This window comes from Melanotaenia boesemani, chromosome 9 (assembly GCF_017639745.1).
Source record: "Melanotaenia boesemani isolate fMelBoe1 chromosome 9, fMelBoe1.pri, whole genome shotgun sequence".
In the NCBI taxonomy this organism is placed as follows: Eukaryota; Metazoa; Chordata; class Actinopteri; order Atheriniformes; family Melanotaeniidae; genus Melanotaenia; species Melanotaenia boesemani.
In genome coordinates, this window is record NC_055690.1 from 7,717,193 (window position 1) to 7,829,220 (window position 112,028).

Here is a 112,028-nt window from a genome sequence, read left to right on the forward strand (position 1 = left end):
TATTAATGTGCTTGGAAACAGAGCTCTGTGAACAGCCAGCCTCTTTAACAATGACTTTTTGTGTCTTGCCCTCCTTGTGAAAAGTGTGAGTGGTCATCTTTTGGACAACTGTCAGGTCAGCAGTCTTCCCCATGATTGTGTAGCCAACAGAACTAGACTGAGAGACCATTTAAAGGCCTTTGCAGGTGTTTTGAGTTAATTAGATTGTGGCACCAGGTGTCTTCATTATTGAACCTTTCCACAATATTGTAATTTTCTGAGATACTCAATTTGGGTTTTCATTAGCTGTCAGTTATAATCATCAAAATTAAATTTTTCTAATCATTACTTTCTCTGAGGTCTGTCTGTGTGGTTCCTGAAAAATATTTTCAATTTAATTTATTTAACTACATCTATCCTACTTATACTAATGATAAGGTTCCTTGACGTCTTGCAAACTGATCACATGTCATATCTCATAGCGTATATCACATGTATATTTGACATAAATAAACTTATGATTATTTATAAAGAAACTGAGACAAAACTAGGGTGTAATGAAGCAACACATTTATGAGCATTGTTTCTTTCAAGAAATCTAATCATTAAAACCATGATTTGATATAAAACAACAAACGCATTCGTGTTTTCAGATTCATTTATCAGTCAACATAATCATTTGGAATTGTGTAGAAAATGCAGATTTTAATCATATTTATACACTTACATCTTACTTTGAACACCTTATACGTGCCCTGCTCTGTCCCACTCTGAGCACAACAGCCCTCTTAAATCAGTTTGCATGTCATGCATAGTTTAACTGCATTTTTCCAATCCCACCCTGCGTTGTTCTCTTCTGTCACTTGTCCCCTATAATACATGTTCCTGTCTTTGTCTTTACTGTGGCCTTTCAGCGGCTGTCACCATCCAACAGCTTGCCTCTGTCACGGCTCGTTCACACACCCACAATAAAACTTTCTCTCTTTCTTTCCCCCTCCTTTCAGTCTTCCTGGAGCTTCCAAATTCCCTCTAAAGTCATTCAGTTCCTCTCTGCTCTCTTCCTTCTTTCCCCTCAGCATTCATCCAGTCCTTTCTTTTTCTACAGCCCTCCCTCTCCTTTATTCCCTCCCTCTCTCCTTTCCCCTCCCCCTCTCTCCCACTTGTCTGAACTCTGACAGGTGTGTAATTGAATGATTAATGACCACTAGAGTAACCCTCCTCGCACCCCCCCCCACCACACACACACTCTATGTTAACATGTGAATATACATATTTATATGCACACACATATTCAAAGGCTAGCGCACACAGGTGTGCACGTTTTGACGTTAGACACATTCATTTAGCTTCAATAGCCTGAGTAGTTAAATTCAAGCCAGTAGCAGTCTTGAAATAATGAAAACATTATAAGAAATGAAACAATATACAATATATAAGATATTCGGCAGGGGGGCAGTGTTGCAGTGAAGTTCATTTGAAATGACATTCACAATGTTTTCATTCTATAAAGCTGTTTCCTATTTTGTAAATTTAGTAAAATATAAAAATGATTTATTTGCTGCAATAATTTTCTAAGAATTCAGTTTATCTCTGATATCTGACGAGATATTCACCTCCCCTGCATACACATATTCTTCAATAACTACAGAACACACAGAAGTCTATTACATTCCAGCAGTTTGTCTCCCACTTTTGTTCCATTTGTCAACATAAGGTGCAAGCAATGGTGTTTATGTCATTAAATACCATATCTGTTATATTCGTTTATGTACTTTTTCACCACCTCGATCAGCTGTTAATTAAGAGTCCATCCCCACCACGCCGGATTGTAGTATAACCGCAAACGGTGTGAAAACGACGGCGAAAACTAGGAGAAAGGCTTTAACATCCCCACGACACCGCTGTAGTACATACTACAGGCTGTGGGGGCGCTAAAGAGTAACACTCCAAAGCTAGAGCAAAACAACGCATGCGCATATAAAGGCTGCGTGTTGCAGGAAGTTCACATTGGAAGCAGAGGAGAGGATAGCTGAGGATTCACTGCGAGGCAAAAGAGAAACATTTCTTTGGACTAATGAAGAAGTGGAGCTTCTTCTTCAAAAAATGCTTGACTACAAAGTTAAAAAAAAACTCGAGGGAGGATGGATTGGGAATCGGCGTGGGATCGTCACATTGACGTCATATCCTCGAGTTGTGTGGCTTCGCTGTCCACACAGTACCGCAGATGGTAGAGGACTCAAACCTATCCACTTAGGCACCTGCTTCAGACATGGTTGGTTTCATGGAGGCTAATCCCTGGCTTCGTGGGGATGAAAGGGAGGTCTGCTGAAATAGTTTTGCTGTTCTACTGCAATCCGGCGTCGTGGGGACGCCCCCCTAGTTTTCACCACCGTTTTCACACATGAAAATGTGGACATAGCCTAAAACTATCCAACCTCACATTAGCAAAACCGCGGCAGTGACATCACGCTTTTCCATCTTAACTACGCCCACCTCAAATGCCTGCCCAATCATACAATACTTCTTGGCACGCCACCTGAAGAAAGTTCTGCCATGCTATGTCCGCGAGAACAAAATGACGTCTTTTTTTTCTCTCTTGGCCTCGAGAACAAAAAAAGAAAAGTTCTTGCTTCTGGCAGAGTAACAAGAGGTTAACACCAACTGGCAACTGGATTTTTTACTTATAAGGGGAAAAGAATTGGTATGTGTGTGTAAAAAAAGATAAATAAGAATGCTAACATGTATTGAGAATATATAGCCTTTCTTATAATAATAAAACTGCATGTTTAATTCTGTGAATGTAGTTGTTTAGCGTTTATGGACAGATCAACTCAACAGTCTGACATGATTTTACATATAAGTTTTATATGGTCCAAACAAAACATATATATATATATATATATATATATATGTATGTGTGTGTGTGTGTGTGTATATATATATATATAAAATCAGTCACTGTATGCTTTACTTTTAAGACGGACTTTATCATGCTTGATTTCTTCCTTTTTCATTCTTCAAGCTGATCTACGCTAAAGGTTTGGACATGGCTACTCTAACATACTTCTACATATTATAGTGGTGTGCTGTCACTGCTGCCACCTTTTTATCTTTTGTTGTTGTTTGAGCTTTTTTCTATGGAAAAGACAAAATCGACTAAGATGAACCTGGCAGTGGTGTGACACTACGTATTATCTGTGCTTTTCTGCTGTCCTTTTATTTATTAGCTGTAATCATTTATTGTTTATTTGTCAGTTAGCATTTTAACACTTCATCCTTGTTAGGAAATCTGTCATCATCTCAACCTGCACCAGCATCGTCGCTTTGGGCCATGTGCTGTTACCTCTATGGGGATCTGTGCACATGTCCATCTGTGTTGTTTGAATATTGCAAATTCTCTACTGTTTGGAGTGAAAGTGACACAAACATATATGCTCCATGCAGTCATAAATGAGCCCTAGACCACTTCAGATTTATTAAAAAGACATGAGGCAGTGGCATTAATTTCTCAGCTTAAAATGGAAGCATTTTTCCAAAGATGTCAAAACATTTTTATATGGATATACAAACGATATCTTTCATTCATTATCTAGTGCTTAGTCCATTAGGCTGGAGCCTATCCCAGCATTTAACAGGTGAGAGACACCAATTCACTGCAGGGCCAACACAGATGGAGACAAACAACCACACACACGCACTCCTAGTAAGGATTTAGAGTGCTCAATTAACCTAACATGTATGTCTTTCGAAGTGGGAGAGAACCCAAACACAGGGAGAACATGCAAACTACATACTGAAAGGCCACCACACCCCAGGTTTGAACCTACCCCCAGCCATGGCTTGAACCAGCAACCTTCTTGCTGTGAGGCTGTGGTGCTAACCACCACACCACCAACCAAACTGTTTATCTGTTTGATAAAATGCCTACTGCAAATGTATTTTTGGTTGTTTGTCTGCAGACTTTTACAGTTATACATAATTTGAATTTGGATATTCGAATGGATTTACACATGAATAAAAACACTGTTTACATGTGAACTGAGTGAGTCATTAGTCATGTGAAATTCAAATATTTTTGTTGTCAAACTAATTAAAAATAAAGATAAGTTCACTTCTTTTCCCACAATAGGTTCAGTAGTAAACCAGGGTTCAGTTTCCAATTCTCAGAGGTCACACTGAAACAAAACCTGCACTGCTTTACATGACAGTGTGGTAGGAAAAAAAATAGCAGGAAAACAAGCCAGTGAGGAGGTGAAAGTGTAAAAGTGAGGCCAACATGGCCGAGGACTGAGCCTGTGAAGGGACAAAGAAAAGAAAAGTGGAGGGGTGCTGAGGTCAGGACCTGTGTGCCAGGGAGAACAACCATTTCCTGTTGACCTTGGTCTGAACTCTGGCCCCTGACCCCCTCCTGCTTTGGGGCCAATGGGGGTAGGGACAGGGTGTGGTGTTTAGTGTTTGTTGTGTGTTTGTGGAGCAGTGGATGGATGTACGGTGGCAAAAGGTGGAAATTTGTATGGTTGCTTGACGGCTGAAGGGAAGGTTATGGATATGTCATGTGTGTTGTGCTGCTGAGGGCATTTGGAAGCCAAATGCAGAAGTTGCCTCAGTTGTGTGTTTGTACTTTTTGACATTTTTTACCATTATAGCCTCAATTGGATTGTTAAACAAATCAGAAAGAAGAATGTGAGCTGTGGCCTTTGCTTTAAACCGTTTGAAAAAAATCTGACTTCTCTCCTGACTGTGATGATCCAGCCTGTGTGACGGATCACTGCAGCTGCAGCCTGAGGCCTCCGTCAGAGATAAACAGATAGTCACAGAGGACGGAGTGACATGACTTACGATTGTAGAAAAGGAGGATGATTGCACCATTTTTCAAGAAAAGGTCCCTTTGAAGTCAACGGTTGAGATGTGTGTTATAGATGTTTGAATACTGCAGGAGTCAAACATTTCCCTACTGGCATGAAGTAAACCAGGAGCACACATGCATGAAGTTGTGCATCAAGTCCGTTTCAAATTTTTGTCTGTGTATTTATTTGCATCGACATTTAAATTATTGCTTCTGTAGATGATACAAAGCTCCTCTAATACACTCCTTGTATCCACATTACAAAACTAAGAATCCATCCTCACACATCATGACAGGGAGGCTGAAGTCGTTCAGTTCAATAAACATGTGGGACTTCGGTTAAATTGAAGCTTTAATTTTAAAAACCAACACTCAGTTAAGAACCTGAAGTCATGTTGGTTGACTTTTCATTGTCCTGTTGTTTTTATTCAAAATTACATTTGGGTTTTTTTACACATAGAAGTTGAAAAATTCTAATGTAATAAAATGGATCAATCAATAATCAGTGCTGCACTTTATTTAAAAGACATACCCTCATACAGCTTTCACATCCATCCATCAGCTTTGCTTGCTCATTCGAGTGCAGGAACACAGGGGAGCTGGAGCTTATCCCAGCGGCTGTCAACCGAGTGGTAGGGTACAATCACACAGATGGACTAACAACTATTCACGCTCACTCCTAGGGAGAATTTAGAAATGCCGATCAATCTAACATGCATATTTTTGGACTGTGGGAGGCAGCCAGAGTTCCCTGAGAGAACCCACACATGCATGGGGAGACCCTGCACACTCTACTGTCCCAGCAATGGTTTGAACTGGGGACCTACTTGCTGTGAACCATCATGCAGGCACTGAGACCAAAGCAAAGGAGTAATGTTTCTTCATATTTATTTTGTTCCTTGGGATGATAATAATAATTACTTTTCAAAACAAATTGTTTAGGTGTTGCTTATTTTAAAAAATGTAACATTTCAGTAAATTTATGACATAAAATTAGCCTTTTGCGCTTTGTCTTCCTAATCAGTATAACTTTCCACAAATTCAAATCATTAAATAACATGATTAAAACCTGCTCTAATGGCTGAGAGGACATTAAAGAAAATACCAATGCACATTACTGATTTGTTTATGGTGTAAAGCTGTTGATCAGGTCCTGCAGGAATTAACACTCATGCTGGGTAATCTGCACTCTTACACTATGAGATCTCTTCCGGTTCACAGAGATCTGAAGGTTGCAATAAAGACTTGGTTCATTTTGTTGGATTCTTTAGCCACACAACCTTTTACGAATTATCATTTTTAAGTACTATCATATTAAATAGAACTGAACTAAATTGAACTTTTTTCTGGGAAGTAACCCGAGATATTTTGTGCTCTGAATAAAATGAACTGTTTAAAAGGTCATGTTATTGTGTGTGTACATGCTGCATTCTGTCTCTCTGTCAGCAAGATTATATAACTACCAGGATGATTTCCAGGAATCTTGGTGGATTGATGAAGAATGGGAAAAACAGACCATGTTGCTTTTGGTGCAAATTATTCTTTTCAAATAGCAAAGTAGAGCGGGTGGAGGATGTGGTCCCCTGGTTCCCCCTGTATCTGTTCTGTTTCTGCTCTCTGATATGTGTTGCACGAATACATGAAACACTACAAGAAAAAATACACTTTTTCAATGTTGAGAATGTGGCCTATCACCTCTAAAACGTCTGTATGTAATATTTATGTAAATGATTTTAAAAGATCCTCCTATATGTGGTGCATCATTTGCACATGCAAACACTAAATCTGTAAATTAAACTTTGTACAATCTGTGTTTACAATATAAAATCTGTTGGATTTCCCAATTCATAGTTTTTAGAGCTATTTAATGTAAATTCTTCCTTTCAATTAAATTATTGTCTATTTTCTGAGAGATGATGACATTAATGATCTGATATATAGAAGACCAAAAAAGCTGAAAACGAATATTCTTTAGTCATAAACTTCATGTAATATTAAATTTATGTAGTGTTAAATAGAGAGGAAAAAATATACCCTCTCTAATACCTTAACAATATCTGACAAGAATGATTAGTTTAGTATCATTAAAATCTTACAATCTGTGAATAATTATCCTCTGAGGATCGTGACTGACTGACCTAAGGAGTATAGAACTGAATAATCAGTGAAAGTGTCTGTGACTTTTCTTGGAAAAGTAAAATGCATCATTTTGGCTTGATCAGCTGGAGGTAGAATCACACCACACATACAAAAAGATGACAAGTTTTACAAAAAGAACCCCAAAAACATTTTAATATCTTAACTGTAGTTCCCATCGTCATCATTCAGAAATATTTCAGCAGTCAGAACAGCGTGGAGAGGGAGCCGAATGTTTTAAGAGTCCTTTGGCTGCAGCTCCCTTCACACACCGCTGTGACAGTCGACAATGTACGAGAAATGCTTACAGAAGTTTGTGTGCATGTGTGCTATAATGGCTTTCTGTGTAGTGTTTGTTGCTATGTGTGTGTATGTGTATTTGCATGTGTATAGGAAAGATCCTAAGGTATCGGACGCCTGCTGCTGCTGGCGTCTTAAGGAGGTCAGTGGTACAACAGGCAGACTGGAAGTCATTCATAATGTTTAGCTTCATGCTGAGGAAGAGCACTAACATTTCAACAAGCCTGTATGAAGCTGAATCTGCCTGAAGTGGCACACATAAATACAAAAATAGAATAGGAAAAAATGAACAGAAACAAGCTTTAAATAAGGAGTGTGTGGTTGCGTGTGTGTTTATCAGTCTGTGTGTGTAGAAAGATCAGTGTGCTGTTGCAAAATGTCTGCCAATAAGTCATCTGTCTCTCCAGTCCGATTGATCGCCTTCGTGTGGTTCAGCAGGTATGTTGGGAAGTGTGATTTAAAGCATGTGTCTCACCCACAGGACACAGTGGAGACGTTTGAAGAGGAGGAAGCACTTCTACTCTGAGAGAGGTATGGCTTAAACCTGTGGGTCCAGACTGAGATGTATGAAGGCAAAATGTTTGCATGTTGTGTGTATGTTAAGAGGTGGAACAGCTACATTGAGGTCAGTGTTTTTTTCAGTAGGGAATGTAAACTTTTGGAGCAATGTGTCTTTTTTTCTTTAAATAATGTACTGTAAGAGTCATTATATATACTCAGCCACACACACACACTCACAGGCATATATCCCAACGCACTCACATTCATTCAGTCATGTTCCCCCCACACACTCCCCAACTCCCTCAACAGCTAGTGCGCGTGTATGTCCAGTCCTTGGGCGAGGAGCGGCTCTGCAGGGTGTGCATGTGGAGGTGGGTGGAGCAGCATGGCGGCGTGAGGGTGTGGGCCAGGGTACGAGTGGAGGGACGGTCCTGGATGCGGAGGATAGCCTGGTTGGGACAGCAGAGCTCCAGGGTAGTCGCCCTGTAGAGACGACATTCCCTGGAGGCCTGATGGAAAGAAAAGTCGTTTTTAGAATTTGGCTCCATCGAAGAGAAGAATTTAAGAAGAAAGTAAATCTGTATGTTGCACAGTGTCTGTGTCAAATCTGGAAAACTGAAAGAATCTGTAATTTCACTTATCCTGCATCACTGAAATCAGACAGACAGATTTTCCTAAAACTCAAAAAACTATTTAAGGTTTCATTCACTATTTTTCTCAAACATTTTTGTCATCTTAGAAACTAAAATCTGCATTTTGTTCATGATGGGCAGCAGTTTTCAGAGTAGATATTCTATTTATTGTTTACTTTTTAACATACTGCAGGCATCCAACTTTATTTCCATTTCACTTAAACCCTTTCTCTACAATTCATCTTCTGTGTCGGCTTGTTGTAGTGATTAGAGCTGTCACATTTTTATCAAAAGAGAACAGTTACGTAATTCTATTTATCAATTTATACAGATTTGCCTCAATATTCAAGCTGTATTTAACATTTCAGATGTGTTGGGGACTTTGATTTAATATTTATTCACGAGACTGGTAAAAAATTTAAATGCATCAGAATACATAGTTTTACATATTATGAGACATTTGATAGTGCGAGATTTTTATCTCTTAGAAATTTATGTCTTTTGTTTACATAAGATTTTTCCTTTAAAGCTTCAGCCCCACATTTCACACCTCATTGTAATCTTTTATGTTAAAAAATGAGCAGAAACTACTTTTAAAATGTTGTTAAATATGTAAATAACTCGTCTTCGTGGTGTTTAATGAAAAGTTACATTAGCGTCTAAAAGCCATATCTTGTTTTTGATTTCATTATTTTTTATGTCTATGTTATTTTCCCTTTTGTATGTTCTCTCTTGCTCATCTGCAATATGTAACCCAAAGCCCTCTAACTCATCCTGGAGACCAAAAAATTCGAAAATGTATTATTAATTGCCCGGTTAGCAGCTGGACATGGCGGTTTCTACCAAACAGAATCTGTTTCCCCTAACACTAACTTTTTTCAGAGGCAGATAATTCCACAATTTAGGCTTTGATGTGTATTTCCAGCGGGGTTCTAATAAATTGAATTGATGCATTCAGGGTAAAACGCTTTAGGACTCATCTTTGTGTACTTTATGGCAAAAAGGAGCAAGATACACCAGGGCTGAGTCAACAGAGTTAAATCACTGGTCCTCCTCACAGGCTGCCCTACCTGCTGTTCGAAGTCCGAGGTGGGCCTGCCCGTCAAGACCGTAGCCCCCGAGAGCTGCTCCCTCTGGGCTGTAGGGACCACCCTGACCTGTAAAACCACACACACACACACACACATTCAGATACAGATTCACACTAATATACACACTGAGGGATTTCCTAACCAACTGACATAACACCAACCTGAGCGGTTTGACTGGTCGATCATCGGCTGAACTATTCTCCTCCTGGCATTGATGAACCTGGATGGGGTGCATGGAGGAGGGATGAGAGACATAAAGACAGCATGTGTTCAGAGAGAGAGAGAGAGAGGTGGGCAAGGCCGACCGTTAATGGAGAAAAAGGCCGAGCGGGAGACTATTAACCTTTTCCCTTTTACAACCACTTAACCCTTTCAGAGGGCAGAGTAAATCAACGTTAGGGCAGAGCAGATATTGATCGCCACTGTGATAATTGATTGATTTGCATTGATTGGGTCACTCTGTGTGTGTGTTCTGCTGCAGAGGCACAGATTTAAGAAAATATTTATATACTACCATATGAAATAACTAAATGCTTTGTCTAACATGTAACAAACAGAAAATTTATATTTATTCAAAGCAACATGTAAAATGCACTTCAATCTCTGTTTGTACATATGTGGCTGCAGTAAACAGGAACTTTAGGAGCAGTAAATAATCTGATTATTGAATATTGATTTGCAGTTTTGTTTTATGAGCATGGTGCAGCTGGATTTTGCTGTGCTGCAGCTTCAGACAAACTGCTTCGCAGGACATTTTCCTCTCCATCATAAGATACACTCCAGTGAATTAGATCATAATCCTCTCTGGAAGTCTTATAAAAGAACTACTTTTACCAATTAGCTCACTAAATATGCACAACATCCAAACACAAGTAGTGTCTGCACCAAACAAACACATGTAATATCTCACTGACACGTCTGCAGCCACGTTGTTCATTTGAAAGTTGATGCAATTTGAACAAGAGAGCTGAACTCATTACTGATAAACCACAAGTCAGGAATTAATGTATTGATTTTGGAGAGCACTGACCAGTTGTTGACCTGTAAGATGGTCAGCCCCGTATCCTGCGACAGCTGCTTCTTCTGCTCCTCTGATGGGTATGGATGCTGGAAACACACAGAGTCAGGTTAAAACAGTCACAGCCAGGAATTGGGGCGTGATGTTGAATGTTTACAGACTAACAGGAGAAATCTTCTTAAAAGAAAACGTGAAGCTCCATCTTTAACCCTCAATCAATGTGAATACAGATGACCCTCCGTCTGAGTACCCATCCTCATATACATTTGAAGCCTTGGCAACACCTCACTCCACCTCTCTGCTGCTCTTTCTCCTCACCTCCACACACACATTGTAATAATCGGAGTGAGGCAACATTTGACCTGCCTCATTTAGTAGCTAATTACTAATCTAACCACCTCACCAACAATTACACACTCCATTTCTATCACTTCCACAATGATCCAGCAGCGAGCATATTCACATAATCACTTAATCCTCCAATTTTTCATTTAATTTAATTGCCCTCCATCACACACTCACTTCCACTTTGTCTATTCTTGTCCATGACGGTTTCCCCACAATGAATCCTCTCTTGCTGTAGTCTAATTATTCTCTCACACAGGGCAACACCGCACACAAGCTGCCTTTGTTTGGTTACATGGCTGTGGTCCAAGTTACTGTCAAAATTCAATATTTTTAAGTGTACTGATTTATTTTGTTGTAGTAAAAACATGAAAGGGGAAGCTCACCGACAGGTGCTGAAAGAGCCATGCTCTCATGATGTTTGTGGCCACTTTGGGGAAGATGCCTCTCTTCTTGTTGTTCCTCCTGTCTCTGTCGCTGTCATCCTCTTCTCCTGTGCTGGGCGAGGCCACCCCTCCATCAAGACCATCACCTGCAGGAAGGCCATGGAGTCATGTTTAATTTTACATTAATATCCAGCTGGTGCAAGCTCAGATTGCTGGGATGTTCACAGCATTCACAGCTAGACTGTGCCACAGATATTTGAAAAGTAATCAATAGGGGACATTTACAGTGACTGAGAGCCTATAAGAGGTGAAATACTCAGTTTGTTTGGTGCAACATATGGAACAAAACCCTGAGATGTTTTGTTTAAATGTAATCATTTACATTTTTCTACTTTGATTTGTGCACCTGCTCAGCATGTCACCTTTCTGGGACATTTTATGGATAAAATAATAATTGTAAATCTTGAAAGAAGTGGAAGATCAAATGAATGTTCAATCCCTTAAAAAAGAAAAATAACTTCCAGTCCAGTGAACTGGATTAAATTCAAGTGTATCTAATTGGACTTCTACTGAACTTGTTTACATTAGCTTTAAATTGCCTTGAGATCGCTTGTGAAGTAATATTATATGGATAAATATAATCAAACTAAACTGAATTAAATCAAATTTAATTAAAAAGAACTGAATTAAGGCTCAGATGTTCAAATGGTGCCGTGCGGCTGAGCCCCTCTACAGGTTGCTATATCTTTGTGCAAGACTCTGAAACCACAGTTACTCCTGGCATCATCTTCTTGCAAATGTGTGTGTGTGTGTTAATGGGCAAATAAGAAACAAACTTCAAAGTGCTTTATAGAACCACAAAGGTTATAAGGGACTATTTAAGTGCAGCTGCTTCACAGGACTCACAGGCTGCATATGAATTGTATTTATCTTCTTGCATGTATCCTTATTGTGTAATACAAGCTTTTTTACACACACATTTCTAGCTTGAATGCATGTATGTGTGCATACCTGCATCACTGCAGTTGTCTACTGTGCTGTGTGAGGGCAGGCCACAGGTGCCCGGTGTTCCCAGAGGAGTAGTAGCACATTCATCTGGTTCTCGTAACCAGGATGCATTCTGCCAGGAAGAGTGAATGTAGCAGGTTGGAGGTAAGGTAGAGAATTCCCAGCAGAAAAAACAACAACCAATTATGAAATGTGATGGAGAATTTCCTGCTTGACATGTAGTCTCACCTGCTCTGACAAACTGGTACAGGATCCACTGAAGTCCTCCATGTCAGACTTAGAGCCTCCCTCCCGCTCATCCAGCACGAGGTCTGTGGGCATTTTACCCTTCAGGCAGGTGATGTAGCGATGGCAGAAATTATCACACAGGTCGTGCACCTTCGGGAACAAATTTATTCAGTTGGTAATCAATACCACAACAGCTCACATATAGTATAGTATAGTGGTGCTGTCACGAATAACTGCTTCAGTTTAATTTCATTTCACACTTTATAGAAAAAGTAAACAAGTTAATTACACGTCCAGTTAGATAGAGTCCAGTTTAATCCAATTTAATGCATAATCAACTAATTAAAATTCAATTGTTCAATTTCATTTGACAGTTTTGTGTGTTTGCATGACCAGTTATCTTCTTTTTTGTTTGTTTTACTTTAGACTATAATAGTGCAAACAATGTGTGGATAACATGCCAAATTTCCCTACAAAGACCAGAAAGAGTATCACATTGCATTGTGTCGGATCATATCATATCACATCATATCGTATCCTAAAGGAGAGATATATTCTTAAAGTAAGAATAACTTCCTTCTTTTCATAACCAGATAAACTTTCTTTCTCTCCCTAGATGCACAGGGTTGTTTGTTTTACAGTAACATTGCTGCTCAGTGTCAGACTTTCCCACAACAAAGATGCTCAAATACTAAACTTGGATATCACCAACCTTCTCTAACTCCAGCAAATGAAAGCGAAGAACCTGTATGGCCTGAATCATCTGTAAAGAGAAAGGCCAGTTATTCATTTTGTAGCCATTATCCCACAATACCGTAGTTGAAAAGAAAGTTTTATTTGTGGCATGATGATGGTTGGTGCATCATACCAAGTTGTCCAGCTCAGGATTGGAGGAAAATATGGGTTTCTCTGAGCGAATCTGCAACACAGTAACAACTACTTATAGACAACATCAGCTGAAGTCTGGTATCTAATAAGTTCTCATGGCTGTCACCCACCTGCTTTGCAAACGCAGCGATATCATCGTTGAAGGACTCTGAGGAGCAAACATCACTGTGATTGGTCATGCCGGGGAGGTGGGAGGTGGCTGAAAGGGAGGAGGAGTCTCGAGGGGAGCAGGTGGCCAGCTCGCACTTCTCAAACACTAAGGCCAGCAGTGGAAACAGTGGGTGACTGCCCACACACATGCACACGCACAGACACACATATACAGTTAACATACTATACATAAACACAGTAACAGTTGACATAGTGAACACATGATACATTTACAGAATGTGCTACAGAAAACTTTATGCCACAGTATTTATGAAACAGACAGCTGTAAACACTTCACATGGATTTTCATACTCAGCAGGCACAGTTATTATATGCTGCACGATAATCAGCTACAAGCACATGAGGTTTAAACTGATTGTTAACCAAAAACAGGCTACATAAATCATCATACCCATAAATCTGGTCTTTGTGGTGTTTGAGGGAGTCAGGGATGGTGGGTCCATACTGCGGGGGTGGAAGCCCCCTTACATTGTCCCCATACCCCCCCAGTGACATGCCCTCCGACCCTGAGTAGTGCACCAGCTCTTCATACTGAAACACAATTACATGGAGAGACAGAAAACATGAGACATGTTTAACATCTGCGGTTGTCTGACATCAAGTCTTACTGTGATTTTATTATGTGAGTGAGACATCAGTGGGCCTCAGCAACACGTCTTGCTGGACCAGCACACAATCAGCAGACCTGATGTCAGTTAATTTAGAATGGTATGTATGTGTCTGAACTGTTGCTGAGGTGTTGCCTTTTAATCAAAAATTACCAATTGTGACTGCAGTTTTATGCATTTTACCATTCAGTTATGTGTGCATCCTCTATGAAATTGGGGGAAGAAAAAGGTGATGAAATGCATAGATTTTTTTTCCATATTAGATACATACTTCTAGGAATTCAATCATGTGAAGGATTGTGAACCAAAATATTTGAAAAAAGCATATGCAGAAACACATTTTCAAGACAAATAATCTGTTTTTCTTGAAAGATTTTCAGTGTCTGCTGCTCAGAGAAGAGAGGAGAAAATGGGATCCTTAGGGGAAGACGACAAGTCTGTAACTGCTAATATTGTCTCCTCCCTCCTCAGCTCAAACTAGACAGGAGTCGTGCTGAGACCTCCCTCTGAAACCCGCTGCGACAGTCTCACAAGGACCCGCTCACACTTATACATGCTTACTGATTCAATGAATCAGACACACATATGGCAAGCTCACACAGTGACAAGACAAACATATTTACAGACAAACATACAGTAACTCTCAGATCATACATGTCTGACTATGTGTGTCTGTGTGTGTTATGGAGGTAATTGTTCCTGGCTGCAGCTTCTTCTTGGCAGCATTGTTCAGGGCAGAGGATCTGCTCCTGTTTCTCTTTCTGCTGGATTAAAGGGAGTCCAGTCACAGTCCTGCAGGGCCACAGACAGACAGCTCCTGCTAAGTGGCCTCACCCACACACCTTTCACTGCACTGTTATTTTAACCAAGCCATAAAAGTTATGATCTGTTCTGTCCATTTTTTTCTATGGAAACTGTTCTCTTGACAGGCTGCAGCAAGAGGGTTGGTGTGATTTACTACATAAGGTAAAACAGGGTGACTCCTTCACATTTGCTCTCAAAAGTGAAGGCATTAAAATTATTTGATTATATTTTAATTACTTCAGAAGTCCACATTTTAGAAAAAATTAAAAGTGTTATTTGGGGTTGTTTTTTTTATTCTATTTGTAGAGTGTAAAACTGTGTGACGGGAAACCAACGCTGAAGCCAAAAACCCTATTTTCCTCTGAGTCTCTCTTCAAGGATTCAGAAGCTAAATTCATTATTTACATATATACATACACTGGCCCAAAACCCCTCTCCAGAACCCCTGGAGGTCTCTGTACCTCACTTTGGGAACCACTGTCCTAAATGGATTATCAAATTGTTGCATTTCAGAGTCCCATATGGCCACCGGGATCACAGAAAGCACCTGCTCTGAGGCCCTGCCCCGGGACACCTTCTAGTTTTATGGAGGATGGCTATTAACACAATCACCGCTATCGGATTGCGCGTCTCTTTTTACGCACGGCCCCTATCCAGTTTCAATGCGTCAGGCGGATCAAAGCGCGCAAGTTTAGAAGACAAATTCCGCTGATTTTACCCTTTTCTAAAAAAGTCACGAAGCTGGCAAAGAGACTTCAGATTTCAAGACAGCAATTTCACTACGAGTTTGAACTGCGTTATTTTAACCGAGAAGTTATTTCGAGCTGGGCAGGTTTTTATCAGGCTGCTGGTGAAATGATGGCATGTGATGAGGTTGTCCTGCTCTGCTGGTTAGTGCTCAAGAAAGAGATCAAATTAAAAGATTTTTTCTGTTTCTGTTCTTTTAGTGAAAGTGCGGCTGAAATGATGAGATTACAGCCATGTTTCTAAAAAAGTTAAAATTTTGATGACGTGATGTATTTTTGCAGAATAATTGACAAAGAAAGTTTCTTCAAATTATTACATAGAAGTGTGTGTGTGTGTGTGGGGGGGGGGGGTTCAGGTTAATTTTATGCAACAAATAAATAAAAGAAGTAATAATCAAAAACTTTAATAATTTACCTGAAATGTCACATTCCATCTGCCTTTTTTAAACCAACAAAAGCAAAGCTTCTAAACAAATCATAACCAACATCTGCAGATTAAACGATTATATTTATATTTACAGAAATATTTAGGCATTTAATAAGTACTTTCTAACTTATTAAAGTTGATTAAAGTATAAAAACGTAAAGACCGCTCCAAGTGCAAACGAAACCTGACTTCCACACAAATGAACTTTATAGCAAATACTGAGTAGCCTATACGACGTAGCAATATTTGACAAGCCATTTAAATTTGTTTTACTTTTTTACACTAAAGAAAAGCTAACTTTTTGTGAATCGGTGTTACTGTACAAAATACTAGTCTATAACCCCGCGATCCCTGCGCTAACTACAAAATAACCCACTAAAACCTCAACATCCATCAGAATAGATCAATCTTTTTAGGTCATTGGATATTTTTATTTAGCCTCAATTAAATTTTAAGCGGTTGGTGGAAGTGATTTGGGGTATCTGCCTTGTTAAATCTTCTCTGTTCACCCAGCAGTGATTTTTTCTGTACACACTGTTCATCTCTAATTGCTCTGTTCTCGGGAAGAGGGTTCAGTCCGCCTGCTGCCCGTTAGCCCCTGCTTATTCCTCCTCCTCCACCACCACCAAGCCCGTGAATCACTGTAGCAAAAAAACTGACCTACTTATCGAGTTGAAGAGCTGCGTCTCCTCTGCTCTCCTCTGCCTCTTAATGACCAGCTTTCTAACCCTTAACTGCCAGACATCAGACAACTATAGAGCCTGTTATGTAGAGGAGAGGATGAGATCTTTAGATCCAAATCAACAGTTGCCACACTGTAAGTAAACCTCCACTGAAATGAATTTCACCTCAAGTTGTTGTTCATGGTATCATAACAGTATAATAATAAATTTAGATTATATGCATAATATTTCTAAAAACATTTCAAAGAATGAAAACAGTTTTTTCTTTTTGCTTATAAGTCCATATGCAGCCCACTTGGGCCTTGTGTGTTTGTGGCTGCTAACCCGGCTGTGCATGCAAACAAGATTCCCAACCATGTGCTCCTATTATCATGGTAATCATATTAGCGGTGATTAAAAAAAAAAAAAAAAAAAAAAAAAAAAATCTCCCGAGCCGGCTGTGGTAAATCACACTCATGAAAGAAATCAGCAGACCTACCCTTTTCTCCATGCGGCTCGACAGCCAGACCTACACCGGAGATGATGATGCGCTCCTTGGCTAGTCCAGCGAGCTTTGCTCCCCCCCTTCCTCTGGCTCTCGGCTCCTGGAAATCAGAGAGCATTTGTTGTTCGTGGGGATAAGTAATTAAGTTGTAAACATGATCAGCATCAAAACTAAAAAGCCCGTAAGGATTCAACATAAGCATTAAGTGGGCAGAGAACAGTGGAGACCTGCTCCTGCTGTGTGTTTACTCCGCGTCCATTGCGTTTTATATTACAACATGATGATGGGTCTGGAGGTTTTTATGGGCGCCTGATATCCTGAAAGCCTGTGCACCCTATAATGCTTTACAATACGCTGAGAGGCAATAAGCGCTTTAACTAATTCTTGCTGCCAATTAAATGCAATAGGTTGATGAGTAATAGCCTACAATGCTTCAGTAAATTGTGTGAGATGTCCCACCGAGACGTAAATATCCGCCGTATCCAGTCCTGTTTAGGCCGTGTCCGGTGTAGTCCACAGAGCGGGGTGAGAGGGAGCAGCGGCTTCCTGTAGCGCCTCGCCTCCGCCTGGTGCGCCTCTCGCTCCGGATCGCAGAGAATCGGGATGCTCGGTGCCGTGCGGACGACAGATAGCCTCACGAAGCGTGCCCCCCCTTTCCTTTTTGACTCTCTGCTCTCGCTGCGCAGCGTACGGCGACAGGCTGGAAAATGTCACGGCCCGGGATGAGCGATGGTGTTTTCAGTCAGGAGGAGAGGAGGAGGAGGAGGAGGAGAGGAGGAGGAGGAATTGTGACTCTGGTGGTGGCGGGTTGCGGGGAGGTTTCTGGGGGTCAAAACGCGACGGGATCTCTTGGCCCCCACCAACCCCTCCTTTTATCCATCCATACCTCCTCCTCTTCCTCCTTTACCCCTCCTCCTCCTCATCCTTATCTCACACACAAAACGCCACTAGATTGTTTTTTCTTCTTTTTTAATTTTAGCTCTCCTCCGAGCTCCACGCTGATTTCGTCCCTCATCCTTCCATCTTTCCCTCCCTGCAGCTCATCCTCCCTGCAGCTGCGCGATATTCATCTCTGGACAGAAGAATCGTAATAATTCACTCTCTCTGTGGAGCCCTTTCAACAGAATCTACGAAAATCTGGACACACAATTAAGTGAAGAAGATTCTTATTTCAACCCAGCAGACTCAACTCGGCAGTTTACAAAAACAAGAAAATAAACTTTCATTTTTAAGAAAGGCTTATTTCTAAATATTGACATTTTGAATAAACCTGGGATCCACAAACCTTCTAAAGAAGTGGATGAAACGTTTATTTACATGCAGGACAGGGCATGTCATTTTCAGGTAGATTTTATGGCTTATTGGGGTGAAATTAAAGAGGTTTAATTAAGTCTCTCCTCATTGTAGATCATAAATAAGTTTGAAGCGTGCTTGTTGACAAGGAATTCATTGACAGATAGCTTTTAAAGTGTTTTATTGTTTAAGTATGCATCTATTAAAGGTCAGGCGTTTGACATATATATCCCAAATGTCATCCTTTGTTGACCGACAAAAGAAAAAGAAACAAAAGTTACAGTGAGAAAGTTTAATTTTAACCAAAGAGATAAAAAAAAGAAAAGAAAAGGAAAAGGAAAGGAGAAACCTTTATCATGTTAGTGGGACAGTTAAACTCCCAGTCTTGTGTTGTAAATGGCACCTAAGTAACATAATAATTATCCAAAACGCTCTTCTTTCCCGGGTCCCGCTGTGAGGGGCCAACAGGCGGCTGCACTTCAATCAGCAGCGACTTGGCGGGGATCAGCGGGCCGGGGCAGGCGTCTCCGTGGGCTGCATGCTGTTTGACGGTGGGCCCGCCTGTGACTGGGCCCTGCACCGTTCTTGCAGCTAAAGGGGTCTTTTAACTCTGCTGGGTGCTGGTTTCCTACGGGGGTGATCAGAGGGCTCAACCCCCTCCTACACTGAGCCGTAATACAGCCGTGGAGCTGTGTCAATGGGCTGGAAAAGGCGATCCGAGGCTTGTTTTCTCTTCAACAGGTTGAATGAAAAGGATTAACATTGAAGTGTGCAGCATCTAAAGAATTCGTGTTTACATCTATTTAACTGTCTCTTCCCCCTGAAACATCCATACTGAGCCTACATTGCTGGCTTCTTCTGCAGATTTGATTGTTTTCAGTGAGATTAAATGAACCATAAATCTTTGCTTTGCAGCATTTATCTAACAGGCTGTTATATAAACATGTAGATTACACTCATTAACATAATAAATAATTGGAGGATCAGTCATTATTGTCACATCACTTAACACATGCACTTATACACAGTTTAATGCATCACATATTGATACAGTGAAAGCTGTAAGATGACACACATGATATAAGATACAAAGATTTTCTAAAATACATTCAATTGCAGAAAACAAAAAGTATTAATTTAAAGACCACATGAGATGGAAAGAGATATAAAACCCAGCATCTAAACTGTGTTATTGGTTTGATGTTTTTCTTGTTAATAACAATGACTTCAAACATTTCATGTTGTCATGTTCTATTATAATTTTTGGTTTTTGTATTATCAGCCTGATAATTCTGATAATGTTCTGTGTAAGAGCTGCTGCAAACGTGACATTAACAGATGCATGCTTGTTTGGGGGGATTTCTTGTAGTTTGATTGAATTCCTGCCATCTCTGAGTGGCACTGAATTTTTAATTTCTTGAAATAAAAATGTAAACAGACCAATCCTACATAATCAAAATTTTCCAATAAAATGAAGTTATTGAACTGCGGTAAACTAACCGTCTGCGTATATTAACAAAAAAAGAATTGCAATCAGAAATAAAGATATTTAAATGAGTTCCACTAACAAAATGAAATGGGAAAAAATCAACACTCAACTCTTAAATTTTCAGCTGTGTAATTCTTTAAAAAGTGTGACATCATCACCTTCTTTTTCACAGTGTTTGGTGATACAGCAATAACAACAAAAAGCTATGAGTATGAAGAGCTTGAAATCTTTGACTGTTGCATTCAAGAAATTTCCCAGTCATGAAAGTATGGAAACATTTCCAGGTAGTGGCATTAACAAGAAGCTCAGTGAGAAAATTGTGTAAAACTGGTCTTTATTCAGCACACAAGTCATCAAAAGAGTTCCAGACTGGTCTAGAGTAACCTGGAGTAGTGGTTTAACCCCTCACAAACAATACATGGACACAGACTGCCTTAAAAAAAACTTTTATTAAACCTTTGTTGGACACTGACTGACATACTTGTAACAGTTTAACCATAGAAGAGTGTTATTATATTGGAGGATGTTACAAGACTTTAAAACCTGTGTTGATGTGTAAAGGGCTAACATAAAAAACCTGACTGAATATGAAATAGCCCCAGTCTTACTTAAGTGAAGCACAGTGGAGGTTGTGTCATGCAGTAGATCTACTTTTTCTGCATTAGAGTAAAAATTAAAACAGAACTACAGGATTATGAAGTTAAAAGGTGTCAGGAAAAAAAATTCAAAAACACACAACAAACAGCACGAAATCATGTTTGAACAAGTAAAAAAAAAGCTGTTTTCAACTGGGCCATCATGACACCTGAGTAAAACCTGTTGAAGCCCTTCAGAAAGAAGTGAAATCTGCAGGGTGAAAGAGAATCCTGCAAACCTTGAAGCACTAGAACAAATAACAGCAGAAGATAGTCAGAAACCACCAGCAGGTGGGTGCAAGTAACTTTTAGATGGCTCGAAGAAATGTTTAGAGGCTACCAAATGGTAAATGCGGGTGTGGGGCTCATTTTGTGCGTATTTATTTATTATGAAGGTAGTTTTTAACTTTGTTGTTCAATAACAATAGTAATAGTCTTTTGTACAGCCTTTTGGTCCACTGGGGTTGTTTTAAAGTGCTTCATAACTAAAGTTGGATTGGATTGGATTGAGAAAACTTTGGAGGTCTTATTTGAAAATTAAAAACATGCTACCAAACTGGTTAATTTGTAGTTATTTTCTGAGTCTATCTTTGTTTTTTGTTCAGATTACATAAATAGACCAACTTTGCTATGTGGCTAATTGTCTTTGTCATAATCCTAAAAGCTATGCACAGTATTATGGGCACAATATCATTATCAGTACTGGTTATTGGCTAAACAAGCTGTAAAATATCACTATTTCCAAAAATCCAATGTTGTGCAACCCCACTAAAGGCATTTCACTGCACCTATCATTTAGATGAGAATATTAACTTTAAAGGTGAAAATATGAACGTTTTGACTGCTATTATTTCACACATTCAGCAAGTCATTGTTATCCAAAAAGGAAAGCTGTATTTATTCCAGATATAATTATATAACTTTAAATAATCTTTTAGGTTTATTTAATAGTTTTCTAGGATGTTTTTCTTTTGCATGAATGAAACTTTCTATTCAAATTATGAATATCAGTCAGGCAGGTTCACCATGCAGAGATTATTCTGCATATCAGGGCTGCTGTAGTTATTTGTCACTCCCTGTCAAGGCTCAAGCACTTGCTGCTCTGCCCCCACCAAAGCCTGGTGAGTGTGTGCTCATACCAACGTACAGTACATGTGTGTTCATGACAGTTGGCTAAGGAATGCATGCACTGTATGTGTGTGTGTGTGTGTGCTTGTCCACTTCTGTTGGTTCTGCTGAGGGGTCAGTGTCACAGTGCTCCTCTTCTAAGTTTGGCCTCACTGCAGGCGATGCCCAAGGCTAAAAACCAGGACACAACAGGCAGAGCAGTGCATGTGAGAGTGGGTGTGTGAGTACATGTGAGAATGCAAGAGTGTTTTTATATTTTTGTTGTTGATAAATCAATTGGGTGTAATAATTTAAAGTCTTGTTTTTGTTCCTTTTTTTCAGAAGACTCATGTCCTCTGTAATTTATTGTTGCTACAAACATGACCAGCTGTTGGGATCTCCAAATGTCAAACCATTTTCTACAGGGTGAAAAACATCCCGAAACTGCCTCCCTCGGTTTAAGCGTCTTGCTACCAATGTCTAGTTTTACGAAATTTCATGGGGCCACCCCGCCTTGTTGACTTCACTGACTCCACCATTAAGAAAATATGGCTGCCGTGACCTCTGGCAACGACACACAACCACCAAAAACATCAGAGAACTTTGGATCTACACCACCAGGGAAGGAAAGCGAGTAGGGGTAAAGGTGGGGGCAGCTGAAGGGGGTGCAGAGTGCATTTTTATGAGTCTGCGCCTCTCTTGTTTCTGTGTTGTCTGGCTGCATAGGCATAAATTTTCTCCCTCCCTCCTTCATTCCCTCCATCTTTGTTGTTTTCTTCTGGCACTCACCAGAAAAATCCACCCTTATCGACCTGGCCTTGCAGCCTGTTTGCAAACTTTCTCCCCAGATTCTTTCACTCCACCCACCCAGATCATTCATCTAATGTTGCTGTTTCTACCTGTAAAGTCAAAGCACGTGCTCATCTTTCCTCCTTTCTCTTCTTCTGCCTTTGCCCTCTCCTTCTTTTGTTTACTATTTTATTTTTCTTCTCCTCCATTCCTCCGCTCCTCCTCTTTGCTTCCCCCCCCCTCTTATAGATGGAGATTAACTGGGGAGTGCAGCACCATCCGTCCTCGTGACTGTTTGTTGTTAAGGAGATGGATGGAGGCTCCCTCTGCCAGCCCCACGCAGCCGCAATTACACCAGCCGCCATGATGGATGGAAGGGAGGGAAAGGGGGGGGGAGAGGGAGATACGGAGAGGGGCATCTATCACGTCCCTTAATCTACCTGTCACTGCACAGGCCTGGAAGGGGGAGGGAGGGCTGAGGGGAAGAGGAGAGTTGGCTTTGGTTTGACTTCTGGCCAAACGGTTTCTTTCTCTCTTTCTTCCTTTTTTCATTTTACATCAAACTTGTTTCTTTGCTTTTCTACAGAATTAAGCCGCAAGGGCTAAACTTATTAAATGTTTTGAGCTGCTCAATTGATTTCCCAGAACAGATTGGATTTTGTTGAATGAACTATGGTTGTGTGTATTTAAAGTGTGTGTGTGTGTATGCCTGGTAGGTATCAACAGGTAAGAAAATGTTAACTTTTGCCCACTTGAAGAAACGGATGCTTTGATGATTACAAGTGTTTTGTCTAAACCCCATTACAGAAACGCACAGTATAACTCCCCTGATAAACATTTAGAAATGTGACCAATACATACACTCCCATATCAGGTTTATAATCTCATCTTCATTCATTGCCTCTCCATTTAACCCACACACCCTCACCTTAGCTCATCAACATACCTGTTGAAGGTACCAAAGCTGAGACGTATTCTTAGATAAATCTGCATACACCCCCTGCCGAGCCTTATTATTTACAACTCTACATGTTTTAAATGTTATGAAAAGTAATCTGAGGTCTACCCCTAACCCCCCCTCCCACTCCCCCTCCTCCCTTTCCATCCACATCTTCCTCCTCCACCCTCCTCATCTGTCCAGAGGAGTGAGAGATGGGATGGTGGGATTAATACTCTTCCGCCCAAGCCAACCCTGGGAATGATAGATGGACAGATGCAGGAAGGGAGCAGAGGAGGAGAGACAGATTAAAGGAGAGAAGTCTGAAGGTTCATAAATTCAAAAAGGAGAAGATGGGAGGTATAGAGGGGGGCGCGCCGCATCACACTCTAATAAGATCTGCAAGAAATCTATGATGAGAAAGACGGAGGTGCAGTGAAGAGGAGGGAGAGCGATGGGAGTGGTGTAATAGCATTAGATATAATCTAATCATGGCAATAAGATGTGAATGGATGAGTGTGAGCATGGTGATTATGCAGAAGAGCGATGGCAGCGTGTTGATGAAGCTCTAAAGGTGTGAGGACAGGCCTCGTTATTGGACATCAGATCAGGAGTGTTGCAGTTCTCTCTGAGGAGCTTTCTGCTGCAGAGGCACCATAAAAACACTGTTTATTTGACTTTTTGTCAGATTTTGTCACTTTAATTGTCCCCATAGAAAAACAATGGCATCACAGTGGGCACTGCGTGGCTGCCTCTGGTTGATATAAATGGAAAACAGGAAGAAAATGTTTTGATCGTCTCTGTCATGAAACCTGCAAGCTCCACTGTCTGCATGTGTGTAGAGGCCACAACCACGTTAAGAATCAACTATATGTGCATTAAGTGCTGTTGTGCAGCCGTGACCTGACTTGGATCAGATAGTGCTCCTTCACCTCCCTCCTCTTCTTCACGACCCCATCACCACCCCACCCTCTCCCCAACCTTCCCTTGATGAACCAGGCCACATTTTTCATGGCCTAGCTGTCGGAGGGCCGTGATTGGTTGGCTCAGCAGACAGATAGCCGATAGGCTCTGATTAATAGTTGAGGCCCAAGAACTTCCTCATTGATCAACAAGACAGGCTGCAGAAGGAGGAGGAGGAGAGAAGCAGCAAAGAGAGAAAAAGCATGCCCTGTCGCTCTGCAAGTGCTAGCTGATAATCCAGATAGTGGCTCTTAGAGCTTGTGGAAGTGTGTGTGTCTATTTGTGGGTGTGTGCTTGTTTACAAGAAGACAAAAGTTGTTTGAAGCAGGATGAAGAGGGAGGATCGCAGTGAAAAAGTGCTTCAGGTTGCACCTTCTCTCCACCTGTCCCATCTTTCTGAGGTGTGATAGCATCTGTTAGTTTCCCATGAATAAGAAAGCAAACACACGTAGGCCATTTGTGTGTGTTGACAGAACTGTAACATCCATATTTAATGGATTCCAGTAGCTTTCCACATCAGGAATTTCTCTTCTAACTAAATGAAATGTCCTTTAAATGGGTTTAATCCTAAATATTTGTTTCTCAGGTGTGTTTGCTGAATATGTGTGTGTGTGTGTGTGTGTGTGTGTGTTACAGTATCTATGTGCAAATGTGTGTGTGCTTGTGTGTCCCCTCCTGCTGCTCTGTCCAGCTTCTAGTTGATTGATGATCTTCACTCCCAAGGGGTCAGCAGGGTCGTGACCTCCCACTTTTGACCCCCCTGCTGAGAGGTTCGTGCACACGCTTTTGCACACAAACCCCCACACACACACATGAACAGAGAGAAACAGATGGCCTTGGGACAACTGCCGCTCCCTCACCTTTCTCTCTCTAATACACAGAATATCTTACAAACCGCAACTACGTCACATCCACACACAGACTGTAGCACCATATGATCATTAAAAATGTTGTTTTAAAAAAAGCAAAAGAAAAGATAATTCTGAGTAAATTGTTCCATATTACCATGATTACTGTATTTAATCTGAAACTGTAGATCCAGAAATAAGTTTTTCACCTATATGGTAATATCATACCCTAGAGACAAGACATGGTAATGACAGGAGATCAAAACTGAAAAACTAAGCACACACATTAAACTGTAAAAAATGTTTCTCCTCTGAAAAAGGTTAGAGTTGGAAGGTGACATCAACTTTTTGTTGGTTTTATCATTAAAAATGTGAATAGCAAAGTAAATAAACTGATACCAACCAAGACAAAACCCCCAAAACAGTTGGATAGAAAGTCCAAACCAAAGACAGTGAGGGTAAAAGAAGCATCTGTTAAAGTCAGAAACCTTTCAAACTCAAAAAACCTCATAGACACACATCAGTGGCGTTGCTCAGAGACTGTTGAAGATGGAGCATGAAGAGCTGGAGAACCAGAGAAAATGGAGGAGGCAGATGAAGCAGAGCAGGCCAGGCCAGATTATAAACTATTTCTTATCAGTTTAAGGAGAAAGCGATAAGAGCTGATCAGATTTTACATGTGATCTGATCAGAGTCAGGCTGCTGGTTTCTCCATCTTCTCCAGCGCTGCCGTCCTCAGCCAGCTCCCAACATGTTTTTCAATGTCCTGAAAAAAATTAGTTAACAGTGTGATTAATTTCTCCACAATCTTATTGATTTTTAGGATGCAACAGCAAAGTCACGATGCTGATATGTGGAGTTTATATGCTGGGGAATATTACAGAGTTTAAACTATTCACAATTCTTTATTGGTCAGATGTTGCTGTAAGTATTATGAATATTACAATTAACATAATGAATGTTATATTATAATGTGGAATCAATAGGTTTACATTTTTAAGTGTATCTTGATTTAATACTCTATTATGCACATTGAAATGGTAATTCATAATTTTCGGTCCACCCTTATTACATTTTTTAATGCAATAATCGAGCAGTGGTTGGACCAATGGTGTAAAAACAAACACTAATGTTTTGTGCTACAGCCTTTGTTCAAATACATTTAGGAAGCTTTTTTTTTACATAAATGTACAACGATTCTGAAGTCAAATGAAGTTGAACAAGAGAAGCTAGTTCAAGACTCCTTTTAGCTTTGGCATAACTTCAAAATGCATTTTTGCACATAGTGGGAGTAGTGGATGAAGTTCCCCATCCACTGTGATACAACGAAGGTATGTTTTCAAATCCACTTTATGAATGGTAAAACAGACACAGATCAGAGATGTACACGCTGGATTTGGTCAGTGTGATGTGCAGAAACAAACTTTAGTGAGGTCTACAAACCTGTCTTGCTTTCTTCAGTGAGCGGCGGTCTGCAACTCTTCCACTCGACATATCAGCACAGTGTGCAGTGTCTGCAATGAAAACTGTCTCAGCTTCATCCCCCTCTTCAGTCCTGCTCTGAATCACTGACAGCTCCTTCCATGGGTCAATTCCTCCTATGGATGATAATTACATATACTTACAATAGTTTTGCATCTTTGTTTTATCTCACTCTCTAACTCTGTAATAGATTTAGATTTTTTCTGAGAATAAAGAATGATCTGGGTACTTAGTTTGGGCCACTTACTGTGATTTTAGCAATTTTTGTCACTAAAATCACAGCAACAGTGAAGACAACGGTGAAGAAAGTCTTACCGTTGACATAAAGGACCCTGTGCGTATGTGGGTTGTCTCCTCCATAGTAACTGTTTGTGAAGGCAGTGCGAGCAGGAAGGGAATGCTGGGAAATACCAAACACTGTAGCACAGAGTTTAGTCTGAGTCTGCAGGGTTAACATCCCAGAGAATGGACAAGTGGTGTCCTCACAGGTCTGGTCTACAGACAAACAAATTAAAAGGTGATTCAGCACACAGAAAGCGTGATGTTGACCATACATGCAGCATTATGTGTGAGTGTGTGTTGTACAGAAGCCAAACTCAGTGCATGTCTGGTAGGTCCACTGTCTCACAGCTCTTTTGCTGGCATGGAGAGACGTGTCCATTAGATCCTTCAGTGTTTTTTCATGAGAGATGTCTAGACATGCTTCCTCAGAAGTGGAGCGGTAAATCTGCACAGATTTAAAAATAACTATCTATTTACCAAAAAATAAAAAATAAAATAAAAACCAACATAACAGCAGCTTTCCATTTGAACTCTGGGCTCAAAGCTGTTCTCCTGTGAGGAACTCATGAAAATGGCTCTGTGCTGCCATCTAGTGGCAATTTTAGTGTATGAAAATGGAAAAGACAGATTTGGAGGAACTGCCATACCTCTGAGAGTTTAACTAGGCGGTTGTAGGCCTCCATATCGCCCTTATACAGCTCACTTGTGTTAGTCATCACACCACAGAGCTCAATGATTGACAGGAGCACACCCTCTTCATTATACTGCACTGTTCCCATCACAATATCTGCCAGGTTTTGCATCAGTTCAATCTAAAGTAAATAGACAGAGAATTATGTTTCCATTAACGAGAATATAAGAAATGTGAAAAACATGAAAAAAGTGTAAGTAGAATCCATCATCAGTATACTGAATAAATATAATAAATAGTAGATATTTAGTGCTAAAAGTAGACATGGTTCAAATATTAAGCTAATAGAAGGTTAATGTTGAAATTGATAAAATAGCTAAATAGTAATGAAAAAGGTTATTGGTTCAAAGCAGTTGGCTAATTGTTGCAAATTTATACGCCAGCCTACATAATGAAAATATTTTCATTATGTAAATATTTAGCTTAGCTAATGTTAGGCTAATTTGCGAAATCATGTTAGGTGATTTGTAAAAGTTATGTAAAATTAAAGTGACCAGTGAAAAATTTAGAGTTTAATCATAGTTTAATGATTAAAGTCCCCTTCCTGATGACTTATCCATTTGACTTAAAATTCTATCATTTTAAGTTTGTGCCTTGGAAAAAAAAAAACATCTTATAGCTTCATGATACTGCATGGGACATGATTTTCTAAGTTCTTCTTCATTCAATGAGTGAGGATCTATGAATATTCTAATTGTTTCTAGCAGGGCTCTAAACTAAAACACCTGCCACCCCTCTAAGTGAAGGGTAATATTCACTTTGGTGGGTATAAATGAAAACTTACTGGTCAGATTGTTAGGAGATGAAACTCATGAACAAGGATCATTCATCCATTGGCTGCATGCTTACTTTATCTGGCGTAGTGATGTTCATGTGCTACTGCCTAAAAAAGTGTAACTGAATGAAGAGGAAATCTAAACAAAGGAAGTGATGCATAATAAGAAAAGAAGAAAAAAAAGTGGCAGTTGGATGGTGTAAAGAATTAGAGTAAAACTAGTTGGGGGAGATTGTCGATGACAAAAGAGGAAGTAAAAGCCACTGGGATCTTGTATGCAGATGGTTTGTACCCAAAACTGGAGTTTCCATGCAAATGCAAACACTAAACTAAGAGAAGTGAGAATATTCAGAGTGGCACAGGTTCTGATGAGAGCGATGAAGACATTTGATTATGTGTCAGTTGAATGAGGGGTTAGGATGACTGGATGGTCCATTTAGTTGTGATGAGGGTATTTTCCTAAGCTTTCCTAAGGCATAAAACCCCAAAGTTGTCACCTCATCATCAAGATTTTTGGGACTCTGACAGCAGTTGAAGTCTGTAGCCACCTGGCTGGAATTCCCTCCCATCAGTGCTGCTTCCACAGCAACAAATGCTTCCTGGACTTTGGCCAGACACTGTAGGAAGAGGGAAAAACTGAATTTAACACAAAAAGTTGCTTCTCATACGAACCACAGACATGTGGCAGTCTTCACACCTTTTCTGAGCCACCAACTGCTTTGTTCATCAAACTCAAGCCGACAACCTGCAGCAAAAGGAATTGGAGATGTGTGAGTGAGAAGGAAACTAAGACTAATAAAGCATGATTTGAGACACTGAAGTGATGCTTTGGTACTGCTTTCTAGGAATTTGGTTTTCAAAATTTATGAGCATGGATAATTTACATTGTTGTATGCAGAAAAGTCAAGCTGTGCCTTGACAGGAGCAGAGGAGGCCACAGCTCCATACACCAGACTGGGAAACTGCAGATGAAGGCAAAGCAATGGAGACAGGAAAAAAATGCATTAATATACAGCCTGCTGCATTTGTATGATATTTGTATATGATGTTTCTCACCAGGAAAACACACGAAAAAAAAAATTGTTTAGAAGACAGGTCAGGTGATCATTTAAAAATGTTATCATCAGACAGTGCCACCAGAAGCTGAAGCTTAAGAACTTAATGCTTTGCAAGATTCATATGAGTATTGTCCTGCACCTTTCCTCTAAACCAGGCAGATAGAGCTCCAGAGTATGATCCTCCAAAGCTGATCCAGGTGTTTCTGTGGCTCAGATTGAAACTTTGGCTTATGTAATGGTGGAATACTGCCAAGTCTGCAAGTCTGGACAAAAGAGAATGAAATACAAATGTGCATTACACATAAATCTGTGGATACATGTCATAAAGACAAATAATGGCTGTGAGAGAAAGGCAGATGCATGCTTTGGAAAGACAGGTACAAACACACACAAGCTGTCCAACATTTGCCCTCACAGAAAGGAAATTAATGAGAGAGGATGGAAGAGAGACAGCATGAGATACAGATTTGCATGTTAAATAAGGTTGACTCCTGTCCAGATTAAAGGAGAATGCCCTTAATTTTGGCTGACTGTCCTGGAAAATGTATTCTGTTTTCCTAGGACAACATTTTTATCTGATTTATTTTTAAAAATAGCTTTAAAGTTTCTTATTTGCATTTGTTCTAAGACCTCTGTGTGATTGACTGGAAGGCATACTTCATGTGCAGCATCTTAGTACTCAAATACTCAAACATCATTACAAATTTGATATAAGAAAATATAATTATGAGAAATTAACACAAAGAAAACTAAAAAGCATGATATGCGTTGAAGAAGATGAAAGAAATGAGAGGAAAGGCACATACTTGCATCCAAAACTACAAACACATACCCACAAAAATAACTTCATACACATGAAGACAGAAGAGGGATTCCCAAATTTATGGGAAGTCTTCACAAGCAGCTGCAAAGATAGATTCTAACAATACTAACGCCTGCTGGCTGCTCAGGGCTGCCAGGTTGTCCAATTTTAGGCCATCAGGGTTTATGCTGTCGCCATAGAAACGATGCTCCACAGCAAGAAGTAAAGCCCCGTGTTTTTTAGCCATGTCAACATGATGACCTGGGAAAATATGTTCAAAATTGTGTAACAAGAACACATTGAATGCAACATGTAAACAGACTGAAATGGAAGGTTATTTTTTAAAGCAGTTGGAAAATGATTAAATTGAAAGAAAATTAAATGAAAAAAAAAATCCCTGAGGGGAAATTAAAGCTTTACCTTGCAGTCTTTACACTCTGTAAAGGATTGCTAATATTACACTTAAATTTTACTGTCCCACTGTGACCGTTTTGGTTTTAAGTTTCTGGTTTGTTGGAGTAACCTCAAACAAAACTTTGGAAATCCTCATGGTTGTGATTCAGATTAACCTTTTTTATTACAACATGCAAAACATCCGGCTACAGTCTGAAACCATACTTTTCTCATGCTGTGGGGCTTCTGTTCAAAGCTGATTTATGTGTTTGAAAATTTCTGTATAATGCTGTTAAATTAAGAAAACAAGCATTTATAATAAAGGATCTATAAGTAAAGATTTAGGAATGAGAATACTCTTGTGGACAGATGAAGGCTTTTACATAATGCTGCATCTCAAAGTACCTGCCAGAACATCAAACTCAAAGATGGGTCCTTCGCCACCAATAAAGAGAAACACTGGACCATCAGGGTGCTGCCAGTAAGCCTCATTCACAAAGAACTTCTGTAACACAGGCAGACAGATTTACATAAAAGTAACTTCAAAAAGAAAAAAAGAAATATTCACTGAGGTTCCCTCAAATCAGAAGACTACATCTCTTTGCAGTTATTCTGTAATTAAGCTGCAGTAGACTTCAGAGTCAAATGCAGCTAATTAAGCTGCACATTGAGATTCATGTTGTCAGGGAAACAATGTCATCCTGTCTCTGTTCAGTGGAACTAATAAGGTGAAAATGTTTATCCTGTCCAGATTTTTGTGCCAATTCGATGCTGCAGAGCTGCAGGACCTGAGTTTAACTCTGCAAAGAGAATGGTTTTGATGCAGCCTACTTGTTTAGGATTGAAAGAAATTTGTTGTCATCAGTTTTATTGCAATCAATACAATTTAATGAAAGAAGGTATGACAGCTTCTTATTTGATGCTTTACATATAGCATGATCGTCTCACATTTATGCTGCAAGGTGCAGTATTAACACATTTTCATCGTAGCTGTGGAGAAGCAAATGTTTATTTATCAAAATATGTCACAAAAGCCAGTTTTCCTGGGGTGTGCATACTTTTTAATATCATTGTGTACAACACTGATACTTTTTTTTTTCTACCTGAGGAAAGGTGCTGACATCCTGTCGGTTAAAGTGGTCCAGTGGCTGGTGAATCCAGGCCTCCTTCACATGTTGGAGGGGCTGATAACTGCTGGCCATTAGCGTCATGAGAAGCTGCTTGTTTTTCTGCAGCTGCAGGTCACGCACACGCTCCTTGATTGTCCTCAGAATCCGTCCTGCCAATGAAAAAGAAATAAAGTCAAACTCTTTCCATAAAATATATGATCTCTTTCAGGAGCCATCTGACAAAAGACTCATTGTTAACACCAGCATCTCTTTTGTTATCTCCTATAGCTTCACAATGACAACTGCAAAGAAAGATAGACTTGCAAACAATATAATGTGGTACCAGGCTTAGGTCCACAAGGACTTTCCACCACTTTTAAGACAGAAAGTGGTCTCCATTTTTCTAAAATGTGATTAAATCCTGTAATGAATGGTGACCTGTTAATTTTTAAAATCATAAATCCCATCAAGTCAGCACATCCTTACTTACAGGACACATTGAATTCATTAGTATTTATTGTTTCACAGTCATTAACTTACCAGAATCAACTTGGTTTAGAAGAAGCAGAGAAAGGAGGCAGCAGACTGGTGAGATAATTATCTTCAACCTCATCATGAATCTTTTAAATAAACTTGATGAGTATCTGTAGTTGTTGAGAGACCTTTGTTACTCTGCAGCTTCCATATATAGCCCCTGCAAGTGGGTGCGCTAGCCATGCACACCTTGAAAGCACATGCACTGTTATCTGATCAAGAAAGCTGCATGAGATTGTTTGAGTGAAAGAGAAAGTGCATAAACTGCTCAGCAGAATACAGCATCAGCTTGGTGAAGTCATTAGATAGGTTTGCTTTGTAAAGTCTTTTTTGGAGTGGTTGACTTACTTGACCAGTGTAAGCTTCTTTCACTTCTCAAGCTGTATACAAGCACAGTTGCTCACTTTGTGGCGAGTGTGTGGTTTATTTGATATAGTTCATTTAAACTAAGCATATACAACTGCTGAAGTGCTTCAGGGATGCACACATATGTTGCCATCAGCCAGAATATAGCATACTGACTCCAACTGGCCTAATGGCATATAGGGTAACATCAACTAAAGGCAGTGTCCAATATTTACTGATTCGTCTGGTTGACTTTGCCCTTAAAATAGTTGTTTGAATTACATTTAATTCCAATAGGCACAAAATAAATAAATAAAATTTAAAAAATTGCCAAGACATTGGCTTCTATAGCAGGTTGAAAAAAGCCTGTTTAAACACATTACTTTTGATAGAAAAACAGTAGATAGGTTTGAGCTTGCACATTTGGAGATTTATAAGAGGAGGAATTTTCAGTGCTCTTGTAGATTTCAAAGGGAGCCAATAAAGAGAAGTTAAAACTTGGAAAAATAGTTCTTTTCAGAGATTATATGACAGCATTAAAGGTGCAGCACGTAACAAAATCAAAGGTCAATGACAGAAAAATTTAAATATCATTAAAAACTGTATTTCTATTTGTATATAATTACTTTAATGAAATAACTGTTATTTTTTTTTGTTCTCTTAGAATGAATGATTTTATATTTATTTACTGTGGATCTACATACACATACAGTACTGCAGCCTTTCTCAAACTGGGGGTCCCAAGATAATTTCAGGGGGTTGTTATATTATTGTAAAAAAATATAAATTTATCAAATAAATTTATTATTTTATTGGGGTTGTCAAAATGAATGCAAAGACATTAATCTGTGGAATTAATGTGTTATTTTTTTATCACATTAATGCATAAACAACAAAGTTATTACTCACAGTAGAAATGTAAATATGAATTTAGCATGGTCTTGGTGAGAGAAGTTGATTTTTGGCATACAGGCACTTTGTCACAGCTGTTAATAAAATCCACCAAAATCCATGTCATCCTCCTTATTTATTACATTTCAGACAGTTTTCAAGCTTTCCATTTAGATGAAGGCTGCTTGATGACTCATTTGATAGACCACACAATTATGTGTGATACATTAAATGAGGGGATATGACAAATTAAGCTAATGTCATGTAAAACTTTTGTGTAGGTTGAACAGAGTTCTGTCTTTCTTTTTCACTTCCCTGAATGGCTTTCGGTGTTTAAGGGGGTTACCCAAGTCATCACCCATTATATTATGCACAGTGTGTTTTACTGAGAAGTTTTCTAAAGACTGTCATGGAAATACTTTGAAATTTGGCTTGATGACTGTGTGTAGCACCACCACCAAACCTTCTGGAGCTGGATTTATCCCCTAAATCTTATATTCCTTTTATGACTATTTCATGAAAAGCATAGAGACTGTTTTCCGCTGTTTATTCTTTTGTCCAGCTTTCCTAGAAAAAGATCTGAGAAATCTGTGTCTCTGGGCATGTCTCAGTGGATTAGATATTCACGCCATTGAAAGTATGTTGGACAAAGCAGCTAATTAGAGCAGAATCTAAAGAGCTGATGGTTTACATGAAGCTATTTTTGTTGTTATTTCAGATCAGTAGAAAACTGTTCACATAGAAATATGATCTTTTGGATCTTTCTACAACTGCTTTATAGCATGTCAGTCACAGCAGAGGAAAAGTTGTGACATAGTTTTTTTGTTTCTCCAGCAGTTACAACTCTTACAGTCATCACCACTTAAAAAGAAAACATGAGCAGAGCTATGACTGATATTTTCTCTTAATTTAAAGCAGAATAATACAGAAAGTTTTAGTTTTATATATTATCAAATCAACTTGGCAAGAAAATGTTCTTTTACACAGGATGAGTAAAACTTCCTTTGCAGCTTTCTTGACGTGTTTTGAAGCAGACAGTTGTGAATACTTGCACTTTTGTGGCTTTTGTTGGCACAAAATTCTGACGTGAGTGATAATCTAACTGTAAATGCGGTGGCAGCATAAGCAGATAACTCATGTGATGATTTTTATCAATGCAAATTTTTTGAAAAAGCACATTTGGATAACATACTCATAACTGTGATAATCTTCGTCACATAGTTTCCTGGTAGTGAGCAGTAATGAAACCTTCAAGTGTAGCCTCAGTTTCAGACCACTCTCAGTTTCTTTATTTTTTTCCCCAGTAGACTTGGAACAATATGGCTGAGATAATTTTCCATTCAAATGTCATGTTCAGGTGTGAACTTTAATATTTTAAGAAAAGACTTCCAAAAGTCCAGAAGTCATTTCAGATTAATGTGTACAGTCACAAATAAGTCACCGCAAGGCAGTTTTACTGACAGAGTCCAACTCTGTACAACTTGTTGTGGTCCCATTATAATCCAGTTTTAAAAAATAAATCTATATAACGACTAATGATTCACATTAGTCAAATTTGTAACAAATGAGTTCATATAAACCAGTTCATGAAAATAATTCTACTCTTTAATTCAGTTCGGCCTCCTGAACATGTACAGCTGCAGTACTGATGTTTTGGCAGATTTGCACAGTAAATTAGCTTCTGTCTTGCATCCTGTCTCTTCTCTGAGCTCTGTCCAGCCAGTAAAAGTCAGTCCGATGTTGAGTTCGCTTCCTTTCTTTCCCTCACTTCCTCCAATAATGTAATTTTAGGTTTCTATGCTGAATCTGTCATCATGTGCTTTCAAAATGCCCAGTGTGTTTTTATCCAGTTCCAGGCGTGTGACACTGTCACATGACACTCTGAGATGGAAAAAAACAAAAAACAAAAAAAACAAACAAACAAAAACAGTGAGGTGTGATTTCTGAGCCTTGGGATGGGCAATGTGTACTCCAAGAACGTGTATAAGTATATGTGTATAATGAGTCAAAGTACAGTGTTTTAAGGTCAGAAATCTATGTAATATTGCTTTAATAAATAACTAAATAAATGTAGAATTATCATTTTATAAAATAAGCTGTGTAAAAAGACAGTCAAAGGATTAAATCATATGATGAAGATAAGTAACTGCGGGCTTCAAACTGCCTTCATGCTCATTTTAGGGCAGCAGATTACATACACTACCGTTCAAAAGTTTGGGGTCACTTCCCTATTGAATCCCATGGCAAAGTGACCCCAAACTTTTGAACAGTAGTGTATATATTGTTAAAAACATATTTGAAAAGTTACACTGGCAAATCATTTAGTAAATGGCACATCCAACACACTGACTGGGCAGTATTGTAATGGTACAGAGACTAGATTTTAAAGACTATGGTGTAAAAAATAATATGTCCAATAAAATCAGGTGTTAATTATTTCTAAACTATTTTCTTGATCTTAGATAATATATCATTGTTCTGAAATAAGATAGTCTTTACAAAATGTTCTTTAACAGAAAAAAAAAGTAAAGTGAGCTGTTGATTCACATGAGACCACAACTGTCGCCTGTTCACTTTAACTTCCTGTTACTTTGTACCAACACTTCAGTTCACATAGACAGGAGCAGAAGAAGGAACTACTGAGTCGTGGACTGAGCTACATTCAGTAACAGATACGGAAATATTATTCTTCCCTTCGGTGGACAAACCATCAATAACAATATGACAGAGCTGGTTTATGCTGGGTATTTTGGCTGCATCCTGGTGTTGGGTCTTTCTCTCAATGTTGTGTCGCTGTGGATCCTGCTTCGTCGACACAGCCTCAGATCATCCAATGCCGTCTTCATGGTGAACCTGGCTATCTCAGACCTGCTGCTGGTCATCACCTTGCCGTTTAGGGTCTACCTTTATGCTACAAACAGATGGCCTCTGGGAAAAAACGTGTGTGTCTTCTTTACAATTCTCTTTCGCAACAACTTTCGCAGCAGCTCCATCTTCATCACCTTCATCAGCGTGGACCGACTGCTGGCTGTGGTTTATCCTCTGAGGTCGCGACACCTTCGAACCATATCAAATGCCTGGAAAGGTGTTGTGTTCACTTGGCTATTTCTGGTGGTGTTGAGTATCCAGGAGTCTTTGGAATTTCATAAAAAACTTCAAAATACAAACCAGACTGATACTAATAACACTTGTTTTGAATCTGCTGTGAAGGCAGGTCCAAAACACCCATTAGTTTACTTTCGAGCTGTGTTAGAGCTGGTAATGTTGGCAGTCAACATTGTATGCACTGTTTTGGTATCTTGGACTCTGCGCGGACATCTCAGTGACTCTGCAAGGATCAACAACAGGATGAATGTGATGGTGATTTTTGTCCTGAACTTGGTGATGTTCATCGTATGTTTCCTTCCTTTGTCACTGGGTGTAATTATAGTTAAAAACAGTTCTGATCTCAGGCCTTTGATATGTATTGCATGTGTGAACTGCTGTCTGGATCCATTGTTGTATTACTTTTCTCTTGATGCCTTCTGGAAGAAAAAAGAAGAGGTGGATGTGTCAAGAGAACCAAGGACAAGGGAAACACATTTGTGAGGTCTTACCTTGTTTTACATTTGGACTTCAGTGTTTGTATTGTACCAAGTTTTTTTGGCTTTTTGTTTGTTTTGTTTGTTTTGTTTTCTTGTTTTTTGTTGTTTTTTGTTTTGTTTTGTTTTTTTAATCCCTCTTTCTTTTTAAAAGAAACAAAGAGTAACTGTTTTTCAGTCAAATGTTTTGGAGCTTAGATGTAGACAGAGAAAATGTGCTTATAGGTTGCTATTCAAGGCTGGCTTTGGAGAAAAGACTATTTCTTTTAAGTTAGCACTACTGCCATTTAGACATGTCTCTTGCCTAGTAGCTGCTGGGATAGTCTCAAGCACCCCCACAGCCCTGCACTGGATTAAATGGAAAGAGGCAACAGATAAATGAATGGCACTACAATATATTGGGAGTTATGCTACTTAATCGTATTGAAAAGAGTCATTGTCATTCTCATGGTAGCATTAAATTAAGCAGTAAAGTCTGCAGCACACATAAAAAGTGCAGAAAAAAACATTTGATTTTAACTGTAGAGACAACCATTGAGTTAAAGCACTGCAAATATGTGGATTCTACAGGGAATTTGTGATTTTCTACTTGCCGAATGCTCATCGTACTGTACTATGAATACAGAGCTACAGCCAGAAAAGCCCAGCATGAGGGTAAGCAGGTAATCTGGCTCTGTTTAAGGGTAAAGATAAACAATTTAATTGGCTGTGGAGGGCTGCATTGGGACTAGGATCCTATTGGACCTGATGCAAATCCAAAATCTGATTGGAATTGTGGCTTCATGCTAATATTTCAGACTTAATTAAGTTAATGCTCATATCTCAGTCTTTCATTGTTTCCTTACTGCTATTACTATTTGGTTTTTATAAATAACATATTAACATGTTCAGTTTTCAGATCTCTCCATGAGATTTGTAATTATTCTGTGACATGATTCTTTTAAAACCAAAACTGATATTTTTTTTACACTCAGATATTTGGATGGATTGAAGAAATAAAATGTAATGATTATTGGTTTTTCATGTCGTAGTCTATTTTCTGAGCTGTTTTCTTTTCTTTCTGTTTTTTTTTTTTTTTTTTTTTTTAGTCAGCTAAAAAGAGTTGGAGTTTCATGTTCGGTGATAGGAGTGACATTAATCTCCTTGTTGAAGTATTGGACAGGAAAAATGAATCCCTTAAGCATGTTAAACACCAACTGTATAGAAAATGTTTCACATAGTATTCGTTCATTTTAATCTATTTTTTTTTTTAAAGATTTCAGTATGTTTTGTTTGTTTATTTTTTCTTTTTAATTAACATAATGTTTGACTCGTGTGTTTTGTATGTTATAAATCCTCTGTGTGACTCAGGATGTGTCCTCTTTTATGAGCGTCTTAGGCTAGGTTCACACTGCAGGGCATAATGCTCAAATCCGATTTTTTTTTTTTTTTTTTTTTTTTTTTTTTGTGAAATCCGATTTCAGACACAACGACGTGACAGTGAGCGTGCGTGACGTCTTCGAGTTTGCAGTAACAACAGAGCGTATGTTGCCATTTTAAAGTTATTGTCCTACATTTTCAATGGCTTCGTTTTAGGGAGGAGATTACAAAAGAGGAGAGCCAGATTTTTGGCCGTGGTATTTTGTGGAGCAGTGGCAGCAACGTCTGTACAGAGAAACGTGGGTACGGAGTCGCATCCAGGTGTGGTGGAGAGTGATGCGAGCTCCTTAGAGTTTATAAACAATGTCGTGTATGACATGGGATTAATGCGACCTGGCCGTTCAGACTAAAGTCGCATGTCAGAAGATCAGATACGTATCGGATTTAGGACCACATATCCAAGTGGCCTGGGTCGCATTTGAAAAAATCGGATCTGTGTCGTTCAGACTGTTATTAAAAGATCAAATACAGGTCGCATAGGGGCAAAAAAATCGGATTTGGGTCCCTTCAGCTTGCAGTGTGAACCTAGCCTTAGTTTTGAAGCCACCAGCTCGAGTCCTAAGTCCCCACCAGATGGAGAGGCATCAGTGTAAGCCTTTAACAGACTGTAAGGATAGATTACCTCATCAGCAGATTTAAAATTACCCAAAGCTAATTGCTGCAGGATTGGCAAAACTTCCTGGGCAAAAATGTTTTTCTTTTCCACAAACTTGCCTTATAATGCAGCATGTGCAGATGTAACATTCGGCATGCTTTTTATCAGTGTCCCTAAGCGAGGAAACCCACAAAATAAGAATCAATGTGTGAAGCAAAAGCTGCAAGGATGATGACATCAGATAATGTGTTGAAGCTACACTTGATGAAATGAAAAACCAACATGCAGCTTTCCACTGCACAACACTGAGTCAAAATAGGGACAAGTGTTCTGTTACAGAAAAATAAAACAACTTATTTCAGTTTGCTACTTAAAAAGTAACTACGAGGAAAAACAGCTGTGTATCCAAAATCAGCAGCTTTTAAATGATGTGCTTCCACACAAATTAGCGTGTTTAATAAAAAAGCTCTAAAGTCAACTTAGGACTTGTGAACACAACTGAACCCTTTATTGGAACTCATCATGTGAGGAAATCATCGTTGAAGATTGTGACTGAGCTTCAAGTTAGGATTCCTTTTTCATAGTCATCAAGAATTAGAATATAAACACTTTATATTCATGAACAACTACTGTTAAACAAAGGCCTGTAGAGACTAACCTCACACAATAAAGCATGTCATTATGAATTTCACACGACCAAAGCCAAAATGCAGAAGCAGTTTAAGGAAGAGCTTTCTGCTTTCACTAAAATTAAGATCATGATCATCAACGGCCAGGTTATCCGCAGTTGCTGCTTCCCAAACAGTCTGAGTCATTTCCAAATACCCATCTTTCTATAGTGAGAAAAATTATTTACAAGTGGAAAACATTCAAGACATTTGCAAATCTTATCAGAAGTGGAAGTTGAACCAGAACAGAAAGTTCACAAGGTCAGATTGTGCAATGAACCCTACATCTCAGAGACTACAGCTTTCAATTAGCATGAACAGTACAAGACAGAAAGAAAAAACAAGGTAATGTCTTGATGAAAATCTATTAATTTTTTTTCTTTTTTAATTAGTAAATTATCTCTTAAAACACAGACAGAAAAGTTTAAACCAAAGCATAAAAGCTTATCATTTTAAGTCTGTTTTTACATTACTCTAAAGCTGGGACTGATTCCACATCATTGTCATGGTCGTATTAAACTAGAGGCAGAATGAGGTTTTTGAAGTTGATCTGTTGCTAATATGCCTCTAAGCTGCTGGGGAGATGGTCACATCAGTCAGTATATAACCTTGGCTATTTTTCCAGTTAAAACAACACATATATATATATATATATATATATATATATATATATATATATTCAATCACCCTCTAGTGTGATAGTGTATATAGCTATATATAATTATATACACACTTCACACTAGAGGGTGAATGACTTTATATACACACATAGACACATATTCTCTCTCATGCCACTTCTGACAGCTTCAACCTTCATTTAGAAACAAACATCATATAAACAGGAGTAAATGTCCTGCAGGGCTCTAGCACTGTTTCCCAGTTCTTTAGTTTATCCCGATCAGCTGTTGAAAGGCTGCTGGTAGAATTATCAGGAAATCTCTGCTGGAAGATATCCAGCACGGACTGTCTTAATGGAGGAGGAAGGCTCTCTGAATCACCTGTTTGCTGCAGAGCAGTTGGTATTTGAGGCACGAACTATGGTGGCAACTCCGCTTACATCCCTAGTAGATAAAAATGACTTTAGTCTTGTCCAGAAGACCATCTTTCAGAGCTTTAAAGCTAAACTTTTTGTATCTATTATATCTGTGGAAATAAAGCACCAACAGGTTCTTGATTCATTTTAACTTTATTCACAGACAGATTTCATTGGCAGACAAAATATACATATCCAAGTTGGTCTCATTCAGCAAACATGTAAGATAATATGCTCCCTTTAACATGTATTGACTTTAGTCCAGTCTCTGACTCTGGACTAAGGCTTTAAACGTTTTTAGAAAACACTAAGAGTGATGCTTCTCTCTCTTAGAGAAACACATGCAAAGAAAAAATAAATTGTATGCAGTGTTAGACAAATGCTAAATGAAAGCAAGAGAAAAGTAGCTTCACATGGCTCAATAATGGATTATTGTTTAAATTAATGCAAGCCAAGGCCCAAAATGCCTCGTTTAACTTCTACTTTGTGATGGTGCTTTTTAACTAAATGAAATGCAGAAACAGAAGGCAGGAAGCAAAATGGCAGGCAAGAGAAGATGCAAGCCAGCCAACTAGTCAAGAGCAGTTACATGTTCAGTATGTTTACATTGCACAGAACATAAAAAAAAACTGAACTGAAATCTCTGGATTATGTTCGGTCAGATAAACAAGACCTCTTGCTTTGCACAGATGACTGTTTGTACAACTAAGAAACACAATGTAACCTCCAGGGCCACGGGAAAAAAACAAAGCACAGTCACCTTGACAACACAGAGACAGTAACCATCATACAAATCCCCGAAGAGGAAGAGGAGAGGTCTTGAAATGATCCTTTATTACTGGCTTAAAGAACTGCTACATGGAAAATCCTGTGACAGGACAACTTAGTATTGCATCACCCTGCAGGGTAAATACCAACTGTAGAACATTAGAGAGAGAAAAAAAAGGAGAACTTCACAAGCAGGTACTGAAATTTTTTTTTTTATAAATAACAAAAACCACAAGTAAAGTGCAACTCAGACATGATCAGATCCACAGGAGGGTGCTACAGTGGCTGGGGTAGTGACTGGAGATGTGCCTTTAGGTTGGCGTGATCGCAAGGGCGCGTTTACGCTTCGTCGCAGATAACCGTCTCCACCACAAATGTATTCTCAAAGTGGCGGATGTGGTGGCAGTCCTTCGCCTCTCGCTTGTTGATGCCTGTGAGGGGAACGGTGGAGAAGGGGAGGTAGAGGGGGAGGAGGGGAATCAGCCATGTTACTTTGTTTCCCAGGCTTCAGATCTGATCAGATTAAACTAAACTTACGCCGGCGAGTGACGCGGCGGTTCAGGCGGTACGTGTCCTTCCCGTTGCACAGGCGGTAGATGAAAGGACCCAGCTGACGCATGTTGTGCACTTTGCCAGTCACCACCATCTCTTCATGGATGATGTAAGTCTGAGGCAGGTATGTTCCCTTCTGGATAAGACAGAAAAACAAGCTAAATAGGACATGTTTGACAGCAGGATTATAAAAGAGCTGGAAGCTTATCCTGGTTACCATTAGGCTACATCATAGGGATTCTTAAATAAACTGTACTCATGAAGACACTGTCATTTAAGACTATAGTGACTTTACCTTAACGTTGATAAGAAGTTCCCAGAGGTTGCGTGGAGGCATGACAATGGTGGTGTTGAGCTCAATAACGTAGCATTTGTCCAGAGCAATGTCATGGTAAGCAGTTAGTCCCTGGAAAAGAATATGGGAGGAAATTTTTTTACTCGATTTTTTTAACTCGATTTTGTACTTCCGTTGGCAGTTCTCTGGATCAAAACGTTATCAGTGCAACTTTCTTTATAGCATGTCTAGAAAACAGTAAATAGCTTCAGTGATCCATTAAAATATCTTCAAACATAAATGGAAAGACAGCTTATAAAGCAAAAACAGTCTGTACAATTATAACAAGCCTGGAAGTTAATTTATGTAAAGACCACGTTTAAGAGGATTCAAGCTGTGCTGAGAAATAGACAAGCTTTGGTGTAGGTTTAAGTACTCTTCAGGAATAGTTCTCTAGACTTCTTGATGGACTTTACGAAGCTCTTCTATGGACATTAGCTTTGTTTTGCTCCATTTATATGTCAAGATTATTCCAGACTGTTTCAATAATGTTGAGGTTTGGACTCTGGGGAGGATTTATCCCTCCATCAGGCCAACTTTCAGTCCAGTTCTTATGTTATTTGGCATGTGTCAACACTATCTCCCTTTCTTTAGAATGATTTACTTATGGTCATACTTCCACAGAACCCTTTTCTGGTGAGGCAGAGAGGTCAAAAGAAAGATTACTCCAGTTAAAAAAGACACACTGCCCACCATGCCTGTTTTTTGGGGGCATTTTTCTTAGAAACAACTTAATAAAATCAGTGCAAATTATGTGTCTTTGCAAGAGGCAGCTGATGCCACCTAAAGGTAAAGTCTAGAAACTGTCAAGTTTTCTAAACTGATTCATACCTCGAGTTAGGTGCCTTGTGCTTAAATGAGTCACAGGTTAGTGTTGAGGGGCTTAAACAACAAGAACCGAACTAAAAAAATGAGAGAAAAAGCAACTATAATGTGTGATTTACTTCAGAAAGCCTGGGGAACTATTGCTCAACATAACTTCTTAGAAGCAAGATACAAAGAAACAAGGAGTGTTTCAAAACTCTTGCCAAGTGCTGAATTTCAGATATAAACTTAGTTTTCACTGAGGTTTTGAATAGATAAGCATGTCCAAAATACAAGAAAAACTACCTTTTTTGTCCATCAGGTCAAAATATAAATTTATCTGATATTTTGCATGATGGTATTACTGGAATATCCCAATTTAATAAATGTTAAGCAATTAAACCAAGTCAGTATAACAGGATGAGTAACAGTAGCATTCATGTTAAAAGCATTTTAACATTATGTGTCTAAAAGAAAGCTGTAAATGTAATGCCTGTGTTTTATTTTCACCCTGTGGAAGTCATGGATAATATCAGCCGGGTCGCTGCCTCCAAAGTGAGGCACGGGCACAGTGATCTTCTCATAGTTATCGGCCAGGTAGATGCCAACATTTTCCTCCAGTTCCTGGCGCCCACGCAGCGGGGCATACACAGAGTCTTCATAAAGCACCCTGCAGTGGAACAGATTCTCCTCTGGGATCTGTGCGCACACAAATAAGCATTTAGACTGAAACAGCAGCTCCACAGTATTTAAATTCAAGAAAGAAGAAGAAAAGAAGGGATGCTTTTCTTCAGTATGAATTACATTATAAAATAAAAGTTGAGCTCTTACGTGAGGTATGAAGTAGTAGCGGTAGACATAGATAGAGGCCAAGACCAAACCAGCCATGAAGACCACCAGCCCAAATGTCAGACAGCACAGGCCATTAAGGGGAGACGTCTTGGGTCGCAGTGGCAGAACAAGCTCCTCCTCATCCTTGAAAACACACAATACATGTATAAATAATCAAAAAGTAGAACATTTCCCAGCAGAATCCATCCAGCTTACTCATCTTCACCATGACAGACTGCTGAAAAAAGGGAAAAAAATCTGAATTAGACGAGAACTGAAACAGAATCTCACATAAAAAGGAAATATATTTTCGGCTGGCAAGAAGAATGAACACTGGAGAGCCTGGTAATGAAAACCCAGCAGAGACTGTGAGTAATCTTTCCTCTCGCCTACCAGTCTCGCAGCCCATCTGCCGGTGCCACGCACCCAACCTGTGTGGGCAGAGTGGCACTACACGCAGATAGTAGCTGCTCAGTGCGCGCCTCCATTTACAACATTAATGACTAACAGAAAAGTTTTCTCTGTGCTTTCTGTGGATCTGCTGCTGAGTGATCACGGCAGGTGAATTTATTCTGTGAAAAGCCAGCTCTTGAGAAACAACAAAAGGCAGCTATTCTTAGCTGGTGCTATGAGGGAAGAAAGAACAAGCGTTTTCTTCTTGAAGCACAGGTTGTATCATGCTGTTCTTTGTGGAAGCATTTGGAAACAGAGGGTGCATAAGGACAAGGAGGCGACAGTGCATGTGTGAACACACACTACTGCAAGTTCTTTGTGTTCTTTCATCCCACTGAGAGAGATAGAAGCTCTTTCACACCAGCTGACAGCATGTCACACCACGAAGCACTGTTCAAAACAGTGCCTCTTCAGTGACAATGCAAATGCCATCATGCACTTCTGCAACATCCACTTTCTGTGCATGCCTCAACTCTTGTCTCCTGCATATTCCATTGTGGCTCATCATTTTCAGAGCCCTGCCATGTATCATTAATAAAGCCAATGCAAGGATGCTGCAACAGCAAAGTTGCGGATTCCACTGCTCTGGCTGCTTTTGAGCTGGTACACATAATCTTGCATGCGCTGCAAGCCACGGCAGCCATCTGCCATTTTGTCAGCCAAAGCAAAGCCTTTTCTCGGATTCTACCTTTTTCCCCTCGTTTTTTTTTCTTTTTAGGATGGTGGTTGCTCGTTTAAATAAGCACTTACAGGAGAGGGAAATCGACAGAGGTCATATTTGTGTAGAGTAATGCAATACCAGGCGGTTAAATAGATTTCTCTTGGCAAAAATAAATAAATAAATAAATAAAACACCGCGCAACCCAAACAAACAAAGAGCGTGCATCTGCACATTCTAATAACTTGCATTAATCTGCAAAAGGGAAGGATCGCGCAAACCAAAACAGCGGAAATTTTGCGTTAAGCCAATGGAGGTATATGTTGTCTAAAGAAAGAAAGAATAAATAAATAATATTCAGTCCTATTCATGACCGTGCAGGTGCACACAGGCTGCCTGGGACCTCACCTTACATAAGCATTACGAACAACGGTGACAAGCGTTGATAATAGACTAAAATTAAGCGAAAGACGACGCTGTCACTCACCATCGGATGAGGAATGAGAATTTCGGTCTTGTCGCCATCATTCTCCTTCTCCACTTTCTGTCCCGCGACAGACTGGAAGCTTATCTTCACCATGTCTCCGGTGTCCTGTCGCAGGTATCTTCTTCACGTCTTCGTTTCTGGAGAACGGTAGCTGACGACCTGTCAAACAACTAGCATAAACTCGACGACGGGCCGCCCTCTTTTCTGTTCCCACCCCTGAGCTGCTCGTCTGTTTTTGTCTGTATCAACCGGAAGTGGTTTTTCCCCCCTCTCTCTAACTCTAAAGGACCAGTCCGCAACTTTTCATTGTCGTATTAAACTATTTTCAGGAATCATTGGTTGGTTATTTTAATAACAAGGTTTTCCCTACTGTTCCGGAACCATTTAAACACATCCTGATTTATGGTATAGTCTAATTTTATATACGTGAAATACTGATATGTGGGTTGCAAAAGCCTATTAAGACATCTGCAGCTCCACTCAGCTTTAAAGGGGTAGTGCTCCCAAAAGGGTGTTTTTTGAGCTGTAAACAACACAGTTACTTAATTGTGGTAAAAATCACATATACTGTTGATAAAATTAGTATTTTTTTTTTTTTGTTTTTTTTTGTATTTTTAAAAACAGGATTTTGTGGGTAAAAAATGGCTCATAACGCCCTCTACAAGGTAAAACCAGGTTATGTTTTTCGTGACACAGAGAGATCATGTGAAAATTTTATAAACCCTGCAGCCCCCTCCCCCCAGATGCAGACAGAAGGCTCTTGGCCTTGCAGGCATAGAAAACCACGCCCACTATTGCATATGAAGGGGTGTGAACTTATCTGGTGTAGATTTGCTAGTTTCTAACTTCTGTTATTTCACAGAGTTTCTGATGAAATATTCCTGCAATGGGATGAATTTGTGCTTTTGAGGGATGTTAAAGCTGGGGCGCCAAAAAGGGGCATGGGGGGGTTAAAGGAGAAGGATTCTAGGGCCCCATGATTGACAGGGGCCCAGAAGGGCCCTCGATGCAACATTATCTAATACTCAATGATAAACTTACAATCACTCAAAAAAATTTGTTACAATACATTGGTATCACTAAGTTTCTTTGTATGACTGTATATAAAAGATGGATGGAGCCTCCATGACATCACCTGTAGGCTTCTGAAGAGCAAAAATGAAGCTTGTTGGGCGTTCCCACCGTCGCCATCTTGGCAGCGTCACGTGTGTCGTTAATCTCGGAAAATCCAAAAATGGGCAAAGAGGTGGAGCTGAGAGGGGGACTGTGAAGGTGGGGGTAGATGATTGACAACCATCAAACTCCAAGCTGCCTGTAGAATCATCATTATCATCAGCTCCTTTAAGACTTCCTGCAAAATCTTGAAATCTCCAGTTTGGAAAGTCAGTCCATTCCAGCTACTACTGTTAATACTTTATTGTCAACACAAACAAAAGCAACCCATAGAGGCCTTTCAAACATAAACCTACAGTAGTTCTCATTTTTCTGAAACTCCAACTTTCTTCTTTGGACTCTGTGCATGCTCACATAAAATGGCCTTTTTTTACACCTCATTTGATCCTTTTTTCTAAACAAAATGCACCAGTCAGGATAAACTTCATTAAAAAGACATGGGTTATATGTATGGATGGTGGGAGAAAAAAAAAGTTAAAACTTTTAATCTAATTATGTCATTTAAGATGAGAGGAATGCTACCAGAAAACAGTTTGTCGTACAAATTAATAAGATTTAAAGTGTTTTATTATCATTTGCCCAGTAAGGAAACAAGTTTCCCTGAACACTGAAATTTTTTACTTTGCCGTCTACATTTGATGCCATAAAAGAATATAAATTAAAACGATAAACAACTTTAAAAAAAACTAGATAGGAGATAAAGATAAAAATAGGATAAAAATAACTGAGTAAATAATTTATGTACATAAATGTCCAGTGTGCTATATAAACTGTTGTGCCACATTCAACAATGTATGATTAGCTGTGCAAAAAAAAAAAAACTGTCATTATGTGCATGGTAAGATGCATGTGCAATATCTATTATATGTAATAAGATATTAAGCAGTAAACAATATTGCAGTTACTGTGGTTGATAATATAAAGTCAGTGTACAGGCCGTTGTTACAGACTCCTATCAGCTGTTAAGGAGTCTGGTGGGCAAGGGAAAGAAAGAGTTTCTGAGTTTGGATGTCCTGCATTTCAGGAGAGTGAACAGTCCATGTTGGGGGTGGGTCTTTGATGATGGAGGCAGCTCTCCTGTGGACTCTGTGCTGGTAGATGCTCTACAGAGAGGGCAGCGGAGTCCTGGTGATCTTGGACGCAGTCTTCACCGCTCTCTGCAGGCGTTTGCGTTGGGTGACAATAGAGCTGCTGTACCACATGGTGATGAAGCTGGTCAGGATGGACTCAAAGACGCATCTGTAGAAGTTTGTGAGGATATTTGGTGACATGCCAAACTTCCTCAGCCTCCTTAGGAAGTACAGCCACTGCTGAGCTCTCTTCACCAGCTGTGTGGTGTTGAGTGTCCAGGTGAGGTCCACGCTGATGTGGACCCAAAGCTGCTCACCCTCTCCACTTCCAGCCCGCGGATAAGCAGTGGCTGGTGAGGGTTCCTCTCCTTCCTTATATCCACTACCATCTCCTTGGTCCTGTCAGTGTTGAGGGTGAGGTTTTTGTCCTCACACCATGACACCAGAGAGGCCACCTCCCTCCTGTAGGCTGCTTTGTCACAGCCAGTGATGCGTCCTATCACAGCAGTGTCGTCCACAAACTTCAGGTTGGTGTTGTTCTTGTGGGAGGCCACACAGTCACGGGGGTACAGGGTGTAGAGAATGGGACTGAGGACAAACCCCTGTGGTGTGCCAGTGTTAGTGGAAGTCCCGTTCCTGATCCTGACAGACTGAGGCCTGCCAGTCAGAAAGTCTTGGAGCCAGTCACAGAGGATAGGGTATAGTCCCAGGGAAAACAGTTTGTGGATGAGCTTGTGGGGGATGACCGTATTGAATGGTGAGCTGTAGTCAATAAAGAGCATCCTGATCTAGGAGTCTTTATTCTCCAGGTGTGAGTGAGAGATGTGCAGGGCTGCAGCAATAGCGTCTGAGGTGGACCTGTTGGACCTGTAAGCATACTGCAGGGGGTCCAGTGTGTCTGGTAGGAAGCTCTGAATGTGGGTCAGCACCACTCTCCCCAAGCACTTCATAATGATCGGAGTGAGTGCTACTGGCCTGTAGTCATACAGGCAGCTAGGGGGGCTCTTTTTGGGGAGGGGAACAATGGTAGTGGTTGTAAAGCAAGATGGAACAGTTTTCTGGTTGAGGGAGAGGTTGAATATGGCGGTGAGAATGTCAGTCAGCTCGTTGGCACATGCTCTGAGGACTCGTCCAGGGATGCTGTCTGGCTCTGCCGCTTTGTGGGGGTTGATCCTCCTCAGAGCTTTGTTTACCTGGCCTGGTGAGACGACTGGTGAGGGGGTGTTGCTGTCCAGGTGTCTGAAAGCCTCCTCTCTGTGTTGGTGTACACAGCAGGTGTAAAATGTGTTGAGGTCATCTGGCAGACTGTCTGTGGCGCTGGAGCTGCTCCTGTAGTCTGTGATATCCTGTAGACCCTGCCACATGCACCCGGGCTCAGCAGTGGAGTAGAAGCCATGCAGCTTCTCTCTGTACTGCCTCTTGGCTGCTCTGATGGCCTTCCTCACTCCGTACTTTGCAGCTTTGTACTCAGTCTCCTTGCCAGATTTAAATGCAGTGGAGCGAGCACACAGCATATGACGTACCTGACTGTTTATCCAGGGCTTCTGGATAAACAAACAACTTCCTGACTTGTATGGTGGGCACGATGTTATCCACACAAGTGCTGATGTACCCAGTCACATAGCATAGTCCTGTACACTGACAGAAGAGTCATTCAGAATGGCTGCAACATTTAAACACCTCCCAGTCTGTAGTAGCAAACAGTCCTGCAGTGTGCCCTCAGTCTCAGGTGTCCAGAGCTTTTTGGTGACTGGATTTGATTGTTTGAGTCTTTGTCTGTACGCCGGGTACAGGAACAAAGAGATGTGGGCCGAATAAATTATTATTTTCATTGTCTTTCTACCATGACAGCAGAACATAAAGCTTTTAATATTTGTATCTTGATCAGAAAAACGTTCACCTCTGAAATTGTCCCATAAGGTGGAAATGTGGAAATCATGCAAGTCATGGCACAAGGAGTTTTGCAAGTTTACGGTAAAGGGTTACACATTTTTAACTACTTAATCATGTTGCTCAATCAGAAGTGTTCAAAAAGTTATGGGAAACCTGTTTTTTCCAAACAAGCTTGCACTGAAGGTATATATATATATATATATATATATATATATATTTTTTTTTTACTGAAAAAGTTGCAAAGTCTATCTGGGAATCATTACTTTGATAGAGAAAACTGTCAGTAAATATGAGTGTCAAAAGTTGGACACATGTACTAATTCATGTTGAACGAATAGATGTGTCCAAACTTTTAACTGGTGCTGTATATTTAACCACTGACATGCTTACATATATAACTATAATATTACTTGTTTTTGTGTTGTACCCAGATTGCAACAAACTGAACTGAAACGTGATTGAACTTTATACACCACTTCTCATTGGGCTCCTTAAAGAAAAGATGCAATTTATTTCTGCAAACTGGAGGAGTTTTGCCAAAGACAAGAACATGGATGGATCTAAGGAACATTTCCTATTACCTTAAAATAAATACACTGCTGGAACAATTGAAAATAGATCCATAAATCCAAATCTCTAGTCATGCGTCAGCTACCACTCTCCAGCTGTATCTAACAACTGGTTTCAACAAGTGCGTTACAGCAATGACCACGCACAAAATACGAACATTAAAATGATCAATCACAAAAAAAACACAGTGCTTGGGTTAATTTGTTAAGTGTAGTTTTTTTGCAGAAGTGGTTGACTGCTAACTAAACCATGGTCGCTAATGGTTAGCACCGTTGCCTCACAGCAAAAGGGTCGCTGGTTCGAGCCTCGGCTAAGGGCAGGTTCTAACAGTAGCCTTTCTGTGTGGAGTTTGCATGTTCTCCACGTGTATGCATGTTTCTTTCTGGGTACTCTAGCTTTCTCCCACCATCCAAGACATGCATCTTAGGTTAACTGGTCACTCTAAATTCTCCCTAGGTGTCAGTGTTTGTATTTCTAGGTTGGCCCCGCAATGGACTGGTGACCGCTCCATGGTGTACCGGTCCTCTTGCCTGCAGTTGTTAAGAAAGACTCCAGCTTCCACGCAGCCCTTAATTGGACTAAGCATACAAAAAAAGAATGGTTGAGAAGCTAGAAGGAAAAAGGTATGCTAAATTACAAGTTATGTCCACCAGAAAACACATGACTAATCTACTGTTCCTGAAAATCTTTAGTTAGAAAAAAGGAGCTATCGCAGCACTGACACAGTTGCAGAATGTTCATTCACAGGAAGAAAACGACAACAGCGTTAGTTTATTCCAAAGTTTTTTTTTTTGTTCTTTATTTCGATTGTTGGGCCCAGGTTTTTGACACATCTGAAAGCTCCCACACACTCTACTCTGAAACTGGAGTTAAAGTCAGCAAGCAGCCACAAAGCCAAGAGTTCAATTTGCCATTTCAATGTTGCTGAATACTTGGGGAGGGATGGGGGTGGAAACAATTCCAGTACAACATCTTCAGTAGAGCATCATGCACAGCCAGTGAAGCAACATGCTTGTTCAAGGTGCATGGAGAGACAGTGGGCTCTTACAGTAGTTATTAGCACTGATGTGATGTTTAATTTGTGTATTTTTAAACTGTCACTCTACTTCAAGAATGCTGTTCACTGCAAATGTAGAAAACCTGTGGTTTCATCAGTTTTGCCCCCCGAAGAAATCAAACACACCAAAAGCACTCTGCCACCCACAATGCTTTTCACTCACCATTGTACTGGAATTATAAACCCTCTGTAGAGGAAGTCTCAAACACAAGGGTGGAAGGGAAGGTGAGGGCAGTAAAAAGACTGATGTGCCAAACCTTTTAAAGTCAGAATGAGTATCAACCTGAAGCAGAATAACCATGGGCTCACATGGCACACCAAGCACAAAAACCATAGTGGTGAGAGTGCTCCAATTAGGTGATCTCAGTCACCCAGTACCTCTCAAAGTGCACAAACACACAGGCTTTAATGTTTCAGTTAATGCTCTGCCATTGACCTTCCTCTCTTTCTGCACATTTTTGGCCGACAGAGAAATGCCACCTGGTTGCAGAGTAAAAAGAGGATTGACAGATCCATAGCTATTACAGTGACATTCCTCTGCTGTACACATTGTTAATATTCTACAGGCTAGCTAAATGTGAGCTGGCCCTTTAAGTTATATACAAACAAACCCACCAGCAACCATTTCAGCAGTAAATGAAATGCAAAAACCTGTTTTCTTGTGGTTTAGAAAGTAATTTGATTACAAATAACCAAAAACACGTGGCTTAAGGTAATATATATAATATATTCAGATGTCAAGGTTAAACAAAAATCTACCCAATCAAAAAAAAAGGAAAAAAGGCATATGTACACGTTCACCCTTTGAGAACACAGTTAAAAAAAAAAAGACCCAATTCTTGGGCTTTAACAAATCCATACCTTACATCCCTCCCTCCTTTATTAATGTGCTTCAAGTGGTGTGTCATAACGAAGCACATAGGAGGCTAAATGGTTCAGTGTGGTGGCATCTGAGAGTGTCTCCTCTGTAAAATGAACCACTTCTGCTTGATCAGATGAAGGCATAGATGCAAACTATAGCAGTTGCTGTGTGGCGCATGGATTTTCTGCCGCACTGAACATGGGTGCCAGACTGAGCGGGCCATCTGAGAGCCGATGCCAGGTACAGCCATGGATCTGTCACATTTCAAGGCATGCACCAACCACACCAATGTTCAACTTGCTCGTACCATTTTCATCACATTTTGTTGACATTCTTGCAGCATGTGTGTTAGTATTTTTTTTTATGTGAGATGCGTGTGTGTGAACATGTTTTGATGCTTGTGCCTGGGCTTCTATCAGGAAGTCTGCCATACTTCAAATGCTCAACATTTTTTGTCGCTGTGGTTGATAGACTTATTTCAATATACCTTAATTTTTTTAATGTGCAAGAAAGCAGCAGCAACTACTATTTTCTCATTTCTTTTGAAGGAAAAAATTTTTGAGGGGCAGAGGAGCTCGCAACTTCCAGATGAGTTTATGTGGGTATGTTTGTTTTTATTTGTTCCTCAGTTTTTGTTCATAAACCAGAACAGCAGCTGCTGATGGGTCCATTAAGCAGACATTGTCTGGATGTTATCCAGACCTGGTCCTGGTGGCTCCTTCCTGCACATCTGCACTCTTTCAGGCCTCCTGGGGTGCAGGCCTCTTAAGGTCCCTGATCTGTTTGACCAGGTAAGTCTTTTCATCGTTGAACTGTTCGTCCTCTGTTCTGTCGTTCTGGAACTTGCTGAGAAACTCAATGAGTTTGGTCTGGTTCTTCAGCAGGATGTCCAGGATGGGCTGAGTCTTGTTGGGGTTGGCCACAAACACCTGGTAGTTGATGAAGGAGAGACGAAAGTAGAGTTTATATGTGCAGAGATTTTGCACTAGGTTGATGCTGATGTTATCTTTGACAACTCTAAAATGAGGTGTCTGCAAGGCTTCTGTTTTCTGTGGTATGCAGTAATTTTTACAAGAAACTTTTTGTGGCCTTGCTGGCTACAAGAAAAGCCACAGACGATTTATTCTTGACAAACACACATTTACCACAAATAGAAATGGCCTATTTATCTCAGAGACTCATACTTTGGGAAATGGAAAAGGATTTAATTGGCTTGTTTGAGCAGATGTACTTACATTTAAAAAACCTGTTTAAACCCACTTTTTATGGTGTGCAAAGAGCACTGGATTCAAAATCAATGTGCACGAAACTGCTATCTGTGGACACAGATGGGACTTGCATGTCTTTGTTGGTTTTATTATTGCTGATGTCGAGAATCAGCTTGCTTGAAACCTTGCAGTGGTAATAAGAAAAGAGCTCTGTGATGACGTGTTTTAATATCAAACTACACGTAGACACATGAGGGAGAGTCAAGATGAGTCACGCTTTGGATATAAAAAGCTCCTTAAAAGTTCTTTTCCCCTGTTGTACCTTCCATTAGATATTTTAGCACGTTTCAGATATTCACCAGTTCCATATGGACTCAATTTATTTGATTGCTGCAAAGTAATACAGCGGTTCCTCCCTAAATGAGGATGTGTAAACAGTAGCTATGTTAACTGGACCATTTTTAACCTGGTTAATGGTCCTCTTAGAATACAAATGCAACATGTAAACGCCTTAATCAGACTGTTCACATCCATCTGAACAATTATGCACTTATGGTCATATCTAGAACTGGTTGACAGATTCTTGCAGAGGGGCAGTCTTTTGTGATTTTGATATTACATATGTTGATACTGCCACGACAGCAAAATTTCTAAACAGTGTACAGCTCCAAAATTAACCTACTCATGATCTAATCAACAGGGAAATAATGTGTAAACCTAATCTTTTAATTAATTTAATTTAATTTCTACTGAGATAGAATAACTTTTAACCTATTCATTTTTGTGGCCTATATTATAGTGAATTGTCTCTTCATCACAAGAAGCAAAAACCTGATATCTGAATTTATTAATGTTACCTGATCAAATATAATTGTGACCATACGCAATTAAAAGGCTTCAAGTCGCACTTTTACTACGTTTGTCACCATCATACAGTACTACCACTGAAATGTGAGTTTTTCCAGCACTTCATTATGCATAAAAAATATCCTACCTTGAAAACATGGAAAGCCTCAAACTGGATGTTGCGGCTTTTGTCCCGTAGCAGATTCATCATTAGTTTGAGATTCTCTGGCTTGCTGATGTATTTCGTCATTATGGTGAAATTGTGCCGGTCAAGAAGCAACTCTCCCAGTAACTAAATCATTTCAGAGTGACAAAATAACAGTATAAATAAAAGCTGTTCAACAGACAAAAATGTAATAAATTTCTTCTAGCCATTGATCATTTCTGTATTTCAAACACTAGATGGCAGTAAAGACAAGGTGATGAAGTGATTCCTAGAAACCTAACACTTCACCAAACCTGGTCTTTAAATAGCTGACCGAGCAGAGTTGCACCACTGTGAGACTTTTTAACTGGCATGACCCAGAGCCCTTACCTTCAGGGACTGCCGTTTAGTCACGTAGTTTTCTGAGTGAAGCAACTTCTCATATTCACTAAAGAACTACAGAAGGGAAAGAAGTGAGAGAACAGAAAAAAAACAGGTTAGGGTCAAGAGGGAGAGAAAGTCGTTTTCACATTTGCATTTTTACATTGGGGGGGGGGGGGGGGGGGGGGGGGTCAGGGACACGGGGACAGAAGAAATCAATTCCACCCTCACAGACTGTGCTCATCCTGCAAATCTCATACTAAATAGCTGTGTTGATTTTATGAAAGAGAAAGCCATCATCCCGAGCAGTCAGACTGAGCTGTGCTGTTCAGGTACAGTAAAAAAAATCTCAAATACAAGACTAAAGCCTGTACATACAAGAATTAAAGCAGCCAAAATATATTAATAATGTTTAGTTCCGATCATTTGTTTTTCTAAACTTTGAGCTCCATTATCTACTCTGTTTTTAATGTCAAGTGGTAACATTCATAAGGTTGCATTCAATAAACTCATCACTTTAAAGCGTTTGTTGTCTCACTCTCATCCTGTGTGGTCTTACTTTGTCATAATGCTGCTCCAGAAACTCTGCACTCAGTAACTTGTGTCTTGTGAGGAGGTCCTGCAAATAGAAAAAGCAGATTATAAGCAGCAAAGTCAGACTAATAAGCTAGTCTCCATTGCTTGACTGTTTTCACTTCAACATATCAGTATCATTTACTAGTGCACAAAAGAACAATTAAATTAGCTGTTCGCTATTAAATTTAGCTGCTAAAGTTCTGACACAATTTAACAGCTCACCATCATGTAGCAGTCAGAAGGGAAATGAGGATGCCAGCCGACTGCATCTCTGTGCATCACTACCAGTTTGTCATTTTGACACTTTAAAACTAACAAGTAAGTATTTTGGCTGACTTACTTTGAATGTGGCGAACGCATCTGAGGCGATATCAAACGTAGACATCTCCACATATCTGAAGAAATCATAAAACTGCTCTGACCATAGTGTGATTTTGGCCAACGGCTCATGCCTGATGCATTCCCTCAGCATGATACCACAGTTTAGGGCAATGTCTGGTGATTCATACCTGTGTATTACAGCAACATAGAGACAACAAATTATCATCTTGTGGATAGACACCACACAAGTTTTCCTAAAACATGAGCGACTAACAAAACGTTGGGCATTGTTGTGGTCTTTGGTATTAGACAAAACCAACAGCATTAGTTTATCATGTCAGTAGTAAAAGCAACCAATAAATAACTCAGATTAAAGAAAATACTGTACTTAACACAAAATCGATTAGGATCTATTTGAAAACAATTTTTTTCCCCTTTTAACATATTCCTTGTTTCAAATAACCACCGCATCTTAAAGGGTGTTGTGTACATAATAATGCTGCTTATTTGTACCACTGTGTACTCAGTATACAGATAACAGACTTCTGATGTACAGAATAGCTCTTGAGTTGTTGTATAGCAGGCTATCCAAAATCCATCAGTGGATTTCAGTGAAGAACAATGACAGGCAGTGTTTGAGCTAGGTACGGCTAATGGCCATTAACACAAAGCTTAAAAAAAACTCTAGTGAAATTCACAAAAAGCTGTAAGTTACCTAAGAACAATACCATGTTACACACTTTAAAGCTGGATTTACACCCGTGTGGTGTCTGCGTGCAGTCGGTTACGGTGTAGCTGACGCTGGTGTATTTGAGCGTAGGGGGTGGTGTTGTGTTGCAGTTTCTCTTCCTAATCTGAAGGTGGCAGCAGGGGTGTATCGGCCGGTAAACTCACCAGGTTGGAGTTTTTTTGATGGTTCATTACATTTCAGTAGGTATTTTCTGTTTTAAAACAACAAGGGCATCTAGTATGGTTCAGTGTCTTTATTAGCTCTTGGAAGAAAACTAAGAAATAATTCGATCAGCCTCTCATCAACTTGATCCATTGGGTGTTTTTTTTTTTTTTTTTTTTTTTTTTTTTAAATGGCGGTTACTACACAAATTCAGCTAGAAGATCCAGAAATCTGGAAACACGTAATCCCAAATTGACCAATAAAAAGGAAGTACTTCCGCATAACCATCTGCGTAGCAGGGATGCACGTCAGGTCTGGAAGAGGTGCATGTCGGGCCTCCGCGGAGTTACACAGCGCCTACTGTGGTGATGCAGAAGCAGCGCAAGTATAGATCCAGCTTAAGGCATGTCCAAATGACTAAAAAAAAAAACCAAGCGATCGTGTCTTGTGTCTCTCTGCTAAGGTGAGTTATTTTATGGAGTAACTTTGCTGCCTGTCTTGACAATAAAACACATGGTGTACAGTAAATGACACGATGAAAATTCCAGGCGCCATCACCATGGCTACAACTAGCTAAAGTTAACTAGCATGGCATTATCTTTCTAACTGAACTAGGGTTTCAGCCACTATTTATTCTTTAAATCTATTAATAATTAATTTCCCATTAATCTGGTGATTATTTTTTATCTTACCTTAAAAAAATACTTTATTTTTTCTCTCTGTGACAAATAAGTTGAACTAAACATCCGCACAGCTGAGCAGATGGAGTTTTAAGCTTTAATTGCAAAAGTAATCACTATCAAGTGGTTGCACTGGTTGTTTTTTGTTTTTTTTTTACACAAGGCTAAACAGAAGCATTATTAGGCGCCTTAATGCAGTGCAATAATATTTTTATGCTAATTATCTTCATTTTAGTAAAACATAATTACAGCTGAGCCTTACACATTTCCTATAACACCAAAGATGGACAGAAAACAGTACAAATCCATACTAGCTATATCATTTGACAGCTTAAACAAGAGTCTTTATTTTAAGTTTCTTTTTAACATAATGGACAGTCACACACCCCTGACCCTGAACTGGATTAAGCAGGTATATAAAATGGATTTATGGATGAGATAGTCACACAGTTGTTTGTGATAAATAAAACCGCTATCTTGTTGTTTTGTGGTTGAAAAGCCTTTAGGTTGTGCTGTCTTTTTTCACATGGCTGTGATAACCAATTGAGCTGCCGTGGTAGGTTATTTCTGTTTTGCAATAAGTTCAAAGACCACTGGTTTATTGGGGGGTAACAAAAAAAACAAAAAAAAAACAAAAAAAAAACCACAGTTTGGAAGTTTTGAGCTTTTTTGAATGAAGTTTCATTTTCTGCAGACCCGAAAGTGGGGCCGTTATTAATGAGGTTGGCTTTAAACAGTGCAAAGTGTCAGCGGATGCTACGCAAAGTGACAAAATTACATCAATGTAATCAATGACATTGAAGCATAGTTGCAGCCCTAAACTGAACCATATCCCTATGTTTATACTCTTAACTTGGGTAGAATGTTTTTTAAGATATTTCTATAACCAAAAGTTTAATAAAAACTATTCTCTTCATCTTAAGAAATTATGGAGTTGCAAGGCTTTCTCATCAACACTCTCATGTATTGTTAATAGAATTATAGCCAAGCCAACTTTATTTATAAAAACACTTTACGACAGCAACCACTGAACAAAGAGCTGAACATAAACATAACCCTTTAAAGGGCAACCTGGAGCAGGATTACTCTGTGTGTTTCCTTACCCTTTAAGCAACATGAAGAGGATATTCTGCTGAGTACAAAGGTACTCTACAGTGGGTGTCCGGGTGCCAATTTGCCGCCTCAGAATGTTGTTGAAGATCTGTGCTACATCTTTTTTACCCTGTCGGAAACAAACAAGTCATTAGGCCTTTATACAACCTAAACACAACCTGTTCTTCCCTTTCCTCTTCAAAATACAGCATTCTCTCTCAAACAGCAGAGCATTTAAATTACTGTGCTAAGCTGATTAGTTGTGCCTTTCATTCATATATTTATTTATATACATAGCTGGTTTTCAGGTCTGGTAGCATGTGGATACAAAATTAAAAGGATTGCATCACGCTCACATTGTCATATTCCTCTATTCTGGTTCTTAAGCAGCCTCTTTTTTGAGCAGGGAGGATGTGCAAGTGTTAAAAGGAAGTGAGAGATCTCACAACGCAATGACTCATGGTGCGATAAGGTGAGTCAGGTACCCTGCAGCAGCAGTTACAGACGGCAGCAGTCTGACATATTGCAGGGATATGAGAGTTTCCGCACATATAAACACAGCAAACCAACCTCAAATATCCTAGTGTGTGAGATTTTGTTGCATATGCATCGTGTAGTCACGTAGATCTCATTCCTGTTGTCAGTACACACCTTATATGAACTCTACGTGTCCTCTAGGTGACAAATGTTTCCTGCTCTTTCAGTCTCAGTCAATATTTGTCTATTGCACTACAACAGATTCAAAGTCTCACCTCAAAATCAATGAGCTGCAGGTCTGCTATCAGAGTGCTTAGTAAGCCACTGTTGTAGAGCTCCTGGGCGAGTTGGGCCACTGCCTCGGTCTGGGGCTCTTTTTCATTAGTCCCATAGAGGATCTCCTTCATAGCAACCAGGCTCTTTGACACCTCCTCTGCAGCCTGAATAAAGGCAAACATCAGCACACATAAGAACATCGTAAAGTAGCCATCATGATATTTACCTCTGCTGAGGCAGAGGTCATGTATTTGCTGTCTGTTAGCAACATAACTCAAAATGCTCCGGACAATTAAATTTTGATTGATTAAATTTTCAGGACATCTCAGAAATGGACAAAGGAACAAGTTTAAAATTGGTTTAGTTCCACGACATTTTACTTACTTTAGAAAAATAAATAAACAAACAAAGCCTGCCGTTGAATACAATATGCATTTTTTAAGGCATTGGTCTTACTTAGAAATGGTGTCATTACACAGTGTGTCCAGAGAACAGAAACTCAAATGGCTTTTTTCCAATTACATGGAACAGTTTTTCCTCCCCGCTCTCTTTCTCCTTTCACACTGTTTATCTTTTATCTGCAACATTATGTTAGTGATCTGGTAGCCCGATATTCTCTTTATTTCTATGGCATGGCAAAAATAACCACTTAACCAAACCAACACTGTGCCTTTAGATAAGTCTAGTTACACCTTATGATTAGCTTTATCTGCAATAACTGCTGCAACTAAAAAATTTCCCAATCTGAGGCAACAAAAAGTTTGAGGATGACTGAGCTAGACGACTGTAACTAGCTAGTTAAGATACCTTAGTAAAGGTTCTTTACCAACCTGAGCAGAGGATGAAGCAACAGCTCTTTCATGTCTCATCTGTTACTACAGATTACAAAATGAGTCTTCTACCTTATCTCACCTGATCTGATCCTAACTGCCACTGCTGACACTAACAACAACCAACCTGCTGCGCTTGGTTACTGTGTGCAGAACTAGTGCACAGGTGGTTTATGGTACCAGCTAGTGAAGTATGCTGTGTATATGCAATACCAAAAAAAAAAAAAAAAACATCAAACGAATGTGCATGGAAAAAAAAAATAAAAATAAAATAAAAAACATGCCAACATATCTTTTTGTTCTATGAAGTCTGAGAATCCAAAACACAACTGACCACATAAACATTGTTAACTTCTACACACAGATTACAAATTGTGTTTATGATTATTAAATAAAGAAAAATGTTTATTAATGTGAAATATGGATTTACAGGTCCATCTCTTTACCCCACTGAAACCCTGTAGCATTCAGTCGTCATCACCTCCACAAAAAGCCTTTTTAAAACTGTGCAAGAGCATCTCTTTGCATTTCAGTTGTAAGTTGTATTAAATCTAAAACAGCATCTCCTAGTTCAATGTAATGTGGAAAAAACACAAACAGGACAGTTGGCTCTTTGTCACTGCAACTTCACAGACACACTGTGAATATGAACAGCTGATCCTGCCCACATCAAGCGGATGCAGTCTGTAGAGAAAATGAAGCATAGAAGAGCTGTGCTGAGTTTAACCATACCACACTGTAGGCCTGTCGCGATAAGCAATAAGTCAATTAATTGAACGATAAGAAAATAAGAGCACGATAAGTTTGCCGGCCGCGATAATTTTTATTAGTCCCCCCTTTACCATAAACTGTGTATGACAATAGGTTTCACTATGGCGTATTTCGACTCAACGCTCTGGTTTCTTGTGGAGTGATCTCTCTGGTGTCATACTTGACTGCAGCATGTTGCAGCACGAGCCGGTAAGCCGCATTTGTTTTGCAGGGCTGCCAACACGCAATGGCCGTGAGACTTGCGCATTTAAGTGGCTTCTCACGCTCTCGCGCTAAACCTCCGATTCTCATGCTGAAATATGTAAATAAGTCGAATGGAGAAATAATAGATGCAAGCACCTCCTCTTTTATCATTTCGCTGCTCCCCACATGTAAGCAGAACACACACATCTAGCTTACGACGTCAGTACAAAGCCCCCACTTCCTGGTCTACCGTAATAACCCCTGTAATCCGCAGGCACATTACGCAAATAGAGTCAGCCTATATACTAGTGTTGTGCGATGTGTCTAACTTTGTGTGTGCGATCCAGCAGCTCAGTGCGCGTGAGAGTGAGCGTGAGCGCAGAGGGAGGAGAAGAAGAGCTTATGAGGAACGAGAGTAGCAGAAGAAGAAAAGGTGTGAAGAGAAGAGACGGAGCGGTTAGGCAGAACAGTCAGGAAAAACAATAACGGTGCGTTATAATAAAGCCGTTTCTCAGCACAACCGCTGTTTCCTTTTTTTTATGGTGCTCCACGCCGTGAGCGGCGAGAGAAGAGAGTAATTGGGAGTTAACCCCGAAGCCAACTCCACTTCGGCCCTGGAGAGGACGGATCTCCCCCGTGTCCTCCGACTACTATCGGCGGATAAGAAGCGGGAATGGTTAACACTAGCGTATTTGACAAAATACACATTAAGAGCAATGCCGGCTAATCGAGAGGTTTGGGAGGATTCCCAGTGGGCTGCATTACTTTTGGGCCGGCGTCCCGGCTTATGTGAAAAAGGCGCTTTTATTTATTTAGTTTATTGATCTTTGAAAATGTGTACTTGCATTATTATTATTATATTAGTTGAGAATGGTCTCAAAATGACACATTAGCGCTTTGCGCAATATTATCGTTTATCGCGATAATTTCTGAGAAAATTTATCGTACAGCTAAATTTGTTATCGTGACAGGCCTACCACACTGTACTATAAAAGAATATACAAAACAATAAAACAGATTACAGCCCCATCTGTGCTACATATAGAAGTAAAAGTATCACAGCTGAGCAAATAGATATGCAAAGTCAAGCAGTAACTTAAGGTTTTACTTAGAGCACAACCACTGTGAAACAATCAGAGATTAACATTTCTTTGCTCTGTTGTAACTAATTTCTTTTCACAATCCAAGCTCTGTTTCATTCTGGTTCATTCTGAAGCACCCAAAACAAATGCCTGAGTTTGAATCTTGTGTTTACAGTAACATATATTTGTGTGAGCACATTTTTATGAAATTTCTTTTTTGGTCATGAAACCTACGATGACTGACACAAAAAGTGGACGGGAAATAGTCGACCGATTTTGATAAGAAACGTTCCAGCCTTCAAGTCTGACCCCAAAGGTTCAGGGCAGTCTTTAAAAGTACTGCAGCCCCATCAGGGCCTTTTTTTAAAACTTGTCCTCAGTGCTCTTTTTAGTTACTGCATTGTCAACGGGGAAGAAGCACAAGGGCCTGCAAAGGTTGGAAATGCAGCTACACAGCACCAGTTAAAGGTTTGGACACAAGCACAGATTCAAAATGAGAAGGTACTTATGTCTAATCTGATAGTGTATGTAAATATTTCTAAAAAATAATAATAATAAAATCTACATTAACTAAGCCTGACACAACTTCTGCATCTTTACTCTTTTGCATTATGTAAGCTGACTGTGATCATTTTGAGTAGCTGTACCTCTGTATAAGCAGAAATGTCCTCACTTCATGTCACTCTCTAAAAGTTTTCCTCACCATACTTTCTGGTACTAACCATTTATTGCAATGAGACAAATTTAAAATATTTTCTAACTTTAGTTCAGTGAGTTGGAATAAATCTTTTGGTTTTGTAGAAAAAAAGGTTGCAATCATCACTGATCAATACCATGAGGAGGGAGAGAAAAAGTCTAATTTAATAATTTGCCATAGTTATTTGTAAGATTTTCAATGTCCAGCTAAAGTTTCACAGCAGGCAAGAAACATCCAATATGGGTTGGGATCTGCTTGTTAAAGTTTCATTTGCGAGTTGGTGCATCCCATAGGACAAGAGTCTGCAACCTTTACAGTCCAAAGAGCCATTTTTCCCTCAGCCCAGCCAAATAAAACTTGTTTAGAGCCGCAAATGTTTCAAGACCTTTTAAAAAAAAAGAGACAACTTATAATTTTTTAGAAAAAAAAATCTACTATAGGAAATTTGTTGTTTTTGATTTTTTTTTTTTTTTTTACTTTTGTTTTTAAATTTTAGGTTTTAAAATAAAGAGAAACATAAAACTTTTGCAAAAAGGAGAATAGACAGACAGTCTATGGGATGCTGAAGACTGAGAAAAAACAAAACAATAAAAAAAATAAAAATAAAAAATGTTTTCGACCTAATGACAAGAAAAATAGATTAAAAACATTACTGGTACTTTTAGTATTGTTATGGTGTAGAAATTCAATGTGATTATTCCATTAAAAAAAAGAAAAATAGCTAAAAATCTGCATTTGTTATTATATCTATGTTTAAAAACATTAGGTAGTTCTTTAGCATTTTTAGCCATGTATTAAGAGGCATTGTGGAAGGTCCAGAGAGCCACTTGTGGGTATGGAGCCGCAGATTGCAGACCCCTGCCATAGGAGAAGGTGAGGAGAAGGTGCAAGGTTCCCCTTACCTTCTCTGCCTTCTTATCTGAGATGTCATGCTTCTCAAGGACCGTCATGCTGTCCTTTAGGTTCTTGACGATGTCCGCCGGTGACTTGTGAGACTTGCCAAAAGGGAAAGGCATGGCGGAGAGTTACCACGAGCAGCCAGGCAGCGGACTGTCCACCTTCAGTAAGAAATGTAAAATAATTTCATCTTTCAATTAGTACAAGTTGGCTTACCGACACAACAACCATCTCACCAAAAACCACCAGAACTTTTACAATAAATCTGTATGTTGTTGGAAATAAACATCTACTTATGTTGAGGTGACTTTTCTTCTTTCTTTTTTTTATAGCTTGCACATGTTAAATCCAGGTGTGACCTTTAATGCCTCATTGAGGAGTGGTTCAATATTGTGAATCTTGTGGTCACACATTGTAAATGATTAACAATGTAATGTTTAATGACCCACACCCTATGCAGTGGCTAATATAGCTAAGTAATAACATCACAAATCGAACTTTAACAGGTGACAAATTCAGGTTAGCAAACACACACATCAACTTTTTTCTCTACACAACAACCTATAACCCAGGATGATAACCTGTACCCCACTCCAAAGATCTTAGTACAGGTGTGCATGATGAAACAAACAGATGTGACAACCATATTACACTGGGCCTTAAAAAAAAAACCTGACTAAAGCATACACATCTTCAGCGTAAACAGCACATCTTCCTGACCCACCCAACCTCCTTACATACACAGCAGGGCAAAAGCCAAATAAATGTTAGAGCCCAAAATAGCTATAAAAAAAAGAAAACTTCTCAATCTAAGAAAAAATCTCAATCTAATAAACATCAGATTTTCATTATACATGCTGTATTTTAACACATATACTGGTCCAGTTAGTATTACAACATATATACCAGTAACCTACTGTAATGATGAATACAGACACCAACCTTTAGTGCCACTGTGATCCTCTACACACAAACCCAGGAACAGAAGTCACTCACTTCCTCTAATGCTTTGGCAGAGAGGCCACATTTAGAAAGCAATGCTGGGGTCAGGAATATAAACCAAGCAGCAGTCAGGTGGGAGGCGCGCTCCTGCATTTATATATGATGTGTCATGTGTGACTAAGCTGAAACATAAAACTGCGTTTAACTGGCGACCTATGCACTTAAGTTCACCTGGTTACATCTTTACTAAACTAAACACCATAACTTCACCAGATGGACAAATCCGTCTTTTGCAGAAGCTAATGCTTGTTAATGTAGTCAGCAGGTTGCAGAACTGCCTCACTACTCCTGACCTGCTTCAGTATCAGTGACGCAAATAGGAAGGCAACACATATGGCAGGTTCAAAACCAGCAGGTTTTTGCTAATCAACAGTGATTCAAATCAGATGTCTTTTGCCAATGTAAAACTAAATATTTTAACATATTAGGATATTTTTTTGTATCAGTATTTAGTTTTATATATACACGTGTGTGTGTGTGTGTAGACTATTTTCTATGGTAAAAACTGCTGCAGAGGAAGCATTTCCATAATAATACAATATTACTATGCAGTTAAGTAAATATGGTGACCCTGTAATGTTAGGGGGACATAAATTTGGATAAAGGCGCTAAAATCTAAATATAAAAAATAATTAATCAAAATAAATACAAATAGATATATATATACCTATTAAAGAAACATATATTCGTAGTAACAATATCTCTCTAATTACAAAATCTCATGGGTGACGGAATTTGGTGTAACACTGGATAATTAACAGAAACAACACTGTGGTTTCGAACGCAACAGAACCCGATCCAACTCGACCTAGCTTAAAGTACGGTCCTTTTAAAAGAACAATATCCCTAGCAAACTGCACGTTTTCCACGTCTACAAATGTCACTGTGTCCTGGAGCATGCTTACTTATCAGGAAACAAGTGTAGCCGTGTCAAAATGCATCTCCAACGTCACCCCTTCAGTTCAGACAGCAGATGCTCTAAGCTAACAACCACCACCATAATGCCGCTACCGCTGCTCCAGTAATCTGACATCTTATTTTCCGATGCTGTAAAAAATATTATCGGTTAAATTTCGATTTATTGCTGAACCCTGATATTTAGAAAATGACTAATGGCACCTATGGCCTCTGAGCTGGCCAACATGAACCTGACAGTGAGCACCGCCCATCTGTGTTATCCATGCCTGGTTTGTGATGGTGTGAAGCCTCACAACTTTACGCAATGCAAACAAAATGGATACTTATTGAATAGCACAGAGTAGAGCAAATACAATCCCTGTTTAACGCAAAATGGCACGAATTGATTATTCATTTTCTGTCTTTAGCCGACAGTCAACTTTAAGCTAACGTGGCCTATTACATTTCAATCACTGTTCACTAAACAGCAGTGCTACTGCTGGCTTGCCTCTGAAAGTGTAATTGTTGTCGACACACAGAAGGCCTAGTGCTTAACAGCCTTTTATAAACACTTTATCTCCACTTAATTTGGCTAAAACTGTGCGGCCTACATTTTACATAATAAACTTTACAGCGTATGACTGATGATGTTGGTAAGCTAAGTTAGCATAACGGTAGCCAGGCCTGCCAGTGGCTCCTCGCGCTATTGCACTCACTCAAACCCATGCCTGTCTTTAGCTATCCTCAACGGTATGCTAGCTTTAGCAACAGCGATTCTAGGCGATGAGGGCTGTCCAGCAACATATGCTTGCAAATATTAATTCATGGCATTATACATTTACAACATACTGTACCTTGCAAATGGTGTTTTCACTAGTTCCCCCGGAATTGTAAAGACAGCAATCAGCGACTTAGGTGCTCCTTGGAACAAAAACTGCTTTGTTTTGCTTGCTCGTCGCCTCCTCTTGTTTCTACTGTTGATAACTGTGCGGCCTGTGCGGCCCCTGTTACCTCCTAGTTCTTTCTGAATCTGACTGGTAATGCTGAGCGCTTGTCATTGTGGCGGCGTCTATCGCCTCCCCTGGTCGTCTGTTGTCATGGCAGCATCAGAGGTATCACTCTGCAAGAATGGCAGGTGACCGCACGAGGGCGCCCTCATCTCATGGACCGATCAACCAACCTCTGCAATACACCGGTTTCTAACTGATCTGATGAATGCTGTTGGAAAAAATTTATGAACAATTTTATAAACAATTTTGCACAGGACACAACCAGAAACATGACACACCCCTAGACAACTTTAATCACAAAATGTTTTATTCAAAGGTAATTTCCTGGGTCACTAAATGAAAATAATAGTTACAAAGATTTGACAGAAATGCAGTTAATGAATTAGGGTCTATGTCTGTTGAATTGGCTTTTAAATCCCCTATACCATGAAAGCAAAAGAAGCAGGTGTCAAAATTATGAATAATATCTATACCTCTAAAGAGTTACTTAGACTATGCTTTAACATCAAGGATAACACCTGTAAAAAAAACAACATTGAGGAAACCGACCATAAATTTTCTCCTGTGGTGCACTTCCGACTTTCTGGTTATATGTTCCCAAACGGCAAAAAAATTAATTTCTTTCCCAAAAGATGACATAACATTTGGCTTAATCTTGAAAAACAAAAATGCTCATCTCTGTATTAATATTTTTTTTCTTAAGTTCTTTATACACAAAAACAATATACAAAAATGTCTGCCCAGCTTTGTTTCCCTCAGAAACTAATTCAAAATCTATTTAAAATGTGTTATTGGATCCAAAGCCCCAAAATTATGAGTAATTTTCCCAATGAATTAGAAACCTGATTTAATGCTTTACTCCCCTTGTGTTTTTGTACTACTACGTCATCCTGTTAATTTATTTTGCTTATGTGTTCATTTTATCTCACTTTTCTTTTTTTTCCTTTTCTTTATGTATACTTGCTTGTTTATTTTTTTCTGGAAGAATGACCCAGTATATCACATGACTTACAAAAGTATAGTTATTTTTTGTTTTCAGCATCTGCTGTGATCTCACATTGAGTAAAAAACAAACTTTTCTATTAACTGTTGATAATTTCAGCTTTATTTGCACTGTAATTTACAAAATCACCTCCGGGCACTTTTAAGGATAAAGTGAGGAAATACGACTTTCTTATTCAATGCGATTCTCTGTAATCTAATTATATGCCTGTTAAATCAAAATGATTGTTTAATTCATAATAGTCCCATTCATAATTATGTTCCTATAAGACTATCCATGCATTTTCTATACCACTTACTCCAGTTTAGTGTTGCAGGGGAGCTGGAGCCTGTCCCAGCAGCTACTAAGTGAGTGGCAGGGTACTCCCTGGACTGGTCGCCACAGAGCCGACATAGAGACAAACATCCACCCATGCTCACACTTCTAGGGACAGTTTAGAGTGATCAATAAACCTAACATGCATGTCTTTGGACTTCGGGAGGAAGCCAAAGTTCCTGTAAGGCTATTCATTTAAAAACAAATGCCTGGCTTAACCATTGGATTGCATCGTCTGATTCAGTCTTCCATCCTGAAGATGCACACAGAGTAGTGGGGAATTATAACAGTGGAGAGTAAGAAATTCCTTTTAGCAGAAGGGAAAACTTCCAGCGTAACCAGACGAGTGGGATGGGATGTCCCCTGAAGGGATGGCTAGGGGCCACCCAAGTTAGCACGAACTATTAGCTGCATCCAAAAGGAAAGTTTTAAACCTAGTCTTAAAGGTAGACAGTGTCTGCATCCTGAATCTAAACTGGGAGCTAATTTCATAAGAGAGAGCTCTGATAACTGAAGATTCTGTTAATATGATCATAGTTTGGTTCTGTTTTTATATATTCACTCCCTGTTTAGCCAAGAGACTAAACATATCTACATGTTGGTTTGTGATCTCTTTTGCTTAATTATGAACCTGTGGGTACAGATGTGGTGCAGATAACTGATTCAGGACCATTTATCTGAAACAAGACTTTACAGCAGGAGTGCCCAAGTCCAGTCCTCGAGATCTACCATCCTGCAACTTTTAGATGCAACCCTTCTCCAAAACACCTGAATCAAATGACTGGCTCGTTACCAGGCCTCTGTAGAGCTGAATGACATGCAGATGACATCTGATTCTAGTGTGTTGGAGAAGGGTTGCATCTAGAAGTTGCAAGATGGGAGATCTCGAGGACCAAACTTGGGCACCCCTGCTTTACAGCAACACAGATTCATTAGTAATAATAGTTTAAAAATTCGTATAGAGTTACAAGTGATCAGAAGTTTGGCAGCATCAACAGTATCCTGTATTTGCAGACATTACCTACATGACTTACAGTCCAGAGACACATGCTTAGTTAATGGGTCATTCTGATCTGGGTTCAGGTTTGAATTTAAATGTGTATGGTTGTGTCTTTCTGTGTTTAGCCCTGCAGTAGGTCAGGATGTCCAAGGTGTACCTCACCTCTCACCCACTTGTAACTGTGATAGACTCTAGTCCCCCGGTGACCCTGAAGAAGATAAAGTGGGCATAGAAGTTTAGCTCTGACTTTGTGAGCCAAGACTAAACCTTCAGTTTGTGCCATCTGAGGTGTCCCTTGTACCCTGTTTGAAATAAAAATTCACACTCTTCAGACCTTATCTACTCAAACACTCCCATGTATTTCAACTCTGAATGGTGTCATAATAGACATCAGTCCATTCTCTGCTTACTTTTTTATTCTAAGAAGGTTTCCAAGACAAGCATCCCCTTCTCATCAGATAAACTCTGGCAAGTTAGTACTCAACACCAGCATGTGACTGCATATCATCAAAATAAAATTCTTTGAGAAATGCTAACAAGATGTTACCACTCCTGAAGATACAGGTGGTTTTGGTGATATTAGTCAAACAAGACCTCTGAGAAGACCCATAAGAAATGTAGTAGGTATTGATATTTGTGTGGCACAAGAAGATATTGCATTTTTCATCGTTGGATCATCTGGTTACAATGCCTCCTGGACTCCTCCCTGGTGAGGTAGTCCAGGCACTTCCCACTGGGAGGAGACCCCTGGAAAGACCTAGGACATGCTGGAGAGACTACATCCCTCAGCTGGACTGGGAACACCCCAGGATCCCACTGGACAAGCTGGCAAATATGGCCACAGAGACAAGTCTAGGCTTCTCTAAGCAGCTGCCCCCCGCAACCCGCCCATAGATAGGAGGCAAGAAAAAAGATGGATGGATGGATGGATGGATGGATGAATGGATGGATGGATGATTTCATCATTTTCTTCCACCAATGTGATGATGTGCTTCTAAATATCTTTGATAACCTGAGAAATTTGAAACATGCATTCCTGAATCTGATTAATTAATATAAATTTGAAGCATGCATATATGACTCCTGATTAATTGTAAACATTTAATTCAGAATAAAAACTAAAATAACAACATCCTGCTAAACACAGTTGCTATTATCCTATCCTAAAACAGAATTTTTTGATGTTGATTAGAGTGGTGGTGCCAAACATCCACAATTTCACATTTTATATCTTAAATTTCAGTTACTGTGGTTTTCTATCAGTAAAAACAGAGGTTTAAAAAGCCTTGTTATAAAGTCCAACAGAAATGAATCCAACAGTGCTTTTCAACTGAGTAGTTTGACCACTTGTATGTCTTTATTTTGATGGTGGATTTCACCAGTACAGCAACCAGCTATTAGTCCAGCGTTTTAAAAAAAAAAGTTCAATTTTGATAGCAAGAATTCAAAGGCTGTAGCTTCAAAGGCATTCAGAAAATGAGGAAAATGTTGAATATGAACCTGAGTTCATGTTTGGAGTAAATTTACTCATCTCTTTTGTTTATTGAATGAAAATTGGTAAATAAATAACTGAGATATGAACTGTGTCATTAAGTCATATTGCTTGGTGCCATATTGGCACTTAGTGGGTTAATATCTGAAGTTATGGAAAGGGGAAGTGAAAAATCTTGCTTAAGGGTGTTTTTTGAAAAGACGAGCAATTTATTCATATTACTTTAACACAGGGGTGCCCAAGTCCGGTCCTTGAGATCTACTATCCTGCAACTTCCTTCAACACACCTGAATCAAATCAATGGCTCGTTAGGCCTCTGCAGAGCTGAATGATATATGGATGAAGGAATTCAGCCATTTGATTTAGGACAATTGGAGAAGGGATGCATCTAAAAGTTGCAAGATAGTAGATCTCGAGCACTGGACTTGTGCACCCCTACTTTAACACATCAGCAGCATTGGGGATGACTGCAGTACAAAAATTAGGAAGATAATCCATCAGTTCTCGGTACCTATTTCATCCTGTTCATGACTATATCAGCTTTACCTTTTTATACCAGTGGAAAAACATGAAGTATGAAGTTCAGTCACTTAGTCACACACAGTCAGCTATCAAATCATCTTATCTGCTGTGACTGACTGTATAAATGTGCAGATTTGTTTGTTCTATATTGAATCATGAGAAGATTATTTGTTTAGGAATTCAGAGTTTTAAATGAAGAATTAATTAAATGGCAATGAGCTGAGATGATTCAACTCAGAAAGCTCCAGGATGCAATAATTGCTCGTGATGGAAGCTGTCTCAGAAATCAGATGGTCATCTGAGAGGATAATTTAAAGTTAATTGGCAAAGCACCTTTGGAGTAATCAAACTTTGACAAAGCTAACAAAGCTGAGTTAAAATGGATTAATTCTACATAATAATGTCTATAATTAAAATGAAGCTTAATTTCCTAACTCTTAGTATTAGTATTCTCAGTGGGTATCCCTGTAAGATCTTTATTCTAACACACCTTTTGGCTCCTGCTATCGCAGCAAGGCTTCAGACAAAGACAGATTGAGACAGTACTTATTTTCTTTGGATGTAAATTTGTGAAAACAAAAATCTTAAAGTTAGCTCCTTTAAAATCCCAAGTTGGCCAATCAGAGTTAAATCATATGTCATCACTTTGGAATTTGGCTTTTTGGGGTCCAATGCAAAAATAACACTGAAACTTGGTTTGGAAAATGATGTTCTTGGCAAAAAATGTTTCATACCAAATATGACCCACATCTGCAATTTTCTTTTTTCCTCACATTTGACCATCGATTCGGTATAAGTTTAGTTGCTTAAGCTTAGGTACGTATGCCCAGACATAGCCTAAATCTGCTTTTCATTTGGGGTCACATCTGGCCCGTGCAACACATGCCAAAATCAAGACATGCCCTTTGGTCCATGTCTTGTCCACATTCTCCTTGCTAGTACCATTTCTGAGCCATGAGGACCAAAAGCAGCCCAGATTAGGCCTAAATGTGTCTTCTATCTGAGTCCTACTCAAAGTAATAATTCAGATTTTTTTTTGTTTTTGTTTTTTTTTTGTTGTTGTTTTTTTCTGATCCAGTTGATGTTTTAGGGTGTATGTATGATCTATCACATCTTATCACAGTACTGGTCATCTACTGTTCACCTGCCAACGCTTGCCCCTCCTTCTGCCCCTCCTGCTTGGCTGCACTGTCCACCCTCTCTGAATGTTATTACTTTCTTCAGGCTGATTAGGTTTGGATGAATAGTGTCCTTTGTTTGGTCTCGTTTCCCACGACCCAGAATTCGCCTGCCAGTCGCGTGGCTCTGAAATGGGGGCCCCAGCTTTAAGGATGAGGAGCAAGAGGGGGGACATCTGGTCAGTCTGACATCTGTTCACTAACAGTTAAAAGCAAATGTCTAAGATTTTGAAAAAAGGAAATGTGATCAAAGCAGGCCGCAATAGGACTGCTATGTGAGGCAGATTGCAATCAAGACTTCTTTGCAGCACCCAATTCAGTGTGATTTTAGATTTTCAAATGGCCTTTGGGTCTGAAGAACATAAAACATTAGCTGATTTTGAGTAAATCTGACCTGCATGGTTATATGCTCTCAAGTGATTTGTCAGTCTATTGTATTTGAGCATTGAGGAAGCAGGTTTTGGTCCTTTTTGGGGACAGTGTAGTGTAATGTTGCTCCAGAAAAGAATGGGCAAGGGGCTCCCCGGAGTAAAGCACGGTAATTGCACACTCTTGTTCATCACTGGGAGAAAAGGAAACTGCAGATTTTCTGTTGTTGGGTGTATGGGTGGAGGGAGAGCAGAGCATGGTTTCAGGCTGGACATCTGTCGCTTGCAAGCGTTTTTCCTTTTTTCTCTCTCTCTCTCTAGGCCGGGTCTCTCGGTCATTGAATGGAGCCAGTGACCTGTCAGTCTTGACTGATGGGACCCCGTGTGTGGGAAAATCCTGCAGGCAAAGAGTTGAAGTATTCACATGCTAATTGCGCCCTATAAATAAGAGGGTCGTGCCGCGCCGAGGACCCTAGAGACGCACTGAGATTTTAGAGAAGAAGGGACAGAACTGGGAAAAATCATGACTGCCTCTTCTGCAACGCACAACGTGGAGAAACATCCCAGTGCAAAAGAGGAGAGAAAGGTATTTCATACTTGGATACACTGTCGATCAGTTTGTTTTGTAGAGTAGGCGCTAAGCATTTGCAGCGCATTTTTATTTTCAGTCAGTTATTTTCACCCAAACACTACGTTGTTACGTTTACAGCTGAGAAAGCCGCTCATTGAGAGGAAACGACGGGAAAGGATAAACAACTGTCTGGATCAGCTGAAAGAAACCGTGATCGGCGCGTTTAGGCTTGACGTGAGTACGAGCGCACGTGTCTTCTCCAAGTAAACAATGGTGGCTGAGAAGAAACAACATTAAGGCTTCTGTTCTCTCAACAGCAATCCAAACTGGAGAAGGCAGATATCCTCGAGATGACTGTGAAACATCTGCAGAACATCCAGAATAATAAACTTAACGGTGAGGAACGTGATGTTTTTGACACTGTGGGGACCATTAAGTTGGTTTTAGGCTTGATATTCAGCCATTTCTTTTCGTAATCTCCTGCCCACTGGAAGGAGATTGGATGGAATAAACATAAATTTACGATCGTTTGTTTGAAAGTTTGTTTTTAAACCCATTCAGTTAAAATGAGGCAGCAGATGCAGCATCAGCGCATCACTTATTCAGCTTATGTTGCGAGACGTGTGGAATGCTTTGAGCTGTGTATAAGTAGAGATTTTTTTTTCTAAATAAGTTTTTTTTTTTTTTTTACTCTTGCTGGCTTATTTTTTCTAAACCACGCACACGCAATGTCAAATAAAACTGAAATGCAGGTTGCACGGTCACCACAAGGGGTCGCTGTTAAACAATTTCTCACTTATTCTATCTCCCTCCCACCCAGATCCAACAGTAGGCCTGGAGGCTCAACAGAGATATAGTACAGGTTACATCCAGTGCATGCATGAAGTCCACAACATGCTGCTCACCTGTGACTGGATGGACAAAACCCTAGGTTCCCGTCTGCTCAACCACCTCCTCAAGTCTCTGCCTAGGACCACCGATGAGCGTACCTTTCCCCATCCCACATCCAGACATGATGTTCCTCCTTCTGCCAACCAATCTCTCCCAGGCACCCCTGTCAGGGGAGATCTGCTGCCCAGGAGCCAGCTGCAGATGGAGGCTCCTGCCTGCCAGGTGGCTGAGCAGCAGGAGAAACCATTGCTCCCCAGGTCCCACCTGGGCATGCTGCAGATGTGGAGACCCTGGTGAACTTGTGGATCAGTTATCTTGTTTGTCCATTTTTTGTTAGACCATCCTCTGTTATGTATCTTATAGATATGCTGCTCAGAAAACAAACATGGGACGGTTGTGTTCCAGTGAACATTATTGTAGGTGTGCTATAATAATTCTCTACAGACCATTTCTCAGTACTTCCCTTAAGAAGTTGACTTCTTGTAGCCTGCTTAATAGAAGGCTCTTATTAATCTTTCATGTATTTATTGTATTAACAGCTTTATTTATTTAATATTATAAGGTATGACTTTGCTTCTTAGACCACTGGTGTGGCTTTGCATAGATTTCTTTATCTTCCTCCTTTGCTGAATAATTAACCTTAACATTAATAATAATAAAAGCTATTACACACTCACACTAAGTTTTTAAGCTCTATGAATTTTGTTAATCTACAGTTGTTATTTACCTCCACCAAGGCGAAGAGCGTGTATTTCACAACATTGGTTTGTCTGATGTCTGTCTGTCTGTTAGCCACATAACTCAAAAAGTTATGGACAGATTTTGATGAAATTTTCCAGAAATCCCAAAAATAGAATAAGGAACAAGTGATAGGATTATGGGGGTGGTCTGAATCACTGCCTGGATGCAGGAATTTCTTTTAAACGATTCTTAGGGAGATGGGGACAATTTTGCCATTAGAACTTCTAACTCAAAAGTAATGCCCACAGTCAATGGCAATAATAATAATAATAATAATAATAATAATAATAATAATAATAATAATAATAATAATAATAATAACACTGGCTTGGCAGAAGTGTACGCTCTCTTGAGTGCTTCTAGTTATGTTTTGATAATTCTGCTATAGCATTGTGGAGAGGGACAAAAGACATATAGCTTGTCCTGATCTAACAGAGGTACCCTGTTTATTTTTTCAAGGTTTTTAGTAGATACTTTAGTAGATTTTAGCTATTGAATAATAACTTAGACCTGTTGATATTCAGTCATTTTTACCACTGGAAAATTACAAGTACAACAGACCTCATTGAAAGCTGACATTTTAAAATACAACAGGTAAAACTCAGGTTAAGTAGCCGAGTTAGTATCATTCAAAGCCACAATCAAATAATTCTTCAACAAGCTGGGCTACTAATCCCATTAATAATTAAACATATGAATACAATACCAGTTCTGCAGCTCAGTGCATCTTTCTTGGACTCTTCTCACTGTTTTCAGTGACTAAATCAAAACACCCTATGTATCAACCAGAAATATAAACCAAGGTCGATGGCAAACAGGGAGCCAGCCATAAGAAAATTGGTCTCCTCCCTAGCTAGGCTATCAGTTACATTCAGATATGTAAGCACCTCCTTCTTTAGCTGTAAGAACCCAAACAGCTAAAAGGATAAATAAATCTCTCCCAGCAGTAATTTTGACAGTTGATGAAGAAACTGACAGTGAACTAGCACTCCCATCCCAACACAGCACCCCGGAACCAGCTAAGCTAAATAAAATGAGGTTTTTAAATTAATCAGCATCACCTGTGCTCACTTACAACATGTGGAAAGGTTCCAGAATAGGAGTGCACAAGTCCAGTCCTCGAGATCTACTACCCTGCAACTTTTAGATGCATCCCTTCACCAATTCTCCTAAATCAAATGCCTGAATTCCTTCATCCAAATATCATTCAGCTCTGCAGAGGCCTGGTAACGAGCCATTGATTTGATTCAGGTGTGTTGAAGAAGGGATGCATCTAAAAGTTGCAGGATGGTAGCTTTTAAGGACCGGACTCTGCTACACGACGAAACTAAATAGAAGAAATTAAACAAAGCCATAATCAATTTTGTTACATGCACCTGGGCCTTTGATGCCAGGACACGAAGAAGGACACTCTTCTTCACAGTATAGGCTTTGTGTTCATTTGGTACCCTGGTATCGATTGTATAACGAACACCATTGTGTCTTACTGAGTCATAGCATAATTTGTAACCTATTAGGTTTTTTGCAGTAGCTCCATGACGAATAGATCCAAAGTCAGTGATTGACCAGGACTTTATTCCAGAAATGTATGCAAAAACACCCTGCTTAATCAGATTCTGATCATCTTCCCTATAAAACAGAAAACAACAAAAATTTTAAGTTAAAGAAATTAAACAAATTGAAGAAAATAAGTCAGGATGGTGTCAGTGTGAGTTCTTATATTTTCATAAAGATTCAGTTCACCAATGTTTTTATTTAGAAGCTGAAACGTGCACATGTCTCATGCATTCTCCCGTTGTTATTGCTATTATGATTGGCCGCCACATGGAGCCAGGCGGCGGGTCTGAAGAATGGGCGGTTAAAAAAAAAAAAAAAAAAAAAAAGGGGGACGCCTGGTCCCTCAGCGGAGTTCTCCAACAAAAGCAACCGGGACAGCTGCTCTCTCCACAGTCCGCACCATTAAAGCTCGCGAACGAACAGAGATCTGGGGGTGGCGAGGTGCCAAAAAAGAAAAAGAAAAAAAGGCCTCCACTTCAAAGGTCTGCAGCGCTTCCTTTATTTGTGGGGGCACTAGATTTTAGTAGTATTTTCGGAAATGCTTGTGGAAATGCCGTGCATAAAGGAGCACCTGTATATTCATTACTTGATTTACCTGCAGGGTTGCACAGCTACAGCTTTTTTCTGTCCTTTTTTTCAAGCATACGGTTCTGCTCTGTTGAAACGATTAGCGTGATAATACCGTGTACAGAACGTGTATAATAACCAGGGCAGAGAGTTGAGAGCTCTCATTAGACGAAAACAAATAGACATTGTGCGCAAAGGCCTATTCTAAAAAAGAATCACCCTCACCATACCTCACAACATGCATAGACTATAAATGCACTAAAAGTGCACAGGCTAAACATGATAGGCTCATATTTGTCATGTTAACGCACGCACACATCATTGACAAACATGAATACTGCAGTTATAAGCAATATCATCTCTCACACAGCAGGGCAGACAACGTGAGAACAAAGTTGCTTTCAAATAAGAAGTCACCAAACAACGGGAAGAACAAACGAGGCGCAGACCAACACCTGTCGCTTTCTTTGGAGAAGGGCCCTTAATTCCCCCGGCTGATTCAGTTTAGGCCGAGGGGCCGCCCGGAGCAGCTGCCAACTGAAGGCATCGCGTTACATCCGCCAAACAGTCGGGTAAATCTGCCGAGGCCCAGACACAAAAGCCAGCAGAAAGAGGGAGGGGTAGGGCGGAAAATAGTACAGCCTCTGTTGAAATGCTGAGAGGCTCTGAGACAGTAAAGTCGCCGCAATTTGTAGCTGTTGATGTAAAACCCATATGGGTAAAGTGATTACTCAAGAACATGCATTTCTTGACTAATATAAACTGCTTCAGGTTAAAACCAATTTTGAACAGTTCAAAATGCTTCTGCATGCTTGTGTGCAGGCGCACACTGCTCATCTCAGAGACAGAGAGAAAAAAAAACGTGCAGTCGTTCCCCAAACCCAACATATTGTCAGATTAAAGCCCGTCCAGCTCCTCGGGGCGCAGACCGAGGCTGACCACAGACAAAGGGAGTGTGCGCTCATTGGCTCCGGCCATGTGCGCTCCGTTGTCCCCAGCGCGAGCAGCTCAACCCCTATTCACATGTTAATGAGCCCCTATAAATACTAACTACAGCCACTCGACAGCAGCAGCAGCAGGGCTCATTGGGATTGCACAATCAACGCAGGGAGCCTCGCCTGCTAGTTTGTCGATTTCTTTCTTCTCTTTTTTTCTGCCTGTAACCGGTTCTGTCTGCCAGCTGCACGCTGCGGACGACTCAGGAGGCGAAAGCAGGAGTGGGAGAAGCCACAGACACGGCTATCCAACCAACATGGCACCCTCGGTTCGGCCCAACAGCACCGGAGTTTGCACGGACGAAGACGAGCCCTACTACGGGATTCAGAAAGGGGACAGAAAGGTATCTATGGAGGCTCGTAATTGACACACACTGATACACTTGTCACGCTGTAGCCCATCTCCAGAGCTGTAAGTCAGGGATGCTTGACTGGGATAGAAACCTGATGTTTGAGCTTATGACATAATATATGTACAGCTTTAACTAAATACAGACAGTTGTTTTTATTTACGCACACACCAGTCTTACACACATGAAGACAGACGCAACCGTTGCATAGCTTGCTTGTCAGTGGCATATAACCTTGATCTTTTCTGTGTCCCTGCAGACCAGGAAACCTCTGGTGGAGAAGAAGAGAAGAGCACGCATCAATGAGAGTTTGCAGGAGTTGCGGACTTTGCTGGCTGACACAGAGGTGAGTATTGTACTGAGGACACAGACAGCTTCTGTTTAAATGTAGATTGTGGTTCTGATCGAACTGATCTGATTGTTTCCAGTTTCATTCCAAGATGGAGAACGCAGAGGTGCTGGAAATGACAGTGAAAAAGGTGGAAGACATACTAAAGAGTCGAACCCAAGGTCTGTTCCTTTTTTTTCAGCCTGTCACCTTCAAGCAGGCCAGTGGAGCAGCCAGAGGCACAGGATACAACCTCACTACAGCAGGCTATATAAGCACTATACCTCAGAACCAGCAAAGTTTTTCTTACTGCTGTGTAAATAAATTGATGGAATAGACAAAATATTTTGCTCTAGAATTACACATTCAATGTATGGAAAGACTACAGTCAGAAATGGTAACATATCCAACACTAATTATTTGATTTGTCTCTTGTTCCACAGAAACAGACGCACTCAACCGAGAAGCCAGTGAGAGGTTTGCGGCCGGCTACATCCAGTGCATGCACGAGGTCCACATGTTTGTGTCCAGCTGTCCAGGCTTAGACGCAACGGTGGCAGCCGAGCTTCTTAATCATCTACTGGAGTGTATGCCCCTGAATGAGGACCACCTCCAGGATGTGCTGATGGACCTAATCACAGACACTTCCCACAGCAACGCCGGCACTTGGCTTGGAGGCAATGAGGTGCTTAGCACGACTCTGGCCTCTCTGGAAGGAAGGAGCCTGCCCAGCAGCGAGCCATCTGCCCTCTCCCCGGCCCCCTCCACCACATCCAGTGAGGACTTGTGCTCTGACCTGGATGAGACGGACAGCGAGCACAACCAGAGCTCAACAGATGTTATGGAGAACAAGGAAGCTTTGAGCATGCCCACCTTGACCTACTCTCGGTCCATGTGGAGACCTTGGTAGGGTATTCGTTAATACACCGAAACAGGAATTGTGGAATTTCTTCCATGTGACTTCAAGAGAAAGTTCCACCCTACAACTCAAGAGCACCATTTCTTGCTATGGTATTTCTGGACACATTTAACCCCATTAGAAAAAAAAAAAAAAACTGCACATGCACTGTTTATCTTGAGGACCCCTGGACTCCCCACAATGATTTCTGATTTTTCAAACCTGCTCTATAAAGGAATAAAGGGACCAAATTAGACTATGACTGAAGAGGAACTGCTGATTACTTTGAGCGAGTAATGACCAAAACAGGACTTTCTATATACTTTCAACAAGACACAAGTTTACAGCCAGTCCTCTGCATCCTGGGGTGTAGTTAATCACCGTACGAAGTGGAAGTAGATGGTTCAAGCTGATGGAACATTTGATCCCCATACGCCTCATGTACAGAAGAAAAAGGCTTTGGATATGTTAAGAAATGGATATCGTTGTGTTAATGGGTGGAGTTTTTCTTTATCTCATCAGCGGGGCCCTTCCTCTCATGGGCCTCTCCAGCTTTGGGAAATCCTGAAAGGACTCCCCCTTTCCATACAGTGACACCCCAGCTGTGAGCTCTCTGTTGAGACTTCTCTTCACACCTGGAAGAAGAAGAAAGAAAGAAACTTCCCTCTCAATACTTAATAACCCAACAAAAGACCAGTACAAGACGCTCACACTTGTTTTTCTGCAGAACTGTGTAAATGGGATTTTGTATGACGAGAAAAGCTCTTTTTTTTTTAGAACCCAATAAGTTTTTCAATACTTCTGATTAATATAAATATTTCTATGGTGTTTCAAAAATTCCCTTAGTTTATTGGATGTGTAGTTCCTTAAAGACCAATTTATGTTGTAATGATGTTAGAAATGCAAGTAGTCTGAATTTGATTAATAAAATAATCTTGCTGATTGAAATGCTTTTGACTTGTATGAATCAGTAGTTTTTTCTTTATTAGTCAAACGGGATAAAATGTTTGCATGTTATTGAGAACATCAATTTAGATTAAACATTCATTTTGTATAATTACTTAAAATGCTAAAAAAAAGGGGGGGGGGGGGGGGGGCAGCTAAAACATGGATAATTTTTGTATGACAAACACAGCGGCTCTATTTTCATGTACCAACCACATCACCAGGATGTGCTCATGTGTGCCCATGAAAAAGAAAAAGTCGCACCAACATAGAAGTGTCTACATTCTCACCTCCGTCTGAATGACTGTTGACAAATTCCTGTTAGATCCTGTCTGAACCAGTCATTAGCCCACTGGTGGTGGCTCTTCTCCGCATTCCTCTTATAAAAAAAAAAAAAATTAAGTGGATCAGTGGCTTGATTTCATTTGTTAAGAAGCAGCTTAGTGTCTTGTAGCTTATTTCACCATATTTTATTATTAACTTAGCTTACTGCAGGATGATCTTGGACTTTATGAGGAATGGGCCAATTAACTAACTACAGGAAGAGAAGGGTGCGAAGTCTGAAGAAATGCATTAAAATGTGATATACTGTAGCCAATGACTGATCAAAGCTCTGTGGGACAGCAGAGCGTCAATGTCTGTGAAGTTAGAAAGACAAAAAAAAAAAAAAAGCTATGATGCTTGTAAAAGAGATTTAGCTGCATATAGTAATCACTCATATATACTAATAATAATCACATGTATATTCAGTTTTCTATATTAATTTGATATTGTTAATCCATTTAATTTTACATTTTCATATCGTGTGTTGTCATTCTACAGAATACTGAAGATACAGTTATCAGTGTGTATGCGTGTGAGGTCAGACACACTTTCTTCCCAGAGCTCTGATATGGCAGAGTTGAGACTGGTTTTCGACCTGCTAGATAGCAATAGTTGTTTGGGATATCAGCTTGTTGTGGTATGTGGGCTTTGTCTGAAAACTGGAAGAAAGTAGCTCCACTAAGTCTTCTATTCCTCATTTATTATTTTGCTGTTTGACCTTCAGCTGGGGACCAGCTGAATAAAACAGTTTCTCTCTGAGGAATCATCAGAGTCTCTGCCGACTCCATGCGAGTCGGGACGATCACTCTCTAACTTGCAAGTAATCCTTTTTTCAATACTTCTCCTGTAAATAAACCTTATATACTTTTACTCATTCCAGACTCTTGGTAATTTTTCTACAACATGCTTCAAAGGGGCCAGCCAGCACTCCAAAGTGTGCGCTCAAGCTACAGCTAAATCCAGGTTGCTTCTGACTGATAGGCTACTTAAAGTTATAAGAGAATGGACGGAGCTCAGGTTAAAAGGGAGGGGCTTTGTAAAGGGGCATATCAAAATTATATTTAATGAGAGGCCAGGCAGAAGCCACATGTCAATTAATTTTTTAAGGGTAGATTATCAGAAATTATTAATGGATTGTTGCAACTAAAGTAATTAAAGTAAAGCAAAATGTGTCAAAATAAATAGACAGTGATGTTTATTAAATCAACAGGCTGGTTCGGAATTGCATATCTTTAAACAACAGTTTAAGATGGAAGAATTCTGGCATTTTCTAAGCACTTTCCTCTTTGTTTCTGTAACCAACCAAACACAGTTTTCCATGTCCCAAGTTCAACTTACAAAGAACTCTGAGGCTTAACAAGAATATCTCCACAGACACACAGATGATGCCACAGTAGTCCTCTAGATACATAGAACAAAAATAAGTCAATTTAAAAGCCTAGAACAAAAGTAAAGTCAAAAAAATGATACTGAACGTAATGTTTCTTTCATGCAGCACACACTAACCCTACTGTTGCTGCTGCTCTAAAGGCAAAGAGGTGATTGTTCTCTCACAGTCAAAGACAGTTGAGAAGCACCCAGTGGTAGCAGGATCTCCCTGGGGATCTGTTTCAGCACCATATGCTCACCTCTGCCGTTGAATCTTTCTCACACCAACTGTTGCACTGCAGTGACCTTTAATCTCAGAATTCATATGCTAAGTTACAAACTCACAGCTGATGTTTTTGGTTTTAGAAATCCTCCCTCTTGTCTGATTTTTCTTTTTAGAGTCAGATCTAAATCTGCTGATGTGGCCAGCCTGTCATCTGTTATGTTCAATCAGCAGGAAAGTGTTGCTGCAGTCATTAACTCATGTCTATACGTTTTTATAGTAAATTCTTTTTATAATGCACTGAGTAAAAAGGTACTTTTTAAAAATATATATAAATTAGATAAAACATTTAAGTGTTTAACTGGATGTTTGATAAGATAAATTTAGGTGTTGAATGTAAACCTTTGGATCCTTAAAGTCATCCCACACACTTACTCACCTACGTCCTCTCATACATACAAAACACAGAGATGTTAACCATCCAGCAGTCAAAAATAACAATAAGGTGTATTTTTATGGACATTTGATGCATTTCAGTCAATCCAAGTAACAACTGACTCAGAAGAATGAAGTTCTTGACACAAGCTGAATGAGGTAAAACTACTCAAAGGTTGCCAGAAAAGCTAAAATTTCACAGTTTGAAACAATTCAAACTTAAACATTTTTGAGTGAAACCTTGTGGATATTTATGCTGCATCACTTCTGCTTGAGACTGAATCGTCTCTGTGTTGTAAACAGGACTATTTCTGACAGCACTGCCGGCCATTTTACTACCAGACTTGTATTTAAAAAATGTAAACAACTGTCTGATCTGTATAAGCCCAAACATCAATAGAGTTCTCACTCTAACCAACTTGTCACCTGTTTGTGTTCACCAAATGTCCTCAGGGGGTGAGAGGTCTAGACTGCAGGACCAGTTTAGCTCCTGGACTGTGGATTTAACTGGACTTTATCGTGCTATAATAAGCTAGATCATTAATGAAAGAGATGTCATAGTTGCATATTTTTTCCCAAAACCTGCTAATTAATTAAACTACTCAGATTCTATTGATACACCTAAAAGCCAGACTCCAAATAAAACACCATCGAACTGACTGAAATAAAGTATGATACTAATTTTCCCTCTATAACCGGTTAAAGATTAATTTTGAAAAAGTTATTAACTGGTTAATACAGTAATATCAGTCAGTAAGTAAGTTTACAAGAAACTAGAAACTATTTAGTAGGGGCATAAGCCTATAGCAAGTCTGATGGTATTTGTCACTTCTTTTCAAACCACCAGCTGATTAAAACACCATGTTCTTCAGCATAATGCAGAATTCATACAGCATCATCTTAGCACCTGCCTACCTGGGTGATATTTTTCTATTCAAACTATTTATACTTTATGAAGAGGAAGTTAAAGTCATAAAACCACCAGGTGGGACAAGTGCGCAAAGTTAAACGGCCAATGATGATCAAAAAACACTGATAAATGTTAAAGTGTTTATGCTGCAGCGTTTAAGATAAACACTTGGTGGCCACTTTAATAGGTACATCCATTCAGTTGCTTGTTAACACAAATATCTATGGATGAAAATATCTTGTGAATATCAGAGGTGAGAGGAGAATGGGCAGACTGAATGGAGATGGGAGAAAGGCAACAGAAACTCAAATAGCCACTGGTTCCAACCAAGGTGTGCAAGAACAGCATCTCTGAACACCACACGTCCAACCTTGAAGCAGATGGGCTACAGCAGCAGAAGACCACACTGCCTGCCTCTCCTGTCAGCTAAGAACAGGAAACTGAGTTTACAATTCACACAGACTCACCAAAACTGAACAACAGAAGATGGAGAAACTGATGGTAGGATCAGAATTAGGTGGAAACAACTCCTGACGACTCCTGAGTGTGACTGTGTGGATGGTGACGTGGAAGAGAATGTAGCCAATCAGAAAGTGAGCTGACTGGGGAACAAGGAAGGATATAAAGTCTGTGTTCACGCTGTCTCCAGTCTTATTTATTTATTTTTTCTACATTTTTGTTAGATAATGTTTGGTCACGCGGGATGTCTGGTTCAGAGGACTAGATTGTAGGTCATTTCCGGGACAGCATCGTTGAGTGTGTGTTGTTCTATAATGAGATTATCTGAGCACACCACACACAGTATGATCAAAACTGTTACATGCCTGATTTTTTCCTCCTCACTTATGAGGTCTCGACCAGATAAAAAAATCTCATCCGATTAAAACAAACTTTATGTGTGTACCAGGTCTAAGACCTGCCAGGATAGTTGGCCTTGAGGACCAGGGTTGGGGACCATTGGTGTAGGGGATATTTCCTTGGCACATGATGGGCCCCTTAGTACCAATTTAAGATGGTTTAAATTCCACAACACACAGTATGAGTGACCATCTCCAGCCTTTTATGACCACAGTAAACCATGTTCTGATGGATACTTCCAGCAGGTTAATGCACCAAGTCACAAAGCTAAAATCATCTCCAACTGCTTTCTTGAATTAGTTCACTGAACTCCACTGGCCCCCACAGTCACCAGATCTCAATCCAATAGAGCAGCTTTTGGGATGTGGTGGAACGAGAGATGTCACAGTTTGAAATAGACATTGGCTACATCAGACTGTGACATCTCAGGAACTGTGTTTTGAGTCAGAACGGATGTATCCATCATGGATGTGCAGCTGGCAAATCAGCAGCAACTATGTGATCCTATCATGTCAATAAGAAGCAATATCTCTGAGGAAGGGTTCCAACACCTTGTTGAATGTATGCCACCAAGAGTTAAAGCTCTTCTGAAGGAAAAAGGGGTCAAACTAGGTACTAGCATGATGGACTTAATAAAGTGGCTGATGGGTGTATTCTACACTATCACGAAGACAGTAATCAGTTTAAATTCTACATGAGGCCTTGGAGTTTGATAATGTCCAATTCTTCTGGAAAAAGATCTCTAAAATGGCTGTTTTAGTCTGATAGAGCCACTTTTTCAGTGCGCTGAGTACTAATGGCACCATCTTTGGATTTACTATCTAGGTAATAGCTGTCATCTGTTTAAGTTATAATTCCATCTTGTATGTAAAACACCCTGTGACATCACTTGGCTGGGTTTGGTTGCACCCCGCCACACCTTCTTCACATGCTCCCAATAGTCGCTGCTGCTGAGGCTTTCTTACGCAGATAAAAGGCTGCGACGTCCCTTCAGTCAGTGGCAGCTGTGTTCTGGCAGACAGTTTTCCCACTTTGTAGAGACTTGCTAGTTTGGGTTGTGATTTCCGAGATATGGCATGGAGTCTGACCTACTAGGTAGGGATGGCAGATGCCAACATTTTTCCTGTTGATACAATGCCATTAGTTTATGGTACGTTTCCCTTTAAGGGAAATCGTGATTGTACAGTGTGCATTAATCTCTTTATTGCAAGAGCAGTATGAAATAAACTCAAGAACATGAGTACTTTAAAGAAATATTTATAAAACAATATTTATACTGATGAGTAAATTGAACAAAAATAAAATTAATAAAATCTATTTGAAATGACGAAATAATTAAACTACAGGTTAATATAAGATTATTCAAATGTATTAAATGCAAGATAAAAAAAATGTAAAAGTAATGTGATAAATATAATAAAACATAATGTGCACTAACCTGCATTAAACCAGGAAAATATCAAAATAAACCTCATCATCACTAACAGCAGCATCATAAAGACATAGAAGGAATACACTGTGTCTGGGCTTCACACGCAATTTTATTGCCTTAAACTCTCAGAAGTTAAAATAAACGTCATGTTTTTTTATCAGCAGAGTGGTATCTCGATGCTCAAAAGAGTATCAAATCCAATATTTTGACTGACTGATAGGAAGTATTGCTCCACCCATCCCTACTCCTAGTTCTAGTGTTGAGCTGTTAAGGCTTTTGCTTTAGTTTTTGTTTGAACATTGTGATTTTGTGTTTGTTTCTTTGTGTCCACCTGCCACATGGGGCAATAAATTCTGTTACTCCATTTCACATCTGCATCATTCTTTCATGTTGCATCCCCTCTCCCTAGCCAAGCCGGGTCGTAACAGTCTACATCTTGTCTACTTCCTCTTTCAGTCCTTGGTAACGTCTTCAGCATCTTGTGTCTCGAGTCAGATTTTTTAGCCATCCACCATTATATCATCTGGATCTGGAAGTACCACAGATCTTAGCTCTGTCATTCTCCAGCATCTTTTGAGGTGCTCCCATTTCAGCTTTGTGACTTCCAACCCATGCTACACTATTCCAGTCGGTCAGTCATGTCCTGCTGTGATGTGCTGGACTGTCTCTTTGCACAGTCTTAACCTGTTGTAGACCCTAAACCAGGGGTGGGCAACTCTGGTCCTCAAGGGCTGCAGTCCTGCAAGTTTTAGATGTTTCCCTGCTCCAATACACCTGATTCAAATCAAGTGCTTCAAGCAGCTTACCAATTGCTGCAAAGTGACTCATTCATTTGAATTACTGTCAAAATAAGACATCCACATTATCTTTGATATTTGTGATAAAATAGTTTATTTCTCATCAGAACATGAAATGGTTCACTGTGGTCATAAAAGTATATGCTGCTCTTGTGAGATCAGCTTGGACAGCATACCAGAGTGACCTCCACAACTTCATTAGCTGACTTGTGACAAATGGTTGGTGAAGAAATAGATGCCATCCCACAGCAGTGTGACTGAGCTGCATCAGGACGAAGGGCCAGGCAGTTATGGCTCTGTATACTTCTTCCACATGCTACTGATGCCCCTGTTTGTTAAAAATAATAAATGGTTAAATTGCCGATATGTTTTGTTTCTTCAAACTTCACTCATCCAATCTAACAAACGCCCCCCAAACAAGAGTCAATAGCAGAAAAAGCTGTTTGGCATTGGCAGAGGGGATTAGACCAGTTTTCCATGGCAGAACCCCCCCATACTCACCTCTGCTGCTCATCCCACAAGTACATTTTCCTTACAAATGTGGCCCCACATAAAAGAAAAATAAACAGTCTTTCAAATGGCATAAGATTTTTCATTCTATATCTTTATCTTTATCCAGTAGTTGTTAATGTCATAAGTTCAGGTGTCAACCATTTTGCTTATTTGTACATAAAAAGTGACTTTGTTGTATTATGTACATTTAAAGGGCATATGAATGCATTCACATATAAACTTGTGGTATATTTATGTTCACCGTGTGAATAAACTGAGCATAAATGATTGATTTTAGAAAAGATTTGGGTCTAACAGCTTTTAAATGGGTTAAACAGACAAAATGATTAGTAAAAATAATATTTATTTTATTTAAAATCATCAGAAATTAACCAAAATGAAACTGGACTTTAATAGTTACAAGTCTGCACAAAGTGATCTTGGTATTAAAGATAAACTTTGCATCACAGTTCATTTTAATTAATGAGCGTTCATGTTTACATGCTTGTTGTCTGCATCCTGTCAGATGATGGAACTCTGATGATGGAACTGTCATATTCCAGAACTGACACATTGTGATGTATTAAAGTCTCTCCAGAACATTCTCAGAAGGTTTAACTTAGAGATTCAATCAGTTTGAACAGATCTTAGTGCAGTTCACACCTTATTCACCATGGAAAGACTTATAATCAAGCTAACCGGTCAACAGAAGGTTTATCCAAAGGTAAATGATGTGTAGATTGTACAGTTTACACTCATTCACTGAAACTTATGTCCTTGTCTTCACTGACAACAGTGTTGATGTGTGTGAAAGTGTGTTTTTAGATTAAGAAACATTACCTTTTTTAAAATGTTCATTTTTCATTTTTCATTATTTCTCACAGAAAAAACAAGATACTAAAACAGCTGATCGAGATCAGTCCAGTTTACAGACACGGTAAGAAAGTTATTTGTTAATACAGAGGACTCTTTTACATAAAAACACAACAAAAATAAATAGAGTCAATTCACTTTATTGCTTTGCCCCTCAAGAGGGCAGTGTGGTTTGCAGCAGACATGTAAAATCATCAGTCACATCACTAAAAACATGAGACAAAAGAAACATAAAACATATAAAATATAAGTTATGAGCAGCTAATTAAAACAGATGCAACAAGTGCTTAATCTAAATCCTCTAAAAACAAGGTACATAGTAAAATATACTTAACCAACAAATAGAGGAGCCATAGATAAAAATAATCTATGGTTGTGTTGTTCTGTACATTAATATCCTGACAGGTGTGTGTGTGTGTATAATTATTCTGCTTTTAAAATGAGATTAAATCTGATCTCCATCTTCTAACACGTCTGATCCAAAACTCCAGCCTTAAAATGACTTGAAGTATGATGATTCATGTCTGATTTCGAAGACTGATTTATTAATCTGGCTGATCATTTTCTGCTGATGTGATCAGTTTATAGACAAGGAACAACATATTATTTATTTAAATTGTTTCAAACTGATGTAAAATTTATTTAACACATGAATCTACAAACGCTTAACGAGCCGTGTTTCTGTTTATCTCCAGAGTCGCTGTTTCAGAAGCTCCAGCAGCAAAGACCTGCACAGAGAACCCCAAACAGAGGACTACTTGGCTGTCAAGGCTGTTCGGTTGGCCCCTGGTATGTTTCCAAGTGTCTCTGCTTTACGTGATTGTTGTACAAGTTTTTAATATTTGTGTTTGGACATAGAGAAAGTTTGGCAAAGATTTTTCTTTGACATATTTCCCTTTGTAATTCACAGAGAAAAGATATATGCTGTGTAAAGACTGAGTCCTCAGATGGTGAAACTACCAGTAAAGCACCCCAGCCTGAGGAGAAAACCAAGAAGAAGAAACAGAAGACTTGGTGGAGCTTCAGAGTATGTTTAACATGTTTCAGGGCTTCATATTCTTCTAGACTTGAATGTTTTCTCATGAACTTCATGCTGGTTCATCTTGTTGCTGTTGTTAAATATTCAGTTTGTCTTTTATCCGACAGAGAAAAAATCGAGTTTCTCCGATTTGTGACGATGACTTTCAGGAAGCTGTCAGAAGGTAAAAAGCCTCATTTCACTGTATTTCTGTTTCCTCTTCATCATAAGCAGCATTTAGTTTACACACAGTCCACAGTTCACTGTGTTACATCCTCAGTTAACAAGATTAACATGATGACTGATACAAGTATTTGCTACAAATGAAAACGTATTTAAGATTAATTTAATCCTTTATCTGGTTTTGCTGTTGTTACTGAGGATGCCTAAAATACTAATTACAAAAATCTCCTCCCTCCACACTGCAGAATAGCTAAAGCTCAAGAGGTGATACAAAACCACCACAGCTACATCCAAGGACTACATGGGGGGATGAACAGCCACAAAAAAGAAAAGGCTGCCTCTGATGGGAAAATAAAAGAATCACGAAATGCAGGAGACAAAAGGGTTAGATTCACCACAGAGATGGTCAGAAGTCTTGAGAAACCAGAAAACAAGTAGGTCCACAAGCACAGAAACTGTGAGCAGATTAATGTCCACATAGTGTAAATTGATCATGGACACACTAACAACCCTCATTGATTTTCGTGTGTCTCTGAAGCAGAGAGAAGTTCAACGTCCACCCCACTGATGGAGCAACCAGCATCATGTCCCAGCAGGTCCTGTGTCCTGGGTAAGGACATCTACACACACACAGTCACACACATAGAAACAAACAAGCTGATAAATGTTTCAGCATTCTGTGACTTGTCATGAAGATCATGATGCTAATGTGTGATGCTGCTTGTTGTTTCGTGCGTCAGCTTCCCGAACCCAGCCCGGAGCTGCTACATGAACTCCAGCCTCCAGACTCTGCTGACACTCAAAGAGTTTGTGGAAGACGTCCGCTCCCAGGAGGACTTGTTTGGACAGTGTCATGAGGCTGAGCTGATGAAGTACAGTGATGACACACACAAATACACACCACCCAATTTTTATGTTTTTCCATCAATGCTTGAGAAAAAAATGAAATGCTAACCTCAGTTTATTTCCTTCATCTTCTCCAGATGTTTCATGAACATTGTTAGATGTCACAACTCAGACAATGCCCTCCTAAAGCTTCACATCCTCAATAAGTTTAAGAGGGTCATTTCTGCGAAGGCGCCAGAATTTGAGGATGCTGGAAACAAAGTGAGTCGGCTATTTTTATGACTAAATGTTCTCTCGTCTGCAGAGTTTACGTTTGTGCATCAATTAAAATCTGTGTGTTTCTGTGTGTTCAGGATGCCCATGAGTTCCTGACAGCCGTCCTAGACCAGATGGACAGCCTGGCTTTACCTCTGCATCAGACGGCAGCCATTGTGGGGGGAAACTACACCTGCCCCATAGCAAGAAACTTTGCATTCGAAATGCAGAACACCAGGACATGTAAAAGGTAAAACCTCACAGAAAAGCAGTAATCCAGATCTGAAAACACGTTTCTCTTTCATTCATGTGGCCGGTCATTTTAATGTGGACAGGCTTTGGTATTTTTACATGTTCACCATGAATAACAGTCATTTCCCTCTTGTCTAAGTGGACTGTGCTGTCTGCTCTGCTCTCAAACCGTCCTGTCATCGTAGCTTTGCTGTACCACAGATAGTTTTCCAGTATTTTCTCTACATGTATATTTATGTGTGTTGTCCCTTTAATGTGCAGATGTGGTGACCAGTCCATCACACAGGAGAACTTCACCAGTCTCTCTCTGGACCTGATTTCTGAACTTTCAGTGCAGCAGCTGCTCCAGATGTACCAAATGGTAAGAACATCATGTTTTTATTGACTCCAGTCATTCAAACATTGACTGTGTGTGTGTGGATGTTTAGTCAGTTCGTTTCGTTGTACATAACTGACGGTAAGTTCTCCCTGCAGGAGACACAGCTGGAGTACATGTGCGACTGTGGTGGAACGACATCAGGACGAGAGACCACATTTCTGACCCTCCCAAAGTGAGTAAAACCAGCATTTTAAATGTCTGCTGTACAGTCTGAGTTTGCTAGAATCTGCAGTCATTTTCTTTAACTGATGTCCTCTTTCTTGGAAACAGATACCTCATATTACATCTGAAGAGGTTTAAGTTCACTGAGGACCTGCAGATGATGAAGCTGCATGACCCCATCATCCTCCTCAAGGAGCTGATGATGACCTCCCACCAGGTATAACAATAACACTCCAAAACAAAGAGTAAAGTTTGGGACTGTGTGTTGGTGTCAGGATGGTGAGTGTGTGAAGTTAACTGTTGTTGTCTGTGATTCTTCTCAGGATGAAGGTTGGTACAGCCTGGTTAGTGTCATCAGCCATCTGGGATCATCATACGATGATGGTAAGTTAACGTGAGGAGAATGTAAACCGCTGTCATGTTAGTAAAAACAGAGATATACAATATTTCTATCAATATTTCTACATAGATTTTGTGTGTGAGTTTGATTTTCTTGGACGTTTGTGTAAAATCTGTGTGAGATCTGGATGGAAACTGAGCTGCTGTTCATGACTTTGAGTTCACTTTGCTTTTCCTCCTTTCAGGACACTACGTGAGTGACGGGTTGCACCCGTACGAGGACCAGGACAACAACGCTGAGCGTTGGCTCCACTACGACGACGTAAACGTCTACTATAACACCGGAGATAATGCCAGAGAGGCGTGTAAGAACACGTCATACGTCCTTTTCTACCAGAGAAGGGTAAGAAAACAACACAGTAACACCTTGTGCCGTCAGGCCAAACACACATTACACAAAATCTGACACAGCTGAATTATTTTTCCCACACACTGAACTGGTTCAAAGATTGTGTTTATTTCTAGGTGTAGATGAAGATCTGAGACGATCCAGCTCAGGTAAGTATGGAGGCAGATTCATCTGTTGTTGTTCTGTGGTTTTTCTTGCAGCAGCCCTCAGGAGGAGGGGTTTACCCCAGAGAGCCTGGTTCCTCCCGAGGTTTCTTCCTAATGGGGAGTTTTTCCTCGCCACTGTCGCCCAAATTCAAACTCATCTATTTATTCTATTAGAATTTAGAATTTATCAAATCATGAAGATGAGTTAATCTGACCGGCTTGCTCTCTGGAGGTTTAAAACTAAAAATAGGAAGAACAATAGAAAAACCAAAAACGGCCTCTATAAATGGATACGTAAATAAAAAAAACATTTATAATTTATGAATAAATCCACTAAAAGGTTTGTAAAATTTAAAGCTATAAACAAACCAAACAAAATAAATTGAGAATAAATTAGATTAGATTGGATTAGATTAAAAAATAGTTAATCAATAAATCCACTAAAAGGTTTGTAAAATTTAAAGCCATAAACAAACCAAACAAAATAAATTTAGAATAAATTAGATTAGATTGGATTAGATTAAAAAATAGTTAATCAATAAATCCACTAAAAAGTTGGTAAAATTTAAAAACAATCCAATTAAATAAACTAAACTAAACTAAACCAGAAATAAAAAAATGCAATAAAATTAAATTTAAATAAAAAAAAACTATTTAGCATTTATTAATAAATCCACTACAATATTGATTAAACTTAAAGCTAAATACAAACAAAATAAAATAAAATAAATAGAAAAAATAAAATGAAATAAAGATAAAAGAATTTCTGTTTAGATTAGATTAAAAACAGTTTAATATTTAGAAATAAATCCATAAAAGTAGGTAAAATCGAAAGCTAAAAACAAACCAAAGAGAATTTAAAAAATAAAATAAGTAAAAAATATAGATTATAGACAGAAAAAGTCACAAAAAATAAAATTAACTAAATTGAATTATTAAGATTTAAACTGATTCAAACAAAACAGAATACGATAAAATAGGATTAAAAAAATAATAATTCAAATATAATGAATAATAAATAAACTTTACCTATATCAATAAATCCTGTGTGAAGAGTGTTTTTTGTGTGTCTTTGTGGTTAAAAACAGGTTTCATTCAATAACGTAACTTATTATTTTTATATTCCTCATGTTGTGTAAAAGCAAATGACAAAGTGTGTAAAATCCTGCTTCCTTACAAGATTTCCTCCTGTTAAAGGGACACGTTTAGAATATGTGGAAATTATTTTTGGTATTTATGTATTCTTTAGTTTGACTTTTGGGGAATATGACAGGTTTTACATGTCACACCTGATGAAGAACTTTGCAATGAAAGTTTGTGTTTTCTTTAAATTAGAGCTCGAGCCTGAGCTCATTCTGCTGTTAACGATTTATATATCCTTTTATATTCATTTGGTTTTGGAGATATATGTATCCCCAATGGAATATCCCTTTATTTCCTGATGCCTTCACCTTATCGTCTTCCTGGAGACGCCAACATCCCATTTAGAAAACATCTGCAGTGGATCCTTCAAGTTGTACAGTTCTTTCTACCAGTGCCATGACACATATCACAAATTATTCCTTAAAGATGCTTTGAGATGGTATGATCACCTACAATGAAACTTTGCATTTCACTCGTTCTCTTATATGATGCGGACAAAAATAAAGGAAATATTATCGGTTAATAAATATTCAAACAAGTCAGACTGGTTATATCACTCCAGTTTTATTACAACATTGTTTTCAGGTTTTAAACAACACATTTTCTCAGCTACAAAAATGCACAAAACTGTGCTGGTTTAATATACCGCAGACTCATACAGTGGCAATGAAACAAATTTACATGACCACACACACAACATGGTGTGCCAGTACCGTGAATGGCTTTACACATCAGGGGGCCTCAGAGAGCCAACCAGTGTGCAACTTGTTTAAAAATGTTTTTTTCTACTTGAACAGCCTTAAAAAACAAACAAAAAGAACAAAAAGGACAAACTCAGCATACTGAACAACCTCTTTCCACATTATTTTTTAAAAGAAAAATGAAATTCTGGCGTTGCTCTGGGTTTATAAACAGGTAAATGTTGGAGGCCGACTGGAAACATTTTGCACAGAACTAAAAGCACAAAGACAGACTGCAGGTGCTAAAGGTGGTGACAGGTGTCTGTACTCTGTGCATTCGTTCATTCATTCAGTCACAGAAGCAGAAAGCAGACAGAAGGAGCACAAACACATCTGCCACTCTGAAGCAGACGGTCTCTGTACACGTCCATCACTCACAGGAATCATTTAAGAGTCTGACCGTTCTGTCCACCGTGTTTACAAACCTGTATATACCATGCACACCATGATCCGTTTACAGTAACATGACCTGGGATTTATTAGAGGTAGGGTTTGTCCTTGATGATGCTCAACAGCTCTCATCTTCATCACACACAAAAAATAAAACACACACATACAAGAAAAATAGAAAATTAGAATAGTAAAAAAAAAAGAAAAAAAAAGGGAAAAAGACAGTGAGATGCTCTTGGTCCAGTCTGTGTTACATTCGCAAGCTCCTGTTTCTCTACGTTGGCACCACAGTTGTTCCTATGCCGTTGGCGTGCATCGGTTTCCTTAATACTTCACTCTTGGATGTTTGTTCACACTTCTATGACCTTCTTGTCTAATCCAGCTTGCATTAGAAGCTTACTGAAGAAACACAGTGTGATCTTGTTTGTTACACTTGCTCTGCTGTTTTCCCACCATACTGCAGACTTCAGTGCCAATGCTCAGTGTCAGTATTGACCTCAGACTCATACACTGCACTGAATAGCTTTTACAGTACTCATGGATCCTTATTGCTGAACACACACCTGCAGAGGCTTATGATTTGGTGCCCAAAATATGCTACTATTCTTACTTTAAAAATAAAAGAAATTGGGAAAAGCAGTTTATGAAGTGCTACCTTCTATTTTTCCATCCAGAAAAGTGGATTTGATTTTTGTTTTTTAAACAAGGGCAAAGGTGTGAAAAGTGTGCAAGTGTAGACCCTGTGGTTTTTGCATAATGTAGAAATTCCTACTGATTTGTTCTAGAAGTAATATTCTGCTGTTGTGCTGCAACCTTTTAACAGAACAAGAACTATCCAGCATGGATACAACTTTCTCTTTACAAAGAAAGAAATCTCTGTATCACTTAAAGATACAGATTAGAGGCAAAATGAATCTTTATCTAAAGGATTAAAAATTTGAATAAAATCCACATTTTTTCCAGCTTCTGAAGCGTTTCTTAATGTGCATCGATTCTCTGATTCTGATTGCTTTATTACACAGAAATATTTAATTGGTTTATCTGTGATGATGTCCACTTCTTCATAGCACCTGTGTTGTTTTGAGAGGCTGACCTCAATTTGTGGTTATAGAGTAAAAATGGACCAGCTAGCATCAGCACGTCCCGTAGCGTTTATATAAAGTGTTAAATATATTATCCTATGGCTGTACTTATTTGGCTTTAGCTTAACAATATCTCTTTTAGATAAACCATCTCCTCCAAAATAAATAATATACTGAATGAACAGACTTTTTCATCAGATTTTCACTGTTGAGAAAAGTCATTCTCGGCAAACACGCCATTCTGTGCACTGCCGAGTGAAGCGCTAACACTGCTGAATGCAATGATACTTCAAACACAGGCCCAATGAGAGTGGTGACATTCAAACGCTTTCATGACACAAAAGTGCGAGTGCCTGCCCTTTTGAACTGGCCTTCAACATCCAATGAGCGCCACCACTACTCTACAAGGGAAAGGAGCGAGTATACTGAAAGGAAAAGGTTTTAAGATGGGACCAAGTGAATTTGAGTCAAGAAAAAGCAAAAAAATGATGTGAGGCAGCACAGATTTTTTAAAAGCAGTGCTGGGTGGCTTAATGAGGATATTTATAGACAGTTTCATGACAGGTGTTTTGCAAAAATAACATTCCTTAAATTCAAATGTTTTACATTCTGTTTCCATGATGTCCATCAGCCAAAATAATGATTAGAAAAAAAAAAACTTTTTGGGTCATTCCTACAAATCCCCCACAGAGCACTACTGCCCCCTGTACGGTATGCTATGAACTGCGCTCAGTTGCAGTCTTGCAACCAGCACACACATGTACATACACACCAGGGGCACACATCCTCGCAACCATCACAATGGCAACACAGACCTCTGTTCCTTGTGTTTGTCAAGATGGTCAGGCACACATCCATAATGTCTGTATATATGGGTGCATATGTGCATCATGAGGGTCCACGTCTGGATGAGGTGTGTCCTCACTTTAGTCCGTGTTTATGTTCAAGAGCCAGAGTCCGGTTGAAGCTGAGACTGCTCTGATTGGCTCTGGGTGCTCTGACCCTCTCTGGGTAGCTCCTCGCCCAGCTCGCCCATGTCCATGTCTGGCAGGTCCTCCTCAATGGGTGCAGCCGCTGCATCCTCACAGTACACACACTCCTGAAAAAAAACACACATGCAGTTTATTACCTTTCCTGCAGCAGATTAAATCCAGATTTTGCAGTGTTGTGTTTTTGTCTTCTGAGAAACACTGAATGTGTGTTGCTCCTCACCTTCACATTGATTGCTGCAGGCAGGCCGCCCCTCCTCATCCAGGGATGTTCCTCCACCAGCTCTCGCCGCTGCTCCGAGGTAAAGTGAGGCTGGCTCTTTTGCATCTGCCTCAGTCTCTCTTTGTCTTCTCGCAAGACCCTCTGAATGTCCCTGTTTTTAAGGTCATAAAAAGGACATTTATTGGTTTGCTGCTACTGATTTCAGCAGAAAATTTATCTATGGAGTGTAATGAAGCACCACAAGTCTGCAAACTTACCTGGATGGCATTTGATAGGTCATCATGACCTTGTCATCAGCATTGGCCATCAACAGCCAAAGTGGCTCCTGTAGAACGTATTTGATGAAATGTTCCCCTTCCCCTTGACTTGAGACTTTGGATTGGGACTTGCTGCTTTCAGAGCTTCCTTGTCCCCTCATTTTTGTTTTCCCCTTGGGATCGTGCTCCAGAGAATCAACACTGCCAAAGTATTTGCTGGTGTTGCTGCTTCCTACAACAGTTGAAGAAGGACAGGTGGATTTTAAGTAAAAACATAAGGTTTAATGAGTGGGACTAAACTGTTAAGCTTGAAGGTTCCTCAGCTGACCTGTTCTGCTGCCAGAAGCTCCGCTAGCTGAGGTTCGACAGCCGTTGCAGCCTAAACCTGAACCGGAGCCTGATCCTGAGCCCATAGAGCCAGAGGTGGCCGATCCAGTTCCAGAGTGAGAGTCCTCCTGTTCCTGTAGCAGAATGTCCAACAGGTCACAGGATGAGGAGTTCCCTTCACTTTGAGCTCCATCACCAGCAGACTCCACCTAAAAAACATAATTTTAAGTTTTAATGTTGAAAGTAGAATTGTTGCCACATGTAAGAATAAGTCAAAATAAATCTCCCTGTGGCTCTTTGTGACTCTCACCTGTTGGAGATTATCAGCCTTGGCTGCGCCTCCATTCTTCTCCACTGCTGCTGAGGGTGCCACGCTGTCCTGACGTTCTACCGAGCGCTGCCCCTCCTCCATGCTCAGCAGGTTGAGCTGCAGGGGCGAGCTGCAGCGGGATTCAAACAGTGGAGGTGACGTGGTGGGCTCCCGTGCTCCAGAGGCAGGGGTGGAGGATCGTGAAGCTGCACCTTCTCTGGGCTCGGCTGCAGGGGCTTTGGGGAGATCGGGAGCTATGGTGTAGGGGAAGGGTTGAGGTGGGAAAGGGGCTGGGGCCACAAACTGAGTCTGCACTGTGAAAGAAGGCGGAGCAGTGAAGGGCTGCTGAGTAGTGTAGGCAGTCTGAGGTGCCTGGAAAGGTTGCTGGGCTGTGAAGGGGGTCTGAGCAGCTTGGAATGGCTGCTGGGGAGGAAAGGCAGTCTGCACAGGAAATGGCTGCTGGCTGGTGAAAGAGGGTTGTGTTTGCATGGTGTAGGCTGGCTGGGGGGCTTGAAACGGCTGCTGGGGGGCGTACGCAGGTTGCGTCTGTGTCTGCTCAGTGAAAAAAGCTGGTCTTGGTGCAGGTCCCAGCTGACTTATTTGACCCATTTGTCCTATTTGGGGAAAGAGGTAATTAGGCAGCACCAGCGCTACCACAGGTGTAACAATGGGTGCAGGGAATGGAGAGGTGGTGGGTGGAGCTTGGGTGTTCAGCCCTTCTCCAAAACCAGCAGAGAGAGTGGGGTCAGGGTGGGGAGCCTGAACCGGAGCAGCAGGTGTTGGAGGGTAGAGCGGATATGCAGGCACCATGGTCGGGTAGGAGACATTAAAAGCTGATTGGGACGCTTCTGACGGAGACCACGAGGTCTGGTTGAGACCCTGGAGAAGGGGTCGGGGTTTTCGGTTAGACACAGTGCTGTCTGACGAATCAGGGTGCTTCATTCGTGGCTTTTTGGACTTCCTGTTGCGGTTGCCCTTCTTGGCAGTGGTCTCAGGCCTTGTGGCGCCTTGTTTGGCAGCAACTCGCAGTCCTGATGATTCTGATTGGATAAATGTAAAAGTAAGGAAACAGATCTTGTATATAGTCATATCTACCATAAAGATTACTGAAACTAAACTAAACTAAAAACTTTAGAAGCTGTGGTACCTTCAGTGTTAGCTGGACCTCTCTGTTTGTGCAGATAGGAGGAACATTCCTTCTGGAAGGTCCTGGCAATGCGGAGCTCTCGGCAGCGGTTCAGGAAGGCCTGTTCTTCTTTCTGGGTGTGTGCTGCCAGCACCTGCTTTGTCAGTCCCAGTCTCTTGTAGGCCTCCTTCTCTTGGGTGGGTGGAGACACCATACTGACCGGGACTGGAGTCGGGGGCGCTGGGCTCTCTGCAACATCCTCGATGATCTCTGCCCCCCCAAAACAAAGCCAGAAACATCAATAACATCTTATTGACTAACGTGTGTAAAAGTACTCTTTATTCCAGCTCTGGGAAGGGACTGCACCAGTCTTAAAAACTCACCAGACTCTGGTTGAGGCTTCTTGTCTCCCACATGGACGATGGTGCTGCTGTAACTGCACTGTGAGGTGATTGACACAACACTCTCAGCCTTACTGGGTAGAGTAAGAGGTGCCAGGGCCCCCCCCACTACAGCAGCTGGCCCAGATGGAGGCTTCTTAGGTGCTTTCATGTTTGACAAGCCTGGCTGAGAATCTAACATCAAAGGATCTGGATGAAAAGAGGAGAAATTTTCTAGTTAGCTAATAAGTCCTAGTCCTTAAAGTCTCCCTCAAAAAAAGATGAAGATCTAAAACCAAAGATTATGCACAGATGCAATTAGTAAACACACCTGCGTGTGTGTCCTGAGGCACTTGCATTCCATCTTCTGACCCCCTCTTGTCATCATCCGAGTTGGATGAGGTAGTGTTTGATGAGAACTGGTACTTTCTTTTCACTGTGATGGGAATATTACAACTCTCCAGATACCTAAGAACCAAAAAGGGGTTTAAATCAGAGTTCATGGGTTGCTTACATACAATGACAAATATGTCATGGTTCATGAACACACAACAGGAGCACTTACCTGATGACGCTGTCGAGGCAACTGATCTGCTGGTAGGAGCAGACAGTCTGGTCTTTGCAGGTGAAGTCCTCCATGCTGCCTGCAGTGCTGTCTCTCAACTGCTGCGGGGGGGCCGATTCCCTCAGACGTACCCCTGAACTTCTATGAGTTGAACCTGGACAGAGAGGGTGGAGAAATGTCAGTACACACATATGAATGTCTCACTTTTAGTCTCACATAACTGCATTATATGTTTCTCAGTCTCTTCTACATTTTTGTTGTGGTTTCAATCAAGATCTGAATGTCTTATTTTAGGAAGGAAAGAGCCACATAGGCCTGTATCTCTTTTTTAGACAAGAGTAACATTTTTGCTTTAGAAGTCATGTCATATGTGCATGTAAAGTAAATTTTTTTTCTATTTGTGTCCAATTCTATTGCTTCAGTATAGTCCTAACTGAGAGGGTGACCCATTTTAAACTGGACTTACTATCCATGGTTCTCCTCTGCTCATGTTTGGATGACCATGGTGAGGGGGAGGGGGAGTGCTGGCAGATCTGAGAGTCCTGGTTCTTCAGCATGTGGACTCCTTTGCAAATTTCCTGAAAGGTCCTGGAGGGCTTGGTCTTGCTGGTTTCCTCTGCTGTGTTTGCAGCTGCAATATTCCCATTACTTTCACTGGATGAGCTGATGCTCACCTGTTGCTCATGAGAACCATTGCTGCCATGGCTACCATACCCACTGGAGCCCATGTTGTGGACCGGCTGATAACAATAATAAAAAAAAGACTGTTAAATAAAGTGACAAATGCGTCCCATGCGAAAGTGACCAATTTGAGTGCATTTGCATACTTGGAGTAGCAGCCTGTGGATCTGCTCGCTTATTTCCTGGATGTCAGAATCCATCATCTTCCCTCCATGGAAAGGTGGCGCTGCAAAAACATCTTCATTGACAGGACCCCTGAAGCACACAGAGACACACTGTCATCTAACTTGTTCAAAGTGGTTCCCATAAAGTTCTGCATCTAAACCATGTTGGAAATACTCACATGCGGACTTTGTGCCTGCCGATCACAAAGGAGACCTTGCGGCTCCAGGGATTGACAAAGCTGGACCAGCTGGTGTCGATGGTGATGTACTCGCCATTTCTTGCACAGAAACGGATTGAAGAATGGTCAAACGGCTGACCAGCGAACTGCAGAACTGTCAGAAATAGGAAGCAGTGTGTGTGAGTGACAGAAACACAAGGGTTTAAAGAACCACTCAGATTATAACATTCCTGCTTTGTAGCAAGATATTTATTTAGGAATTAAATAAATAAAGTCTTCCTACTTTTTCGATGTACGGCCAGCATTAAGGGTCGGTCACTTGGGTGCAGATTGAGTAGTATGGGGGTCCCAATCAGGTCCTGAGGGAGGTAACCCAGCAGAGGCACAGCCCTGTTGGAGGGATAAGAACAGTTCATTGTAAAGCAGTGCAGAAACATGAATTCACACCATGGCAGAAGAAAATGCTTTTGTAAAGGTTTCTCATGCTACCAAAGCACCCACCTCTCATCTACATCCTGGAACACACAGTTTGGTGTGTGTGTAGTGGTGAAGATTCGCTTGTCAGGGGGGATTCTGGGGGCTGAGGGAAAAGAAAAATAAAATGTTTATAAAAAAGTTAATTGTTGGGATGTTCAGTGGTAATATGAAGGATAAACAGGAGTTCACATGAAGCAAAAATGCAGCATGTATAAATAAACAATAGAAAGAATTATTTTTATCCAGCATGTTACAAAAAATGCCAACAAAAAGCCTGCTTGGATGCTCTGTCTCAGCAAACTGTTTGAAGAGATTGGTTTTGTCCTGAAGGTCCTGGCCCTCTTATCTAATTACCAGAGCAAGAGCTCAGTTACACACACGCACGCACACACACACACAGGTTATATAAACCAGCTAATCAGATTAAGTCTTACTATCGGTTTAATATCTCCAGAGTATTTGGATAAAGCTGATGAGGACCAGTAAGCTAATAGCCAAGCAACTAGTGGGGCTTGATGTGCAAGTTGTGGGCTCTCTAATTACTTCCATCCAGCTGTCAGGCATTTTGATGAGGAAGTACAGCAATAAGAAAAGAAAAGGTGTGAGAAGGCATGGTTATGCTCCCTCAGTTCTCACCTTCATACCCAGAGTGAACCCTCTCGGCCAGCAGGAGGCAGCAGAACTGTTCCTCAGCCAGCTCGGCATCCTGTACCTTCATCAGGTACGGAGTCATACGGAAAGGGTAGTACTGGAGATCCCCCTCGCGTTCCTTACCACCACTGCAACATAAACACACTGTTGTAAAACTGTCTCATTTTTCTTTTTAAAAAAAATTCACATTCTCAGTAAATTTTTGCATTTATCATAAAAAAGTCTACTTGTTTTCCTTGCAGCTAAAACCTATTAGATGTTTTACTGACAAAATTTAAATAAAGTTGAGAACTCTCAAACTGTTAAAACTCTAATTTTATTATTATTATTATTATTTTGGTTAACTGCTTTTCAATTTTGGTCTTACTGAATAAGTAATAAAACTTGGAATATATTAAAAGCTACAACAATGAGTCTCAGACGGTGTTTCAATTGATATCTTGTTAGATTAAATTAAAAACGACCAACAAAAGCTCTTTGCAATAAATCAGAGTGGCTACTCTCCATCTGGCCACTAGATGGAGATGGAGGTTCATGCATCCTCCCTCCTTGCTCTCAGAGCTGGTTTGAGCAGGAAAGAAGCGTTTGGCCAATGTCACTCACCTGATGCGGCAAAAGAAGGATTTCTCCTGCATGCACTCCGTGGGAGATGACTCTGAGTAAGAAAAGGGGAGAAAGTGCAATGAATATACAACCAAATGAATTAGTTCCACTATTTCCAATCTCACACTGATCCAACATTACTGCGCCAATAACAACTCTCAAAACGACAACTGAAGGGTTAAAAGCAAAAGTGAAAAGACAAAAAATCTACAAATGAGGAGAATTAACAACTTTATGATAATAACATTTTAAAAGAAGATGTAATTGCTGAGCTTTTGCAGTGGTTTGCAATAAAGTGTTTAATTCTACCTAAAAAAAATAAATAAATAAAAAAGGAAACTGGGGACTTTCTGCCTGCCTGAAAATGTGACTAGATCTTCAGCCCATATGTGACGGCTGCGTGTGAGTGGGTGTCCATTCATTAATGTGTGACTGAGCATGTTAATGAAATATGTGCAAACTGCTTCTGTGCAAGAGTGAAAATCGATAAATAGATTCACGTGTATGTGTTGGTGATATGGGTTATGTTTCATGTGGATTTGCAACGTGCACAGTTTTGAGTGATGGAAATCTACCGTCTAAATCTGTGCCAATAATGAAATTAAGCAGCGTTTAGAGTCCATCGATGGCCTGTACCTGCTCCAGTGCACATGCTCCACGAGGGCAGGCGGTAAGGTGTGGTGAAGCTGTAGAAGACGCTGACGTCCTGCGGCGTCAAGAACTCCACAAACTTGGCATTTTTGAACACTTCCTGCTTACAGTTCAAGATGGATGCCGCCTGGTCTGAGATGTAAACAATCTTCCCCGTGATGAGTGAAACAGCTACAGCAAATATATCCTACAGGCAAAAAGATTAAAAGGAAAAGAAATTGTTAACTTGATCCAATCATACATTAATAAATCACCTAGTTAGTGGTGAAGCTTGATGGTGCAGTGGTCAGGACTGCTGTATCATGGTGTGAGCCTGCCTGTCAGCTGAAGCCTTTATATGAAGTCTAGGTTAATGAAAAGGCCTCAGTCTGTGCCTGTGTGGACTTTCAGGAGGCTGTGACATCTCCCCACCAACCAAAGCCATTAGTTAAAAGGATGAACTTTTCCTTTGACAGACAGGTGACCTGGTCATGGTGTATCCTACTTCCAACCAACCGTCAATCTCAATGAATCTTATTTTGTATCATATGCAAACTGATAATTAAACTATATTTTGTTTGGATGACAAATCTAAATATTTAAACAACTGCTGTAATGTCATGTAAAGAGCGGCCATACTTACAGTGTTTTTGAGGGTGTACTCTGAAGTGATAGTGTTGATTTCCTCAATGGTGTAAGATGATACATCAAACCCTGGTGGCTGACTGTCATTTATCATTAGCATCTGGTAGTATTCCTCATTGGCTGCAATACCAAAACAGTGGATTAATCCAGGCATTCAAATACATCCTAATTTATTTATGTACAAATAATGTTATTTATTCCCCAAATGTAACATTGCTTATACACTACTTCAACAGTGTGAAAGAAATGTATGTAGGAACATTTACATGAAAACAGCCGGAGAGTCTTACCTTTCACCTGCTTGATACATCGCAGTGCATATTTGAGTGTGTTGACAGTGTTGGATTTGCCCTTGCTCCTCTTTTCTGAAGGTAAATGCATCTTCAGCTCCTTGAGAGTCTTGAAGAGCTCCTTCTGAGTCTTAGCCTTGGCTGACTGCTCGCTGCTGTGGGGTGCAACAGAGACAGATACACGTGTGTCAAAATGACAAGGTCTCACCAGTGATGTCATACCCTGCTTTACTGCAGAATAGAAGGAGCAGCTAATACAGAGGAATGGTTCAGACTACGATGCATCTGTCACTTGGTCTGACTTTGGCAGCTTTTTAGAATGGCATCACAGTAGAAACAGACACCGCCCACAAATATTGCATGGAATACTGGTGATACTGCAAACTAACCTGCAGCCACTGGTTGAAGGGTTATCTTGCTCGGAGCTCACCAAACTGAAGGCGTTAGAGCTGCTCGGTGGGGAGGGGCTGTGGGAGTTGGAGCTGTAACCACCAAAAACATCTTATATTAATAGAGCAGATAGAAATGTTTGTATCAAAGTATGCTCTGTGCTATAAAATATACATATACCTTGACATTTTTTAACAGCTTAACCATTAAGTTTGAGCACAATGCTTCCAAAAACACATTCAGAAAAAAAGAGAGAAAAATCTTCCTAAACTCGAGGCATCCACAGTCTGTGTGAGCCTTCTCAGGCTACTCTGGTTTCTCTGGTTTGCAGGCTAAACACATGTATGTTAGATTATGTTAACCCTGTGATGGACTGGTGACCTGTCCAGGATGATCCCCTCCTCTCTCAGCCAGTGCCAGCTGGCATAAGCTCTGAACTCTCTGCTGCCCTCTACAGGACAAAGCAGGTATAGCCACCACAGGGATGTGTGTGCATGGGAATCTTTGCATTAAGTTGTCTACCTTAACCCATGAACTATGGTTCTTTTTAAAAACAATGAATAAATAAATTACCCTTTGTTGCCCGAGTGTTTTCAGAAAAACTTAAAACTGTTTATGTTGTGGGTCTTCAAAATGTGTAGCATGAGTGTTTCTTGGGCTCTGGACTCTACCTGCTTTCAGAGCCTGCTCTTAAGTGGTTATATGAGGAACTTCAGTCTGTGGAAATTTTGTTTTGATTTAATTTTTCATCCCGGAGGTCACCACTTTTCCAAGCACTTTGCTCAGCACCTGAAAACCCCCACCCACCCGTCATCGCCCTGTATATAGATAAATGTAATCCTTTTTTCCCTCTATAACATGAATGAGGTAGGGAATTGTGTTTTGTCTCAATGCTGCATTATTTGTAAAGTATTTCCTGCTTTCTCTCCACCTCAGTAAATGAAGATGGAGTAACCATTAACAGTGGTTATGTAATATTCAACCTGCAGTTAATGTGCACAATTAGACAACATATTATGGTCAAAATGATGCGGAGAGCATATCATTTACAGCCTCATATGTCTGAACAGCATGGTGAATCAGTAAAGGCAAAGTTCCCCTAATTTTACTTGAAGAACTCAAATTTTATTTCATAACATGTCTCATATGATCTCCATCATAATCTCCAGTAAGTTAACTGAGTGTTAGCTGAGGCACAATTTATTTTATGATGTCTGCAAGTGGAAACTTTGGTAAAAATAGAAAATAAATTAACACTGTTATTTGAAGAGCTTGTATAATATTTACTTTTCAACTTTTTTGTAGACAAAGAGTTGCTTGCCACTCTTACAGCTGCGTTTGTCTGATTAATTTGATCACAATTAGGAACAGAATTCCTACTGCTTTTCTCTCCATTTAACACTCACCGACCATGACTGAAACAGGAGAAAATTATCTTTAGGCAACTCCAATGAATCTTACTTCCGTGACCTAGATGGTCTGGACCCCCACAGTGGAGGAAGGAGAATGAAAAAAAAAAAATCACCTGAATGATTTAAGATGATTCAGTGCATTTAATGGGACCTTACCTCTTGTTGCTCCCTGAAGACTCCATAATAGCGGAATCTTTTCCATTTCCATTTGAGCTGCCCACAGATTCAGTGCCGTGGGACTCATTGCCATGCGACTCGTTGCCATGGGATTCTGTTCCACTCCCACTCGAGCCGCTGCCACCCATCTCTACATCCTCATGTAAAGGTGTTCGTTGTCGCTTCCTGTCATCATGGGGGGAACCCAGTGACACTTGGTGCTCGTGGCTGCTGTCACTGCCTTCAGAGGCCAGTCCTAGCTCGGGGTCAAGTTCTACCCCATCCTGTCCACCACAGCTCTTGTTGTAACTGCTGGCCATTCTGTGAAGTTGGCTCATGGAGCCACAGGGAGGGCTCTGCTCTACCTCAGCTTGGAAGCCTACCCTTTCCCGGGTCCGTTCACGCCCGTCCAGAGTTGGGTAACGGTAGTGTTTTGGATCGCTGTCCTCAGACATGGGATTGGCCAAAGGGCAAAAGATGGGAAATTAAATTATCTTCCACATGGCAATGCCATGAGGTGCATGGCACTGGAGCAAAAGCTGGTGGCGTCTTAGAAGCAGGAGTGCAATCTGAGGGAGGGAAAAAAAACAAGTGACATTACTCATAAAACCCTTTACAATACAGGCCTCTTCAACTAATAGCAGATCAACAGCAAACAAACACAGTCCTAATATTAGAAGCAATCAATATGGATTAAACAAGCCACACATCAAAACCACGCTTTGATATGATCAGCCAGCCTTTTATTTCAGAGTTGCTAAAAGTCAACCTTATATAAAAGGGCACAGCAGCTGAAAGTGAATTTTTTATACACACACACACGTACCCATACACACATGCACTAAGGCTGCAGCCATCTATCTTTCAAACCAACTGTACAGTAAACAGACGGTTGTTTGCCCTTTCATGGAAGATCTAAGCCCCCCGACTACTGTGATCTATCTCAAATGTTCAAAGACAGCTCTTCAGAGGTGAAAATGCAGCTCATAAGCCATGACAGAAATGACCTGCACTTCACATGACACACTCAATGTTGAGTAACTTGGATGGAAATGCGAAAGACTTTGAAACTTATTTAAATATTCAAGTTCTCTTCTGTCATCCACATAATGCTACCTGGCAGTTCACAAATGAAATAATCAGCAGGTGGGAGGAAAACTAAGATAACATGTTTCTGGACAGAAAATGGCAGGTTTCGTTCATTAAAGGAGGCCTAAGGAAAAACTTGTAAAGGAGTTTAAAGTGAAAACAACCTCAGAAACGTAAGACAGCTCATAACCCACATGGCTTTAGTCTCCTTGTGTTAAGCCTGGCCAAATACATTCATCAGCTTTTAAACTTATTTCAAGACATTTTAATAACTTCATTTTCTTGTTCTAAAAAGGACCTACTCCACAACAGAAAACACACATTGGTGGTATTTATGTCTATTAAACAGGAAATACTATCAGGAGGTACTGAAGCTAAATCCCTCCCTAAAAAAATCAGTTTTTCCTGCTTCCCAGTATCAGGTTGCAGCTATTTATGTAAGCATGCACATTCAGCAACCTCTCCAGCCTTTCTTCTTTACATAAGTAGTTTATGTAACTCATAAAATTTAAATTAGGTTTATCAGGTTTTGAGATGTACAAAAAGCCCCAGCAGATTTTCCTACAACCCACTCATTCACCACCACCATTGGAGATGACCTACTAGCAAATATATCTATAGAAGTAGCCAAGCTGCCAGACGGAACTTTCTATTGGCTGCTGCAGATGGCCAATCAGGTGAGAGAGAGGAGTGACAACAGGTTAATATGACATCATCCAAAGTAGAAAAAAGAAAGTCTTGGAGAGGAGGGTTCAGCCAGTAAAAAACACATAAGATCATAACATAAGAATGACTGCTAACTATAGACCAAAAGATTATTTTATTGTTAGTGACACTGAGACCTTCAGCCAGTCAACAATGTCTACAAGAAATACTGACAAACTAGGTTAACTTGATAGAAAGCCTCTTTTAGTGGGTAAACACAAGATATGCAGTTATTATCTCTGAACAGTTTATTTCTTATCTCAGCAAATAGACAAAATCAAAATAAACTATTAATCCAGCACTATCAGTAAAGACTGTTATCGCATTGCTCTCCACAACTTTGGATACAGCTAAAATATAACCAAAACCATTATACATTCCCAAATTCTTTAAAACTCAAACAGTGCACTCATCATGAACCTGAACTCACCAGAGTTCTTCCTCCATGGACGTCACAAGAAACACCAGAAGTCAAAATAATCCAAGAGCAAAAAAAACTTCAAAACTCTTTAAAAAAAATGGAACATGCACATAATGGTTTAATTCATAAAACAAAGCAAAAGAATGACTTCATGAAACTGAACTCCCTCTGCTTCTAGCTGAGTCCTGTGTTAGAGTGAGCGCTGAAACAGCCAACACATTAGCACAGATCTCTGACATTATACAACCCTGCTCCAGTCACATGGATTTGCGCAGCACAAAGCTGATAGCCCTGTTTCATAAAACCACATGCTTTTTCTTCTGACCCACTACTCTCGAGCACATACTTTCATGGAATTTGAGACAAAAATAACACAAACATTGTTAAAAGCATGTTATCTTTTGATTTTAATGTGGTACTATTAATCCACAACTCGAAAATCAAAAAGGTGGAAAAACATTTCTCCCAGTGTTACTAGATTATAACAGAATATTGACAATGAAACTACAGCTATTGTCTAAATAGATGAGTAATAAGTATTTTCATGTTCTATCAAGTAAAGAATTACCCAAGTATTTAATCAAGATGACATCATTACCACATAATCTGTTACTGTAACTTGGTCACAAACACAAATTTAAAACAAAATGTATCTCCACTGTAGCTAAAATAAGGATGACTTAATCACTCTTTGTTACTCTCTCAGTTCTCAGGTCTCAAGTTACATTCTGTGGAGGCCACAAACCTGCCATGATTAGGTGACAAAATCAGTCCCAGTACCTCTGGTTCCCCCAAAAGAACCTTGCATCCATATCTGGATCATACACTTAATGTGATAATTAATATCGACTTAATATTCGCAGGTAGGGTCAGGCGGGGGTCCAAAAGTTTTAAGTCCAAGTGTATGGGCTTCAAGCAGGCCTCATTTAAATGAGGAACTTAAATAGCATTAAGATTTAAAAAAACCAACTGCATTGCAAGTCCAACATATATATTTAAATAATCTCAAACCAAACACATGTGACACGAATCTACCTAATAATGCAAACAAAAACATCAACTACAGGGGAATACCTGTAAAAATGTGGCATAGAAATTTTACCAATAACTCCCCAGTCCTTGCAAGTGAAACTGGCTCTGGTCTGAACTGAAACTATTCTTGTTATATAAGTACATTTTTATTTCTCACACATTCGAACTAATACTAGATTATGGTTGAATTAAAAGAAATACAGTAAATAAGTAGTTTTTAAATGAGAATTGACATCCCTCCCCCCCCCCTCAGCTCCCATTGACCTGCTATTCAAAATCCACACACACGTTGACCTGCAATCCACTGCACGGTACACTGACACAGTTATGTAAAAGTAGCAATTTCGCTAAAAACACGGCAAAAAAATAAGCGAAGCTTACCAACAAACGTCATATTTGACAAAAGCTGCTGTTCTGCTTCCTTACTGGACAAACAGAAAACTCCAACCGGCATTTCTTGGTTATAAAAGTACAAAAGTAGAGCAATCACGATTTTCGCGCATGCGCACATTGCGATTTAGTTATGCAACTTATTTTTTTGCACTGGGTCTTCATTCCCTACTATAAGTAAAAGATTTCAAAGAAGAACAACCAACCTGTCTGGTCCAAATAAAAATCCTCTCTCAGTTCGTCCAGACACAAGCCAACGCCGAGCCGATCGGTGAATAAAACATACAGTTATTACATCCAGTATTCCTCAATGGGAGACGGGCTTCAGACTGGTTGACACACTAGTCGACGGTTCCTCCCCGGCTTTCTCCGGCAATCGTCCACTAGCCAATCGGAGATCTCGCTGCGCGACCTCAATTTTAGACTCCTCCCCCAGCGTCAGCTAATTGGCTGAATGCAAGCGGTTTCCATGGAGAGTATTACGGAATAGCAACTAAGGGATCTCATTCGAGCAGAGTGCTGTCCGTCGTTTTATATAAACAAGTCATCCACCGCACGTGGAATCTCATGTTGTGTGTGAATCGTGGGTTGTGTGAGCGGGTGTGGTGACGACTATAAGGAGTAGTAGCCTTCCAAACAACGTATCGAGTTTTGAAATTACATAAATGTGAAATGTGTGAAGTAGCAACTCGAAGACACACGTTCAAAACATTTACGAGATTGTGTTGGAGTCGGTGTAACGAACTCGCTGAATTAGACAAGATGCTTTTTAAAAAAACCCCAGCGCAATGTTACAAATTTAAAAATAACACGAAAGTGTTTTAAAGTCGTGGTGAAATGGCCCTGGATGTTTGGCAGAGATATAGGTTGAACTGGGGGTGGGATAGCGCGGTATTTTTCCATGTACTTGCGTCACATCTGCTTTATGATGAGATGCACACAATGTTGCGGAGGGATGTTTGCACACATCACAATCTTGTAGCGTAGCATTGTAAACGCTGAGAGAGTATTTACGCTTATCTTTTCTTGGAAAGCACTTCTAGAAAGCACATTTATCTCCCATCACTTGGTTGCATGATAGCATGTTAGAAACACCAGGGTTTCCTTCTGGTTTTATTCCAGTCTTCTGTTGAACATCATGAGTCGAACTCTGCTTTGTGCCAATCCTACTCATCGCAGTGTGACTGAGAGTGGCCTTTCATCAAGCTGGTATGGTAGCCACAACAACATATTTTCTCTCTTTGAGCCAAGAGCTTTCATAAAAATGCTCAGCTCGGCTTTTTGAGTTCTGTTAAGTGCCAGTTTCAAGTGGCAGCCACACTCCCCCGCTGAGGAGGCAGTCTAGCCACAAGAAGTCCCTGCTGTTTGCCTGATGAAGCGCGCGCCACTCAGCAGGACACGTGAAAGTCAGCCTCCTCCGCCTTCCTTTTTTCAGTTTAGCACTTTAAAATAATACACTCAAGTCTGGTATTTACAAAATTCTATAGTAGGCCTTTAGAAAGTTTGTTGGACGTGTATTTGAGTTTTCAGGAAGCTTCTGCGTCTCATTGCTCCACCCCAAGGAAGGGATCATGTGCGGTTAGTGTAGGTGGATTTGCCACTAAATTGAAAATGATGGTAGTGTATAACTGATTCACGAATCACACCCTTCACCATCCTGTTTTTAAACAGCACACCTCATTTGCTGGATGCAAGAGACTGGAGCATCGTACAAGTGGGTGGAATTCCCTAAACAAGAGTGAGTCACCATGTGGGTGGCTTTATTTGTAAAGCCCAGTAGTCCGTGAGTGGTGGTCATGAATAACGTGATTACATAAGCAGAAATAATAAAAAATGTAATATGGCAAGTATGGATATGTCATACAAATTAACATTGTTTATATTTAGATTAATTATGCTATAATATTCTACATTTTTGATATACTATAAATATATACTTATTCGACATATAATATGCTTTGAACTTAGAAAGGTTTGTAAAGAAGACCGACGAACCGCATTATGGGAAATGTAGTATCCAGGATTTCCCCATCCATTCCTTTACTCCAAGCAAATGTTTCTCATCATGCTAAAATGCTTTTGTTTGAACTTTAATGAATAAATGAATAAGTAAATAAATGAATACATTTGGATTAGCTGTGCAAAACAGTTTCTCTGTGCTCTGCAGGACAAATAATTGGCTGTGAATAACAATAAAAATAAAAAGATGGCGTGAAGGTGGAATAAGACTGTAGTTTAAAAGCAGATGATACATAAGAAGGTCACAGAATGACCAGCAATATATGCATAAAAGAGCTGAAATTGGTGTCAACTACTCCTCCTTAACACGTGTGTTAATTAAAAAAAATAAATAAAAGTGAAACTAATTTTAGATCACAGTGTGT

At 39.9% G+C, this 112,028-nt stretch overlaps 9 protein-coding genes and 1 long non-coding RNA gene across 14 annotated transcripts; 5 read left to right on the plus strand and 5 right to left on the minus strand.

Moving 5' to 3' along the window:
* Window positions 1–7,088: 7,088 nt before the first annotated feature.
* Window positions 7,089–18,141, minus strand: meis3 (myeloid ecotropic viral integration site 3). 3 transcript variants are annotated; one of them, XM_041993789.1, is made up of 13 exons: window positions 17,741–18,141; window positions 17,276–17,381; window positions 13,921–14,060; window positions 13,469–13,643; window positions 13,339–13,389; window positions 13,183–13,233; window positions 12,471–12,620; window positions 12,246–12,354; window positions 11,235–11,380; window positions 10,516–10,592; window positions 9,647–9,705; window positions 9,465–9,551; window positions 7,089–8,271 (listed from the first exon to the last, which is right to left on the minus strand). In XM_041993789.1, the coding sequence occupies exons 2-13, from the start codon at window positions 17,285–17,287 to the stop codon at window positions 8,072–8,074; spliced, it is 1,257 nt and encodes a 418-aa protein (XP_041849723.1). In that variant the 5' UTR covers window positions 17,288–17,381; window positions 17,741–18,141; the 3' UTR covers window positions 7,089–8,071. The 3 variants fall into 3 exon arrangements, with proteins under 3 accessions (XP_041849723.1, XP_041849724.1, XP_041849725.1); XM_041993790.1 differs by lacking the exons at window positions 17,276–17,381; window positions 17,741–18,141 and adding an exon at window positions 16,779–16,897; XM_041993791.1 differs by lacking the exons at window positions 17,276–17,381; window positions 17,741–18,141 and having other exon boundaries at window positions 13,469–13,614; window positions 13,921–14,053.
* A 7,397-nt stretch (window positions 18,142–25,538) lies between these two features.
* Window positions 25,539–32,571, minus strand: LOC121646354 (thymus-specific serine protease). Of its 2 annotated transcripts, none has more exons than XM_041995282.1 (13): window positions 32,475–32,571; window positions 31,929–32,104; window positions 31,231–31,327; window positions 30,564–30,693; window positions 29,770–29,893; window positions 29,457–29,534; window positions 29,270–29,317; window positions 29,070–29,189; window positions 27,754–27,918; window positions 27,410–27,551; window positions 27,140–27,319; window positions 26,786–26,940; window positions 25,539–26,108 (listed from the first exon to the last, which is right to left on the minus strand). In XM_041995282.1, exons 1-13 carry the CDS (start codon window positions 32,548–32,550, stop codon window positions 26,037–26,039), a joined length of 1,563 nt encoding a protein of 520 aa, XP_041851216.1. In that variant the 5' UTR covers window positions 32,551–32,571; the 3' UTR covers window positions 25,539–26,036. The 2 variants fall into 2 exon arrangements, with proteins under 2 accessions (XP_041851216.1, XP_041851215.1); XM_041995281.1 differs by having other exon boundaries at window positions 31,231–31,330.
* LOC121646357 lies at window positions 29,393–43,377 on the plus strand. The gene is made up of 3 exons (XR_006011608.1): window positions 29,393–29,403; window positions 34,736–34,741; window positions 43,296–43,377. It is a non-coding gene; the product is annotated as an uncharacterized LOC121646357 (long non-coding RNA).
* LOC121646355 (lysophosphatidic acid receptor 4-like) lies at window positions 36,313–38,588 on the plus strand. The gene has a single exon (XM_041995283.1). The coding sequence runs from the start codon at window positions 36,426–36,428 to the stop codon at window positions 37,290–37,292; it is 867 nt and encodes a 288-aa protein (XP_041851217.1). The 5' UTR covers window positions 36,313–36,425; the 3' UTR covers window positions 37,293–38,588.
* Window positions 41,143–46,124, minus strand: itm2ca (integral membrane protein 2Ca). The gene is made up of 6 exons (XM_041995284.1): window positions 45,888–46,124; window positions 44,290–44,433; window positions 43,969–44,157; window positions 42,616–42,726; window positions 42,306–42,456; window positions 41,143–42,199 (listed from the first exon to the last, which is right to left on the minus strand). Exons 1-6 carry the CDS (start codon window positions 45,978–45,980, stop codon window positions 42,108–42,110), a joined length of 780 nt encoding a protein of 259 aa, XP_041851218.1. The 5' UTR covers window positions 45,981–46,124; the 3' UTR covers window positions 41,143–42,107.
* A 4,951-nt stretch (window positions 46,125–51,075) lies between these two features.
* On the minus strand, window positions 51,076–66,840 carry cab39 (calcium binding protein 39). The gene is made up of 9 exons (XM_041995066.1): window positions 66,620–66,840; window positions 63,872–64,027; window positions 59,406–59,570; window positions 58,665–58,783; window positions 56,009–56,177; window positions 55,652–55,711; window positions 55,102–55,167; window positions 54,715–54,858; window positions 51,076–53,441 (listed from the first exon to the last, which is right to left on the minus strand). The coding sequence occupies exons 2-9, from the start codon at window positions 63,983–63,985 to the stop codon at window positions 53,253–53,255; spliced, it is 1,026 nt and encodes a 341-aa protein (XP_041851000.1). The 5' UTR covers window positions 63,986–64,027; window positions 66,620–66,840; the 3' UTR covers window positions 51,076–53,252.
* Window positions 66,841–73,149: 6,309 nt separating this feature from the next.
* On the plus strand, window positions 73,150–74,726 carry her8.2 (hairy-related 8.2). The gene is made up of 4 exons (XM_041995293.1): window positions 73,150–73,239; window positions 73,363–73,458; window positions 73,542–73,620; window positions 74,045–74,726. Exons 1-4 carry the CDS (start codon window positions 73,177–73,179, stop codon window positions 74,410–74,412), a joined length of 606 nt encoding a protein of 201 aa, XP_041851227.1. The 5' UTR covers window positions 73,150–73,176; the 3' UTR covers window positions 74,413–74,726.
* A 3,166-nt stretch (window positions 74,727–77,892) lies between these two features.
* her13 (hairy-related 13) lies at window positions 77,893–80,493 on the plus strand. The gene is made up of 4 exons (XM_041993912.1): window positions 77,893–78,319; window positions 78,585–78,671; window positions 78,754–78,835; window positions 79,097–80,493. The coding sequence occupies exons 1-4, from the start codon at window positions 78,233–78,235 to the stop codon at window positions 79,561–79,563; spliced, it is 723 nt and encodes a 240-aa protein (XP_041849846.1). The 5' UTR covers window positions 77,893–78,232; the 3' UTR covers window positions 79,564–80,493.
* Window positions 80,494–88,908: 8,415 nt separating this feature from the next.
* Window positions 88,909–92,597, plus strand: LOC121646253 (ubiquitin carboxyl-terminal hydrolase 29-like). The gene is made up of 14 exons (XM_041995149.1): window positions 88,909–88,997; window positions 89,119–89,235; window positions 89,355–89,410; window positions 89,655–89,843; window positions 89,948–90,019; window positions 90,150–90,281; window positions 90,393–90,516; window positions 90,609–90,760; window positions 91,024–91,123; window positions 91,237–91,313; window positions 91,412–91,520; window positions 91,627–91,687; window positions 91,888–92,045; window positions 92,168–92,597. The coding sequence occupies exons 4-14, from the start codon at window positions 89,719–89,721 to the stop codon at window positions 92,171–92,173; spliced, it is 1,116 nt and encodes a 371-aa protein (XP_041851083.1). The 5' UTR covers window positions 88,909–88,997; window positions 89,119–89,235; window positions 89,355–89,410; window positions 89,655–89,718; the 3' UTR covers window positions 92,174–92,597.
* Window positions 92,598–93,885: 1,288 nt separating this feature from the next.
* Window positions 93,886–109,990, minus strand: LOC121645858 (period circadian protein homolog 2-like). Of its 2 annotated transcripts, none has more exons than XM_041994616.1 (22): window positions 109,851–109,990; window positions 106,008–106,576; window positions 104,439–104,531; window positions 104,050–104,204; window positions 103,758–103,879; window positions 103,121–103,322; window positions 102,485–102,536; window positions 101,867–102,009; window positions 101,255–101,333; window positions 101,037–101,143; window positions 100,754–100,907; window positions 100,557–100,665; window positions 100,196–100,469; window positions 99,730–99,883; window positions 99,496–99,632; window positions 99,168–99,374; window positions 98,806–99,054; window positions 97,659–98,698; window positions 97,350–97,557; window positions 97,022–97,253; window positions 96,765–96,915; window positions 93,886–96,651 (listed from the first exon to the last, which is right to left on the minus strand). In XM_041994616.1, exons 2-22 carry the CDS (start codon window positions 106,460–106,462, stop codon window positions 96,496–96,498), a joined length of 4,479 nt encoding a protein of 1,492 aa, XP_041850550.1. In that variant the 5' UTR covers window positions 106,463–106,576; window positions 109,851–109,990; the 3' UTR covers window positions 93,886–96,495. The 2 variants fall into 2 exon arrangements, with proteins under 2 accessions (XP_041850550.1, XP_041850551.1); XM_041994617.1 differs by lacking the exon at window positions 109,851–109,990 and adding an exon at window positions 109,636–109,721.
* Between the last annotated feature and the right edge of the window lie 2,038 nt (window positions 109,991–112,028).

Bases quoted from the DNA above. Each gene is read 5' to 3' on its own strand.
- meis3 (XM_041993789.1), bottom strand. The intron at 13,644-13,920 runs GTATGATGATTT...GTGTGTGGGCAG, and splicing joins CACAAAGACCAGATTTATGG to TCACCCACTGTTTCCACTGC. The intron at 12,621-13,182 runs GTTGGTGATATC...TTGTTCCCGAAG, and splicing joins ATTTGCTGGAGTTAGAGAAG to GTGCACGACCTGTGTGATAA.
- LOC121646354 (XM_041995281.1), bottom strand. From the start codon at position 32,550: ATGATGAGGTTGAAGATAATTATCTCACCAGTCTGCTGCCTCCTTTCT. The intron at 27,919-29,069 runs GTGACAACTTTG...TATTTACTTTAG, and splicing joins CCAAAAATCTTGATGATGAG to ATTGAACTGATGCAAAACCT. The intron at 27,320-27,409 runs GTACAACACACA...GTTTGTCTGTAG, and splicing joins ATGCACTGAGTTTGGCTTCT to ACCAGACCTGTGAGGACACC.
- LOC121646355 (XM_041995283.1), top strand. From the start codon at position 36,426: ATGACAGAGCTGGTTTATGCTGGGTATTTTGGCTGCATCCTGGTGTTG.
- itm2ca (XM_041995284.1), bottom strand. From the start codon at position 45,980: ATGGTGAAGATAAGCTTCCAGTCTGTCGCGGGACAGAAAGTGGAGAAG. The intron at 42,727-43,968 runs GTGAAAATAAAA...ATTCTTTTCCAG, and splicing joins TTATCCATGACTTCCACAGG to GGACTAACTGCTTACCATGA. The intron at 42,457-42,615 runs GTAAAGTCACTA...TGTCTTATCCAG, and splicing joins AACTTCTTATCAACGTTAAG to AAGGGAACATACCTGCCTCA.
- cab39 (XM_041995066.1), bottom strand. From the start codon at position 63,985: ATGCCTTTCCCTTTTGGCAAGTCTCACAAGTCACCGGCGGACATCGTC. The intron at 59,571-63,871 runs GTAAGGGGAACC...GCCTTTATTCAG, and splicing joins CAGATAAGAAGGCAGAGAAG to GCTGCAGAGGAGGTGTCAAA. The intron at 54,859-55,101 runs GTAAGGGCTCTG...GAAATGATTTAG, and splicing joins CTAAACGGCAGTCCCTGAAG to TTACTGGGAGAGTTGCTTCT.
- her8.2 (XM_041995293.1), top strand. From the start codon at position 73,177: ATGACTGCCTCTTCTGCAACGCACAACGTGGAGAAACATCCCAGTGCA. The intron at 73,240-73,362 runs GTATTTCATACT...TTACGTTTACAG, and splicing joins GTGCAAAAGAGGAGAGAAAG to CTGAGAAAGCCGCTCATTGA. The intron at 73,621-74,044 runs GTGAGGAACGTG...CCTCCCACCCAG, and splicing joins CCAGAATAATAAACTTAACG to ATCCAACAGTAGGCCTGGAG.
- her13 (XM_041993912.1), top strand. From the start codon at position 78,233: ATGGCACCCTCGGTTCGGCCCAACAGCACCGGAGTTTGCACGGACGAA. The intron at 78,672-78,753 runs GTGAGTATTGTA...GATTGTTTCCAG, and splicing joins CTTTGCTGGCTGACACAGAG to TTTCATTCCAAGATGGAGAA. The intron at 78,836-79,096 runs GTCTGTTCCTTT...CTTGTTCCACAG, and splicing joins ACTAAAGAGTCGAACCCAAG to AAACAGACGCACTCAACCGA.
- LOC121646253 (XM_041995149.1), top strand. From the start codon at position 89,719: ATGAACAGCCACAAAAAAGAAAAGGCTGCCTCTGATGGGAAAATAAAA. The intron at 90,761-91,023 runs GTAAAACCTCAC...TTTAATGTGCAG, and splicing joins AACACCAGGACATGTAAAAG to ATGTGGTGACCAGTCCATCA. The intron at 91,521-91,626 runs GTATAACAATAA...GATTCTTCTCAG, and splicing joins TGATGATGACCTCCCACCAG to GATGAAGGTTGGTACAGCCT.
- LOC121645858 (XM_041994616.1), bottom strand. From the start codon at position 106,462: ATGTCTGAGGACAGCGATCCAAAACACTACCGTTACCCAACTCTGGAC. The intron at 99,633-99,729 runs GTAAGTGCTCCT...TTTGGTTCTTAG, and splicing joins TGCCTCGACAGCGTCATCAG to GTATCTGGAGAGTTGTAATA. The intron at 98,699-98,805 runs GTACCACAGCTT...TTATCCAATCAG, and splicing joins AGGTCCAGCTAACACTGAAG to AATCATCAGGACTGCGAGTT.